Raw genomic sequence first — 111377 nt, 5'->3', positions numbered from 1 at the left:
AAGAATAAAACACTTTATGGAGCTAAAAGATAAAGCAGAATGTCATCTATGCATGTGAGGTACTGGTTGGTAGGCTGAAGAGGCAAGCTGGGCTCCACACAGTGTTTGGGAAAGAGTTCTCTTCAGAATGTCTATCCCAAAATACCACTTGGTTTGGGAAGGTAAGGGGTAACCAGCACCAGATTTTCAGGAAGGCTGCAGACAGGCTTTTCATCAGGGTGTCTAGCAACAGGACAAGGAGGAATGGTTTGAAGCTGAGGGAGAGCAGGGTTAGACTGGAGCTGAGAAAGAAGTCCTTCAGTAAGGGGATGTTGAGACTCTGGAATAGGCTGCCCAGAGAGGTTGTGGCTGCCTCCTCCCTGGGGGTGTTGAAGGCCAGGCTGGATGAGGCTTTGAGCAGAGGTGTCCCTGTCCATGGTGGGGAGGTTGGAGTAGATGATCTCCAAGGTCCCTTCCACCCGAAGCCCTTCTCTGGTTCTAGTGGGAGGCCAGATTGTCCATGGGCAGGCACTAGGAGCTGCTTGGAACGTGAACAAATGTAGAAGGTGCTAGAGACCAGCAGCTGACCACCAAGAAGAGGAGAGAGCTCTTTTCTCTTGTGATAGAGCAGCAGAGTGGTGAAACAACATGGGCAGTGGAAGAGCAAACTTAATCTGTGGATTCCACTCCAGCTTCCAAGTGGATGTTAACACAGACCATTAAGTGTACAATGATGAAACAAGTCCATGAAAAGGGTTTTGAATGGAACTGGATCTGTCTAAGGGAGTGATACATTCTGAACTGGGCTGATTGGAGAAACTCATCTGTGCTGCTTCATTGCCCAGGATGAAAAATTACCAAGTGCAACAGGGGAGGGAAAACTGCCCTCTGGGGGTGAGTTCTAGGCACCAGCTGTGGGGAGAAAGTTCTTCACAGAAAGAAGAATTGGCCAGTGGAATGTGCTGCCCAGGGAGGTGATGGAGTCACCATCCCTGGAGGTGTTCAAAAAAAGCTTGGATGTGGCACTTGGAGCCATGGTTTAGTTGTCAGGAGGGCTTAGGTAATAGGTTGGACTTGAGGATCTCTGAGGTCTTTTCCAACCTGGTTGATCCTGTCATGACTCTATTGCAGCCAGCAGAATGGTGTGGTGCTAGCTCAGCACCAAGCCTGCATTTCTAGCTGTAATGACGACTCCTGCATTCCTCTGTTCTTCTCAGGGTGGGCTGTGGAAAATTTTCCCAATGTGGTGGCAAACACTTGTTTTTTTTTTTCCCATGTTTGTAGCAGATCGTTTTCAAAGAGGTCTGACTGCAGGAATTCAAATGGTTTCAGGTAGCTATAGATGCTCTGTACCTCAAACATAGTTCTTGCTGTCCAGTTTCAAACAAAGTTTCAGCAGGTTGCCCAGGGAGGTAGAGGTGGAAGCCTCATCCCTGGAGGTTAAAGCCAGGCTGGATGTGGCTCTGAGCAACTTGCTCTAGTGTGAGGTATCCCTACCCATGGCAGGGGGGGTTGGAACTGAATAATCTTTGAGGTCCCTAACAATTCTGATTCATGCTTGTCAAAATCATTTGTGAACAGAATAACATCTCGAAACCCTTCCCCTTTGCAGTGACATAATCCCTCTCCATCCCAAAAAGAGACTTTGATAGCCCATTCCTTCTAGAAATCTCTGCTGTGTGATTATTTCATGAAACTATCCTCAGCTTTCCAAGAGTAACTTTTTTTTTTTTTCCCCTGTTCATTTCTCTCTTCCCCATGCATTTGTCACCTTCCCCAGGAGTTTCTCACCAGGAGACAGACTAATGGAGCAGACTAGGATTCCTGGTTCCTTCCTGCTTTAGAATAAGCTTTTCTCAGAAGCATGTCTTTAAATATAGGACACTTCATATTTTTAGCATGGTGCTGGGAAGTGATTGATGGCTGGGGGGGCAGAGCTTTGGCTGGGTTTTTGCATTCTTTGAAAGGACAAAAGAGACATAGTGGTTGTAAAAGCTGATGGCTTAAGAGGCCCAGAATTCATCATCCTTGGCTGCTGCTCTGGTCACAAACCAAGCTGAGCAGCCTGATTCTGGGCTGCAGAGCTCTCCTCTGAGGCACAAGGATCACAGAATCTCAGCAACACTCAGCTTGGAGAAGACTCTCAGGATCACCAAGTCCAACCCAGAACCCTACTCTACAAGGCTCAGCCTTCAACCAGAGCCCCAAGCACCACATCAAAACCTCCTTTAAACACACCCAGGCTTGGGGACTCAAGGAGCTGCATTTGGGTTGGTGTTTCCTCAAGCCAGCACCAAACCCATGCTATGAAGCCCCCTAGAGCCCCTCATATCAAGCATGGAACAATTACTCTGAGAGCTTTGGTTTCTTCCAGGTTGTCTTTGAGGAGATGCTGATACTTTATTAAAAAAAAAAAAAAGAGAGGAAAAAAAAATGCTTTTTCTGTTGTTCAGAAATCCAAGATGTTCACTAATACAGAAGTCTATAAATGGAAAATACTTTGCTCTGGGCCCTGAAGCTTATTTTAGCTAAGGAAATTTCAATTTTACTGCCTTTTAAACTCCTAATTGGCATTATTAAATCCCAACCTCAAATAAAATGCAATAATTTGCAGGGAGATTGCCTGAAAATTTGGCTTCTGAACACACACATACACACACACTGTTCCCTCCTCCCCCTCCCCCCACTTTAATTGCTGCATCTCTGTGTTGTGGTGTAGAAGAAATTCTGTTCTTCTTTAATTATTGCCTATGCTGTTCTTGGTCTGTAGTAACCCCACATGTGTGCACTCAGTTCTCTCCTTGTGGTTTTTATAATAGAGACAGGAAGCCTGAGGAGATAACAAGAAGCAGCTAGAAGGTGTTCTACCTTGCCTCATGCTGTTTGGTGGACAGAATTGGCACAGCAAGCCCACCTTGAACACTGGGTCCAGTTCTGGTGTCCCCAGCAGGAGAAGGACACAGAGCTGTTGGAGTGAGTCCAGAGGAGGCCACAAAGATGATCCAAGGGCTGGAACACCTCTGCTGTGAGGATAGGCTGAGGGAGCTGGGGGTGTTCAGCCTGGAGGAGAGAAGACTCCAGGGGGACCTTAGAGCTGCCTGCCAATAGCTGAAGGGATCCTGCAGGAAGGCTGCAGAGGGACTTCTCATCAGGGTGTCTAGAGACAGGACAAGGGGGAATGGTTTGAAGCTGAGGGAGAGTAGGTTCAGACTGGATCTTGGGAAGAAGTTCTTCAGTAGGAGGGTGGTGAGACTCTGGCACAGGCTGCCCAGGAAGGCTGTGGCTGCCTCCTCCCTGGGGGTGTTGAAGGCCAGGCTGGATGAGGCCTTGAGCAGCTGAGTCTGGTTGAGAGGTGTCCCTGGGCATGGTGGGGGGCTTAGAGGAGATGATCTCCGAGGACCCTACCACCCTGAGCCATCCCATGATTCTGATGCTAACTGCTCTTCCTCAGGCATGTGTCTGTGGAGATTCAATATTCCTTGGGAGGCTGGATGTTTTGGTAACATCCAAATGCCTTCCATGAATTTGGGTCTTATTAGTGATTATAATTCAATTAAGGAATGTATTCCCTTCTGGCTTCCTTAAGTAGGTGAGTTGAATATTTACTCAACTGTTAGCACTGTTCTCAGAGGAATTCCTGTCTTAATAAAAGACTGCTCTAAAGAAAGGAGGAGGCTCTAGGATAACATAACTGAACAGCAGCAGCCAAGGCAGCCTCTGCCTGTGCAAAAGCCTGAGCAGCTGCAGCTGCCACAGCCATCTCCTTTAGTCTGGTCTGCAGCCCAGGGGCTGGCTTGTGGTTGACACAGCCTTGTGCAAGGGATGTGCTCAGGACAGAGAGCAGAGCACACCCACATCAAGCACAGCAAATCATCTTCAGATGTTTATTTTCATGAAAGCAAACTAACTGCCTGAAGCTGGTCACTTAAGTGATTCATTTGCCTGCCCAGCAGGTATCTTGTTGCTAATCCTGCTGACTTGCTCAGTAGTTGAGGCAAAAGCTGCAGAGACTTGGACATCCTGAAAACTGTGATCTCAATTCAGGGAACTGCTTGAAGTAGCCCAGCACAGAGCCACAAAGATGCTGAAGGCAGTGGAACATCAGTACAGTACAGAGCTGGGGCTCTGTAGCTTGGAGCAGAGGAGCCTGAGGGGTGCCCTCATTGCTGTTGATAAAGATGTGCAGGGCAGTGTCAGGAGGATGGAGCCAGGCTGGGCTCAGGGATGTCCAATGACAGCACAAGGGGCAATGGGTGTGAGCTGGAGCAGAGGAGGTGCCATATGAACATAAGGAGAAACTCTTACTGTGAAGGTTACAGAGCCCTGGAGCAGGCTGCCCAGAGAGGTTGTGGAGTCTCCTTCTGTGGAGACTTTCAAACCCCACCTGGATGTGTTCCTGTGTGACCTGCTCTAGGTGATCTTGCTCTGGCAGGGGGGTTGGACTGGGTGAGCTTTTGAGGTCCCTTCCCACCCTAGGGGAAGGGTGATTGTGAATTGTGAATATTCTGTGATTCTGTGATAACTGAGCTTGGGCTGCTTTGACTGGGGTCTAGTCCTGTCATGCCAATGCTTCCTACATCCCAGGCTGTTTGTACCTGTAGCTAATGCCCTTTTAGGCTGCCTGATCCCTTCATCATCAGTAAAGATGTGAGCAGGGCAGAGCTGTCTCTGCTGATTGTATTTGCTGAGAGCCTTGATTCAGCTGGTGGAAAAACTACCAGCAGCTCACAAGCTGCAGGCTGTGTGTGGAGCAGAGCAGGTAAAAGCTGCCCAGTATCTGCAGCATTCCCTGGCTCATGCCTGTAAAGGATGCAGGGCTGGGTGCATTGTGTTAGTTAAGAAGCAAAGCTGCATGGAAGACTGAAAAGTCCTGCTCCAAACACCTGAAGGGTTGTCAAAGTTCCTGCCTTGTTCACAGGGGAGGGGAAGAGAGGCTGTGCTCAGCCAGCCTGCACTGATGCTGCCAGGCAAAGGCAGAACTGCAGCTCCTTGCTATTCCTGGCACAGCTTAATAAGCAAATAGCAGCTAAGTAATGTATTGACAGTCAGGGCAATTATGTACACACCATTTACAGCTACATAATGAGTCTGGGCTTCCCCCCTCCCTTCTGGGAGCAGATGAACTGTTGAAACCTTACAGATGGGAAGCCCAGGAATTATGTTCTGTAGAGAAGGGGGGGAAATAAATAAAGGAGGTAGGGCTTAGAGTTTGCTGTGTATGGAAAGAGCAGCTTTATGGATTTGCAATCCAGTACAATGCATGGTCTAGCTGGCAAGCATCTGCTGGGCCTTTATTTTTGCAGCTCCTCAGGAAAAGCAAAGCCTAATTGTGCAGGGGAGACAGACACTGAGGAGAATGCTGCTGGGTTATGTCCACTGCTGCTGGCTTTGGTGCCTGTCTCTTGTTCTGTGGGGTGCAGTGGGAAGCAGCACTGGGAAGCGCCTCAGAGACCCAGCATTTTGGAAGTCAGTGTCCACCTTGGTCTTTGAACAGAGCTTGGATCTGGTCATTGAATGGATTCTCCTTCCCAAGGACTTGAGGCCACTCCTGCAGCACCTTCTGCCAGGTGATGCTCGTTCCAAGGGCAGCAGCAACCTGCAAACAGCACAGATACTGTCACTTTTGTGTGCCTACAGAGTGGAGTTACTGCAGAGAAGGATTGGAGTTCACACTGGCACAGTGTATCAGAGGTTGGAAGGGACCTCCAGAGATCATCAGGTCCAACCCCCCTGCCAGAGCAGGATCACTTAGGGGAGTCTGCACAGGAATGCATCCAGGTGGGGTTGGAAAGGCTCCAGAGAAGGAGACTCCACAACCCCCCTGGGCAGCCTGCTCCAGGGCTCTGTCACCCTCACTGGAAAGAAGTTTCTCCTCATGGTGAGGTGAAACCTTCTGTGTTCAAGTTTGAACCTGTTGTTCCTTGGAAAGGACCTTACAGGAAGGACATGGACCTGATGGAGCAGCTCCAGGGGAGGGCCATGAAGATGGTCAGGGGGTTGGAGCACCTCTGCTACTAAGACAGGCTGAGGGAGCTGGGGGTGTTCTGCCTGGAGAAGAGTCCAGGGAGACCTAATTGCAGCCTTCCAGCACCTGAAGGGGGCTGCAAGAAGGCTGCAGAGGGACTGTTCCCAAAGGCCTGCAGGGACAGGATGAGGGGAAATGGTTTGAAATTAAAGGGCAGACTTAGATTGGATGTTAGGAACAAGTTTTTGACTATGAGGGTGGTGGAACTCTGGGATAGGTTGCTCAGGGAGGTAGCTGATGCTCCATGCTTGGAGATATTCAAGGTGAGGTTGGGTGAGGCCTTGATCAACCTGCTCTAGATGGGGATGTCCCTGCTCAATGCATTTGGGGGGGTCCCTTCCAACCCAGGCCCTTCTGTGTTCTTGTCCAAGTCCCCTGCAGTGAGCAGTGACATCCCCACAGATCAGGTTACTCAGAGCCCCACACATCCTCACCTGGAATGTTTCCAGGGATGAGGCTTCTACCACCTCTCTGGGCAACCTGGGCTGGTGTTAATGATGATCTCAAATCACTTCCTGATGCCTGGTCCAGAAATTTTTGTTCAAATGTCCTAAACTCTGGGTTGAATCTTCCCTCCCTCACCCCCCAACCATTTTGAAAGCATTTCCCAAGCACCACTTAAATACAGCACAGAAAACTTTTGTAAGTCCAAAGGAACTGCTGTTCCTAAATGCCTCTATTTATGAAACATTCTCTCTGCTACCCTGTGGTGTTGAGGAAAATGAGGCCAAATTAGATCTAGGTTCAAAACTAGGCAGCTGTGATGCTCTGTTTGGTCCTGCTGCTGGTTGTCCCCAGAGTGGGTTTTTTTTTTTTTTTTTTTTTTTGTTTTTTTTTTTGTTTGTTTCATGAGAGCTGCAGCAAGGGTAAGATGTCTTTTCTCCTCAGCACCAGAACCACTCCAGGCTTCAGAGAGGTCTTTGCCCCAGAGGTTATGCACCAAAGAGAAACTGCCTCTCCATATTGCCAGGGTGAGAATCATCAAGGGCAGCAGAAGGGGGAAGAGAGAAGAGCCTGCTCCTCCTTTTGCTGCTCCTTTTGCTCCTCTGACCAAGCTTTCCCACCCTGCTCATGCATTTAGGTTCTTGTTTTAACTTCTGCCCTTCCTGTGGTAACTTTACTTTCAATTCCAGAACTCCCTCTGGCATTGATTGTACCAATGAAGCTTACAGGAGCCCAACAAAACCTTTTCTGTCTTAAGGACCAAGATGTGTTTGTGGACCCAAAGTAGCTGAAGGCTGTTGTTTGGAAGTCTGACACCAGACTGAAGCCTTTGGGGAACTTTTATGGACTTCCTTTTAAATCCTTTTGAAAGCAGCTGTAAGGCTGAGCAACGAGCCAGAAACCTTCCGTTATGGATTTATAGCTTCATAGAAGGGGTTGGGTTGGAAGGGACCTTGAAGATCATCCAGGTCCAACCCCTGGATGGGCAGGGACACCTCCCACCAGCCCAGGTTACCCTCTTGAACACCTCCAGGAGGGGGCATCTTTATTCAGAGCTCAGGTACAGACAGACACATTCCTGGAGTGGAAGCTCTGGCTCTGGTTGCTCCAGGTCTCATTAAGCCAAAGGAGGAGCCGGGGCATGGGAGAGGGATAGAGGACAGCATGTAACAGGGAGGTTTCTCCTGGTCACAGCTTCTCATGGGACCAAATACAATTATTCTGGGACACTTTAGGGCTGCCAGAGAGCTGAGACCTGTCACTGTCAGAGTGGTTTCTCCTGGCATGGCAGTCTGCAACCTTCCTTCACAATTCCCTAAACTTTCTGTATGTTTTTTTGCTTTTTTTTTTTTTTTAAGCAGGGTTGGTTGGTTTCACAGAAATGTCTAAGATTGGAGAAGAGCTTTAAGATCATTGAAACTTTAAGATCATTGAAGCTTTAAGATTAAAAACCCCCCAAACCACAACCCTGCAGTCTTTGCATGGTGCACCCTTAGCAAAGGTATCACTGAAGATCACAGAATCACAGAAACATTCAGGTTGGAACAGACCCTCAGCATAGCCAAGTCCAACCCAGAACCCTACTCTACAAGGCTCACCCCTAAACCAGAGCCCCAAGCACCACATCCAAACCACCTTGAAACACATCCAGGCTTGGGGACTCCACCACCTCCCTGGGCAGCTCCTTCCAATGCCTGACCACTTACTGGGAGCAAATTTTTTTCCTCATGTCCAGTCTAAACCTGCCCAGTGGCAGCTTGAGGCCATTCCCTCTTGTTCTGTCACTAATTACCTGTGAGAAGAGACCAGCAGCAGCCTCTCTACAATCTCCTTTCAGAATCACAGAATCAATAAGGTTGGAAAGGACCTCAACGATCATCAAAGTCCAACCTGTCAGGTAGTTGTAGACAGCAATGAGGTCTCCCCTCAGCCTTCTCTTTTCCAAACTAACCATCCCCAGCTCCTTCAGTCACTCCTCATCAGATTTAGTCTTCAGACTACTGTTGGCTGCTCTAAATTCTGGAGGTGCAACACAGCCATTGCTTCCTGTGCTCCTGCTGAGCTTGATAACTTGACTCTGGCTGAGCAGCATGGCACAGACAAGGGTTCATGCTTCTAGAGAAATCACTTTGTGTATAGCTCTCTTTTGAACTCCTCAGCTCTTGTGTTTTGAGTTTGAGTGTTTGGGGGTTGGTGGTTTTGTTTGTGGTTTTTTGTTTGGTTTGTTTGTTTTTTGGTTTGGTGTTTTTTTTTGTTTGTTTGTTTTTTTTTTGTAATGATTTTGTTTTGGTGAAGATGAGACTCCCTCAGCAATTGTCTGCCAGGAAATGTTACCCCTTCCTCTTAGAGCTCTGGGGGGCTGTGATGTGGCTGTGTTGTTTCAGCAGCTCCTGCCTATCTGTTTCCTCCTTCTGCACTGGAATGCTGTGCTCCTCAGCCTAGTGTAAATACCCAGCTCATCTGATATGCATCACTTCAGCTTTTCCTCTGCTTTTTGGGGTTTTTTCCCTGGCTGGAATGTGCTTTGCTATGACTTAAGGGGAAAAAAAAAGAATACAAAGAGAGAGAGAAGCTAATCGTGCTCAAGCTGTGCTTTCCCGCCTGCACAGAATCATTAAGAACCTTCCAGGCATCTCAGGTTCAAGTTTGTGATGCTCAGGGCTTTCACATTCTCCCTGGTAACTTCACAAAGCAAGAAATGAAGCCACTTCTGCAGGATCCTGTGAAATGCATGACTCTGTCAGCCAGACAAAGCAATCAGCAGTTCTAGGGAGAAGGGATGTCCTTGAAACCATCTGGCAGGCACAAGGATTTGCAGTGAAATTCTGTGGTGAGGAAGAGATGATGAAAAAAAAATTAAAAAATCCCTGGGCTCCTTCTGGAATAGATGGGAAGAGAAAGTCAGATTCCTTCTAAGGACAACTGAGCCAGGCTTTGGGGAAGTGGTGTCTCAAAAGCAGCTCCAGAGGGACCTTAGGAGAGCTGAGTGATGCACTTTGCTCTTAGCTGTCAAGAGTGAATGCTGTGAATTTCCTCCATCTATGGCCTGAGCTTGGAGCTTTGGAAATCCACCTCATGAAGCCCAGCTGCAGCTTTGCAAGGTGAGAGCAATGTGGTTGTGTCACCCATGGGGGGGTGGTTTGCTTTGCTTTGTGTTTTGCACCTTGATAAGGTGCAGCAAGCATCTTCTCCCTGCCTCCTCCCCCACCCCCCACCCCCCCCTTCCTCCTCATGAAATTTCCAAGAGGGCAATATGGTTCTGGGTGTGGCTAAATAAATGGGCACTTGGTGTTCATCTCTTCTTCCAAGGGTGTTAAAATGCTACCTAAAGGATGTGGGATAGTTTTTCCTGCCTTTTTCCAGAGCATGAAAAATCAGAACAGCTGCAATGGGACAGAGACAATGTTGCCTTTTTACTCTGACTTTCTTTTTCTCCTTGTGATAAGTATGCAAGCCTTGGGGAGTTCAGTTCCCTCCTACATCCCTCCTTTTCATAGCTGGGCAGCTGGACTGTTGGCTCTCTATGCTGGAACCTGCTTCTGCCATGCTCATAGCAGCAGATGATAATATTTTATTTTATTTTTTATATTAAAGAGCAGATAAATGTCCTGCTCTGAGTTCCAACAGAACTAATGGTGTTCAGTGACTTCACTTTTCAGCTCATTCCCTTCTAAGTATTCCCCTCCTGGAGGGAAGAGTATTTTTTTCATGGTATCTGAGGGACTGAGATGCAGAGAGGCTCTTGCTTATACTTGCCCCTAAGGAGACCAAGGTCACTGCTAAACTTCGGGGGGTTGGAAAGTCAGAAGTGGCACCTGCAGGGAGGAGCAGGCAGGACAGGTGACCCCAAGCTAACCACTCCATGGATGTCATAGTCAGTACAAAGCTGAGGGATCACAAAGGCCAAGCTCTGTTTTTCCATGCCAGATGTCCAAGCAGGTTTCTGTCTGCTCTGCCTCCAGTCCTGCTCTGTGTGTTCCTGAACCCAGTTCCAGAATCCACCTCCTGAATCCTGATCCCATCTGCTGGGTTCTGTCTGCTCTGCCTTCAGCCCTGCTCTGTGTGTTCCAGAACCCAGTTCCACAATCCAGCTCCTGAATCTGGTTCCCATCTGCTGGATTCTGAGTCCAGCCTGGGCCTTTGCCAGTGCCTGCCCACAGCATCAGTGGTGGCATTGATGCAGCTGCCAGCAGGGAGCTTGGTTTGAAGCTGGGTTTGTACACATTTGTATGCATTTCATTTTACTGCTGTTATTGTCATTAAAGTTCTGCTAGTTTTCCAACCCAGCAGTCTTCCTCCCTTGTTCCATTTCTCTCCTGCTGGAAGGATAAGAGGTTAGTGGTGTCTGTCCCCCGTTTAGCAGCCAGCCCAGCCCTAAGTCTTGACAGAGGGCCACTGTGGCTCTTGTGTTCTAAACTCCAAAGGCAAGAGGTAAAACGTTTGTGCCTGCCTTGGAGTCAATATTTGTCAGGTGCTGAGACATTCAGAGAGAAAATTCAGTAGGAATGGCCAGGCTGGCTCTTCTCTGTTGCATTCATTTGTCAAGCTGTGCTTGAGGCTTGGGGGGTGGCTGCAAACACTGAATGAGGAGCCCCCACTGACTTGCTGAGCTGCACAACATCAGCCCTGGCTCAGTAAGCAGCTCTGTGTGGTAGGAAAGCTGTGCCTGGCCAGAGACATTGGTGCTGGTCCAAAGTAGAGCTTGAAATGAAACTGGGATGAGGAGGGAGTGAATTCTTTATCATCTCACTCAAGCATGCTCTGAAACATCACTCTCTGCTCACACTTCCTCTTATTGAGAGCCACTCCTTTGGAGCAGAGTGCTGTGTTTGAGTCCAAATAATGGTATGTTGATAACAGACTTCTAGCAGGAGAAGAAAAACTGATTTAAAGTGCTGGGTGTTTGGATAAGGCTAATTAAGAACTCCTAAAAGGACAAAAGCTCACTTGAAGGGAGGCATATCTACAGCTGGCACCTTGGCTGTACCCAGGGAAGCATTAATGCCATTCTAACAGCAGGAGAGGGAGAGCTTAACCACTGTAGGATGCTGGGGCCAGAGGGAGTGAAACATGGCTGGATCCTGCAGCTCAGCACTCCAGGGGCTCTGTGAAGGTTTGCAGCTGCCCTTCCATGCCTTTTTGGTTTCCCTTTTGGCTTAGGCAGGATCCTTTTACTTTAAATTCCTGCTGTCTGCCAGCCTGTGCTACCTTCCAGTTGCTGATGGAGTATGGGCTGTGGGAAAGAGCCTGGATGAAAAGCTGTGAGCTGCTGAACTTGGCTCCCACAGTGGCCTCTTGCTGGAGGTTATAGGAAGCCTGAGGGTAAGACACAAGAAATAAAGCAAAGAGCTTTTCTTCTGCACTCCAGACTCTTCCTGCTGCACAGCTTCCCCAGATGGCAGGGGAGGGGATGGGGTTCATTCCATCCCTGGTTTCACTCTCATTTCATTTGCCAACTTTTCTCTAATTGCTTCTTTGCAAAAGGACTTCAGCAAACCAAACCAAACCAAACAAAAACCCCCCAACAACCCCAGCCCCACTTTCCACACATCCCCAGGGTGCAAGCTTATGCTTTCATGCAGCTATCTTGTGGTAGCCAGGCAAGAATTTCTGCTAGGGAGGATTGAACAGGAGGCTCTTTTAGCTTGGCCATGCTGAGCAAGCTCCAGCTGACCAACATGAGTACAAAAGCAACTCAAATATGTATTTTTCCCTTGGCCATCCCTCTGCAGGTACAGGGGGAAGTCAACAGCTACAGAGCAGTCCCCAGGGAAGCTGCTGAAGTGCTGGAATCCATCAGTGCATGCAACCCACACCTGTTGAAGTGCTTCTCCATGAGCTGCTCTTTGCCAGCGTGCAGGACAGCACCACCTCAGGTCATTTGGTGATGGAGGGGTGGGAGTGGGGGTGAATACTTGCAGGGTGTCAGCTCACAGCTTGCAACCAGTCCATAAATTCACCCTGTGCTTTTGAGCAGGGGAAGCTGCCAAGTCAGTCAGATTCAAGGTGAGGTTGGATGTGGCTCGGAGCAATGATGCTTAAAGATTTCTTCCAAGCCAAACCATCCTATGAGTAAGAGCAGAGTGCAGCAGGCTGAACCTCCCCTGTCTGCCCTGAGCCTACAGCCATCACCTCTGTGAAAAGACAAAGCCCTCAGCCTTGCCAAGCAGCTTGCCAAGCCAGGTGCTTCAGGCACTCACAGGAGGTTAGGGGTTGGAAGGGACCTCTGGAGAGCTTCCAGTCCAACCTCACTGCCAGAGCAGCACCAGAGAATCCAGCACAGGGCACACAGGAACACATCCAGACAGGGCTGGAAAGGCTCCAGAGCAGGAGACTCCACAACCTCTCTGGGCAGCCTGTTCCAATTCTCTGTGAGCCTCACAGTCAAGAAGTTCCTCCTCATGTTGAGGTGGAACCTCCTGTGCTGCACTTTGTAACCATTGCCCTTTGTCCTATCCCAGGGCACAAGTGAGCAGAGCCTGTCCCTGTCCCTTCTTTCCTGACCCCCAGCCCTCAGCTGTTGACAGACATTGATCAGATCCCTCTCAGTCCTCTCCTCTCCAGACTGAACAGCCCCAGGGCTCTCAGCCTCTCCTCCCCAGACAGTGCTCCAGTCCCTTCACCATCCTTGCAGCCCTCCCTTGGACTCTCTCCAGCAGATCCCTGTCCCTCCTGCACTGGGGGGCCCAGAACTGGATGCAATATTCCAGGTGAGGTCTCAGCAGGGCAGAGCAGAGGGGGAGGAGAACCTCCCTGGCTCTGCTGGCCACACTCCTCTGAATGACCCTCAGGATCCCCTTGGCCTTCTTGGCCCCCAGGGCACATTGCTGTCCCATGCAGAACTTGTTGTCCCCCAGCACTCCCAGCTCCTTCTCCCTGGGGCTGCTCTCCAGCAGATCCCCTCCCAACCTGTCCTACTGCAGTTTATTCTTCCTTCCCAGCTGCAGGACTCTGCACTTCTCCTTGTTGACCCTCCTTAGGTTCCTCTCTGCCCAGCTCTCAGTCTGTCCAAGTCTCTGAGTGACCTCACAGCCTTCAGCTGTCTCAGCCAAGCCTCCCAGGTTGGTATCATGAGCAAACCTGCTCCTGCCTGTCTCCTGGGGGTTTTACCTGGCTGGGGTGGAAGCCATCCACTGGTTCAATCAGCTGCCAGGGCTGGCCTCCCATCTTGTGCCACTGTTCTGCAGCTGTGAAGAAGAGAAGCAGAAGGGTGAGCCCTGGTGAGCACTGAGCCATCTGCCCCAAGCTGTATTCCCCCTCTTCCTCAAAGCACTGCTGGGGTTTTATTTTCAAGCACAACTACATATATATGCTCAGAAACACAACTTTATATGAATGATCATAATCCTCATGCAGAGCTGAAGCTGAAGTTCTGCATGAGGATTATGATCATTCATATAAAGTTGTCAGAGGCAATATTGCGTCCAATCCCCTCCCCCTGGGGCAGCAATGAAGCCTTTATTATTATTTTTATGCAGAGAAGTGCTTTGCCCATCAGTGATTGTAAACCCCTCTTCCCCCTCCCTCCCTGGATGCTTGCAGCCAGGAGAGCTGTAAACTATTTAATGCTGATTGAATGCTTTTGCATTTCCCATTTGAGTTACATCTGGAGCAGTGCACACACACACACAGAAAACCAAGCAAACCAAACAAAGCACTAAAAGCAGCAATGGATTTTTGGAGAAGGAGCTGTGGGCTGAGGGCTGCAGGACCAGGCTGTCATTTGCAGTTACTTCTGAGCAGTCTTCTGCAGCTCTGACAAAATAACCTCTTGAATTCCATAAGGCTGGCATTCCATGCAAATGATGTTGTGCTGTAAGCCTCAGAGCCATCAGAGAAGGAGAAAAGCTTTCTCTCTTCAAGAGGGCTGAGGGGTGAGGAAGGAAGGGAGTGGTGGAGCTGGTGTTAAGCAGGCTGCAAATTCAATCCTCTCTTGCAGAAAGGCAGCTTGACAACTCTTGATAGCATTATGCAGCCATCCTGTCAGGGGAAGGTGTTCTCTGTCCCAGCACAAGAGCTCTGAACTCACTGCTGCTTGGTGCAGCCTGGCTATTGTGCCAGACAATGATGTCTGGGTCCCCATGTGAGCTTTGGATTCACAGGTGGGTGAGAGGCAAGGATCAGCTGGAGAGAGTCCAAGGGAGGCTGTGAGGATGGAGCCTGTGTCCAGTTCTGGAGTACTGCGTCCAGTTCTGGAGCCTCTGTTACAAGAAGGATCTGGAGGTGCTGGAAGGTGTCTAGAGAAGGGCCACAAGGATGAGCAGAGGGCTGGAGCTGCTCTCATATGAGGACAGACTGAGAGAGTTGGGGTTGTGCAGTCTGGACAAAAGAAGGCTCCCAGAAGACCTTCTTGTGGCCTTCCAGTGTCTGAAGGGGGCTCCAAGAAAGCTGGGGACGGACTTTTGAGGGTGTCAGGGAGTGATAGGACGGGAGGAAATGGAAAAAAAACTAGAAATGGATAGATTCAGTTTGGGTGCTAGGAAGAAATTCTTCCCCAGGAGGGTGGTGAGACACTGGCACAGGTAGCCCAGGGAGGTGGTGGAAGCCTCATCCCTGGAGGTTTTTGCAGCCAGGCTGGATGTGGCTGTGAGCAACCTGCTGTGGTGTGAGGTGTCCCTGGCCATGGCAGTGGGGTTGGAACTGGATGAGCCTTGAGGTCTCTTCCAACTCTAACAATTCTATGATTGTGTGACTGGAACATCTCTGACACAAAGAGACTGAGAGCCCTGGGGGTATTTAGTCTGGAGAAGAGAAGGCTGAGAGGGGATCTGATCAATGACTATAAATACATGAGGGGTGGGTGTCAGGATGAAGGTGCCAGGCTCTGTTTTTATAACAAGATAGATGAATCTGGACTGTTATATTTGACCTCCAAAAATCACAGAATAGCTCAGGTTGGAAGGGACCTCAGAGCTCACCTGCTCCAACCTCCCTACCTTGGCCAGGGACACTTCTCAACTAGATTCAGCTGCTCAAGGCCTCATCCAGCCTGGCCTTCAACACTCCTTGAACACCAGGGAGGCATCCGCAACCTCCCTGGGCAGCCTATTCCAGAGTCTCACCACCCTCATTCTGGTTGAGACAGTTATACCTGACCTCCAAAGATCCTAGAGCAGCTGAGCCATACCCACTGACTGAGCACGTCTGGAGTGTGGTTTAAAAGTGTCTGCTGCCTTGCCTAGAGCTGGCTTCCACCCACACCAACAGAAAGCCAAAACAAGCAACCCTTCTCCCCCTATTTATTGCCCTACTTCTTAAGGAACCACCAAGTTCTTCAGCTAAATGCAACACCCGAGCTTGAATGTCCATCTAAATCTCCAGTAACTGCTGGAGTGCTCACATTATACTCCCTGAAAGCTGAGAGCTGCTCTGTGTCTATATGCCCAGGCTGAAATCAATGTGCTCATCACAGTGTGCAACCACTGCTAAATATTTGATGGCTGGAGGCTGTAGAGGATTTACATTTGCTTCAGAAAGAGACCAGCAAAGTAGGTCAGCAGCCTGAGCTGGCTTTTGAGCTCTCCTCAACTGACAGCTTTCCTGAGGGCGAGCTCCCAGCCTTGGCTCCAGGGCTGCAGCAGGCTTTGCAAAGTGCCTTTCAGAGCTGCTGTTTGTATCTGCATGCCTGAGTCTACCTCATTTGTTTAATGCCATGCAATCAAGCACAGCAAATCATCTTCAGATGTTTCTTTTCATGAAAGCAAATACATTGCCTGAAGTTGGTCACTTAAGTGATTCATTTGCTTGCCCAGTAGGTAGCTTGTTCCAAATCCTGATGACTTGCTCAGTAGTTGAGGCAAAAGCTGCAGAGACTTGGACATCCTGAAACTGTGATCTCAACTCAGGGAACTGCTTGAAGTAGCTCAGCACAGAGCCACAAAGATGCTGAAGGCAGTGGAACATCAGTACAGTACAGAGCTGGGGCTCTGCAGCTTGGAGCAGAGGAGCCTGAGGGGTGCCCTCATTGCTGTTGATAAAGATGTGCAGGGCAGTGTCAGGAGGATGGAGCCAGGCTGGGCTCAGGGATGTCCAATGACAGCACAAGGGGCAATGGGTGTGAGCTGGAGCAGAGGAGGTGCCATATGAACATAAGGAGAAACTCTTACTGTGAAGGTTACAGAGCCCTGGAGCAGGCTGCCCAGAGAGGTTGTGGAGTCTCCTTCTGTGGAGATTTTCAAACCCCACCTGGATGTGTTCCTGTGTGACCTGCTCTAGGTGATCTTGCTCTGGCAGAGGGGTTGGACTGGGTGATCTTTGGAGGTCCCTTCCCACCCCTAACCTTCTGTGATTCTGTCATTCTGTGAACTTGACAGTGAAGGTTTAGGACAGACAGCTTCCCTCTCCCAGCCTCCCTTCTTTCCCTCCCTCCCCTGAATTGGGTCACGTAGGATAAAGTAAGTTTGTAAATTTTGGTCGGATTTGGCTTCAAAGTGAGATGTTTGCAATCATCTTAGGTGCCTTGGCAGCTTCATGCTTCCAAGGACAGGCAGGCACTGATGGGAAGAGTGTCAGAGCTGTTAGAAGTATTGCCAGGGTGCTTCTGTCCTTCCATGGCTCCAGTTTAGGCTGTCTGCACGCTGGGATGTAAAACACAGTCACCAGGCAAAACTTTTCAGGGAGTAACACAGAACTACCTCTGTGTGTGAACACAAAACCAAGGAAATGAAGATCAGGGAGGGGCTTCCAATTATTACAAACCCTTTTTGGAATGTCAACATTCATATTATCAGGGAGGGGGCCAGGGCTGGGGATGGTTAGCACTGGGGAAGAGCCTAGAGGGGGGTGGTGAGGATGGAGCCAGTCTCTTCACAGCAGGAGAGGGAAAGACAAGGGCCATAAGATGAAATAGGGGAGGTTCAGGCTGGAAAAAGCCCTCTTTTCCTACTTTCCCATCACTACCTAACTTCTTGAACACCCCAATCTCTTGCCCATACTGATCCTTTCATTAAAAAGAAAGAGCAGGTGTGCTTCTCCTTGCAATGGAGCTGGGCTGATGCTGGGTGATGCCTGGAGCTGGACCCACACACTTCTCACCAGGGAAGAAGAGCTGAAAGCTATCCAGTGAGTGGTGTCTGTCCCCAGCCCCAGGAGGACACTGCCCACTCATGCTTACAGTAATAAAGAGAAGTTTCTGCTTCTTTTCTTTTTTTCTTTTTTTTTTTTTCTTTCTTTCTCTTCCATTTGCAGAAGGAAACGAGTTAGGTAATGCTCTTATGTAATGCCACTTCAGGTCACAGAAGGACGAGCTTTGTAAGCTCTTCAAGGCAAAAGTTGCAGGAGCATGCAGGTGCTTAAGGAAGCATAGGAAAGAAGCCAGAGCCTCCCAGGAGAGGCTCTTCTGCTTGTGAAAACAGGGAGTGAGAGAGGGTGGCTGTGTCATTCAGGCAGGAAAACTGGCTGGGAAAAGTTCTCCTCCCTGAGGCACTGCTCATCCCACAGGAGCCTAATCATGACACACTACAGCTCATGCTCAGCTTCAGAGGTGCCTTCTCCAGTCTGGATGGAGAAAGCCATGATCAAAATTAATTAAAACCAAATTAAAAGCCATGAGCAAAATTAAACACCAAATTAAAAGCCAAAATTAAAACCAAGTTAAAAGCCAAAATTAAAACCAAATGAAAAGCCAAAATTAACACCAAATGAAAAGCCATGATCTTTGCAGGGTGAGATAGTTTTTATAGTTCTTTTTTCCCCTTTGTCTGCCTGATAAACTGCACTGGACAAGCAGGAGGCAATTTTGGCAGAGGCTGATCTGCTGTCCCTGTCCCCAACACCTCCTGCCACCCGTGTGTGCTGCACACTGGGATGATGAGTGCCAGGAGGAGCAACAGGAGGTTGTGATCCCCAGGCTGGTGGTGGGGTCTTGTCTCAACAGAGGTCTGTGATAGTTCTTAAACATTTCTGTCTATCCAATGGAAGTGGTTAGAACAATCATGATTTTGCTTTCTTACACCCAACAGTGACTTATTTACACTCTTTTGCTTTCTTTGCTTGAACTTTGCGAAGAAAAATTAAAGAGACAGTTTCAAACCATCACACATGATCACAGAGGATCACAGGATGTTAGGGGTAGGAAGGGTCCTCTTGAGATCTTCCAGTCCAACCCCCTGCAAGAGCAGGACCAGAGAATCCAGCACAGGGCACACAGGAACACATCCAGACAGGGCTGGAAAGTCTCCAGAGAAGGAGACTCCACAACCTCTCTGGGCAGCCTGTTCCAGTGCTCTGGGACCCTCACAGTGAAGAAGTTCCCAGTCAGGGAAGATGGGAGATGACATTAAGAGCTCCCCCCTTGGCCCAAGACCTGCCAGCAGAGTCACCAAGGCTGGCTGACTGTGCTGCCCTACTCCCATTCCCAAGCTAAGCCATGAGAAGAGTGTTAGCACTCAGCCAAATGCTCTGTGAGGAAGCCAGGAGGCAGCCAACTTACTCTGTTTCAGGGGGAAGTCCATGTAGAAAACATCAAAGTTGGTAAACTTCTCAGACCTTGCTATTTCCTCCAGGACACTGGAAAGTTGCAAGGCTCTCTGCAAAAATCAAGCAAAGTCATGATGGTTTGTTGCTGCTCATGCTGCCTTATGTGGAGTCAGCTTTTGTCCCTGGAGCACAGGGAAAGGAGGTGGAGTGGGGGTCTTGATCATATCATCAACCTGCAGGAGCACCACAAGCCTTTGGGCTTCCCAGCTCACCATGCACTGCAGGTTGCACTGAGGTATCAGCTTATCACAGCTTGTGTTTATTTTACTGGAGACCTCTTTTAGTAGAGACTCTCTGCCTGTATAAAGATTCTGAATTTCTTGGTTTCAGAGGGCTTTTGGTGGGTGGCAGCCCCATCATTTTTATTCCTTTGAAAGAAAAAACCTTTTTATAGAGGGAAAATGTTCTCCTTTCATAGAATCACAGAATTGTCAGGGTTAGAAGGGACCTCAAGGATCATCCAGTTCCAAAACCCCTGCCATGGGCAGGGACACCTCACACCACAGCAGGTTGCTCACAGCCACATCCAGCCTGGCTGCAAACACCTCCAGGGATGAGGCTTCCACCACCTCCCTGGGCAACCTGTGCCAGTGTCTCACCATCCTCATGGGGAAGAATTTCTTCCTAACATCCAATCTAAATCTCCCCACTTCTAGTTTTGTTCCATTCCTCCAGTCCTATCACTCCCTGACACCCTCAAAAGTCCCTCCCCAGCTTTCTTGCAGCCCCCTTCAGATACTGGAAGGCCACAATAGGTCTCCTGGGAGCCTTCTCCAGACTGCACAACCCCAACTCTTTCAGTCTGTCCTCATAGGAGAGGAGCTCCAGCCCCCTGCTCATCCTCTCATTATCCTCCCCACCGCTGTCTTGTGGGTGCTAACTTTTCTCTAGCCAGACCCATATTCTTCTCTTCCTTTCAGAAGAGTCAATCACCTCCATCGAGTATCTACCTAACTGATAGATCCAGTGTGATTCCTACAACCCTCACAGACACCAGGATCTCCTAAATATTTAAATTGTGCAGTTTGGATAATAACAGAGGCAATTAGCTTCAGACAGAGGCTCAGAAAGGAGATTAATTCATACTCTGCAGACATATGAATGGTTGGTGGACAGAAGTTCCTGTGCTGTGTGTTCCACTAAGCTGATTAGGGGATTGGAACATCTACCACTAGGAGAGGATGAGAGCTGGGGCTGTTTAGCTTGCAGAAGGGGAAACTGAAGAGGATTTCACTAATGCTTACCAATATCTAAAGAGTGAGTGTCAGGAGAATGGAGTCAGACTATTTGAGGGTGGTAGGACTCTGTAACTGGCTGCCAGGAAGGTTATGGATGTCCCCTCCTTGGAGGTGTTGGAAGAGGCTTTGAGCAATCAGTGTCCCTGCCCATGGTGGGGAGGTTGGAAGAGATGATCTCTAAGGTCCCTTCCAACCTGAGCCATTCTATGATTCTATGACTTTATGATTCTATTCTCAGTGCTGTCCAGTGACAGGACAAGGGGCAATGGACACAAACTAGAACTCAGAAAGTTCCACATAAACATTAGGGGAAAAATCCTTCCTTTTGTGTGTGTGTAAACACAGAAGCTGCAGTCCTGCTGAGGCTGAGGAATGTATTTAATTGCCTCCTCTGAAGTGCAGAGGGACAGGACATAAAACACATGTGCCAGGTTGGCTGAAATTAAGGCTGTATTTTTGGTTTAGTGAATGCAAACATGAATGCCACCAGACAAAGAGAGGACACCTGTGACAATATTTGGTCACTGGCTCTGGGAATGCTGCTGGGATTAAACCTCAGCTTGCACCATAAGGGGTAAGTGTCTGGTACTGTGTGACATTCAGCTCTGCTGGTGGGTTTTTAGGGTGAGCTTGAAAACATCTCTGTTCTGTCTGTTCCCATGCCTGCACTGAGCCTGGATGCTCCTTGGTCACACCATCTGGTGATTAAGTCCCCAGAAGTGTGTCTGAGCAAGATGAGCACAAATCCCAAATGAAGGCAGCATGAGGCTCTTGAGCCCTGCCAGCAAAATTGATGCAGTTGGCTTTCCATAACCACAGCAACTTCTTCTCCAGCCTTCCCTTTCTGATCAGGGACTTTGTCTCCTTAAAGAACATGAACCTGAACAGTTTTGACTCAGAGGTCATGTCCCTTGAGACACATAGAATCACAGAATGGTTTGGGTTGGAAGGGACCTTTAAAGCTCCTCTAGTCCACCCCCCCTGCAGTGAGCAGGGACATCTTCAGCTAAGAGCAGGTTGCTCAGAGCCCCATCCAGCCTGACCTGCAATGTTTCCAGGGATGGGGCTTGTATCACCTCTCTGGGCAACCTGGCCCAGTGTTTCACTATCCTCACTGTAAAAACTTTCTTCTTCACATCTATTCTAAATCTCTCCTCTTTTAAATTAAAGCCATCAGCCCTTCTCCTGTCATAACAAACCTTGATCACAAGACTATCTCTTATTATAGGCCCCCCCTTAAGACCACAATGAGGCGTCCCCAGTCTTCTCTTCTCCAGGCTGAACACCCCCAGCTCCCTCAGCCTGTCCTCACAGCAGAGCTGTTCCAGCCCTCTGATCAGTTTTGTGGCCCTAATGACCAGAATAAATTTAGGCAGCTGGGGAGAGACTACATTTACAAATCCCTTAACTTAATCCTGCTGCCTCCCAGAACCTGAGAGGCATTTGAAAGGATGGGTGTGGATGTTTCCACACTTCCCTCCACCTCTGGAAGAAAACATTGTGCTGACATCTTGCCTTTGAGGATTTTTAGGCTTATATCCTCAGACACAAGGGCAAACTGGAGGGGGGTGGTCCCATTAGAGCCCCATCAAAGACTTACCTCTGAGGTCAGATTCCTGAGGGTCTCATTGGGGGTCAGCCAACCACTGCAGGGGCTCACCTGGGCAGGCAGAGGGACAGGGGCTTTAGCAGGAGGCTGAGAGGAAAGGGGGACTCCCATACTACAGCCAGAGACCTTACCTGGAGGCAGTCAAGGAATGAATAGATTTGACTGTATGTAACATCCTTGTTCAGCTGGCCTGCAAAGCACAGAGAAGAAAGCTTCATGTGCCTGCTGGCCAGATGTGACTTCATTTTGCATGTGCCTGCTGGCCAGATGTGACTTCATTTTGCAGGTCTGTGCACTCCTCGGTGAGCAGATGTGCCCTGGAAGCCCCAGACCCCCTCCAATTTACCTGCCACCCTCAGAACTCGGGTGCAGCAGAGGTGACATCCTTCCTGCTAAGACCCCTCCACGTCCCCATAGCATGCAGAGCTGCTTTTGCTTCTCCTCCATCTCTCTCCAGCCTTTCATGGGCAATTCATCTCACAGGTGGTGTTAGCCATCACAGGCTGTGCCACAGGCTGGCTGATCATTCATCCCTCAAGGTGCCTCTCCCCCTCCCCACACAAAGCAGAGGCTGGAAAGCTGCAGGGCAGACTGAAGGTGCCTGTATGCACTCTGAGTTTGCCCTTTACTTGGGAGAGGTTAGTCTTACAAGTGAGGAGCAATTTTGCTGTCACAGAGAGGATTGGATATGCTTGTGTGTGTGTGAGCAAATTCCAGCAGCTGAGCCAGGCATCCAGCTGGCATTCCCTAAATTTCACTGCACTCTGCATTAGCCTGGCTTGCAGAGAGAAAATTGCCCACTTTTCTTGACCTTTTCTTGCTTCCTTGGTGGCTATAACCAAGATAGAAATCAAATGGTCACTGAGCTCACAGCACACTGATCCTCCATCAGGCTCTGCTATTTGCAGTGCTGCAACACACAATCTTTGCTGCTGCTCTGGGGACTGCAAAGGATGACCTCTGCCAGGTGAAGTGGGCTCCTCAGGTTGCTTTGCAGCAGCTCCCTGACACAGGTGTGATTCCTGCCCAGGTCACAGCTGCCCATTGCCCAGCAGCAGTACCAGCTGCCCCGGGAGCAAAAGGTGGAGAGTTTGGAGTTCTGGTGTCCCTCCCAGATATTTGGGATAGAAACACAGAATCATAGAATTGTTTTGGTTGGAAGAGACCTTTAAGATCATCAAGTCTACCCATTGACCCAACACTGCTAGATCACCACTAACCCATGCTCCTCAGCACCACATCTACTACTCAGCACCCTTCTACTCTGCCCTGCTGAGACCACACCTGCAATACTGTGTCCAGGTTTGGGCTCCCCACTTCAAGAAAGACAGAGACCTCCTGGAGAGAGTCCAACAGAGAGCCATGAGGATGCTCTCCTGTGAAGAGAGACTGAGAGCCCTGGGGCTGTTTAGTCTTAGAAGAGAAGGCTGAGAGGGGATCTGATCAATGACTATAAATACATGAGGGGTGGGGGTCAAGTGGAGGGGGCCAGGCTCTTTTGGGTGGTTCACAGTGATAGGACAAGGAAAAACAGGTTCAAACTTGAACATAGAAGATTTCAGCTCAACATGAGGAGAAACTTCTTTCCAGTGAGGGTGACAGAGCCCTGGAGCAGGCTGCCCAGGGGGGTTGTGGAGTCTCCTTCTCTGGAGACTTTCCAACCCCACCTGGATGCATTCCTGTGCAGACTCCCCTGGGTGATCCTGCTCTGGCAGGGGGGTTGGACCTGATGATCTCTGGAGGTCCCTTCCAACCTCTAATGTACTGTGAGACTGTGATCTACACATCTGTTAAACACTTCCAGGGATGGTGACTCCACCACTTCCCTTGGGCAGTAGGTACCACAGGAGGTGGAAGGCATCCACCAGTGGTGGAAGAATTATTGCTCTAATACCTACCCAGTCTTTCACAAACCCTTGACCTCATCCTTTGCCCCAGTCCACATCCAGTTTTACCAAGATGCCCACCAGCCAGTGGGTGGAGGTGTTCACCAACGCCCAGCTCCACCTGTAACCCCCAGGCCCAGGTGCAGGCATGTTGGCCATGACCTGTGGCCCAGGCTGAGGCAGGACAGCTTGCTGCCACACCCACAGCACTAGCTCAGCCTGCTTTGGAGCTGAGGGGGTCTGGCTGCTGCTGAAACCAGGCAGGGCAGGGCTCTACCCAGTACCTGCCCTGTCCTGCACTTGGGATCCTAAACTCTCTGCCCTGCTTCTTGTGTCAGGTTACAGCCAGCCCAGGAGGGGGTGGGCTGCAATGAACCTAGCCCCCAGGTGGACAAAGAAACCTGACCCAGGCGGGCAGAGCGAAACTTGGTCCCCAGGTCAAAGTCTATTCCACTCCCACTTTCCTGCCCACCAAGCGTGTTTAAGGGGAGACATTTCCTGTCTCCCCCCTCTTGCTCCTGATGCCTGCCCAAGATGCTGCTCCCTGCTGTTGGTGTACCCTTGTGGTGGGGCCTGCTCCATGCTGCATCCAAACCCCTAAGGACTGCATCCAGAGAATCCTTTGCCAGCTGTGCCTGGTTTTGTATATATTTGTATTTACTCTTTTTTCCTTACACCTTTGTAACCTTCCTTTTACTCAAACACCTTTTCTACTTTGTTAAGCTTACCTTTTTACTTCCCAATCCATTCCAGACTCTTCCTTTCCTGATCTTACCTCTCTTTCTCCTGCCTGATTTGCTTTCCACTACCAGAAAAAAAAAAAAGAAAAAAAAAAAAAAAAGGGAGAGGGGAGGCAAATCACAATCTGTTCCACTTGGGCTTTTGGACTCCAGGAGAAGCTTGAACCACACCATTTCCACTGCACAGCCAATACCTGTCTCATGTTTCTCAGGTCTCCTCCACTCTGCCAAGTGGGCTGGAGCTTCTCAATAGATTGATAAATCATGCACAGAGAGAGAGAAGGCAGCTCAAGGAGGCAGATCAGCAGGAGGAACAGGACCTCCCCATCTGGTATTTACCTAGAGGGTGGTATCTGTCATGCAGGTTGTCCCAGAGGAAGCGACCATCTACCAAGCCTGTCAGAAGGAGGTGGCTGCCAGTGGGGAGCCTGGAGTCCAAGTAGTGCAGGGCTTGCAGCACATTGGAGAGCATCTCCTTGGGGGTCGTCATGTGAGCCAGGGTGTCACGCTCCCTGCAGAGGAACCACAGCATCCATCTGCCTGGCACAGACCTCAGAGGTGTGTGGCCAGCAGGAGCAGGGAAGTCATTCTGCCCTCTACTCAGCACTGGTCAGGCCACACCTTGAGTCCTGTGTCCAGTTCTGGGCTCCTCAAGCCATGTTGAGCCACTGGAATATGTCCAGAGACGGCCACCAAAGCTGGGGAGGGGTCTGGAGCACAACTCTGTGAGGAGAGGCTGAGGGATCCGGGGGTGTTTAGCCTGGAGAAGAGGAGGCTCAGGGGAGACCTCATTGCTGTCTACAACTACCTGAAGGGAGGTTGTAGCCAGGTGGGGGTTGGTCTCTTCTCCCAGGCAACCAGCAGCAGAACAAGAGGACACAGTCTCAAGCTGTGCAGGGGGAAGTTTAGGCTTGAACTTAGAAAGAAGTTCTTCCCAGAAAGAGGAATTGGCCTTTGGAATGTGCTGCCCCGGGAGGTGGGGGAGTCACTGCCCCTGGAAGAGTTTAAAATAAGACTGGATGAAGAACTTTGTGCCATAGACTAGTTGATTAGATGGTGTAGGGTGCTAGGTTGGACTTGATGATCTCAAAGGTCTTTTCCAACCTGGTTGATTCTGTGATTCTGTGCGATCAGCCAGTCTGACCCTTGACCCAGCACTGCAGGGTCAACACTAAACCATGTCCCTAAGTGCCAGCTCCACAGGCTGCTTGAACACCTCCAGGGATGGGGACTCCAGCACTGCCCTGGGCAGAACATTCCAGGGTTTGTTTGAGAGCCTTTTCAGTGAAGCAATATTTCCTAACATCCAGCCTGTGCATCAAATATGTGGGGGGGCTGTGGGGGATGCTGAGTGCTGTGTGGGTGAACCTCATTCCCTAGCAAGGATTTAGGATTCTTCAGTGGGCTTCATTTTGCACACAGAATTCTAACCAGATGAGTCCCCTGGGCCTAGAAACTTCTCTTGATGCAGTATGTGCTGCTGAAATGTTTAAGGCTTTCCTGTTTAGGGAGAACTAGGAAAAAAAACAGCATTAAGATTCAGGCTTCTGCTTGTGGAAGCCACCCAGGCAAGGTACTTTGGAGACAAGCCTGTGCTTTTGCCCTTAAATTGTTTCATTTTGCATACAGTTATTGCAGCACTTGATTTCCAAACCCTGCTCTGGTGTAAGGCCTCTCCTGCAAGTGAACAGCTGAAATCACTGTGCCCTTTGGAACTCCACTTTGTTTTGTCATTCTCCCCTGAAGTCATGCAGGTATTTCAGTGCATTGCTTCATACTTCCTTTCTGTGCCAGGCCCTGAAATGAAAAACCCACCCAGAAGCAAGCTGTCTGGGGGTGCAATCATTCTGGGCTCTGTCACAAGGACTTCAAGGTGCCTGAGTGAGCACTAGGGCTGTTGTGGTGCCCTTGCACCACCCCCCCTGGCAGGCAGCAGCCAGTGGTGGTCTCTGTCCACCATGAAGGAGGTTTCCCTTCAGTGGTAGGTTTGGGGTTTGGTTCTGGTTTTGTCTTTTTGCCTTCATTAGTATTGTAGAAACAGTTGCTGTAAAACCACTCTGCAAGGGTTTGTTGGAGATGCTGTAAGTGGTGCTCCTCTCATGAGCTCATGAGGAACTGATTGTTGACTCTGGAGTGAAGGAAGCTGAGGGGAGATCTTCTCACTCTCTAGAACTACCTGAAAGGAGGTTGTGGTGAGGTGGGGGTTGGTCTCTTCTCCTAAGTAACAAGTGATAGGACAAGGGAATGGCCTCAGGGGAGGTTTAGGTTAGGTGCCAAGGAACATTAGGAAAAATTTCTGCTGACTGCAGAGGGGGTTGGACTAAATGACCTTTGGAGGTTGGAGAAATGGTTCCTTACCTGAAATGCAACTAAAATGTGCAATAATTGTACAGCATTTGAGACTGCTGGCTTTCATTATCTTCTTGTCTGATTTTTTTTTTAGGTCTGGGTCTGTGTGTCCCACATTTACACCTCAGTGGGCTGAGAGACACCATTGCCATCTGTCTTTATTTTTCTAACCCCCTTCTTTGGATACCACAGCGTGGAGACAACTGGGAATGTGTAACACAGGCTGCCAATTTCATTCTCCTGCTCTTCTCCAAACATCCACATTACTCACTGCCCTGCCTTTGCATGGCATGAAACACTGGCATTTCAACAAGGCTTTGGCTGAGAGCTGTCTCTCTGGTGTGCTCAGCACACTGCTCTCTTTCAAAGGTAAAACAGAGGATAAGGCCAGCAAGGCTCCACCACTGCACTTTGAAGCTGTCCTTGAAGAGGGTTTTGTTTGTCAAGCCCTGGGTTTGAAGTAAAGCCTGATGGATGCTCTGCATCCACCATGACCTCTGTGGGTACATCAGAGCCAGGGCAGCTGCACACAGTGACTGGACACTGGAAAGTTCTCTCTCTGCTCTCCATCCCACTCCATGGAAGCAGGGTGTTGCTACAGAAGCTGCAGCTTCTTCCCTTGCTGGAGTTAAAGGGATCAGTACAGCCTGAGAGCCTCTTCTGATGCTGCAAATATTTTGGCAGCAAACAAACAGCAGAGAGAATTTGAGCAGACCAAAGTGTCCCTGCCAGGTAATGGATGCTGAGATAAAAGGACAGCAGAGTTTCAAGTAATAAACACTGGGCTGGAACAGACAAATGGGCAAGGGCAATGCCAAACCTGTGTCAATTTGTGGAAAATTTCTTTTTACTTCAGGTAAGAGTGGAAAACAGTGTTAAGGACAGGGGAAGTGAAAAGACTAACCTGCAGAGTGAGGAATAAAACAAAAGAAAAAGGTTCTTTGAGCAAAGCCAGTGAAGCAGCAAAAATGTAACGTGTGCATAGCAGAGCCTGGCTGAGGACAGGTACAAGAATCTATGTACCAGGAGCAGACTGACGTGCTGGAGCATGGCCAAGGAAGGACAACAAGGCTGGTGGAGGGTCTAGAGAACAACTCATATGAGGAGCAGCTGAGGGAACTGATTGCTCACTCTGGAGTGAAGGAAGCTGAGGGGAGATCTTCTCACTCTCTAGAACTACCTGAAAGGAGGTTGTGGTGAGGTGGGGGTTGGTCTCCTCCTAAGTAACAAGTGATAGGACAAGGGAATGGCCTCAGGGGAGGTTTAGGTTAGGTGCCAAGGAACATTAGGAAAAATTTCTGCTGACTGCAGAGGGAGCTGGACTAAATGACCTTTGGAGGTCTCTTCCAACCCAGACCATTCTGTGATTCAATAAAAACAGACCTGGACAGGGGACTATGTTGTCATTCTTCAGGAAAGGTGAAGCAGTCATGCTCTCCCTCCTGGCAGGAGGTGACACACTGGCTGAGACAGATACACATCCTTTTAAACTCTCCCCCTCCATCCCCTCCTGTTGTTATACTCCATTTCATCTGCTAAATTAGGAGGATTCTACTTCAGACATGCCATTGGTCACTTCATCCCTGCCTTGTAAAAGAAAGACAAGCTCCAAACGAGGACAGCTGGTGCCTAGGACAAACACAGCTAAAGCAACAACCAGAGCTTCCAGCAGAAAGACAGGAATGAGACACAGACCCACAGCAAAGCCAAATGCCAGCATGGGGAAGCACCAAGCAATGAGACCCAAGTGTCCAAGCAGCCAGCAGGACTCCAAAGAGAGCAAAGACTCATAGACCAATGCTCCTTTGGGCTCCACCTTACCCATTGCAGACATCATTCCCAATGGTGGCGTAGATAACTATGGCTGGGTTGTCCAGCAGCTGGTTCCTGGCCAGGCTGAAATGGAAGTGCATGGCTACATCAATGGCAAAACCCTTCCTCGGTGTCTGGATCTCACACCGTGCTTGCAGGAGACCACAGCTGGAAGCAGCCTGCTTAGATTTGGACAAGGCTCAGATGCCTTTGCCTCCACATTTGGAAAAGGGCTTTGTGGGGGCTTTTTGGGGGAGTTGTTTGTTTCATGGTTTGAGGCTGGATGCCTTTAAGAAACCAGAGAGAAGGCTTCCAAGAGGCTAAATAAGGTCCCGGAGGTGGACCGGAAAGTGCAGGTTTTGTTATTTCATTCCCAGAATGCCTGCACCTACCCTTTACAGGGGGACAACACAGGCTGCCTCCTCCCCTTCCCCTCTCCCTGCTCCCTTATCTCCTGGTTGGTATGGGGGAGGGTTTTGGCCTTGAGCATCCTGCTAGCACCCCAGGCAAAGCTGAATTTCTAGCTGCATCCCTTTGGGCCTGGGGTGGGATGGTAGTAGGAGGGAGGAGGGGAGTGGGGGGGGACATTTGAGGCCTGGATTTTGGCTTGGTTTGGTGGAGGTTGGGGAAACTTTGGTCTAAGGAGGTTCTTGGATAACTATCTCTTTGTATTTGATAAGCTTTGCACTGCAGCCTGTGGTTTATGAATAGTACTTCCATTTAAACTTCCAATAATATTCTGTATTTCTATCCAACCCTGTGTGGAGTTCTCCTTTCACTACTTTGAGAAGAGTTAGGGAGCTCTGCCTCACTCCTAAACCCCAGACAGTTTGGTTGGGGGTTTTTTTGGTGTGTTTTTTGGGGAGCTGTAGCTTTATAGTTTAGTAAAGTTTCTTAAACATAATTTGTTGGGTTGTTGGTTTTTTTTGTTTTTTTTTACTTCTCCCTTTTGCCCCTCCTGGATTTGTCTTTTCACTGATTTTTCCACTGGCTTTCTATCTTTTTGGTGTTGTTCAGAAGCCACATCAAGTAGTTTCATTTTGAGGCAAAGACAGAAATCAAGATGGAAAGCTTCAAATGAGAGAAAGGAGAGGAAAACTATGTTTGGCTGACAACTAAGTTACGTGTGGGACTGGGCTCAAGATAAAATCAGGATGTGGTTTGAAGTTCAGGATGAGAGGGCAAGGATTCATTACTGCTTTTCTGGAGGACAGAACAATAAATCCCTCAGGATGTGAACTACATCAGCATCAAGCAAACTAAATCAAACCCAACTGTTCTACAGCCCACCCAAATTCATCTGAACGTGAGAGCTCCTGCCTCTCACTTCCCAGCAGCTACTCAATCATGTCCACATGCTATGGATATCATTCCAGAGGGGCTGGGCTACATCACTTGTAAAGGTCTCTTTCAACCCCAAACATGCTCTGATTCCATATGGAAACAATATCATGGACCTGCCTGTGTCTAGCTACATGGCTACAGATCAGGATTTGTGTAGTTAGGACAACACAAAGCACAGGTCTAGGGAAGGGCTTAGTCTGATACCACTGGAAATGCTGGTGGCTTAACTGGGTGAAGATGCAGGCCCTGGAGATGGTAGCACCCACACTTTAAAACAGCTTTTGTTCTGTCGATGATGCTGGTGTAGTTCACATCCTGAGGGATTTATTGTTCTGTCCTCCAGAAAAGCAGTAATGAATCCTTGCCCTCTCATCCTGAACTTCAAACCACATCCTGATTTTATCTTGAGCCCAGTCCCACACGTAACTTAGTTGTCAGCCAAACATAGTTTTCCTCTCCCATCTCTCATTTGAAGCTTCCCATCTTGATTTCTGTCTTTGCCTCAAAATGAAACTACTTGATGTGGCTTCTGAACAACACCAAGAAGATAGAAAGCCAGTGGAAAAATCAGCTACAGACTTGGGGATGTGTGCTTGGAAAGCTGCAACTCAGAGAGGGACCTGGGGGCTCTGGTTGGCAGTGGCTTGACTATGAGCCAGCAGTGTGCCCAGGTGGCCAAGAAAGCCAATGGCATCCTGGCTGGGATTAGGAACAGGGTGGCCAGCAGGGACAGGGAGGTGATCATGGCACTGCTGAGGCCACACCTTGAGTGTTGTGTTCAGCTCTGGGCCCCTCACTGCAGGAAGGACATTGAGGGGCTGGAGCCTGGCCAGAGAAGGGCAACGAGGTCTGGAGAAGGACCTGGGAGCACAGCTCCTGTGAGGAGTGTCTGATGGAGCTGGGGGTGTTCAGGCTGGAGAAGAGGAGGCTGAGGGAGACCTCATTGCTCTCTACAGCTCCCTGAAGGGAGGTTGGAGTAAGGAGGGGACAGCCTCTGCTCCTTGGTGGCAAGAGACAGGACCAGAGGAAATGGTTCCAAGCTGCACCAGGGGAGGTTCAGGATGGATGTTAGGAAATATTTCTGCACTGGAAGGGTTCTCAAAGATTGGAATGGTCTGCCCAGGGCAGTGCTGGGGTCCCCATCCCTGGGGGTGTTCAAGCAGCCTGTAGAGCTGGCACTTAGGGACATAGTTTAGTGGTGGATGGAAGGTTGGACTGGGTGATCTTTGAAGTCTTTTCCAATCAGATCCATTCTGTGATTTACACCAAAGTCACAGGCAGCACTCCAGAGCACAGAGGCCAAGGGAAGCTGTGATTTTTAGGATGCCCATGGGTAACACATCCCTTCCAGTCCTTTGTGTGTTTGGGATTTTTATTTAAAGAAGTAGGATTCCAGCAATGCTTCTCTACCCCCAGTCAGCATTTCAATCCCTTGAAAGACTCACCTTTTTATTAAAGAGAGGAGGTTTCCTGAAGAGCCACCTGAGCACAGGGAGAAGGAAGAAGAGAAAGAGGACAACATCAATGACCAACAGAACCAAGTGCAACACTTAGCTTCATTTCATGTTTCCAAGAATGAAAAGTATTTAAAATAAAAATGGAACTACAAGTTCTCTCTGTAACCTTTTTGGGTGCTGGCATCAGGAAGCAAAGCTAAGATCCAGGGACTGGTTACCTCTTACCTGAGTCCCACACTTCAGACTGTAGTAAATTAAAAGCTTTTAAGTGCTGAGCTGTTTGGATCTGGCTTTAAATCCAGATCTGGCAGCTTATCCTTGTCTGTTGAACATAGTAGTCTCTTGTAAGCCAGCCAGCCTGACTTGTCAACAGTTGAGCTACTTTTAACTTTCCCTATAAATTGCAAAGGGAACTGTTCTCACTGTTCTTTCTGAGACAGTGAGTGTCTCACAGCTATACCACACTAGGACTGATTCAGGTCCTAAACATAGGCACCAAGTGCCATTTTTGACATGGCAGAGCCCCTGCAGCAGGACTGGCAGATACAAACCAGGATGCCTGAGAGACTGTGCACTTCTGGAGAGGCAGCTGGAAGTGGAAAACATACTGCAAAGCATCTGAAATAACACCAGACACCAGTGCACCAAAGCTCTGCATTGCTTGCTCCAGACTCAGGAAAAACAGCCTTGGGCCTGCTGCACCCCACCTGAGAAACTGCATTTCAATGGCAACTCACCCAAATCATGGGCTCAGAGAATGCTTTGGGCTGGGAGGGACCTTTAGAGGTCATCTAGTCCAACACCCCTGCAGTAACCAGGGACATCTTCAACCTGATCAGGTTGCTCAGAGCCCCGCACAGCTTCATATGGAATGTTTCCAGGGATGGAGCTTCTACCACCTCTCTGGACAGCCTCTGCCAGGGATTCACCACCATCACTGTAAAAAAGTTTCTTCCTTACATCTAGTCTACATCTCCCCTCTTTTAGTTTTAATCCATCAAGCCTTGTCATGTTGCAACAGGCCCTGTGAAAAATATTTGTCCCCATCTTACTTAGAGATCCCCTTCAAGTACTGAAAGGCCATGGTCAGGTCTCCCTGGAGCCTTCTCTTCTCCAGGCTGGACAACCCCAATTCTCTCAGTCTTTCCTTACAGAAGAGATGTTCCAGCCCTCTGATCATTTTTGTGGCCTCCTCTGAACCCACTCCCACAGGTCCACGTCTTTCCTGTACTGAGTACTCCAGAGCTGGGCACAGCACTGCAGGTGGGTTCTCACCAGAGTAGAGCAGAGGGGCAGAATCACCTCTGCTTTTGATGCAGCCTAAGATATTGTTTGCTTTCTGGGATGTAAGCACACATTGCCAGCTCACATCCAGCTTTTCATCCACCAGTTTCCCCAAGTTCTTCTCTGCAGAGCTGCTCTCAGTCCTTTCGTCCCCCAGCCTGTATTGGTACTGAGGGTTCCTTGACCCAGGTGCAGAATCATAGAATCATAGAATCAGTCAGGGTTGGAAGGGACCAGAAGGATCATCCAGTTCCAACCCCCTGCCATGGGCAGGGACACCTCACACTAGATCAGGCTGGCCAGAGCCTTGCACTTGTCCCTTGTTGACCCTCCTGAGGTTCACACAGGCTGACTTCTCCAGATTGTCCAAGTCCCCCTGGATGCCATCCCATCCCTCAGGCATGTCAGCTGCACTACTCAGCTTGGAGTCATCTGCAAACTAGCTGAGGTTGCACTCTGTGCCAATTGCCTATGTCATTGATGAAGACATTAAACATTCTTACTCCCAGCATGGGCACCCAAGGGACACCACTTGTTACTGCTCTCCATCTGCACATTAAGCCCTTCACAAATTATGGGGATTACAAAGCAAAACCCCTCTGGATTCTACCATCCAGCCAATTCATTATCCACCAAACAGTTTACCCATCAAATGTAGAGAGAAAGTTTTTGTGGGGGACTGAGTCTCAGGCTTTGTGGAAGTCCAGACAGTCCAAATAGTTGGAAGCAAATATTTCCTCCTCCAGGAAAAGAGCTAGCTGCACCTAAACATCTGGCAGCATCTACAACCTTTCATTTATGTCTTGAATAAGAAAAGAATTCCCAATCTGGAAAGCTTTTAGGCCTGAAGCTTTCTAGCAGGTCTTTAGAGGCTGTGCATACACATCCTGACTGTCCAGAGCACACAAAGCAAACTCCACCACCTGCAGCACAAGAGCAACAGAAAACAAGGAGCCAAACAAGGCCTTTTTGCTTTGTTAAAGCTCAGACTAAGACTGTGATGGCAAAGAAACTCACCTCCCATCAAAGGGCAGAAACAGAACTTCAGAGAAGCAGGCCCCACGGCTTGTACTGCCTTTTATTTCTCAGCTTTTCAACTCTCTTCCTTCTTCTCGCTCTTTCTCCTCCTGTGTTACACTCTCTCTGCTTTTCCCTCAGCTCTTCCTTTGTCTCTCTCTTCTCTTTACTGCGTTGTGCCTCTAAAGCTTGCTTTGAGGAGCAAATCCTGCCCTCCCTGCAGCTCTTAGGGGGAAAACTTTTGGAGAGAACATCATTAAATCCCTGCTGGATTGGTACAGGGTAGAGATCTAAGAACTAAACCCCTAAGGTAGCAACAATACACTTTGCATTTTAATAGTGCTGTCTTTGTTGTTATCACTCACACTGTTGCCAGCTGCATATATCAAGGAATCCTTTATATTTTAAATAATCCAGTTCTTTCCCAGCTCAAAATGAATCTATCTGATTCTTCTCTCCTGAGGGTTGCTGTTTCATTCAAAATCAAAAAGCTTTTTTAAGCAGCATCAGAGTCCCACAGAAATCTGGCTCCGGAACATAACTAACTGCCAGCTGACTTTTGTTTTTTCCTGGTTAATGTCCCTTCTTCCAGTTAGAGTTCAACATCCTCCCCAGTTCAAGAGAGACAGAGAACTGCTGGAGAGAATCCGATGGAGAGCCAGGAGGATGCTTAGGGGACTTGAGCATCTCCCCTGTGAAGAGAGACTGAGAGCCCTGGGGCTGTTTAGTCTGGAGAAGAGAAGGCTGAGAGGGGATCTAAGCAATGTCTATCAATAGCTGAGGGGTGGGGGGCAAGATGAAGGTGCCAGGCTCTGGTGTTTCACACTAATAAGCCAAGGAACAATGGGTTCAAACTTGACCATAGAAGATTTCACCTCAACATGAGGAGAAACTTCTTGACAGTGAGGGTGACAGAGCCCTGGAGCAGGCTGCCCGGGGGGGTTGTGGAGTCTCCTTCTCTGGAGGGTTTCCAAACCCACCTGGATGCATTCCTGTGCCTGGGGAATCCTGCTCTGGCAGGGGGGTTGGACTGGATAATCTCTGGAGGTCCCTTCCAACCTCTAATGTTCTATGATTCTATGATTCCAAGCCTTAGGAGGAAGGTGTATGAGAGGCATTGCTGGTAGCATCAGTGGTGGCACCAAAAGGTAATTTTTTGAGGTGAAAATGCCCACCCGAGCTTGAAATGGATCCTTTCATCATGCTGTGAAACCTCTTCTGCCTGTCAGAGGTGGAGGGCTGGGGCACAGCCTCTCTCAGCTGAAATCTCCCAGGAAATCCCAAGCAGTTACCAAGTTCAGCACTAGGGACAGCAGAGCATCCCAGAAACCCAAATCATCTGCCCAAGCAGAGGAAATGTTGCCAAGCTTCTGCAGGCAGTTTTCCGAAGCAGGAAAACGAATTAAGCACAATAGAAACACAATGTGCTAATCACAGAACAATCAAGCACCTCTTTAAACTGCTGCTGGGGGGACATCACCTAATCCAGCACACCAAAACTCACCTAAGCCTTCATTTGGAAGAGAGATGACTGCCATCCTTTCCCTTTGACAAATGCAATCAAACTCTATCTTGACAAAACCATCAGGGCTCCATTTTTTGTCCCCACACGTTGGGATTTCCAGTCCTTGATAGGAACCTGCTTTTGAACACCTCTCCTTCAAACAGAGCTAGGATCAAGGAAATCCCAAGTTCTTTTACCACAACCACCTTTCATCTTAAACCATTCTTCCCACTCTGTGCTTTTTTCATCCCTCAACAAGATTCAGAACCGTAACTCCTTTTATTTCCTTTGCTTTGCCCAGTTGCCAAGGGGTCTTAACATCCCTTATCCCTTACCCATTGCCCTTATCTTCCCCAAAGTCCTTCTCCATATCTGTTCCCACAAAAGTCAGTCCTCCCTATGCTAAGGGGACCAAATTCACCTTCCTTGACCTACTGATAGGTCTAGGGGGAATTGAACAAACCTAGAAATGGGGAGATTCAGATTGGATGTTAGGAAGAAATTCTTCCCCATGAGGGTGGTGAGACACTGGCACAGGTTGCCCAGGGAGGTGGTGGAAGCCTCATCCCTGGAGGTTTTTGCAGCCAGGCTGGAAGTGGCTCTGAGCAACCTGCTGTAGTGTGAGGTGTCCCTGCCCATGGCAGGGGGTTGGAACAGGATGAGCCTTGAGGTCACTTCCAACCCTGACAATTCTATGATTCTATACTGGCCACTTGATGATCTTAGAGGTCTTTTCCAACCTAAATAATAATTCAATGATGAAACTCTCTTCTAAAACCACATTATGAGTCCTGCACCACTGACCTCCCCAGTCTGGCCAAAGGACTTCTCTTGGCTGGTCTCCAGCTCCAGGGGATGTCACCAGCCTGGCCTTAAAAACCTCCAGGGATGAGGCTTCCACCACCTCCCTGGGCAACCTGTGCCAGTGTCTCCCCATCTTCGTGGGGAAGAATTTCTTCCTAACGTCCAAGCTGAATTTCCCCATTTCTAGTTTTGTTTCATTCCCCCCAGTCCTATCACTCCCTGACACCCTCAAAAGTCCCTCCCCAGCTTTCTTGTAGCCCCCTTCAGGTACTGGAAGGCCACAAGAAGGTCTCTTGGGAGCCTTCTCCAGACTGAACAACCCCAGCTCTTAGTCTGTCCTCATAGCAGGGGAGCTCCAGCCCTCTGCTCATCCTTGTGGGCTTTCTCTGGACACCTTCCTCACCTCCAGATCTTTCCTGTAACAGGGCTCCAGAACTGGATGCAGTACTCCAGGTGTGGTCTCACCAGAGTGGATCAGTGCTGGCCACACTACTCTAGATGCAGCCCAGGAGAAGTGCTGTTCTCTACTTTCCCATCAGACACACCTGTAACCAGGGAGGGGTTCACAAATGCAGCACCGTGCATCAGCAAGGCAAGGTTCTAAAAGAAGCCAAGTGAAAACCTTACCATTCTGGGAGATGTTCTGCAAGTCTCTGTGGTTGCAGCGGTTTCTCCTGCGCAGACGGAGGTACAGAGAGTCTGTCCAGCCTCTGAAAGGAATGGAGAGCTAAATGAGCTCTGAACTGACAGGAGCCTGAGGAAAACACAGCTGGCGTTCAAAAGCAATCACACAATCATAGAATGGGCTGGGTTGGAAAAGACCCCCCCAAAGCTCATCCAGTCCATCCCCCTCTGCACTCAGCAGGGACATCCTCCACCAGATCAGGTTGCCCAGAGCCCTGTTGAGCCTCACCTTGAATATCTCCAGGGATGGGGCATCGAACACCTCCCTGGGCAACCTGTTCCACCACCCTCATGGTGCAGAACTTGTTCCTAACAACCAATTCAGATTTACTCTTCTCCAGTTTGAAGTCATTGCCTCTTGTCCTGTCACTGCAGAGCTTTGCAAAGAGTCTCTCTCCATGTTCTGTCTCCGAACAGCTCTGTGCCCCAGTCATGCATGTATTTCTATTTCACCTTCTCTCTCTTTTTTTATTGTAGTCAAAAATCAAATCAAAAATCAAAAATCTTTTCAATCTTGGCCACTCTAGCCTAAAATAGAAGCCAAGCTGTCCTCTCAGAAACTCTAAGCTGATGGAAAGTTTCTTTGAAATTGTTCCATCCAGGGTGCTTTTAGTCCTGGTCTTTCAGATGAGGTGTTTAAAAATCTTTGTGTTCCAAATCATTTATCAAAACAATCCTGCTGATTGCTCACTAATTGCCTTTTCAATTGGTCCTTAGGGAAGAGTAAATAAAAGAGAAGAAATATTGGCAGAGCATTTGTTTCCCAGCACCATGAATCTTGGACGGATTGATCTACAAACAGGTTATGCTTGATTGTGGTTGGTCCTCTCCTTCACTTTTTGCACTGCTGGGAAAAATGAAGATGCAAATGAAAAGGGTCAGAGCCTCAAGAGAAGCTGGGGAGAAGGCCATAGTCCCCCCCATCACTACATGACCACCAGTTCTATCAGGGCTACTGATTTTGTGCATGAATTTAGACACCAAAGGAATGAGATCATGCAGAGTGCTGTGGTATCTGCTGGAGCAAGATGATCCAAGGGCTGGAGCCCCTCTGCTATGAGCATAGGCTGAGGGAGCTGAGGGTGTTCAGCCTGGAGGAGAGAAGACTCCAGGGGGACCTCAGAGCTGCCTTCCAATAGCTGAAGGGATCCTACAGGAAGGCTGCAGAGGGACTTCTCATGAGGGTGTCTAGAGACAGGACAAGGGGGAATGGTTTGAAGCTGAGGCAGAGTAGGGTTAGACTGGAGCTTAGGAAGAAGTTCTTGAGTAGAAGGGTGGTAAGACTCTGGAATAGGCTGCCCAGCAAGGTCTCTTCCTTGGGGGTGTTGAAGGCCAGGCTGGATGAGGCCTTGAGCAGCTGAGTCTAGTTGAGAGGTGTCCCTGGGCATGGTGGGGACGTTGGAGTAGATGATCTCTGAGGACTCTTCCAGCCTAAGCCATTCTGTGATTATGATCTGAAATACCATGGCTTAAGAACAGCAAACATGGACAAATCCAGAGAAGCAGAAGACAATGCTAAGTTTGGAAACCAGCACTAAAAAGTAAATACCTACATGAAACACCTGATAACACCACCCAGCCAGCAGGCAATAGGCTGCAGAAGAAACCAGCTCTTTGGGTCTCCTCAGAGCAAGGGAGTGGTTACAGCTGTTGGCTAAGCTCCTCCAGCCAGCTGGGACCTCCCTGATCAGCGGGACTGCTGACAAATGATGGACAGCAGCTTGGTGCATTGAGGAGCTGTAATATTGCAAGAGATTCTTGGTAAGGGGGTTGAAGGTCCCTTGGAGGTCCCTTCCAACCCAAACCATGGCTTGATTTTTAAGGGTTGGTTTTGCTGCTGGCTCTTAAAGAGGAGGCTGCTTAGATCTTCTCTGTTGGCTTGTCAAGTAGTGTCCCACCTTAAAGCAAACACTCTGTGAATGGAGCTGAGGTTGGGAGCCTAAGTTTCACACAAGAGGAAAAAAGGAAGCCAAAAGTACAAGCCTATGGTGCAACAGATATTTTCCCCTGGAAAAAGAATATATGCTGCCACATTTTAATCCTTTGGTTGGTAGAGAGCCTCTTAAGGCTTGACTCCTGCTGGGTTTGGCATTTCACTGTCTTAATGACCTGTCTGAGACATACAATATACAAATTATCTGAAACTCAGACCAGGCACTGCTAATTATTGTACCCTTCAGTTCTGGCAGGAGTCAAGAGTCTCTTGATGCTGGCCAGAAAGATGATTAAAAAAAAATATTATTTTTTTAACTTTACAGTTAAAATGGCAGGCAATTCAAGGGTTTTTTTTTTGCTTTGTGTTTGGACTTGGGCTTTCATCCCCTCTTCATTTTCCATCTATCACTAAATCCTTCCCCCTGCACATGAGCCAAGGTAAGATAGCAAATTAGGTCACAGCTGCTGCCAAATGCTTCCTTTGCTGCTTCCTTCTATATGTGTAAAAAAAAAAAAAGGGGGGGGGGGGGGGGAGAAAAGGATTGCCCAAAAGAGGAAACATCATGAAATAACCCTGGGGTTACAATTTATTCCACTGTTTCAGCTGAAAAAAAAAAAAAAAAAAAAAAAAAGGAAACAGAAGGAAGAGGAAAAAAAATCTTAGAAAAGGGAAATGGTGATTTTTGTTTGTTTGACCAAGGCTCCTCTTTTCCCTGCCCCAGAATTTTGAGCCAAGTCTTTTTGTTTTATTTACTTACGTATTTATTCATTTTCAGGAGGGTTTTTTTGTTTGTTTTTCCCCTCCTCCTCTTAAATTCCAATCTGAGCAGCTTTAAAGCCTACCCTGACTTTCAGGAAGGCTGGGCAAGAGTATTGTGCATTGTTTATGTGGTTAAAAGACTTGGCAAATCCTTAGATCCAGGGGTGCTGGGGATTTTAGAAGGAGCAGAAGCAGAGCTTAGCAGCATTTTTTCCCTTCTCTTTCAACCTGCTTTTATTGTGGGGTGGGTTTTCTTTTTGTTTGCTTGCTTGCTTTTGGGGTTTTGCTGTTGTTGTTTTGGGGTTTTGGTTTGGTTTGTGTGGGTTTTTTGTTTTGTTTTGTCTGTGGGGTTTTGGGTTTGCTTTGGGGGTTTTTTTGTTAGTTTTGGTTTGTTTGTGTGTGGGGGTTTGTTTTTGGTTTTTTGGTTTGGTTTGTTTGGGGGTTTTTGTTTGGTTTTTTGTGTTTGGTTTTTGGTTCAGGGTTTTTTTTTGTTTTGTTTGTGTGTGGGTTTTTGTTTTGTTTTGAGGTTGTTTTGTTTTCTTTGTGTGGGGGGTTTTGGTTGTTGTTTTTTGCTTGTTTGTTTTGTTTGTGGGGTTTTATTTTGGTTTGTTTTGTGTTTGTTTTTTTTTTTTGGTTTGGTTTGTTTGTGTGTGTGTGTGTGGTTTTTTGTTTTGGTTTAGGATTTTTTTGTTTGGTTTGTGTGTGGGTTTTTGGTTTGGTTTGGGGTTTTTTGTTTGTTTTGGTTCATTTGTGTGTGGGGTTTTGTTTTGGGGTTTTTTTGTTGTTTTGTTTGTGTGTGGGTTTTTGGTTTGGTTTGGTTTGGGGGTTTTTTTTGGTTGTTTTGTTTGTGTGTGGGGTTTTGTTTTGTTCCTTGCTGTTGCTTTCAGGGACCTTGAGCCCTGCTATGACTTGGGAGCTCTGTCTGTTCTCTTACCCAATGGTGGAGTTCAGAAACCCAGTGAACTCTGAGAACTGGGGCCAGTCAAGCTCATCACTGAAAGCCATTGGGAGATTAGCAAAGGATTTCTGAAAGAGAAATGTTTCAGTCAATGTGGTTTCACCCTTACAGGCACAAAAATCCCTTTCAGCAAACTTTTTAGCTGGAGCTTTAGCCTGACAGTAGCAATCACAATTACAGCTGCAGCAGTAATTATTTATGCCTATACTTAGGAAGCTGACTCTTGTAAGATGGGAAAGAAAAGCAGAAGTGATATTTGAAGCTGACTCTTGTCAGATGGGTTTAGGAAGAGGCAGAAGAAAGAAAAGCAGCAGTGATGTCTTGTTGCAAACCCCTCGGTTTGGGATGCCCCTGGGGTCACAAATGGTTGCATGAATCCTGCTCCATGGTGGAGTTCCAGAAATGCAGAGAGTAGAGAATCTCAGAAGTCCTTTCTTACAGCACTGCAGAATCCCCAGCATCACAGAATGCCATTAACAGAGCCTCAGAATGTCCCTAAGAGAAGACCCAGAAGCAGCAGCAGTCCCTAGCAGAATCCCTAACCAAATCTCAGAGGCACAAGTCCCTAAGCCAATCTCTGCCTACCAGAATCTCCCTATTGCCTAAAGCAGCTGATTTTTAGATGCTTGCTTATCTTTCACATCTAGCCACTCAACCAATGGAATTCAGCCCCCCATACAAGCTGAAGATATTCCCCTATGAAAGGTGCTAAGAAATCACTCCCCATAAAGAGACCAACCCAGTGCCTGCGAAGGTCCAGCCTCTGCAGGATGTTTTCTTTTGGCATTCACATGGAAACAATTTGGCAGCTTGTGGTTGTTTGCAGAAAGAGCTGCTGCCACATGTCTGCATCACATCTCCTGGCACCCTCTCATTCTGAGAGAGACCAAAGCTCCCTCCGAAGCAGAGCACCTACTGCAAGTGCAGACCACCAAGGTGGTACCTGTCCACCCAAAGCTGGGGCTTCTCGGGCACAGGAAGAGATGGCAGAGAGATGTCCTCACTCTGCATGGCAGAGACACTGTGGGAAAGTCACTTGGAGCTCCTTTACCCTCTCTCCAGTAGGATGAACTGTAAGCATTCCACCCCTCAAAAATCTCTGCCTGATCCTCACTGCAGTTTCCAGGAACGGCACTGAATGGAACAAAACTGGAAATGGGAAGATTCAGATTGGATGTGAGGAAGAAGCTCTTCCCCATGAGGGTGGTGAGACACTGGCACAGGTTGCCCAGGGAGGTGGTGGAAGCCTCACCTCTGGAGGTTTTTGCAGCCAGGCTGGATGTGGCTGTGAGCAACCTGCTGTAGTGTGAGGTGTCCCTGCCCATGGCAGGGGGTTGGAATTGGATGATCCTTGAGGTCCCTTCCAACCCTGACAATTCTGTGATTCTATGAAAGGTCCCTGAGCATGGCAGGGACAGGGAGCAAAACACAGAGCCTGCCATAACCTTCCCACACAAATAGATGCAACCTTGACCCTCCTCTGCTTTTGCTGGTAGCAGTCCCTGCTGCTTTCTTTCAACCACTGCCTCGGCAAACTGCAGATGCATGCTGTGCTGCATTTCCAAAACAGAGTGCCCTGTTTCCACTTTGATTCCTCACCCTGTCAAAACTCAGCAAAGGTGAGAAAAATGGCCTCAGGATACTGCACCACCTCAGAAGGATGACAATAGGGAGCAAATTTTCACCTTCTCCTAGCCTGGGATATGCTCACAAAGACAACTGCATAAATCCAGGATGCTCACACTGAAAAACTGCTGATAAAAAAAAAAAAAAGAGGTAATAACCAAAAGAAGGTCAAAACATAAAATCTAATTTACAGGCTGCTTTAATCCCTGTAATTTATGAGCTTCATTTTCTTTTCAGAGAATTGCGGGGCTTTCTGAGAGCCTCACTGCTATCAACAGCGAGCAGGTGGCTAATTCTTGCTTCACAAGGGTCAGGGGTAACTGAGAAGCCACAGAGGAGCTCGGTCTTGCAGCCCCCACCACTCCCAGAAAATGATCCTTCAGGTGAATGGGAGCTGTGGGAGAGGAGAGGAGAGGGAGAGGGAGAGGGAGAGGGGATAGAGGGGGAGGGAGGGGGGGAGGGAGGGGGGAGGAAGAGGGGGAGGGGGAGGGAGAGGGGGAGGGGGAGGGGAAGGGGAGGGGGAGGGGGAGAGGGGAGAGGGGAGTTGTAGCAGGGAAGAAATCCTGAAGCCAAGCTCTAAGCAGCCTAATGCAGAGCAGATGCCAGTTTAAAGCATGTAATAGCATATTTGACCTACTTAGAGTAGATCTGCATTAGCTACTGAGGTGAAAATGGGTCTGGTTTAATTATCCTTCAGTTGGTTCTCTCTCCTATCTATCTCTCTATCTATCTATCTCTCTCTCTCTCTATCTATCTACCTATCTATCATCTATCTGTCTATCTATCTATCTATCTATCATCTATCTAACATCTATCTATCTATCATCTATCTATCTATCATCTATCTATCTATCATCTATCATCTATCTATCATCTATCATCTATCTATCATCTATCATCTATCTATCTATCATCTATCTATCTATCATCTATCTATCATCTATCTATCATCTATCTATCATCTATCTATCTATCATCAATCTATCTATCATCAATCTATCTATCATCAATCTATCTATCATCTATCTATCTATCATCTATCTATCATCTATCTATCTATCATCTATCTATCTATCATCTATCTATCTATCATCTATCTATCTATCATCTATCTATCTATCATCTATCTATCATCTATCTATCATCTATCTATCATCTATCTATCATCTATCTATCTATCATCTATCTATCATCTATCTATCATCTATCTATCTATCATCAATCTATCTATCATCAATCTATCTATCATCAATCTATCTATCATCTATCTATCATCTATCTATCATCTATCTATCATCTATCTATCTATCATCTATCTATCTATCATCAATCTATCTATCATCAATCTATCTATCATCTATCTATCTATCATCTGTCTATCATCTATCTGTCTATCATCTATCTGTCTATCTATCATCTATCTATCTATCATCTATCTATCTATCTATCTATCATCTATCATCTATCTATCATCTATCTATCATCTATCTGTCTATCATCTATCTATCTATCTGTCTATCATCTATCTATCATCTATCTATCTATCTATCTATCATCTATCTATCATCTATCTGTCTATCATCTATCTATCTATCTGTCTATCATCTATCTGTCTATCATCTATCTATCATCTGTCTATCATCTATCTATCTATCTATCATCTATCTATCTATCTATCTATCTATCTATCTATCATCTATCTATCTATCTATCTACCTATCTGTCTATCTTCATTGGACAAACTCCAGTACATTTTAACTCCTTGGGCCTGTGGCTTTGTAGTTTGGGTTTTGTTTTCTTTTGTGGCATGTTTGGTTTTGGGTGGTGGGTTTTTGTTGGGTTTTTTTTTTTTTTGGCTCCCTGCAAATTTGCTTTAAAGATGAATTAGGCAGAACCTGACTGAGTTGCAAATTTGATTAGGAAAGGAAACATCTGAGGCCAGAATTAGAGTCACATCTGAAGGCTGTATGGATATTTAGCACTGACAGTGTTCCAGCCGACCACTTCATGCCAGACTTTTGAAGATATTTCAGGATGCCAGAGTGAAGATGAGTAGTTGATGGCAAATTCAGGGGAATGCCTTGAACTCTACAGGGGTGTAGTTTGGAAAGCATGGGGCCCAACAGACTGCCCTTCACTTAGTCTCAGATGCAAATATGTCCAACTCTAGAGGTGGATTCTTGTTTAAACTTTGAGTTTAAAACTCCTCTGAGCACAGCTTGGTTTAAATACCATTCTCAAGACTATTCTGGCTGAGAAACTATGCTTCAGCCTACGTGCCAGATTTTAGCACAGAATGATAGGAAAGTTATTCCAGCCTAGCTTCAAATGCCATGATTTACCCTCAAATGCTCTAGATGGAGAAGAGAAGGCTTCAGGGAGACCTAATAACAACCTTCCAGTACCTGAAGGGGGCTTACAAGAAGGCTGCAGGGAGACTCTTTACAAAGGCCTGCAGAATAGAATGAAGGGCAATGGCTTCAAACTGGAGAAGAGGAGATTTAGATTGGATGCTAGGAACAAGTTCTGCACCATGAAGGTGGTGGAACACTGGAACAGGTGGCCCAGGGAGTTAGTTGATGCCCCATCCCTGGAGATAGTCAAGGTGAGGGCTCTGGGCAACCTGATCTAGTTGACGATGCCCCTGCTGACTGCAGAGTAGATGACTTTTGGGGGTCCCTTCCAACCCAGACCATTCTGGGACTCATTTCAAAGGAATGTCCTCACCTGCTAGATAGGTTCTACCCTGAAATGCATCTCCCTGAATCCTCCCACTTCCCTTGCACTGGACACACAAAGCCATGGCTGGTGCTAGATGCACACTCACCAAGCTGCACTGGACCATGTTAGCTTAAATGGAAGGTAGGTTCAGGGTTGTTGTGGCAGGAGACTTTCAAACTCAGGACACAAGAGAGCACTGGAAGCCTAAACCTTGTAGAAGCATTTAGAAATGGTGACTGCAGAATCCCTGAGAGCACAAACTGAAGGGGAACTGAATCTTTGGGTTTATACTGATTTTAATGACATTCAAATCTTCCTGACATAATTCAGTACCAGAGATGACTCCCTTATTCTAGGTCTGCAAGCAAGCAAGCTCTTGAGGCAAGCACAGCCTGTCTTCTTACAAGGCATGAATGGCATTTCCACTCTGTAAAGCTGCAAGGGCCAGAGGTTTGAAATTAGCAACATTATTACCTTATTTCCCCCCAAATGCAGCATCTTACTCATCAAAATAGGAGCTGGGAGAAGCTTGCCTGCAATCCTCTGGATTTAGAAGGTATCCAGATAATGTTTTTAACAGGATTGGCAGAGCTCAAACTCCTAGTTCCTTCCAGTACTTCAAAAAGAGAAGTCAGTGGGATAGGAGTTTGGGACATCCTGGACCCACATTTAGAGAAATGTTGAATGCTTTTAATAGTAAAAATCTAGTGTAAAGCAGTTACTTTAATGAAACCCTTCAGTCTGTGGGCAAAAAGCTATTCACTGGCTTACAGGTAGATGTGGGACCTATTCTTTTCTCCTTATTCAGCATGAAATAGAGATCCAAGAGCTTTAAAATGCCTCTTCCTAGAAAGGGGATGATTTCCAGAACATTTCTAAATACAGTGGTATTATCTCCAGATAAAACTGTCTCTAAAATGAGATAAAAAATAAGCTTCTACCCCAGAGATGGAACAGGAAAAAAAAAAAAAAAGCTGCATTTAAGTAGCTATTTGGAAGCCAATTGTAAGCAGATGGATAGAGCAACTGGAGCACAACATCCATTGCTAGACACACCAATGGTTTTGTCACCACTTTACTGCAAAAAGCCATTTACCACTCAAAAAAAACCTCCCCCAAACCCATCAATTTAAAAATCCAGTATTTCTTCTGCTTTGCTAAACCTCACCAGCTGCACATCTCCTCTGTTACACTTCAGTTTTAGTGTCTGAGTTTGCCAGACCTGCTTTTCAGCAAGAATTCCAGTATGAGGTGTCCCTGCCCATGGCAGGGGGGTTGGAACTGGCTGATCCTTGTGGTCCCTTCCAACCCTGACTGATTCTATGATTCTCAACCTTTCCTCCTCAGAGAGGTGTTCCAGCCCCCTCATCAGCCTCACAGCCCACTGCTGCACTCTCTCTAGTAGTTCCCTGTCTCTCTGGAACTGGGGAGCCCAGAACTGGCCACAGTACTCCAGATGTGGCCTCATCAGGGCAGAGTAGAGTGGAGGGAGAACCTCTCTCAGCCTACTAGTCCCCTGAGGACAACATTGGCCTTCTTGGCCACAAGGGCACATTGCTGGCTCTCTGTCAACCCTCCTCCTGCACTGCATCACACAGCAGCTTATTGCTTTGTGAGAGGCCAATGATAAGAGGGCAGTAAGGGCCTGATTAGATCTGGAAATGCAAAGTTCACTGTTTAACAGCTTTCTTTGAGCTGAGTGGCACAGGCACCTGAATTACAAAGCTGTTCAGCACAAACCCCATCTGGTCACCCCTGTGCTAATCATGCAATTAACCAAAGGACATCCTGAGCCTGCTTCAGGGAGGAAATCTCTCATCCTCATCCTCTCTCTTCCCTCACCCAGTGATAATGCTCCTTTGCATGGTAAGTCTGTGTGCAGCACAATCAGGGAGAGCAACCACTCTGCAGAGCCTCTTAACTGAATTCTCAGCATCTGTCCTGAAAAATTATTTCCCCATCTAATTAAGCTTTAAAACAGGAATTCAGAGCTGCTGCTGCTGCTGCAGCTGCTGCAGTGCTGATTAACAGAAGGGCTCAGAGCATCATGACCAAGTGGAAATATTGCTTTACACTTGCATGTGTAAACACTTGTCTGTGTGAACAGGTAGGAAGATAAATATAAACAAGAAATAGACAAAATAAATAATGCATATAAAATAGGTACTTTAAAAAAGATAGGGAAAACCCCACATTAAAAGCAATGAAATAAACCACTTAATAAATCTGAATGAAGAGTCACACAACTTTTTTTTCATTGTGCACATGCTAAAAACCCCTGACAGGGGGTGTTGAGGGGAAAGCCCTGTTTGGAATTCCATGTAGAGGGTTGAGATTCCATGGAAATGGAAATGAAAGCTTTGAACTGTGGCTTTAGCACTGACGGTGGGGGAAACCATTCCACAAACTATTTTTTTCCCTGTGTCTTACCCAAGCAATGTTGGCAGAATCAAAGCAGAGTGTCTTGAGTTGGACAGCATGGGGGAACAGCAGGTAGACCAAGCTGATGTCTTCTCCTCCCCTCTCAGAGCCCTAACTTCCAATTCTCACTGTGGTCCCAAATTGAGGACGTTTTCTGTGGCACAGACTCTCCCTGCTATTTCAGGTCACAAAACCATCCCTGGATGTGTCTAGAAACTCTCCTCAGGAGACCATGCACTAAGAAACAACCAAACAAAAGGTGGAAGCCAATTCATTTGTTAATTAGCCTTACAGATGAAGAGTATTTGCCAGTGGTATTTAATACTAAACACCAAGAGACAAGAGTGTTGCACCTTCACATCCCCAAAGGCAGCTGAATTTCTGCTGCTGACATTCTACACACAGAAAGCAAGAGAGAGGCCAAGAAAAAGAAGCACTGATAAAGTCTGAATGTTCTGGTTGGAGCCAGAGCAGAACCAACTCTGTTCAGTGACTCTACTTCAGCTCAGACTCTTCTGAGGGACAGCACTTCCTGAAGTGATAACTCCTCATGTTTGCAGTTGCTCCCAAGGGCTGGGATGCAGAAAGGCTCTTGGTCATGCTTGCTCCTACAGAGACAAGGCTCCTGCTGAACCTTGTGTGCCACGTTGCACACAAGCACAGGTTGCTGTACACCCATCAGGCACTAATGGGCTGCCACCAAAACTCTTTAATGGTCTGCACTCCAGCTCCTGGGCTTGAACCTTCTGCTTCTGCATGCCATTAGCAGCCCTTGATCCATCCAGCTAGTGGACCAGCAAGCTCCAAGCCACAGAACTGCTTTCTGAACCTTCATTACAGTGACAATTCAATACTGACGTAGTCTAAAGCTATTCTTGCCCCCATGGCTTTGCTACCAGCATTACCACCACAATCATCATCACCATCATTACCATCTTTGCTAGACAAGCTAATCTCAATTATCATTAGTGTTAATTAATTATGCTCCCCATCAGCTCTGCCATCAGTGTCATTCATCTAATGGGTGCTCGAAAACCTTTAACAAAGACAAACAACTGCTGAGCTGCAACATCTAAATCAGCTCAGCTCTGGGAGCAGAAGTGAGAAAGTGCACAAAACACACAGCACAACAGCTGCTGACACTTGGAAATAAGCATTGGTGTCAGGAAAATGTCCATAGCCTTCCTCCACAGAGGCCAGGGCAGGAGTAGCAGGTTGGCACCAGGCAAGGTGAAAGGAAGAGAAGGCTCCCAGGAGACCTTCTTGTGGCCTTCCAGTATCTAAAGAGGGTCTACAAGAAAGCTGGGGAGGGACATTTTAGGGTGTCAGGGAGTGATAGGACAGGGGGGAAGGCAGCAAAACTAGAAGTAGGCAGATTCAGATTGGATGTCAGGAAAAAGTTCTTCCCCATGAGGGTGGTGAGACACTGGCACAGGTTGCCCAGGGAGGTGGTGGAAGCCTCATCCCTGGAGGGTTTGAAGGCCAGGCTGGATTTGGCTGTGAGCAACCTGCTGTAGTGTGAGGTGTCCCTGCCCATGGCAGGGGGGTTGGAACTGGATGATCCTTGAGGTCCCTTCCAACCCTGAGAATTCTATAATCCTCCAGTTCTTTGACTCAGAGGTCCCCTGCAGGATCCCTCTCTCTAAATCTTAGAGACACGGATTTGATGTTGGTGGATAATGAACTGGTTGGATGGTCGCATCCAGAAGGTAGTGGTCCATGCTTTGATGTCCCTCAGGTGTCTGTACAGGGACCAATGGCACTGACTGCAGTCTCAGCAAATTTGCAAATGCAGTGCAGCTGAGGGATGGGATGGCATCCAGGGGGACTTGGACAAGCTGGAGAAGTCAGCCTGTGTGAACCTCAGGAGGGTCAACAAGGGACAAGTGCAAGGACCTGCACCTGGGCTGGGACAACCACCAGTATCAATAGAGGCTGAGGGATGAAGGGATTGAGAGCTGCTCTGCAGAGAAGAACTTGGATGTAGTGGTGGATGAAAAGCTGGATGTGAGCTGGCAATGTGTGCTCACCATCCAGAATGACAACTGTGTCCTGGGCAGCATCAAAAGCAGCCTGGCCAGCAGGCTGAGAGGTGATCCTGCCCCTCTGCTCTGCCCTGCTGAGACCCCACCTGCACTGCTGTGTCCAGCTCTGCAGTCCTCAGCACAGGAAGGACATGGACCTGTTGAGGCAGGTTCAGAGAAGGCCACAATGATCAAAGGGCTGGAAGACCTCTGCTGTGAGGAAGGGATGAATGAGTTGGGGTTGATCATCCTGGAGAAGAGAAGGCTCTGGGGAGACCTTACTGTGGCCTTTCAGTGGGGGGAGGGGTGTGTGTGTGTGTGTGTGTGTGTGTGTGTGTGTGTGTGTTAAGAGAGAAGGAACCAATCTTTTCAGCAGCACTTGTTGTAACAGGACAGTTTGTAATGGTTTTAAACTAAAAGCAGGGAGATTCAGATTAGATAGAAGGAAAAAAAAACTACAGTGAGGGTGGTGAAACACTGGGACAGGTAGCCCAGAGGGGTGATGGAAGCAAAGGACAGGAACATACCTGTTTATATGCTCCTCCCAGCTGCACTTTGCTGGAATGATCTTTTCTCCTCAGTTATTTCCTTTCACACCAGTGAACTGCAACAGCTGAGGCTCAGCATATTGCACAGCCAGGCACATTTGGTTGTTGGTTGAAAATGGGCAGTGCTGATATGCTGCCCAAAGGTAGCCATCAGTGTGGCAGTGATATTTTGTGGTCACTACTGAAACCCTTCCCTTTAGGACAAGTCCATCATATACCCTTGGATGACCCTCAACCACCTGCAGGTGTATCTGTTTAACAAGCCTCAGAGACAGTGCTTTGGAGTTACTAAACCTCTTCACATATGCCACAGATGAGGGACAATAATCCAGGACATCATTTCCAAGCCAGATGCCTGAATCAGAAGTTCCCAGCCTGCAGCACTTGCACAGCATGGAGCTGTAGGATCAGAGGATCGCAGGATGTTAGGGATTGGAAAGGACCTCCAAAGATCTTCCAGTCCAACCTCCCTGCCAGAGCAGGACCATAGAATCCAGCACAGGGCACACAGGAACACATCCAGACAGGGCTGGAAAGGCTCCAGAGCAGGAGACTCCACAACCTCTCTGGGCAGCCTGTTCCAGTGCTCTGTGAGCCTCACAGTGAAGAAGTTCCTCCTCATGTTGAGGTGGAACCTCCTGTGCTGGAGTTTTTATCCATTACCCCTTGTCCTATCCCAGGGTGCAACTGAGCAGAGCCTGTCCCTGTCCCCTCCCTCCTGACCCCCAGCCCTCAGCTATTGATAGACATTGATCAGATTCCCTCTCAGTCCTCTCCTCTCCAGACTGAACAGCCTCTAATGGCTCTCAGCCTCTCCTTCCCAGGCAGTGCTCCAGTCCCTTCAGCATCCTTGCAGCCCTCCCTTGGACTTTCTCCAGCAGATCCCTGTCCCTGTTGAACTGGGGAGCCCAGAACTGGATGCAATATTCCAGGTGAGGTCTCAGCAGGGCAGAGCAGAGCTGTACCAACAAGGCTGCTAAGGGTAGGAGTGATCCTGCAGACACTACTGGTCTCCTTGAGCTGCAGACACATGCCTGGAAAGCCAGATGTCCTGGTCTGTGTCCCTGGCACAGTGCTGGGCTGCCAAAGCCAACCTCTTCCCTGACTCAATTGCACAGATGCTGGAGGAGTGGCAGCAGCACAGGGCTGTGCCTTTTAACCTTCAGAAGAGCAGCTGTGGGAGGGGACTGACACATAGGAGACCTCCACCATAAATCCCAGGGTAAGAAGGCACTTTCTGCTCCTTTCCCTCTGCAACCTGCAGCACAAGGGGAGGAAGCAAAAGGCAGGCAGCAGCAGTGTGACTCCATGTGGTAGTTTTAGGCTGTGCCTTTAAAATTTTCACAGATCTTGAACAGAAAGTGGTAAAATGTAAATAAATTACTGTTGTGTGTAAAAAGGAAGTTACTGATAAGTTCTAAACAATCCATGGGAGAGATAACAAACATAAGCTAGTGATGAAAACTCTCTCTCTCTCTTTTTTGGCTTCCTCACTCTGGGAGACACTAACTTGCTTCTGCTTGCCCTTGGCTGCGTTCTTTGTTTTAGGTGAGTATCCTAACAGAAGAGGAGTTCTCTGCTCTTTTGTGGTAGTTTTAATGTTGGGGGGAGAATTTTTAACCCACCACATCTTTTCTCTTGTCCCTTTGTGTCCAGGGCAGTAAGGAGAGGGGGCAAGGAGTGGGAAGCTTATTAGCAGCTCCCCTGTTTTTTGGGGACAGGGAGTTCTTGTGCTGTTTATAACTTGTAAATACCTGTAATGTTGTAAATACTGTGTACTTGTACATAGAATCACAGAATATATCTGGTTGAAAGAGACCTTCAAGGTCATTCAGTCCAACCTTTGACCCAGCACTGAGGGGTCAACACCAAACCGTGTTCCTAAGCTGCTTAAACTCCTCCAGGGGTGGTGGCTCCACCACTGTCCTGGGCAGACCATTCCAATGTTTGAGAACCCTTTCAGAGAAGAAATATTTCCTAACACCCAACCTAAACCTCCTGTGGTGCAGCTTGTAACCATTTCTTCTAGTCCTGTCACTTCCCACCAAGAAGAGGCTGGCTTCTTGCTCACTCCAACCTCCCCTCTCCAGGTAGCTCAGCCTCCTCTTCTCCAGTCTGAACAACCCCAGCTCCCTCAGCTGCTCCTCACAGGATGTGTGCTCAAGACTTCATGAGCTTCATTGCCCTTCTCTGGACATGCTCCAACACCTCATTTTTTTTTTTTTTTCTTTAGTGAGGGGCCCAGAACTGAACACAGTACTCGAGACATGGCCTCATCAGTGCTGAGCACAGAATCACAGAAGCATCCAGGTTGGATGCTCCCTTGAGCTGCTGCTCACACTCTTCTTAACACACCCCAAGATCCCCCTGGCCTTCCTGGCTAGCAGGGCACATTGCTGGCTCATCTCAGGTCACAGAATCACAGAAATGTTCAGGTTGGAACAGACCCTCAGGATCACCAAGTCCAACCCAGAGCCCTGGCAACTCATTCCAGTCCCTAACCACTCTTGCTGGAAAAAATATTTCCTACTGTCCAGCCTAAACCTCCCCACTGGCATCTTGAGGCCATTCCCTCTTGTTCTGTCACTAATTACCTGTGAGAAGAGACCAGCAGCACCATCGCATTTCATTGCAGATCGTAGTTGTGCTCATTTGCTTCCAGCTGGCCTGGTCTAGGCAAATTAACGCTGGGGGCAATTTTCCACCCACCCCACTCCAGCAACCCCCAGCTCACCGCTGACATCTGCGTGACCGTCATCCACTCGGGCGGGATGTGGAAGTGAGCGCCGGCGGAGTCTCCCAGCAGCACCACCCCTCGGGAGCCTGCACCTGGTTAACACATTCGGTTAGCTGCGAGAGGGGCAGCGGCGCGCTGCGAGCGGCCGCGGAGAGCAGCGCTGAAAGAGCGGCGGCAGCCGACGGGATCACAGCCAGGTCACAGAGTCAGTGTCGGGAAGGGACCTCGGGAGATCACCCAGGCCAACCCCCCTGCCAGGGCAGGTCACACAGGAACACATCCAGGCGGGTTTGGAATAGCTCCAGGGAGGGAGAGTCCACAGCCCCCCTGGGCAGCCCGTTCCAGAGCTCTGTTACCCTCACAGGGAAAAAAATCCTTCCTCATGTTTCCATGGAACTTCCTATGCCTTCCTATGCCTCAGCTTCCACCACTGCCCCTTGTGCTGGCACTGGGCATCACCCAGCAGAGCCTGGCTCCAGCCTCTGGGCACTCACCCTGCACATCTTTATCAACAGCAATGAGGTCACCTCTCAGGCTCCTCCTCTCCAAGCTACAGAGCCCTCAGCTCCCTCCGGCTCTCTCATAAGGAAGATGTTCCACTCCCCTAATCATTTTCATGGCTCTGTGCTGGACACTTTCAGGCAGTTCCCTGAGGTCCTTCTGGACCGGAGGGGCCCAGAACTGAACACAATGCTCCAGATGTGGCCTCACCAGGCTACCCCACCCTTCACATAGGGAAATGTTCAGAGCCTGCAGTGGGGCTGGAGCTAGATGATCTTTAAGCTCCCTTCCAACCTAAACCATTCAGTGGTTTTTTTGCTCCATTTGCAGTAAAACTGCCCAACAGGGATGAGCCAACAGCCCTAGAGACACAACTGGGGGCTGGGTGTGGAAAGCAGGGAGAAGTCTTGCTGATCAGAAAAGCATCCTGATTGCGTTCAAGGCTGGCTGCATTGTTTACAATCATAGAATCATAGGCTGGAAGGGACCTCCAAAGGTCATCCAGTCTGATCTCCTCACAGTCAGCAGGGACATCCCCAACTAGATCAGGTTGCCCAGAGCCCTATCCAGCCTCACCTTGAATGTCTGCAGGGATGGGGCCTCAACCACCTCCCTGGGCAGCCTGTTCCAGTGTTCCACCACCCTCATAGTGAAGAACTTCTTCCTGATATCCAGTCTAAATCTGCCCTTCTCCAGACTGAAGCCCTTTCAGTCAAGGTTCTTCTAGGCAGCCAACATTTATTTTTACTGGCTACAGATTACATATAAAGAGCACTTAAACATGTAGGGAAATCTGGTTACTCAGGAAACTGCTCAAAGCTCCTCAGAAAAGAACTGGGTGGAGCCTATGCTACTCATAAGAGTATTTCTGCTGGAACAATCTGGCTGGCTTATAATTAATGTTAATTTAGCATGTGTAGATTGCCTTCCATCTAAAAATGCTGCAGAGTCTTGTCAGGCAATGGTTCATCCCCAGGATGCTGAGAGAATCACAGAATTGTCAGGGTTGGAAGGGACTTCAAGGATCATCCAGTTCCAACCCCCCTGCCATGGGCAAGGACACCTCACACCAGAGCAGGTTGCTCAGAGCCACATCCAGACTGGCTGCAAAAACCTCCAGGGATGAGGCTTCCACCACCTCCCTGGGCAACCTGTGCCAGTGTCTCACCACCCTCATGGGGAAGAATTTCATCCTAACATATAATCTAAATCTACCCATTTCTAGTTTTGCTCCATTCCCCCCAGTCCTATCACTACCTGACACCCTAAAAAGTCCCTCCACAGCTTTCTTGTAGGCCCCCTTCTAAGTGTGAGGCAAGGTGAGCAGCAGCTGTAGCCAGGATGATTTACTACCACAGTCTCACAGTATATCAGAGGACGGAAGGGACCTCAAGGGATGATCAGGTCCAACCCCCTGCCAGAGCAGGATCACTTAGGGTAGTCCTCACAGGAATGCATCCAGTTGGGTTTGGAAAGTCTCCAGAGAAGGAGACTCCACAGTACGGATGGTAATTGTGTCCCTGTGTGCACACAGCACCCACATCACTGTCAGGGGTTAGCAGGGGTGGTAATTGTGTCCCTGTGTGCACACACAGCACCCACATCACTGTCAGGGGTTAGCAGGGGTGGTAATTGTGTCCCTGTGTGCACACACAGCACCCACATCACTGTCAGGGGTTAGCAGGGGTGGTAATTGTGTCCTGTGTGCACACACAGCACCCACATCACTGTCAGGGGTTAGCAGGGGTGGTAATTGTGTCCTTGTGCACACACAGCACCCACATCACTGTCAGGGGTTAGCAGGGGTGGTAATTGTGTCCTTGTGTGCACACACAGCACCCACATCACTGTCAGGGGTTAGCAGGGGTGGTAATTGTGTCCCTGTGTGCACACACAGCACCCACATCACTGTCAGGGGTTAGCAGGGGTGGTAATTGTGTCCCTGTGTGCACACACAGCACCCACATCACTGTCAGGGGTTAGCAGGGGTGGTAATTGTGTCCTTGTGCACACACAGCACCCACATCACTGTCAGGGGTTAGCAGGGGTGGTAATTGTGTCCCTGTGTGCACACAGCACCCACATCACTGTCAGGGGTTAGCAGGGGTGGTAATTGTGTCCTTGTGCACACACAGCACCCACATCACTGTCAGGGGTTAGCAGGGGTGGTAATTGTGTCCTTGTGCACACACAGCACCCACATCACTGTCAGGGGTTAGCAGGGGTGGTAATTGTGTCCCTGTGTGCACACACAGCACCCACATCACTGTCAGGGGTTAGCAGGGGTGGTAATTGTGTCCCTGTGCACACACAGCACCCACATCACTGTCAGGGGTTAGCAGGGGTGGTAATTGTGTCCCTGTGTGCACACACAGCACCCACATCACTGTCAGGGGTTAGCAGGGGTGGTAATTGTGTCCTTGTGCACACACAGCACCCACATCACTGTCAGGGGTTAGCAGGGGTGGTAATTGTGTCCTGTGTGCACACACAGCACCCACATCACTGTCAGGGGTTAGCAGGGGTGGTAATTGTGTCCTTGTGCACACACAGCACCCACATCACTGTCAGGGGTTAGCAGGGGTGGTAATTGTGTCCTTGTGTGCACACACAGCACCCACATCACTGTCAGGGGTTAGCAGGGGTGGTAATTGTGTCCTTGTGTGCACACACAGCACCCACATCACTGTCAGGGGTTAGCAGGGGTGGTAATTGTGTCCCTGTGTGCACACACAGCACCCACATCACTGTCAGGGGTTAGCAGGGGTGGTAATTGTGTCCCTGTGTGCACACACAGCACCCACATCACTGTCAGGGGTTAGCAGGGGTGGTAATTGTGTCCTTGTGCACACACAGCACCCACATCACTGTCAGGGGTTAGCAGGGGTGGTAATTGTGTCCTTGTGTGCACACACAGCACCCACATCACTGTCAGGGGTTAGCAGGGGTGGTAATTGTGTCCTTGTGCACACACAGCACCCACATCACTGTCAGGGGTTAGCAGGGGTGGTAATTGTGTCCTTGTGCACACACAGCACCCACATCACTGTCAGGGGTTAGCAGGGGTGGTAATTGTGTCCTTGTGCACACACAGCACCCACATCACTGTCAGGGGTTAGCAGGGGTGGTAATTGTGTCCTGTGTGCACACACAGCACCCACATCACTGTCAGGGGTTAGCAGGGGTGGTAATTGTGTCCCTGTGCACACACAGCACCCACATCACTGTCAGGGGTTAGCAGGGGTGGTAATTGTGTCCCTGTGTGCACACACAGCACCCACATCACTGTCAGGGGTTAGCAGGGGTGGTAATTGTGTCCTTGTGTGCACACACAGCACCCACATCACTGTCAGGGGTTAGCAGGGGTGGTAATTGTGTCCTGTGTGCACACACAGCACCCACATCACTGTCAGGGGTTAGCAGGGGTGGTAATTGTGTCCTGTGTGCACACACAGCACCCACATCACTGTCAGGGGTTAGCAGGGGTGGTAATTGTGTCCCTGTGTGCACACACAGCACCCACATCACTGTCAGGGGTTAGCAGGGGTGGTAATTGTGTCCTTGTGCACACACAGCACCCACATCACTGTCAGGGGTTAGCAGGGGTGGTAATTGTGTCCTTGTGCACACACAGCACCCACATCACTGTCAGGGGTTAGCAGGGGTGGTAATTGTGTCCCTGTGCACACACAGCACCCACATCACTGTCAGGGGTTAGCAGGGGTGGTAATTGTGTCCTTGTGCACACACAGCACCCACATCACTGTCAGGGGTTAGCAGGGGTGGTAATTGTGTCCTTGTGCACACACAGCACCCACATCACTGTCAGGGGTTAGCAGGGGTGGTAATTGTGTCCTTGTGCACACACAGCACCCACATCACTGTCAGGGGTTAGCAGGGGTGGTAATTGTGTCCTTGTGCACACACAGCACCCACATCACTGTCAGGGGTTAGCAGGGGTGGTAATTGTGTCCTGTGTGCACACACAGCACCCACATCACTGTCAGGGGTTAGCAGGGGTGGTAATTGTGTCCCTTGTGCACACACAGCACCCACATCACTGTCAGGGGTTAGCAGGGGTGGTAATTGTGTCCCTGTGTGCACACACAGCACTCACATCACTGTCAGGGGTTAGCAGGGGTGGTAATTGTGTCCCTGTTCACACACAGCACCCACATCACTGTCAGGGGTTAGCAGGGGTAGTAATTGTGTCCTTGTGTGCATACAGGCACCCAGAGTGCTGTCAGGGAGAGCAGCTGATGCCATCAGGTGCTCTCTTTCATGCCTTCCCTGGCAAAGAACCAGCATGTGTGCTGGTATTTATTGCATTCGGCACTCACACAGAGATTCAACTGCTCTCCTAAATCCTTTGGGTTGGGCTTTATGTACCACAGCAGATGCAGAGGTGATGTCTCTTATTGCTGCTGTCCCTGCCCTGTATGTTTCAACTTGATAACTGACCTGGCTTTTAATAGGAAATTACCAGCAACCTGTCCTTTTCAGGTGTCATCTTTGCCCAGCCTCAAGAGAAGAAGAAAAAAAAAAAAAAAGATCCCGTTTTAATATCATTGTCAATGATGTGGATGAGGGGATTGAGGGCAACCTCAGTAAGTTGCAGATGGCACCAAGTTGGGAGGGAGTGTCAATCTGCTTGGAGGTGTGAATGCTCTGCAGAGGGACGTGGCCAGGCTGGATTGATGGGCTGAGGTGAGTGGAATATCTGCAATCCTGTGTCCAGTTTTGGGCTCCCCAGTTCAAGAGAGACAGAGACCTGCTGGAGAGAGTCCAAGGGAGAGCCAGGAGGATGCTTATTGGACTTGAGCATCTGCCCTGTGAAGAGAGACTGAGAGCCCTGGGGCTGTTTAGTCTGGAGAAGAGAAGGCTGAGAGGGGATCTGAGCAATGTCTATCAATAGCTGAGGGCTGGGGGGCAAGATGAAGGTGCCAGGCTCTGTTTGGTGTTTCACAGTAATAAGACAAGGAACAATAGGTTCAAACTTGAACACAGAAGGTTTCACCTCACCATGAGGAGAAACTTCTTTCCAATGAGGGTGACAGAGCCCTGGAGCAGGCTGCCCAGGGGGGTTGAGGAGTCTCCTTCTCTGGAGACTTTCCAAACCCACCTGGATGCATTCCTGTGCAGACTCCCCTGGGTGCTCCTGCTCTGGCAGGGGGGTTGGACCTGATGATCTCTGGAGGTCCCTTCCAACCTCTGATATACTGTGAGACTGTGATACTATATGAGATTCCAAAAGGGCAAGTGTCAGGTCCTGCACTTGGATCACATCAAGCCCATGCAACACTGCAGGCTTGGGGAAGAGTGGCTGGAATGGTCCCAGGGGTGCTGGCTGACAGCTGGCTGAACATGAGCCAGGTGTGGCCAAGAAGATCACTGTAACCCTGTCTCCTATCAGCCACAGTGTGGGCAGCAGGACCAGGGCAGTGATTGTCCCCCCTGTGCTTGGCCCCACCTCTAATACTGTGCTCAGTTTTGGACCCCAAGGATGCTGAGGTGTTGGAGTGGGTCCAGAGCAGAGCTACCAAGCTGGTGAAGGCCCAAGAGATCAAGTCTTATCAGGAGCAGCTGAGGGGATGGCTGTTGCTTGGCCTGGAGGAAAGGAGGCTCAGGGGAGACCTTTTCATTTTCTACAACTACCTGAAAGGGCACTGCAGGGACCTAGAGCTTGGTCTCTCTTCCCACGTAACAAGCAATAGGACCACAGGAATTGGCCTTGAGCTGCACCAGGAGAGGGTCAGATGGGACACTAGGGAAAATGTCTTCACTGCAAGGGTTGTCAAGCTCTGGAACAGGCTGTGGTGGAGTTGCCATGGCTGGGGGGATTTAAAAGCCAGGAGGATGCGGTGCTGAGGGACGTGGTTTGGTGGTGACCTGTCAGTGTTGGCTTAATGGCTGGACCTAATGATTTTAAAGATCAACCCAAATTATTCTGTCCCTGCCCATGGCAGGGGGGTTGGAACTGGATGATCCTTGTGGTCCCTTCCAACCCTGACTGATTCTATGATTCTATGATTTTGCCTGTGTTATGAAGTTGTAAAGCCCATTGTCTTTCCCCCACATTGTCAATGCTGGTGAGAACATCAGGTGACTTCTGCAATGAAGACAAAAGCAGCACTGCTTTGTGTCTTGCCTGTAAAGATTTACCTTTGCAGAATTTCTCCTCGTAGGGAATTCCATCCTTTGGATCCACACCCTGTTGAAGGAGAGAAGGGGCAGAGGATTATATCTACCTGGTGCCTGGAAACAAACCCCAACAGTGCAAAAGAGAGCTGGAGAACTTATTTCACAGAGGAAAAGACCTCAGAGATCATCAAGTCCAACCTATTACCTAATACCTAATCCCTCCTGACAAATAACCCATGGCTCCAAGTGCCACATCCAAGCTTTTGTGAACACCTCCAGGGATGGTGACCCCATCACCTCCCTGGGCAGCACATTCCAATGGCCAATTACTCTTTCTGTGAAGAACTTCCTCCTCAACTCCAGCCTAAACTTGGTAGTTCTACGAAGAGAGACTGAGAGCCCTGGGGCTGTTTAGTCTGGAGAAGAGAAGGCTGAGAGGGGATCTGATCAATGTCTATCAATAGCTGAGGGCTGGGGGGGCAAGTGGAGGGGGCCAGGCTCTTTTGGGTGGTTCCCAGTGATAAGCCAAGGAACAATGGCTTCAAGCTTGAACATAGAAGATTTCACCTCACCATGAGGAGAAACTTCTTGACAGTGAGGGTGACAGAGCCCTGGAGCAGGCTGCCCAGGGGGGTTGTGGAGTCTCCTTCTCTGGAGCCTTTCCAAACTCACCTGGATGCATTCCTGTGCAGACTACCCTGGGTGATCCTGCTCTGGCAGGGGGGTTGGACCTGATGATCTCTGGAGGTCCCTTCCAACCTCTGCTATACTCTGAGACTGTGATTCTGTAAACTTCCCCTGCTGCAGCTTGAGACTGCCCCTCTTGTTCTCGTGCTGGGTGCCTGGGAGAAGAGCCCAACCCCCACCTGGCTGCAACCTCCCTTCAGGTAGTTGTAGACAGCAATGAGGTCTCCCCTGAGCCTTCTCTTCTCCAGGCTAAACACCCCCAGCTCCCTCAGCCTCTCCTCACAGGGCTGTGCTCCAGACCTCTCACCATTTCTTCCTGAGTGTTTGCCTGCAGGAAGCACTGCATCATAATAAGGATGCTTACCATCACATTATTTTAATAAGCACATGTACATTTAAATTAATCATAATAGCTATAATTTAAATCATCACAAGCATCAACAAACAAACTTCACTCCTGACTGCCTTCCCCTTACGTTTCCTTAGCTTTCCATAAATGCAGGTTTATTACTAGGAATCTCAAAGGCAATAAATAAACAAGAGTAGTTCAAAATCAGCTATAAAGCAGAATAAATACAACAGAAACCTTTGCAGAATAATTCAAAAGGAAGGGGGGAAAAAAAAAGGCAGATGCAGCAATCAGGAAGGAAGTCTCTCAGATGTAACTTGGTTCCCTTACCCATATGCCGTTGCAGTTAGAGTCACTGGTCACATCCCAGTTCTCAGGGCTGAAACAGAGTTAGAAAACGATATGCAGTGTTACAGAAAATAAAGGGGAGGGAAAGGGTATTTGAGGAAATCACATATTTTGTGCTGTTTTTTTCACTAAGAATATAAAGGAACTAAACATTCCTCTCAGCACAGAAGAGTGAGGGCTTTCCCCACTGGAGCTTGGTTTCCCTACCCTTTTCAGCCTGTCTGACCAACCCTGGCTGCAGAGGCATCAGAGAAAGGAGAGAAACCTGTGCAGCACCTCTGCTAATGTGCCCCATCCCTGTTCTCCACCACCCCCTCTTGTCCCCAGCAGAGTGAAATCCAACCAGCAGCAGTGATGTGCTCTCCTAAGAGCAGGGGCAGCCTCAAACCTGGGTCTCACTGTTCCAGAAGCCACAGTGGTTAGAAGCCTTTGAAAGAGTTGAAAGCCTTACCGCCTGCCAGGGTACACGGTGGTGTTTCTGTCATTGCAGTCCCTGCCTCGCCAGTGGTAGCCCCTCAAAGTCTAGAAGGCAAGGAGAGGCACACAGAGGGGATGCTCATTGTCATCCTTCCACTTGGAATTTAAAATATCTAAGGTGAGAACCCAACTCAATGCGTAGCAATGAACCCCAGCAAGCAGGTTGTATTCCAGAAGCATTTTTGCTAAGCTTTAATAAATCACAGAATCACAGAAACATCCAGGTTGGAACAGACCCTCAGCATCACCAAGTCCAACCCAGAACCCTACTCTACAAGGCTCACCCCTAAACCAGAGCCCCAAGTACCACATCCAAACCACCTTTAAATACCTCCAGGCTTGGGGACTCAGCCACCTCCCTGGGTAGCTCATTCCAATCCCTGACCACTCTTGCTGGGAAAGAGTTTCCTACTGTCCAGCCTCAACCTACCCAGTGGCAGCTTGAGGCCATTCCCTCTTATTCTATCACCAATTACCTGGGAGAAGAGACCAGCAGCAGCCTCTCTACAATCTCCTTTCAGGTAGTTGTAGACAGCAATGAGGTCTCCTCTCAGCCTCCTCTTCTCCAAACTAACCATCCCCAGCTCCTTCAGTTGCTCTCCAGCAGATTTATTCTCCTGGCCCTTCCCAGCTTCCTTGCCCCCCTCTGCCCTGGCTCCAGCACCTCCACATCTCTCTTGGATTGAGATGCCCAAAACTGGACACAATACTCCAGGTGTGGCCTCCCCAGAGCTGAGTCCCAGGGGACAATCCCCTCCCTGCTCCTGCTGGACACAGCATCTCTAATCCCAGCCAGGATACCTTTGGCTTTCTTGCCCACCTGGGCACACTGCTGGCTCCTGTTCAGCTGCTTGTCCATCAGCACCCCCAGGTCCCTTTCCGCCAGCAGCTTTCCAACCACACTGCCCCAAGCCTGTAACATTGCTTGGGGTTGTTGTGCCCCAAGGTCAGGACCTGGCACTTGGCCTTGTTGAAGCTCTTCCTGGTAATGCTGGCCATGGATCCAATCTATCCAAGTCCCTCTGTAGAGCCTCCCTACCCTGGTGCAGGTCAACACGGCCTCCTAACTTGGTGTCATCTGCAAACTTCCTGCTGACACCCTCTGTGTCTTCATCAGGGTCATCAACAAAGATGTTAAACAGAAGTGGTCCCAACCCTGAGCCCTGAGGAACACCACTTGTGTCTGGCTGCCAGCTGAATTTATGCCACCTTGCACACTCTGGTGCAGAAATAAGACAAGCTGGTGATTTAACTTTTTTTATGTTTTTTTTTTTTTTGTTATGACTTTATTTCACCCCTTATTAATTTGGTAAACAGACAAACCAGCAGCAGAGTCATTTGCTTCTGCAGGGAGCACAGCTTTATGTGAGCATCTCCCCCCCAGGTGGCAGAAAGGAATGATAGTTTCTTCATCCAGAAAAAAATCCTACCGTTGATGAAAAACAACCCAAAAAACCCAACCATCCAGTCAGTTTACTCCTATTTTCACATGACTGAATAAGGCTTTGCAGACAGAGTGAGAGCAATCCCAAAGGCATTCTCATTCTCAAGGGGTTCCTGTACCAAAGGAAAGGTTTTGCTTACCGGGAAAGTACTAAATTTATCTCCATCAAAGTCTTCAAAAGGCAGTTTATTTCTTATAACACTGTAAAAAAAAAAAAAAAACACACAAAACAACAAATTCAGTGCTGATATATGGGAAGGAATCTGTTCAGAAGGAAAAAAACCCAACCAAACCACAGTAAAGTGCACAGAATAGATAACAGCATTGCCATTCGTGCAATGCCAGAGTCAGGGTTAGCTCCATGCTGGTACTTGAGCAAAGTGATTCTGTCTGAAGGAGCAAATTCTGATTTCTTTCAATATTTCAAGCTCTGGTGGTAAGGCTGATGGGCTTCTGTGTGGCTGTGATTTCAGACCTTCAGTTTCTAAACCAAACTAGGACATCAGATCTGTGGTAAAAATATTTTTTTTTAATAAAGCCTACAAATCTGCCAGATATCACAGAATTGTCAGGGTTGGAAGTGACCCCAGGGATCATCCAGTTCCAACCCCCTGCCATGGGCAGGGACACCTCACACTAGATCAGGTTGCCCAGAGCCATATACAGCCTGGTCTTAAAAACCTCCAGGGATGAGGCTTCCACCACCTCCCTGGGCAACCTGTGCCAGTGCCTCACCACCCTCATGGGGAAGAACTTCATCCTCATATCTAACCTAAATCTCCCCTCTTCTAGCTTGGATCCTTTCCTCCTAGTCCTGTCACTCCCTGACACCCTAAAAAGTCCCTCCCCAGCTTTCTTGTAGCCCCCTTCAGATGCTGGAAGGACACAAGAAGGTCTCCTCAGAAGCACTAATGAGTCCTTCTACCTGGAGAAGGGCTTCAGAGCGTGACTTCATGCTGATGGGGACTAACCTTCTGTTAAACACAATGGCAAATAAAAACAAACACAATGGCAAATAAAGCCAAAAACAATGGCAAATAAAACCGATGGCAAATAAAACCAAAAACAATGGCAAATAAAAACACTGGCAAATACCCTTTCTCATGTTTGTTCCTTCCAATCTTTGCACCACCTCTCCCCTGTTGTGTTCAGTTTAGAAGACCTGCAGTTTGCCCTCCAGGCTGCAGCTACCACACACACACTGCTTATTCACTAGGGTAAAAGTGGATTTAATGTGAAGGACCAGAATTCATAGGTGGCCTCTTTTTTTAACTGAGGGTCACAGCCTCACCTTGCAGTTTCTGTATCAAGTCCCACAAACTTCTGCTCATGCTCAAACATAGTTGAGAAAATTATTTTACCTTGATTTAAGCAAAGGAGACCCTCAGTTGTCCCTTACAGTACTTAATTTCATTAACCTTGACTTTTACATCTTCTTTTTCTATTGTGCCTTTTGTTTCCAGCAACCCTGTAAGTTTGAGAGTACCTGAAGCAGGTGTTAAAAAGATGGGGTCAGCTCTGAGCCCCTTCCTTTTTAGCTTGGGCATGTGCTAGCTTTTAAGATGGTGCTGCCCAAGTGTGGCAACTCTCTGGCTATGGGATACAGCTCAGTTCCCTTGCATTGAGCAGCACTCTGTGAGTGATACACAAATCAGCCTTCCCTTGGAAAACTTTCTTTCCAACTTTTTCCAGCCTCTTGAACTCATAAGACATCTTGACCCCGGCTCAGAGAGCAAATAGTGCCATGGGAGTGGATTCCTCAGACTGCATGAGCATCAGGATAAGGAAAAATACAGAAAGGGGAGGTGCCATGCATGGCTGGTAGGGCTTGCAGTCCCCATTCTCTCTGTAATCACTGACTTCCATGAGCTGCTTTGGAACACTACTTCTGCTCAGTAAGGTTCAGTTGAAGGCACTGGCACAGATCCAGACCAGCTGAAGAAGTTCAACTGCCAAATATGTGTTTTGTAAGTACAGAAGGAGGAAAGAAGACACCAAAGAGAGGGAGAGAGCGCATGAGAGAGATCACAGAAACATTCAGGTTGCAGAAGACCTTCAGGATCAGAAGAGTTGAATATGTTCCAGTGGATGAAAACAATTTGATTCCTGCTTCCACTGTCAGGGCTCAGACTCAGGTTGTTTGTCCTGACTCACATTACAAAAGGCACTTAGGAGATGTTTCCTGCTGATCAGTTTATTCCCTACCAACTCCTGATATTTGCAATGACAATTCAATGAGCAGAAGCAGCTGAGCAAGCCAGCCTTTGCAGTCAAATCCCTCAAAGTATGCTGCTGATCACACTTCTTTATTCTTAGATTTGCTCAACTCCTCCTCCTCCAACTCATTGGAGTACATTGACAAATAAGCTTTAGGAGTAATAGCTCACCTGAAGTCCTCAGCCTTTTGCAAAACTGGCTCGGTCAGACCTGCCATAAGCTATTTTTTTGCTGTCCACCAGCCACCATTTCTATCTTAAAGACCTTGAGATTCTCCTACTCCTTGCAGCTGCTTGGTGGTCTTCCTGTGCTGAGCCATGGGCATCACAACTGCATGACCAAATGAAATGGAGAAACCTCTTGGCCTCAAGAAACCTCAGGAGAAATTTGGCTTCCTCTTGGAGGTGTCAGACCTTTGAGTGTGTCATGGATTTGACCTCCAGGACCTGCTAAAACATTTTAAGTACTGAAAAAGCACAGGGACCCCTCTGAGGAATTTTGTTTACCTGAACTCTCTGCCACCTCCCCCAGTGCCACCTTGGCAGTGGGTTTGTGAAGGCAACCAAGAGGAGTAAGGAGAGGAAGCTTTGTTAATTGAAGATGATTCTGTTTCTGGTTAAAGGCTGGACAATGGATACCTACTATTTAATCTTCTCACACAGGTTAGCCAGAAGAGGAAAGGCACACACACTTGAGAACGCTGGGAAGCTTCTCTGCAGGGGAAGAAAATAAAGGAAGATGGATGCATGAGTTCAGAGCAGTGATGTAGCTTGGGATACTCAGTGTTAGTCATGCCCAGAGCTAAATCATGTATTTTCTGCCTAAAAACACAGAATCACAGAATGTGTATCTGGTTGGAAGAGATCACCCAGTCCAACCTTCGACCCAGCACTGCAGGGTCAACATCAAACCATGTCCCTAAGCCCCAGCTCCACACACTGCTTGAACACCCCCAGGCATGGTGACTCCAGCACTGCCCTGGGCAGACCATCTTTGAGAACCCTTCCAGTGAAGGAATATTTCCTAACATCCAGCCTGAACCTTCCCTGATGCAGCTTGGAACCATTTCCTCTGGTCCTGTCTCTTACCACCACGGAGAAGAGGCTGCCCCCTGCTTGCTCCAACCTCCCTTCAGGGAGCTGTAGATAGCAATGAGGTCTCCCTTCAGCTTCCTCTTCTCCAGCCTGAACACCCCCAGCTCCCTCAGACACTCCTCACAGGTCAGGCCCTTCATGAACCTTGTTGCCCAAGAGAACTGCATCTGAGAACTCCAGTGATGCCATTAAGGATGGTACATGCCTGAGGGCTCAGAGCTGACACAACTTAAGGATTTTGAACCAACTACTGCTGTTTGCAAAGAGCTGCAAAACAATTAGAAAGGAAGGAAGAAGCTGCTGTGAAACTGTCTGCTCTTGTGTCACTGTTTTGTTCTTTGTCATAGTCACTGTGCTCATGTTTGATGGATACAATGGTATCTGGGAGTGCAAAACTGATGAAAGTAACACACTGTGGGCTGTGAGTCTGCATTCTGCATCCTTGGGTAGGAGTGAAGAAGTCAAAGATCAGGAACCACCCCAAAGGGAGGAGAAATGGGAGGATTCAGCATGGGCATAGAATGCCCTTGATTTTTTAATGAGATTTTACTGACTTGAAAGAATCCATCTCAGAGGCACAAAGCTGCTGCAGGCAGTGGAACATCTCCCTGCTGAGGACAGGCTGAGGGAGCTGGGGCTCTGTAGCTTGGAGAAGAGCCTGAGGGGTGCCCTCATTGCTGTTGATAAAGATGTGCAGGGCAGTGCCAGGAGGATGGAGGCAGGCTCTGCTCAGGGAAGTCCAATGACAGCACAAGGGGCAATGGGTGTGAGCTGGAGCAGAGGAGGTGCCACAGGAACAGAAGGAGAAACTTTTTCACTGTGAGGGTGCCAGAGCCCTGGAGCAGGCTGCCCAGAGAGGATGTGGAGTCTCCTGCTCTAGTGACATTCCAAACCCACCTGGATGCATTCCTGTGTGACCTGCTCTAGGTGATCCTGCTCTGGCAAGGGGGGTGGACTGGATGATATTTGGAGCTCCTTTCCAACCCCTAGCATTCTGTGGTTCCAGCTATGTTCCAGCTTGTCTCCATTGTTCCTTGGCTTATCACTGTGAAGCCCCCAAAAGAGCCTGGCCCCCTCTACTTGACACCCACTCCTCAGCTATTGATAGACATTGCTCAGATCCCCTCTCAGCCTTCTCTTCTCCAGACTAAACAGCCCCAGGGCTCTCAGTCTCTCTTCATAGGGGAGATGCTCAAGTCCCCTCATCACTCCAGGCTCTGGCTAACAGAGAGGAACTCCTCAGAGCATCTCTCTGCAGGTATTAATGTGGAGACTTGTCCAGGGGATTAAAACTTCCATATAATAGGAGTGGAAATCTCAGGCCCTCAGCAGCACAGCACAGCACTGAACAGGAAGGAAAATGAATAAGGTCCTGCTGGTTGCTGTTCTGCAGGAGCCCAGATCCATCTCTCCAGCACATTGTTTATTTCCCTGGCTTGGTAATTTGGCAATTGCCCAAAGGCTAATTAGGCACCTCAGTTTTCACTTTGGTGAGTAGCAGCACAGTGAGGATTCAGGAAGAAGCAATATCAGTAATTTCTTCCCTAACAGCAGCAGCATTTGCTCTTCATTAAGTGCCTGAAGACAACTGAAAGCAAGCTATGTGGCTGAGCTGACTCACGTTGAGTGAACCCAGCAGAACCAAAGTTGCCCTTCCCTTCCCTGCTGCCCTTGGGAGCTCTTTTGTAAATCTGAGAACTGGTGGAGGTGGAAAGATCTCAAATCCCAGTTTTCAAAATTGGAGGCAAGAGCAGGCTCTCAAAAATAAAAGAAAGATGCAGAATTTGCCAGTCAGGCCATTGCTTGAGGCTCAGAAAGACCCAAAGTGCTGTCACTGTGCTCTCAGGCAGTGGCTGAGGTCAGGAGACTCCAGTTCTACAAGGGCAAGATAGGGATGACTAAAGAAGCATGGAACAAGGAGGAATAAAATAATCCCTTCAAGAAGTTGGAAGGAAGGTTCTGTGAATGGAAAAGCACAGGATGAGGCAGTGTAGGAAATTCCAGCCTAGAGAGGTTGTGGAATCTCCTTCCCTGGAGACTTTCAAAGCCAACCTGGCTGTGTTCCTGTGTGACCTACCCTGGGTGATCCTGCTCTGGCAGGAGGTTGGACCCCGTGATCTCTGGAGGTCCCTTCCAACCCCTAGTGTTCCCTGATTCTGTGAATCTCACCAAAATCTCCATCAGCCTGGTTTTGGTTTGAAGGCTGGCTGCCCCATCAAAGGTGAGTTGGGCTGGCCTCAGTGTGGAGCTGCACTGTAGAGCTCACAGATTGCAGCCTCAGCAGATGGGTGAATTCCAGACACAAATTTATGCCTTGGATGGATGCAGACACTTGACCTTACTCTACAAGCACTCTGCGTTGTTCATTGTTGTTTTTTTTTTACAGTTCTTCCCATAATTTTATACTTCCTCTCTATCAGCTCTCTCCTTCTTCCCAGTGTCAGCTGACTGAGCAGATCCTGCCCTGAGCTGGAGTGAGTCAGCATCCAGTGCAGTGATGACCAGTGAGTTAGCAATGAGGCAAAAAGAAACAAGGTCTTACTCCTGATAAAATGCAAGCACACTGTAAAGCATTATGATGCCACTGATTTCTTACCAGATTCTGGGACTTCTTCACAGCCCTTTTTGCTCTCCTTATTGCAGTAGTCAGCCCCCCCTAGGAGACAAGAACAACATGTAAGAAAACCCCAAGACCAGTATTCTGCTAAATTTTCCCCCCATTTCCTACCTTCTCTCTTTTAAATACATCAAGTGAGAGCACAGCTGTGATGTATGAGTCCACAGGCTCAACATTACTCATTCTTTATTGGACTAACAATCAATTTTCCAACCATTCCCTGTGACACTCCAGTTGCAAAAATTCCTTCCCCCCCTTTTTTTCTCTAGGGCATCATTTATTTCCTAAGGAGAAGTCCAAAATCAGTTGAAGAACTGAGATTCATATCCACAGAATCACAGAATCAGGTCCTGAGTTGCACTGGAGGGACTGGGTTAGATAGCCTTAAGATATATCTTGATAAAAGCCCTAAACCAACAAATCCATGGATGAACAATGTGGAAGATTTCATATCAAACATTAATGGCTTCCAAAAAGGTGGAAATGCTAGGAGTTCACAGAAACAACCAGGTTGGAAGAGACCTCCAAGATCATCAAGTCCAACTGATCACCCAACCCTAACTAGTCCACCAGACCATGGCACTAAGTGCCTCGTCCAGGCTCTTCTTAAACACCTCCAGGGATGCTGACCCCACCACCTCCCTGGGCAGCACATTCCAAAGGCCAGTCTCTCTTGCTGGGAAGAACTTCTTTCTATGCTCAAGCCTAAACTTCCCCCTGCACATCTTGAGACTGTGTCCTCTTGTTCTGCTGCTGGTTGCCTGGGAGAAGAGCCCAACCCCCACCTGGCTGCAACCTCCCTTCAGGTAGCTGTAGAGAGCAATGAGGTCTCCCCTGACCCTCCTCCTATCCTGACTGCCCTGCATGAGCTACAGAGGAGAGACTTCTCCAGGGAGTCCTGCTGAAGCACAACTCCTCCATCATATGACCAATTGCCCTCTTTCAGGAGGAACAACTGCTTTTTTTCTGGAGGCTCTGAGGATTGGTGGGGTAAAAAAAAAAAATATTAAAGGGGAATTAAAAATCAACTGCTTCTGAAAATGGAAAGAAAACAAAATCAAAGCTGGTGAATCATGAAGATGTTAGGACCTTGTTTCTGACCAAAATTGATGGCAAGGACAAACTGCTCTGCCTGACAAGGACCTGCTGTCAGTTCCTCCTACAGCCCAGCCTTAGCACTGATGTCTTAACACCAACCAGGTTTGAGGGCTCCAAGATGAAGTTCAGTATTTATACAAGCTGGCAACATATGCTTCCAGCCCAGCAGCCCAATGCTATGCTGGGCTGCATCAAAAGCAGCCTGGCCAGCAGGCTGAGAGAGGTGATTCTGCCCCTCTGCTCTGCTCTGGTGAGACCTCACCTGCCCTGCTGTGTCCAGCTCTGGAGTCCTCAGCAGAGGAAAGACATGGACCTGTTGGAATGGGTCCAGAGGAAGTCACAAGAATGATCAGAGGGCTGGGACACCTCTGTGTGAGGACAGGCTGAGAGAGTTGGGGGTGTTCAGCTTGAAGAAGAGAAGGCTCTGGGAAGAGCTTAATGCAGCCTTTGAGTACATAAAGGAAGAGATAAGAAGGATGGGGACAGCCTTTTTATCAGGGTCTGTCATGACAGGACAAGGGCTGATGGCTTTAAACTAAAACAGGGGAGATTTAGACTGGATAGCAGCAACACATTTACTCACAATGAAGATGGTGAAACCCTGGCCCAGGTTGCCCAGAGAGATGGTAGATTCCCCATCTCAGAAAACATTCCAGGTCAGCTTGAACAGGTCTCTGAGCATCCTGATCCAGCTGGGGATGTCTCTGCTCACTGCAGGGGGGTTGGACTGGGTGACCTTTCAAAGTTCCTTCACTCCAAAGGATGCTATGATTCTACATTCATCTGGCTAGAGCTAGAGAAGCTCAGCATGGGGAAAAGAAGTCTGCTCCTATGAGTGGCAGTCTGAAAGCATTTGGAAGAGCAGAAAACACTCCTTGAGTTAGGGCACCTTCCTGAGCAGTGGATGTGCCATCAGGGAATATCAGAGCAGCATACATTTGCATTTAAACAACCATTACCAACACTTCTTTTTGTCTTTTTTTTTTTTTTTTTTTTTTTTTTTACTGGGAATGAAAATTTAGCATGTCATTTTAACTGAGTTAGGGAAGTGATCAGAGCAGATGAATTATGACATTCAAGGGTGAAAAAACTTATAGCGGGGACACAGGAAAATAAGGAGAAGCAGCACAGAGCAGGGAGTTCAAGTTGCTGGGATTTAATATATGTGTGCCATTAAGAAATGTGCTTGATATATGTTTAATTCATTGTGTCTATAGCCTCATAAAAACCTGGGCATGTCACAAACAGATGAGATATGCTCTGAATGAGCCAAGATATTCTTTCCTAGTTTCTTCCCCTTGGGCAATTGCTGCTCCCCCAAATCAACCAGGCACCTTGCCCTTGCCTTTGTCCTGTTGTACCTTACCAGCTACTGTGAAGTATCTTAGGAGACAGATGAAGAAGGTGGATTAAGATTGAGTACGAGAGATGAAAATTTCCAAGAGAGGTAGGATTTATCAATCCCTTTCTGCTGGCTAGGGGAGGAGAGACCTTTTCTTGCTCCCAGAAGGAGAACATGAAAAATACACTCTGCAGACAGCTACAGCAACAGTGCAGAAAACAAAGGTCTGAATCTCTCCAGAAAAAGAGACTCCACAACCTCCCTGGGCAGCCTGCTCCAGTGCTCTGTCACCCTCAAAATTCATAAGTTTCTCCTTATGTTTGGGTGGAAATTCCTGGGCTGCAGTTTGTGCCTGTTGCCCTTTGTCCTGTCACTGGGCACCACTGAAAAGAGACTGGCCCCATCCTTGCCCTTTAGATATTTCTAAGCACTCATCCCTGGAAGTGTTTAAGGCCAGGCTGGATGAGGCTCTGGCCAGCCTGATGTAGTGTGAGGTGTCCCTGCCCACAGCAGGGGGGTTGGAACTGGCTGATCCTTGAGGTCCCCTCTGCCCCTGACAATTCTGTGATTCTCCAAGCCTGTAGCATTGTGTGGGGTTGTTGTGGCTCAAGGGTAGGATGTGGCACTTGGCCTTGTCAAACCTCATCCCCCTGAGCTCAGCCCACAGATCCAACCTGCTCAAATCAGCATGCAGCAGGACAGCCTATGCAGGCACATCTACCTGCTCTTCCAGCCCTGCCCCAGGCTCTGCTCCAAGTGCCACCAGTGCCTGCTAGGGGCTTGCAGGACCCCATTAGGAATGCCATCTACTCACACAGCCATGCTGGTGATTCAGAAGAGGTGAGTGCCCCTTCCATTCTTCCCCACCAGTGTCAGGAGTTTGCTGCTGAAAAGGGTCAGCACACACTGCCCAAGCACCCAGGAAGCTCCTTCAGCAGAGCTACCCTCACCCAGGGTAGATGCTGTCCTCCTCCAGCCCCAAGGTGAGAGCACTGCAATCCATGCCAACAGAACAATATTTTCTTAATCCATAATTAGAGCCTGATCTGCTAGAATAATTACAGAATGCTAATTGGAAAAAAAAAAAAAAGAAATTAGCTTGAGGTAATTTGTCAGAGCCCAGGGAAGTGTGTCATACAGCACACAATGCTCATTCAGTTTGCTGTGTCTCCATTCTGCAGATAGTTTGCAAGGCTCTTCCTTCCCTGAGGCACACAGAATCATGGAATTGTTATGGCTGGAAGGGACCTCAAGGATCATTCAGTTCCAACCCCCCTGCCATGGGCAGGGACACCTCACACCACAGCAGGTTGCTCACAGCCACATCCAGCCTGGCTGCAAAAACCTCCAGGGATGAGGCTTCCACCACCTCCCTGGGCAACCTGTGCCAGTGTCTCACCACCCTCCTGGGGAAGAATTTCTTCCTAACATCCAAGCTGAATCTCCCCATTTCTACTTTTGCTCCATCTCCCTCAGTCCTATCACTCCCTGACGCCCTCAAAAGTCCCTCCCCAGCTTTCTTGTAGCCCCTTTCAGATCCTGGAAGGCCACAAGAAGGTCTCCTGGGAGCCTTCTCTTCTCCAGACTGAACAACCCCAAGTCTCTCAGTCTGTCCTCACAGGAGAGGAGCTCCAGCCCTCTGCTCATCCTCATGGCCCTTCTCTGGACACCTTCCAGCACCTCCAGATCCTTCTTGTAATAGAGGCTCCAGAGCTGGATGCAGGAAGCAGCAAAAGAAGGCAAAATGGGTGTTAGGAAGTATTAGGAAGGGAGTATCTGGTGAAAAAGAGAACATCCTGTGTTGTAACTTCACATATCCATGGTCTGCTTGCAGCCAGTAGTGATCTATTTACATTCTTTCACTTTCTACTTGAACTCTGTGAGAAGAAAAATTAAAAAGACAGTCTTAAACCATCACATCCAGTGTCTCACCACCCTCATGGGGAAGAACTTCTTCCTGACATCCAATCTGAACTTACCCATTTCTAGTTTTGCTTCATTCCCCCCAGTCCTATCACCCCCTGACACCCAAAAGTCCCTCACCCTTCCCTTCCATGATCTCAGCAGAGCAACATCACAGGGACAGAACAAAACAACTGCCTGCAAAAGCAGCTACACATTGATATTTGCCACCTTAAAGGCAACTAGAACCTGAACATGATGCTGCCTTACAAGGGCAAGTTACCCTATATGCATTTTATTCCCTCCACCAGCACAAATATGATGCTAATTCTGGGGGAAATGGGCATCCAGGAGTCCAAAAGAATAAATGAAGTACCTGAAAATCAATAGAGTGGAACAAAACTGTCATTAGTATTAAAGTCTTGCTCAAACACTTGGCAGGGGCCTGAGCCAACATTTGCAGGCTCAGATAACTGAAGTGATCAATCAAATTACAAACCAAAGAAGCCAGTGTAAGGTAAACTGCATTTTATGGGTCTGTGTCTCTGGCTGTATATAATTTTTTCCATCCATAGTCCATCTATACTCAGTCTGACTTGTCACAGAGTTGCAGTGGGCAATTTATCAACCACTTGAGCATGAACTCTAAGCACTGCTCTTCTCCTCCCATTTTCTGCAGCCTCCTCATGCTGTCTCAGGACAGCAGGCAAGCTGAAAGCAGAGGGCAGAGTCAGGGCAGAGAAATGGTTTTGTTGGGAGGGTTCCCTTATCCCTGGTGACAAACAAATCTGCCTTGACAGAAAGGGATGCAACTTCCACTTGCAAGGGAGAAGTTTTGTTGAGTCACTCACAGAGGATTTCCGCAGGAACCCATCTGAAGTTTGGGCAAGATCCTGACTGAGGCAAGTTAGGGTGGGCTCTCTCTGCTGCCTGGCTGCACACTCATACATCTCTGTGTTGGCAGATCAAAGAGCAGAGCAGTCATGTGGGACACACTTCTGCTAGAAAAGGGATTCTTGGAAGGCAAGTAAGGGTTTCTCCAGGCCTTGGAGGACTACTGACAGAATGAAATCCATCAATGAGATGAGCCACAGCTCAGTGAAGCTCATAAAAAGGCCCTGATGGCTTTCAGTGACTGATGAGCCCCCATGTAAAGCATCTTAGGAAATCAAAGGTGTCTTTATCCATCCAGATGCAGGGAAAAAAGATTTCCAAAAACAGGTGCCTGAGTGAATCACTTGCTTCTTGAGACTGCCAAACACTCACTGGTCTTACTGTGATTTGGGCTGGATGATGACTGGAAAAAAAAAAATCAAGGAAAGAGAGTGGCACTGGTGAGGCTTCACCTCGAGCACTGTGTGCAGCTCTCTGCAAGAGAGATCCTGAGGTGCTGGAGCAGGTCCAGAGAGGAGCAACCAGACTGGGGAAGGGACTGGAGGGAAAGGCTGATGAGGAGAGGCTGAGGGAGCTGGGGGTGTTCAGCCTGGAGAAGAGGAGTCTCAGGGGGGACCTTATCACTCTCTACAACTACCTGAAGGGAAGTTGTAGTCAGGTGGGGGTCAGGCTCTGCTCCCAGGCACCTTGTGACAGGACAAGAGGGCATGGCCTGAAGCTGTGCCAGGGGAGGGTTAGGTTGGATGTTAGGAAGCACTTCCTGATGGAAAGGTGAATTAGAGACTGAAATAGACTGCCCAGGGAGGTGGTGGAGTCACCATCCCTGGAGGTGTTTAAGGCAAGATTGGATGTGGCACTTAGTGATTTGGTCTGGTCCCTGTGGTGGTGTTAGGTCACAGACTGGACTGGGTGATCTCTGAGGTCTATTCCAGTCTCAACAATTCTGTGATTCTGTGAAAAAACCCTCCCCAACCAAACATTTTAGACAGCTTTGCAGGTCTGTATGTGTTAGGTGTAGGTTTCCTGGAAGTGTCTCTACTCCAAACGTTTTTATGTCACAGGCAATGCACTGGGAGTCACTGCACTCTGCAGCTCCAGTTTAAAAGACCTTCCACAACCTTTAGCTTTGGGAAAAAAAAAAAAAAAAAAGAGAAAGTGGAAACACAACTCACCTTTGGAGGAGGGTAGAGATGACAAAGAGGTTGTCCTGGATCCTGTTTACACAGCTTCAAGGAGTGGCAGACCACGTCGGCATTCATTTCCCTGTCTATGCTGAAAGAAAACAAAGGTGCTTGGGTTTCTCTGAAAAGTAGAAATCTTTTTGATTGAAAGTAGAATCTGTTTCCTTGGGAAGCTTGCAGCCCAATCTCATCCTGGGCTGCATCAAAAGCAGTGCTGCCAGCAGATCCAGAGAGGTGATTCTGCCACTTTGCCCTGCTCTGCTGAGACCTCACCTGGAGTACTGTGGGCAGGTCTGGAGCCCTCAACACAGGAAGAACATGGACCTGATGGAGAGGGTCCAGAGGAGGGCCAGGAAAATGATAAGGGGGCTGGAGCAGCTCTGCTATGAGGACAGCATGAGGGAGATGGGGATGTTCAGCCTGGAGAAGAGAAGGCTCCAGGGAGACCTAATAGCAGCCTGCCAGGACCTGAAGGGGGCTACAAGAAGGATGGAGAGAGACTGTTTGCAAAGGCCTGCAGGGATAGGATGAGGGACAATGGCTTCAAACTAGAGAAGAGCAGATTTAGAATGGATGTTAGGAACAAGTTCTTTATTATAAGGGTGGTGGAACAACAGAACAGGTTGCCCAGGGAGGTGTTTGATGCCCCATCCCTGAGATACTCAAGGTGAGGCTGGACAGGGCTCTGGGCAACCTGATCTAGTGGAGGATGTCCCTGCTGACTGCAGGGGGGTTGGACTGAATGAGCTTGGGAGGTCCCTTCTGGCCCAGACCACTCTATGATTCTACATCTCCCCAACACCAAAGAATAACCTCAGCAAGACTTCCCTGTGGCCCATAAGCACTGCCCAGGACTCTGTTGGGTCATAAGGATTTCCTGCACAGCATCCTATTGAACATTTACAGCTGGACCTGGGGATGAGGAGAAAGCACTGTGCTTTATATGCAGTAGCTGAATCAAATGTATTATGACTTGTTCTGGGTTTTAATCAATCATAAGCCTGACAAAGACTTAAAGGTTAGAGTTAATGCAGATGCAATTTGGCACATGGGAAGGTTCAGTCATTAACTCAGGAAAACAACCAGAAATCCTTCAAAGATCCTTACCCTTTAATCACCAAGCACCAGTGCTAAGACTGTTTCATTCTTTTTGGGACACACCTCTGGGCTAATGAGGAATTAATTTAAAATGTTTGATTACAGCACTTTTTAGCCCTGCAAGCACTTTATAGTCCCTTGGCTAGTTTTAAAAGTGAAAACAAAAACCCTGGGGAGGAAGAAGGTCTAGCAAAAGCTCTGGTAATTAAACTGAGAACTTTCAAAGAGGAATAAAATGACCTACATTTCATTTTTGTAAATCACTGACATTACTTAGCAGGCTTCCCCAAGTGTGTGTCTCAGGGTCTGGGCTGAGGGTGACAAGGGGCTGACAATTAGAAAGGTTGATTAATGAGCAGGGGGCTGCAGCACCTCTCCTGTGCAGGCAGCCTGAGAGAGTTGGGGCTGTTCAGTCTGGAGAGGAGAAAGCTCCCAGGAGACCTTCTTGTGGACCCCCACAGTCTGAAGGGGGCTACAAGAAAGCTGGGGAGGGACTTTTTAGGGTGTCAGGGAGTGATAGGACTGGGGGGAATGGAGCAAAAGTAGAAATGGGTAGATTCAGCTTGAATGTTAGGAAGAAATTCTTCCCCATGAGGGTGGTGAGACACTGGCACAGGTTGCCCAGGGAGGTGGTGGAAGCCTCATCCCTGGAGGTTTTTGCAGCCAGGCTGGATGTGGCTGTGAGCAACCTGCTGTAGTGTGAGGTGTCCCTGCCCACGGCAGGGGGGTTGGAACTGGATGATCCTTGAGGTCCCTTCCAATCCTGACCACTCTATGATTGTAGGTAGCAGGGAAATCAGGAGCCAAGCCTGGCAGTAGTGTGACTGTGGAAGCTGCCTCACACACACACAGAGGTTATTCAGATTCCTCCCTCAGCCAAACCAGCTGAATTTCAAAAGGGTAATTCCATCAGGTGGGGCTGAGCTGAGATTGAAATGGAATATGGATATGGTTCCCAGTGGCAGCCTGTGTTTAGTCCCTCAGGAGCACCTGTGCCAAATACCAGCCTAGGATCAGGCTCAAGCATATCTCTTTTAATAATAATAATGATGATAATAATGATAATGATGATAATAATGATGATGATGATAGTAATAGTAATCATAATAATAGTAATAGTAATAATAATAATAATAATAATAATAATAATAATAATAATAATAATAATAATAATAATGTGATTTTAAGAATGAAAGCCCTGTGCTTCAATCCAAGGGCTCATCAAGAACAACCTGAGCAAAGACCTGAGGGGACACAAGCAGTACTTACAGTTCAGCTATGTGTGGTCCATACAGTTCAGCAAGTACATAGCAGAAGCCTTGCAGTTTTTCTAGAAGACAGAGATTGTTAGGAGTCATTAAGCATGATGGAACTGGCTTTGTAGCAGTCAAAATGCAGCAGGAGTTGGCTCATTAGGCTGAATGCTGATTTATCTTAGGGGAAGCCATGTGAATCTGTGACCTCAGGAGAGCAGCAGGGAAGAGGAAAACCTGAATTTCTAACCTTGCCTGAAGCCCTGCTCTGGCTTTAGGCAAGCCACATGATGAAGACTAAAGAGGAGAAGCAGCATTTGTGATGTTCTGGCATCCCAGAAAACTCCCAAGAAATCATACCTGCTGCAGCATTTCCTAAGCAGTTTAAACAAGCAACTCAGAGGGCTTGCAAGAGGGAAGAAAACAAATCAAGTGCAGGGAGTTGTGTGGGGCTTGCTGCTGCTGTGGGAGCTGCCTCAGAGGTGCTAGGGCTTTGGGAGCAAAGAGAAGATGTTTTGTGTGCTTCAGTCATCACACTCAAATGTTTGACACTGGAAATGTGGCTTCCTTGCAGAGCCTGCAGGCCTCTTTGGGCTGTTGGCTCAGGTGGCTTTCTCCAGTCTGGGTGAAACATGTCCTCCATCAGACAGAAGGAAGAATTCTTTTCTTTTTTTCTATTTTTTTTTTTTTTTTACATTGAGGGTGGTGAAACTCTGGCACAGGTTTGCCCAGAGAGGTGGTGGATGCTTCATCCTTGGAAATTCTGCAGGGCAGGCTGGACTGGGCTCTGAGCAGCCTGATCTAGTTGAAGATGTCCCTGCACACTGCAGGGGGCTTGGACTGGATGACATTTAAAAGTCCCTTCTAACCCCAAACATTCTATGATAAGACAACTTGGCAGAGACATCTTAAAGGCATCCTTGCAAACACAAGTGGTCCCTGCACCCAAGTAGATAGAGAGCTGTGGGAGAGACCAGGGGGCTGAATACAGGTAGAGGATGATGATGGTGATGATAGAACAGTTCTGAGAGTTCCCACGAAGGAAAATTGACTGTTTCTTGGCCTGAAGAGGTGAGAGCTGGTTAGCCATGCACACATCCTGCAAGGGAGGCACCAGCCCTTCTTTTGGCAGTGTTGGTGGTGTGAAAATTCCTGAAGGGGCAGGTTCCTACAAGTGGAGCTCGTGAAACCACTGAGAGATGTTATTTTCTCTTGCACCTCCATTACCCAGAGAGATAACTATCTGTAGCTAGAGAAGAAAGCAGAATATCCTCACCTTTTTCCAAAGCAAAGCCTCAGAGCCCCCCAAAGCAACCACCTCCCTCCTGCTTTGGCCTGGATGTTCAATTTGAAGCAGTGCCAGGCTGGATGTGCCCAGGCTGGGGGTCTGCTGCACACCAAGCAGGGAATTTTCCTCCAGGGAGGGTAAGAAACGTCACAGCACTCCGTGGGAGTGCTCTCACCCACTGCAGACACTCCAGCTGGCAACCTGTGGCCAAGAAAGGAGGACTGGGACCAGAAAGACATAGGAGGGACTGAAAGGATAGTTTCCCCACCACCGTCCTACTCATTTGGTGTTGCAGGCAGCCTCTGTAACTATGATAGGTGTTGTGTTTTTTCTTCTCTTATCCCATGCCAGGTGTTTTATCTCAGCCCAGTTACTGGCTTCCTTTCTTTGCCTCCTTTGCCATATAACTCCTCTCTCTTGGCTCCTTAGAAGCAATCTGCAAGTTAAAAATTGGTTTCCTGGCTAGAATGAGGTTTTACTCTCGTTCACCTAAAAGGAAAGGCATTGCAGGCATCAATAACCTTGTGTTTGGTATCATTGCTGATGGAAACATCCTCTGAGGAGGCTTGCCCACATGGCTCCCCATGGTACCCCACAGGAGAAGGTGGCTGGCTTCCCCAGCATCAGCCCAGTACATGGCAGGCCATGGTCTCCAGCTGAGCTTCCAGCTGAGGCTCTGGCCAGCCTCATCTAGTGTGAGGTGTCCCTGCTCATGGCACAGGGGTTGGAACTAGATGATCCTTGAGGTCCCTTCTGACTCTGACTGATTCTATGATGCTATGATTCCCAAAGCAGCTGCCTTCCATAACATTTCTGGCCATGTAGAAGCCAGTTGGCTGCTGTGACCCACAGTGGTGGCTGCAAGGAGAGGGGGGTTTGGATGGCTGTCACCTCTGGGGAGTCTGCTGGTCACAGACTGATTTCTAGGCACTGATTTCCTTATGTACAGAGGACATGCAATGCAATCACCCTAGACCATAAGCCATGATGAGTGGTAAAAGGAACAGCAATAACAAGAAATTATCACTGAGCACAGAGCCCTCTTGAAAGATGGAGATGCCACTCAGGTTTTGGGGTCCAGCAAAACAGACCCAAGGCATGGGCAGTGTTTGCCTGCCCTTTGAGGCAGCTTGCACTCAGCATGTTCACAAACCCTCAGCTCTGCTAACACATGAGGAGAGGATACTGCAGAGAGAAAGCTCAGTTAGAAAGAAGCTGCATCACTCAGAAAGGAGGGGGAGAGAGAGAGAAGAAATGCTGGATGATTTTTGAGTGCTCAGGGGCAAGAGAAGAGCTTAAACCAAACTAAATGCTGGAAAATTTAGGGAAAAAAATCAAGTATATTTGCTTTTGCTCTGCTTCAGGTAAAAGAGGTTCCCTAAACTGCCCTGTTCTTAGATGATAAAAATCCAGAAGGTTTTCCTCTATAGCCTCATAGTCCCAGAAACACAACTTCCATCTGAATCACAGAGGACAAATATTTGCAAGAAAGATAGTATTAATCATGTTGCCATTTCCACTTCAGCCCCAGGGTGTGTACACAGCAGTGGCTGACACAGAAGCAGAGCATGACTCCGAGGCAATGCCAGAGGCAGGCAGGCTCAAGGCACACTGCAGCTATCAGACACCTCTGCTTCAGCAGCCAGCACCCAGGTAAACACAGATTCTTGCCAAGGACATCTCTCACACTGGAAGCACTGCCCACTCTTCCAGACCTGGCCTTTCTGACTGCTCCAGAGCTTCCTTCACTCAGGGTGTTCTTATTTTTGTAGGTTTATTGCCCTGTCAGATCACAGCCATGGCAAATATTTCTATATCCATAAGGATGTGCTTGTGTTTTCTACACAGCCTGCAGGATTGATTTTAATCTCCCTTTTTAATCTGTTTGTTCTTCAGCATCGTATAACTTCACTGAAGGCTTTGATCCACCCCCAGCTTGAATGTAATTGAAATCATAGGATGCCTTTAAAAAAAAAAACCAAACACATGAATGCCTACTCCCTTATTTGCCGTAGGAAAAGCCCTATTGCCATTAATTTGTTGCTCTGCTCAGCTGTAGATGTGTTTAATGATGAAATTGCTCCTTCAGGTGCAATGGCAGTGCCTGCTTTAGTATGTTTCACAGAATCACAGAAACACTCAGGTTGGAACAGACCCTCAGCATCACCAAGTCCAATCCTACTCTACAAGGCTCACCCCTAAACCATATTCCAAAGCACCACATCCAAACCACCTTTGAACACATCCAGGCTTGGGGACTCAACCACCTCCCTGGGAAGCACATTCCAATCCCTGACCACTCTTGCTGGGAAAAAAGATTTCCTACTGTCCAGCCCCAACCTACCCAGTGGCAGCCTGAGGCCATTCCCTCTTGTTCTATCACCAATTACCTGGGAGAAGAGACCAGCAGCAGCCTCTCTACAATCTCCTTTCAGGTAGTTGTAGACAGCAATGAGGTCTCCTCTCAGCCTCCTCTTCTCCAAACTAACCATCCCCAGCTCCTTCAGTTGCTCTCCAGCAGATTTATTCTCCAGGCCCTTCCCAGCTCCCTTGCCCTCCTCTGCCCTGGCTCCAGCACCTCCACATCTCTCTTGGATTGAGGTGCCCAAAACTGGACACAATACTCCAGGTGTGGCCTCCCCAGAGCTGAGTCCCAGGGGACAATCCCCTCCCTGCTCCTGCTGGACACAGCATCTCTGATCCCAGCCAGGATGCCATTGGCTCCTTGTGAGCATCCAAAGCTTTTCTATTGTTTCAAGCAGCCAGCCTAAGCTGTTGGTTCCTGCTGGGTTGCAATGTTCACCTCCCAGGAGAGGATAAATCAGGTTATGGTGTAGCACGCACAAAATCCATAGGAGTTTTCACTCCATTCAAGATCAGGGTCATCTTTTCTTTTTTTTTTCTTTTCTTTTTTTCTTTTCTTTTCTTTTTTTTAGTTTCTTTTCCTGTTGGGTGTATCCCTGCACCTCCTAGAAGGTAACTGGATTACACAGATTTCACTAAAGGGATAATAGGATTTTGTGTGTGCAAAGAATGGCAGCTGGAAAGAAATATCTTGACATGTGAGTTGAACAAGGTCCACAGAGTGAATCATGGGGCCCAGAGCTGACATGTCATATTTTAAAGAAGAAAATTGTATTTTAATGGCAGAATCAGCATCTCTAATTGTAACTTCATGGTTATGTGCCTGTAATTTAAAATGCTGAGGATATCACTTACAGAATAGCAATCAGATAAGCATCAGTCCAGCAATGAATTCTTCCCAGCAATTACCTCCCTGCTCCATCCTGCATAGGGAAACCTTCTCTTGGAAAAGGAAGGGAATTAATATTCTGCACTCATCTTGTGTGAAACAAGGGTCTACAGAGCAAGGTGGTTTCTCAGAGGTGTAATTACTGAAGCCCTACATAAATGACTTTTTAAGTGAAGAATCCTAAGTCATCTTTGCACATTCATAATGTTAAAGAAGACATGGAAGTGAGAGCTGGTCACTTAAAGAGTTGGGGTATGGGGCACCAAGCTGTTCCGGCATTCAGACTGCTATCTCTTTTTAGGGATGCTTGTCTGGAGAGCTGAGCTCCTCTGGGCAGGTAAAGTGAGGGGCAGGAAGAGGGGAGCCTGCATATACTCCTGTGGAATAGCCATCACTTCTGCATCTGGTACCATCAGGTACATTTCCACAGCTTCTCTGTGCAGACCAAGTGCTCACACCTTACACCTGCCAACCCCAGCTCAACCCTGAGGTTTTACAAGAGCAGCTTCCCACACCTGCTGAAAACATTTTCATCTTCACCGTTGCTCTAAAGACCCACAGCAGCAAGAAAGAGGAGTGGTTAGGCAGAGTGCCTCTGCTCTTCAGCTGCTGACAGACAAAGTGGGGAAAAAGGGAAGGACAGGGTTTGCAGGTGTTGCTTCCCACACATGAGCTCCACTCTAATTTAGGGATAAAATCCCAGCTCCAAAGCCAAGTGAGCCATGCTGCTGCCTTCCCTGCAGATAGCACCTTGCTGTCTTTCACAGGATCACAGAATGCCAGGGGCTGGAAGGGACCTCAAAAGCTCATCCAGTCCAACCCCCCTGCCAGAGCAGAGTCACCTGGAGCAGGTCACACAGGAACACATCCAGGTGGGTTTGGAATATCTCCAGAGAGGGAGACTCCACAACCCCCCTGGGCAGCCTGTGCAAGGGCTCTGTCACCCTCACAGGGAAAAAATTTCTTCCTCCTGTTCCTCCGTGGAACTTCTTATGCCTCAGCTTCCACCATTCCCCTTGTGCTGGCACTGGGCATCACCCAGCAGAGCCTGGCTCCAGCCTCTGGGCACTCACCCTGCACATCTTTATCAACAGCAATGAGGTCACTTCTCAGGCTCCTCCTCTCCAAGCTACAGAGCCCTCAACTCCCTCAGGCTCTCCTCATAAGGAAGATGTTCCACTCCCCTAATCATTTCTGTGGCTCTGCACTGGACTCTTTCATGCAGTTCCCTGAGGTCCTTCTTAAACTGAGGGGCCCAGAACTACTTCAGCTGCATTCCTTTGAGCTGCATGCTGCACGAGAAGTGGATAAAGCTTCTTCACCCCCACATGTGGATTTTTCAGTAACAGAGGAACACAGCAGCACCAACATAAGGTGCACGGTTTGGCACTTACCAGGTATGTAGTTGCACAGCCTCTCCACAGCTGCCTTGACTGTACTGTTGTGCCACTGTGCAAGCTGTTCAATTACAGACACCACCAGCACACACCCTGCAAACAAACAAACAGAGAAACACAAAGAGTGAATTCAGTTATCTTATCACAGGCCCACAGGAGGTTAGGGGTTGGAAGGGAACCTCTGAAGATCTTCCAGTCCAACCCCCATGCCAGAGCAGGACCAGAGAATCCAGCACAGGGCACACAGGAACACATCCAGATGGGGCTGGGAAGTCTCCAGAGAAGGAGACTCCACAACCTCTCTGGGCAGCCTGTTCCAGTGCTCTGTGAGCCTCACAGTCAAGAAGTTCCTCCTCATGTTGAGGTGGAACCTCCTGTGCTGGAGTTTCTATCCATTACCCCTTGTCCTATCCCAGGGTGCAAGTGAGCAGAGCCTGTCCCTGTCCCCTCCCTCTTGACACTCAGCCCTCAGACATTTACAAAAATTTATTAAACCCCTCTCAGCCTTCTCTTCTCCAGACTGAACATCCCCAGTGCTCTCAGCCTCTCCTCACCAGGCAGTGCTCCAGTCCCTTCAGCATCCTTGTAGCCCTCCCTTGGACTCTCTCCAGCAGATCCCTATCCCTCCTGCATTGGGGAGCCCAGAACTGGATTCAATATTCCAGGTGAGGTCTCAGCAGGGCAGAGTAGAGGGGGAGGAGAACCTCCCTGGATCTGCTGGACACACTCCTCCTGCCTGGCCGCTTGCTCTCTCTCAAGATAGAAGGCACAGGTCTGGACTTGATAGGATTTCTACACATCCCCACTCAAGCCATGCAGAGAGTTATTGGAACTGGCAAACAGACTCTTGTAGCCCCCTTCAGATCCTGGAAGGCCACAAGAAGGTCACCTTGGAGCCTTCTCCTCTCCAGACTGAACAACCCCAACTCTCTCAGTCTGTCCTCATAGGAGAGCAGCTCCAGCCCTCTGCTCAACCTCATGGCCCTTCTCTGTACACCTTCCAGCAGCTCCGCATCCTTCCTGTAATAGAGGTTCCAGAACTGGATGCAGTACTCCAGATGGAGTCTCAGCAGAGCAGAGTAGAGTGGGAGAATCACCTCCCTCACCCTGCTGGCTCTGCTTCTCTTGATGCAGCCCAATCAAGGTGGGTATCTCAGGCAGACAGGAGACAAGGAGCCAGGACAGCACTTTCCAGCAGCCTGAATAAAGATTTCTCTTGGAAATCCCTTGTACCTGAATCCTGTTTCCTCCCCTCTGCAAGAAATCTCTGCTCTCAGGGTTTGCTCTGACATAATCTGGAACAGGAGGTGAGCTGCAGCATTTGGATGTGGCTGCAGATCCAAAGGTCAAGAGCATTAATGGTCAGGTTTCCAGGCTGCAGGGTTTTCAGACTCTTCAAAGAGTGTCCCTGCCTCTGTGCTCTTAAATCAAAGTGCTGTTTTTCCTCCATAAATAACTCTGATGCTCCTAAGGATCAAGCAGCAAGTCAAAGAGGAGGTAATCCAATTGGAACTTGCTGTAAGACCAATATCTTTGAGACTTCTATTACTTCTTCCACCCCAAATACAGCAATCCAGAGGAAATTACAGTGAACCTGCCATCTCTTTTTCAGGGATAAAAGCCCACTTCTCCATACTTATTAAATAAAATGCTCACTCAAAGCATTCTGCAGAATGATTTATAAAGCATGATAAAAGCCATTACCTCCAGTCAGCCTAAAAAGAATAGGAGAATAAATGGAGATAGATACAACCAAGGAAAAAACCCTTGAAACAAGACATTCCTTTTTCCCTCTCAACCCCAAAAATAGCTGTGGGTTAGCCCAAGGAACTAACAATTAATTAAAAGACAATAGCTCATAAAGAAAAAAAGAAAGAAAGAAAGAAGTAGAACAATAAAAACACACAATGAAACCAAAGCGCACATCCAAGTTGAAGGGCAAAGTGTGCTCAAGACTTGAGCTCAAAGAACAGTCCAGGGCCACCTGGTCTGTCCCTGGTTAACCACTAGCAAGTGCATTAGCACAGCCTGATCCTGTGTCATGCCCCAGGCAATTCCAGGGCTAATCCCAGGAGTACATTTGGATGAGGGCTCCCAGGTGAGGTGGGAGGCAGTTGAGGGGTGCAAGAGACTTCAGCTATTTGAGTGCAAACCATGCCCTGCACTGGCCCCACAGACAGGAGGTTGGCCTAGATGATCTTTGGAGGTCCTTTCCAACCCAAACCATTCTATGATTGTATGAAAACAGACCCTGGCTTAGTTGCAAGCTTGGCATGGGCATAGCCACATTGGACCAACTCCATCATTTAGAGCTCAGATGGCAGTGGACATCCTTGAGACAGCTGCAAACACATCTAACAGGCAGAACTAGGACCTTACAAGTTCCAGCTCCACAGAGAAGGACCTTGGAGTGCTGGTGGGCAGCAAGTTCTCCATGGAACAACAATGTGCTTTTGTGGCCAAGAGAGCCAATGGGATCCTGGGATGCATCAAGAAAGGTGTCCAGGAGGGCTAAGGAAGTTCTTCTACCTTTCTGCTCTGCCCTAGTGAGACCACACCTGCAATCCTGTGTCCAGTTTTGGGCTCCCCAGTTCAAGAGAGACAGAGACCTGCTGGAGAGAGTCCAAGGGAGAGCCATGAGGATGCTTAGGGGACTTGAGCGTCTCCCCTGTGAAGAGAGACTGAGAGCCCTGGGGCTGTTTAGTCTGGAGAAGAGAAGGCTGAGAGGGGATCTGATCAATGTCTATCAATAGCTGAGGGGTGGCTGTCAGGAGGAGGGGGCCAGGCTCTTTTGGGTGGTGCACAGTGATAAGCCAAGGAACAATGGCTTCAAACTTGAACATAGAAGATTTTAGCTCAACATGAGGAGAAACTTCTTTCCAGTGAGGGTGACAGAGCCCTGGAGCAGGCTGCCCAGGGGGGTTGTGGAGTCTCCTTCTCTGGAGACTTTCTAAACCCACCTGGATGCATTCCTGTGCAGACTCCCCTGGGTGCTCCTGCTCTGGCAGGGGGGTTGGACCTGATGATCTCTGGAGGTCCCTTCCAACCTCTGATATACTCTGAGACTGTGATACAAGGTCAAGTTCTTACAAGGGCATTTTATTAACACACATGAGCAACTTGCAGACCACCCAAACTACCCCTGCCCTGCCTTCTGTGTCTGGTTTAGTCACGATAAGCAAGAATACAGACTTGGTAATACTCTGGGCATCAGCAGAACTGCACTTCCAGGAGCTGCACAGTCATTAGCAACCACTGCTTGTTTTTAACTGAGTAGATGTTTAGATGCTGTTGATGTCTCATCATGAGCTGGGCACACACAAGGCAGCCTAGACAGGCTGCATCATCAAAGGTTTAAAAAAATTTTAAAATTAGTTTTTTTTAAAAAAAAGCTAAAAAAAAAAAAAGCTTAAAAAAAAACTTAAAAAAAAGCTTACAAAAAGCTTAAAAAAAAAGCTTAAAAAAAGCTTAAAAATTTTTAAAAAAAGCTTAAAAAAAAGCTTAAAAAAATTAAAAGGTTTAAAAATATCTTTTCTAGGCCCACAAGACTTTCTTTAGAAACAAATTGCAAGGCAAAGGCTCTGCTGTTGCACTTCAATAATACATTTCAGTGCCTTGACAAGCTGAAGGATGCTTCCTGTGGCAGAAATTCATTGCTATTATAATGCCTGGCAGCCAGTAGAAAGCAGGCTCTGGCATTAACAAAAGGCCTGTCTCTTTTAGTGATAGTTTGTCCCATCTGCTATTAATTTCTAAAGAGATAAGAGAAGGCCATAACCATTTTGCACAGCAGCAGTCATCTGAAAACTCACGTCAGGTAGCACTTCTCTCCATGTGTTTGAAAATGGAGTGTAATAATAAAGTGACATTCCCAACAAGTTTGGGAGGAGGAGGGGATGAGGGAAAAAAATCCTAACCCAATAATAAAATCAGTGCTAGAGAAATTAATTTCTTAGCTGTGAAGCCTCTGGCAGTTTGAGCAGACTATTTAGCTTAATCCACTTCTGCTGCATACTTTGAAAGGCTCTATAATTAGAATTATACCTAGGGATGTCAAGAAGTGTCTGCATAGCAAAAGCTGCCTCTCTCAGACTCAGATCTAAATACATTTGTCTGAGGAAAACTCTTTGATATGGGATTTCTGGCACCTGGCACATCCTCCTCTGCCATCCTTTGCTTACATTCCTGGGTGCTGCAGACCTGTCTCACCTCTCCAGCCACATCACTGTCTCCCAGACATAAATTAAATGTGCATCCTGGAGGGTAAGGAGGAAACAAGTCCCCAAAAAAGTGGCCTTGGACACAAAATAGCTCTCTGTAACCCTGCCAGCCAGATTGTGGTCACTCATGGTGGAACAGGAGCCAGAGCCTTGCCTGACCAAGCAGCAAACCTCTGCCTCAGATCTGTCTGTGGTGGCAAGCTGCAGTGTAAGTGAACTCATCTTTCATGTTCCTGGGCTTACATAGTATAGAAGATGAAGGTTTTCCCAAAACATAGTCTTGCTTCTTCCATTCATAGATCATAGATCATAGAATCATAGAATCAGTCAGGGTTGGAAGGGACCACAAGGATCATCCAGTTCCAACCCCCTGCCATGGGCAGGGACACCTCACACTAGATCAGCCTGGCCAGAGCCTCAGCCAGCCTGGCCTTAAACACCTCCAGGGATGGAACCTCAACCACCTCCCTGGACAACCCATTCCAGGCTCTCACCACTCTCATGGGGAAGAACTTCTTCCTCATGTCCAGTCTGAATCTCCCCACTTCCAGCTTTAGATGATTGAAGGCTGCATTTCCTAAAGCTTGCAGATGAGGAATCAGAGAATTTTAGAATCTTCTAGGTTGGAGGAGACCTTTAAGATGACCCTGTCCAAGAGTTAACCCAAGACTGCCAGGTCACCACTGAGCCATGTCTCAAAGCACCACAGCCACATGTCCCTCTTTGAAATCCCTCCCACCACTTCCCTGGGCAGCCTTGTTCCAGGGATTGGCAACCCTTTCAGGGAAGACATCTTTCCTAATATCCAATCTAAACTTCCCCTGGCACAACTTGAGGCCTTCTCCTCCTGTCCTGTTGCTTGCCATGAGTCCCCAGAGCCAAAGGATGGCAACTCCTGGTGCAGACACTGCTGATCTGATCTGGTGTAAGAACACCTCTGTCCAGATTCATCTAATCCAGTTCAACCTGGAGCAAGACAATCCTGTTTGAAATAAGATCATTCAAGCAATAAGCAATCAGGTTTTCTGCCCTGTGCTGGGGGCATGCATATGGACATTTTAGGTGTAAGCATACCATGGATATGTAAAGTTACAACACAGGATGTTCTCTTTTTCACCAGATACTCCCTTTCCAATATTTCCTAACACCCATTTTGCCTTCTTTTGCTGCTTCCTGCATCCAGCTCTGGAGCCCCTATTACAAGAAGGATCTGGAGGTGCTGGAAGGTGTCCAGAGAAGGGCCACAAGGATAAGCAGAGGGCTGGAGCTCCTCTCCTATGAGGACAGACTGAAAGAGTTGGGGTTGTTCAGTCTGGAGAAGAGAAGGTTCCCAGGAGACCTTCTTGTGGCCTTCCAGTGTCTGAAGGGGGCTACAGGAAAGCTGGGGAGGGACTTTTGAGGCAGTCAGGGAGTGATAGGACTGGGGGGATGGAACAAAACTAAAAATGGGGAAATTCAGATTGGGTGTTAGGAAGAAATTCTTCCCCATGAGGGTGGTGAGACACTGGCACAGGTTGCCCAGGGAGGTGGTGGAAGCCTCATCCCTGGAGGTTTTTGCAGCCAGGCTGGATGTGGCTGTGAGCAACCTGCTGTGGTGTGAGGTGTCCCTGCCCATGGCAGGGGGTTTGGAACTGGATGATCCTTGAGGTCCCTTCCAACCCTAACAATTCTGTGATTCCATGATTCTTAGCACTGAGATGACACTTCCAGAGATCAGCCCTTTGTACCTTCAAGGTTCCATTCTGGTGTGGAAGCATTCAGCTCAATAGGCAGAACATGCAATGTTAGGGCAGTTATTTTCCCATACACAGCCAGGGGATTTGTTGCTTGGAAAGGTAATCCAGAAAGGATTCTGAGTGGAAAAGTCTTTTTACCTCAGACTTTGCCTCCTATTCCATTTGCAGTGTTGATGTATTTCACAGAGGTGCTGAAGTGATGGAATATAATTGCAGGTATCTATACTCAGAGATGTTGGCAAATACAAGACCTTTCCCCCCCTAAATTTACTAAGCATCATCAGGTATCTTCACCATGCTGAATGATGCATTATCATCACAGCTGTCAGTGCACAGAAAATTGCTGGTTAAAGACATTTTGGAAGTATTAATACAGCACTTTTTTTTGGAGGGCCTTGGAGCTCTGTAACCAAACCAGCAAACCATGTAATGTCAAATCTCCTTTCTGTTACCCAGGCAATAGCAGGGAGCCACTTCAGACCCCTGACTTCAGACATCTATTCCTTTGTTATCACTGTATTTCTTCATTAACACTACATTCCTACATTAACGCTATATTCCTTAACACTGTATTCCTTCATCAACACTCTATTCCTTCATCGACACTCTATTCCTTCATCGACACTCTATTCCTTCATTAACACTCTATTCCTTCATTAACACTGTATACCTTCATTATCACTCTATTCCTTCATTATCACTCTATTCCTTCATTATCACACTATTCCTTCATTAACACTCTATTCCTTCATTAACACTCTATTCCTTCATTAACACTGTATACCTTCATTATCACTCTATTCCTTCATTATCACTCTATTCCTTCATTACCACTCTATTCCTTCATTAACACTCTATTCCTTCATTAACACTGTATTCCTTCATTATCACTCTATTCCTTCATTAACACTGTATTCCTTCATTATCACTCTATTCCTTCATTAACACTCTTCCTTCATTATCACTCTATTCCTTCATTATCACTCTATTCCTTCATTATCACTCTATTCCTTCATTAACACTCTTCCTTCATTATCACTCTATTCCTTCATTATCACTCTATTCCTTCATTAACACTCTTCCTTCATTATCACTCTATTCCTTCATTATCACTCTATTCCTTCATTAACACTCTATTCCTTCATTAACACTCTATTCCTTCATCAACACTCTATTCCTTCATTATCACTCTATTCCTTCATTAACACTGTATTCCTTCATTATCACTGTATTCCTTCATTATCACTCTATTCCTTCATTAACACTCTATTCCTTCATTAACACTCTTCCTTCATTATCACTCTATTCCTTCATTATCACTCTATTCCTTCATTAACACTGTATTCCTTTATTATCACTCTATTCCTTCATTATCACTCTATTCCTTCATTATCACTCTATTCCTTCATTAACACTCTTCCTTCATTAACACTCTTCCTTCATTATCACTCTATTCCTTCATTATCACTCTATTCCTTCATTAACACTGTATTCCTTCATTAACACTCTATTCCTTCATTAACACTCTATTCCTTCATTAACACTGTATTCCTTCATTATCACTCTATTCCTTCATTATCACTCTATTCCTTCATTAATACTGTATTCCTTCATTATCACTCTATTCCTTCATTATCACTCTATTCCTTCATTAACACTCTATTCCTTCATTAACACTCTTCCTTCATTATCACTCTATTCCTTCATTATCACTCTATTCCTTCATTATCACACTATTCCTTCATTATCACACTATTCCTTCATTAACACTGTATTCCTTCATTAACACTCTATTCCTTCATTAACACTCTTCCTTCATTAACACTCTATTCCTTCATTATCACTCTATTCCTTCATTATCACTCTATTCCTTCATTAACACTGTATTCCTTCATTATCACTCTATTCCTTCATTATCACTCCATTATCACTCTATTCCTTCATTATCACTCTATTCCTTCATTAACACTCTTCCTTCATTATCACTCTATTCCCTCATTATCACTCTATTCCTTCATTAACACTCTTCCTTCATTATCACTCTATTCTTTCATTATCACTCTATTCCTTTATTAACACTCTTCCTTCATTATCACTCTATTCCTTCATTAACACTCTTCCTTCATCAACACTGTATTCCTTCATTATCACTCTATTCCTTCATTATCACTCTATTCCTTCATTAACACTCTTCCTTCATCAACACTGTATTCCTTCATTATCACTCTATTCCTTCATTATCACTCTATTCCTTTATTATCACTCTATTCCTTCATTAACACTGTTCCTTCATTATCACTCTATTCCTTCATTATCACTCTATTCCTTCATTAACACTCTTCCTTCATTAACACTGTATTCCTTCATTATCACTCTATTCCTTCATTATCACTCTATTCCTTCATTAACACTGTATTCCTTCATTAACACTGTATTCCTTCATTAACACTGTATTCCTTCATTATCACTCTATTCCTTCATTATCACTCTATTCCTTCATTAACACTCTTCCTTCATTAACACTGTATTCCTTCATTATCACTCTATTCCTTCATTATCACTCTATTCCTTCATTATCACTCTATTCCGTCATTAACACTGTATTCCTTCATTATCACTCTATTCCTTCATTAACACTGTATTCCTTCATTATCACTCTATTCCTTCATTAACACTGTATTCCTTCATTAACACTCTATTCCTTCATTATCACTCTATTCCTTCATTAACACTGTATTCCTTCATTATCACTCTATTCCTTCATTATCACTCTATTCCTTCATTAACACTGTATTCCTTCATTATCACTCTATTCCTTCATTAACACTGTATTCCTTCATTAACACTCTATTCCTTCATTAACACTCTTCCTTCATTATCACTCTATTCCTTCATTATCACTCTATTCCTTCATTAACACTGTATTCCTTCATTAACACTCTATTCCTTCATTATCACTCTATTCCTTCATTAACACTATATTCCTTCATTACACTCTATTCCTTCATTAACACTCTTCCTTCATTGTCACTCTATTCCTTCATTATCACTCTATTCCTTCATTAACACTCTTCCTTCATTATCACTCTATTACTTCATTAATACTGTATTCCTTCATTATCACTCTATTCCTTCATTATCACTCTATTCCTTCATTAACACTCTTCCTTCATTATCACTCTATTCCTTCATTAACACTGTATTCCTTCATTATCACTCTATTCCTTCATTAACACTCTTCCTTCATTATCACTCTATTCCTTCATTAATACTGTATTCCTTCATTATCACTCTATTCCTTCATTAACACTCTTCCTTCATTATCACTCTATTCCTTCATTAATACTGTATTCCTTCATTATCACTCCATTCCTTCATTATCACTCTATTCCTTCATTAACACTCTTCCTTCATTATCACTCTATTCCTTCATTATCACTCCATTATCACTCTATTCCTTCATTATCACACTATTCCTTCATTAACACTCTATTCCTTCATTATCACTCTATTCCTTCATTATCACTGTATTCCTTCATTAACACTGTATTCCTTCATTATCACTCTATTCCTTCATTAACACTGTATTCCTTCATTATCACTCTATTCCTTCATTAACACTGTATTCCTTCATTAACACTGTATTCCTTCATTATCACTCTATTCCTTCATTAACACTGTATTCCTTCATTATCACTCTATTCCTTCATTAACACTCTTCCTTCATTATCACTCTATTCCTTCATTAACACTGTATTCCTTCATTAACACTCTATTCCTTCATTATCACTCTATTCCTTCATTAACACTATATTCCTTCATTAACGCTGTATTCCTTCATTAACATTCTTCCTTCATTATCACTGTATTCCTTCATTATCACTCTATTCCTTCATTAACACTATATTCCTTCATTAACGCTGTATTCCTTCATTAACATTCTTCCTTCATTATCACTGTATTCCTTCATTATCACTCTATTCCTTCATTAACTGTATTCCTTATCACTCTATTCCTTCATTAACACTGTATTCCTTCATTAACACTGTATTCCTTCATTAACACTCTTCCTTCATTATCACTCTATTCCTTCATTATCACTCTATTCCTTCATTATCACTCAATTCCTTCATTAACACTCTTCCTTCATTATCACTCTATTCCTTCATTAATACTGTATTCCTTCATTATCACTCTATTCCTTCATTATCACTCTATTCCTTCATTAACACTCTTCCTTCATTATCACTCTATTCCTTCATTATCACTCTATTCCTTCATTATCACTCTATTCCTTCATTAACACTCTTCCTTCATTATCACTCTATTCCTTCATTATCACTCTATTCCTTCATTATCACTCAATTCCTTCATTAACACTCTTCCTTCATTATCACTCTATTCCTTCATTAATACTGTATTCCTTCATTATCACTCTATTCCTTCATTATCACTGTATTCCTTCATTATCACTCTATTCCTTCATTAACACTGTATTCCTTCATTAACACTGTATTCCTTCATTATCACTCTATTCCTTCATTAACACTGTATTCCTTCATTATCACTCTATTCCTTCATTAACACTCTTCCTTCATTATCACTCTATTCCTTCATTATCACTCTATTCCTTCATTAACACTCTTCCTTCATTATCACTCTATTCCTTCATTAACACTGTATTCCTTCATTATCACTCTATTCCTTCATTAACACTCTTCCTTCATTATCACTCTATTCCTTCATTAATACTGTATTCCTTCATTATCACTCTATTCCTTCATTAACACTCTATTCCTTCATCGACACTGTATTCCTTTATCAACACTCTACTCCTTCATTAACACTCTTCCTTCATTATCACTCTATTCCTTCATTATCACTCTATTCCTTCATTAACACTCTTCCTTCATTATCACTCTATTCCTTCATTATCAGTCTGTTCCTTCATTAACACTCTTCCTTCATATTCACTCTATTCCTTCATTATCACTCTATTCCTTTATTATCACTCTATTCCTTCATTAACACTCTTCCTTCATCAACACTGTATTCCTTCATTATCACTCTATTCCTTCATTAACACTGTATTCCTTCATTAACACTGTATTCCTTCATTATCACTCTATTCCTTCATTAACACTGTATTCCTTCATTAACATTCTTCCTTCATTATCACTCTATTCCTTCATTATCACTCTATTCCTTCATTAACACTGTATTCCTTCATTATCACTCTATTCCTTCATTATCACTCTACTCCTTCATTAACACTCTTCCTTCATTATCACTCTATTCCTTCATTAACACTATCCTTCATTATCACTCTATTCCTTCATTACACTGTATTCCTTCATACACTTATTCCTTCATTACACTCTACTCCTTCATTAACACTCTTCCTTCATTATCACTCTATTCCTTCATTAACACTGTATTCCTTCATTATCACTCTATTCCTTCAATAACACTGTATTCCTTCATTATCACTCTATTCCTTCATTATCACTCTATTCCTTCATTAACACTCTTCCTTCATTATCACTCTATTCCTTCATTATCACTCTATTCCTTCATTAACACTCTATTCCTTCATTATCACTCTATTCCTTCATTATCACTCTATTCCTTCATTATCACTCTATTCCTTCATTAACACTCTTCCTTCATCAACACTGTATTCCTTCATTATCACTCTATTCCTTCATTATCACTCTATTCCTTCATTAACACTGTATTCCTTCATTATCACTCTATTCCTTCATTAACACTGTATTCCTTCATTAACACTGTATTCCTTCATTATCACTCTATTCCTTCATTAACACTCTTCCTTCATTTTCACTCTATTCCTTCATTAACACTCTATTCCTTCATTATCACTCTATTCCTTCATTATCACTCTATTCCTTTATTATCACTCTATTCCTTCATTAACACTCTTCCTTCATTAACACTCTTCCTTCATTATCACTCTATTCCTTCATTATCACTCTATTCCTTCATTATCACTCTATTCCTTCATTAACACTCTTCCTTCATTATCACTCTATTCCTTCATTATCACTCTATTCCTACATTAACACTGTATTCCTTCATTATCACTCTATTCCTTCATTATCACTCTATTCCTTCATTAACACTGTATTCCTTCATTATCACTCTATTCCTTCATTAACACTGTATTCCTTCATTAACATTCTTCCTTCATTATCACTGTATTCCTTCATTATCACTCTATTCCTTCATTAACACTATATTCCTTCATTAACACTGTATTCCTTCATTAACATTCTTCCTTCATTATCACTGTATTCCTTCATTATCACTCTATTCCTTCATTAACACTCTTCCTTATCACTCTATTCCTTCATTAACTGTATTCCTTATCACTCTATTCCTTCATTAACACTGTATTCCTTCATTAACACTCTATTCCTTCATTATCACTCTATTCCTTCATTAACACTGTATTCCTTCATTATCACTCCATTCCTTCATTATCACTCCATTCCTTCATTATCACTCTATTCCTTCATTAACACTCTTCCTTCATTATCACTCTATTCCTTCATTATCACTCTATTCCTTCATTAACACTCTATTCCTTCATTATCACTCTATTCCTTCATTAACACTGTATTCCTTCATTAACACTCTATTCCTTCATTATCACTCTATTCCTTCATTAACACTGTATTCCTTCATTATCACTCCATTCCTTCATTATCACTCCATTCCTTCATTATCACTCTATTCCTTCATTAACACTCTTCCTTCATCGACACTCTATTCCTTCATTATCACTCTATTCCTTCATTAACACTCTATTCCTTCATTATCACTCTATTCCTTCATTATCACTCTATTCCTTCATTATCACTCCATTCCTTCATTATCACTCTATTCCTTCATTAACACTCTTCCTTCATCGACACTCTATTCCTTCATTAACACTCTATTCCTTCATTAACACTCTATTCCTTCATTATCACTCTATTCCTTCATTAACACTGTATTCCTTCATTATCACTCCATTCCTTCATTATCACTCTATTCCTTCATTAACACTCTTCCTTCATCAACACTGTATTCCTTCATTATCACTCTATTCCTTCATTATCACTCTATTCCTTCATTAACACTGTATTCCTTCATTATCACTCCATTCCTTCATTATCACTCCATTCCTTCATTATCACTCTATTCCTTCATTAACACTCTTCCTTCATTATCACTCTATTCCTTCATTATCACTCTATTCCTTCATTATCACTCTATTCCTTCATTATCACTCTATTCCTTCATTAACACTGTATTCCTTCATTAACACTGTATTCCTTCATTATCACTCTATTCCTTCATTATCACTGTATTCCTTCATTATCACTCTATTCCTTCATTAACACTCTTCCTTCATTAACACTCTATTCCTTCATTATCACTCTATTCCTTCATTAACACTCTTCCTTCATTATCACTCTATTCCTTCATTATCACTCTATTCCTTCATTAACACTCTTCCTTCATTATCACTCTATTCCTTCATTGACACTCTATTCCTTCATCGACACTGTATTCCTTTATCAACACTCTACTCCTTCATTAACACTCTTCCTTCATTATCACTCTATTCCTTCATTAACACTGTATTCCTTCATTATCACTCTATTCCTTCATTATCACTCTATTCCTTCATTAACACTCTTCCTTCATTATCACTCTATTCCTTCATTATCAATCTATTCCTTCATTAACACTCTTCCTTCATTATCACTCTATTCCTTCATTATCACTCTATTCCTTCATCGACACTGTATTCCTTCATCAACACTCTATTCCTTCATTAACACTCTTCCTTCATTATCACTCTATTCCTTCATTAACACTGTATTCCTTCATTATCACTCTATTCCTTCATTATCACTCTATTCCTTCATTAACACTCTATTCCTTCATTAACACTCTTCCTTCATTATCACTCTATTCCTTCATTATCACTCTATTCCTTCATTAACACTCTTCCTTCATTATCACTCTATTCCTTCATTATCACTCTATTCCTTCATTATCACTCTATTCCTTCATTAACACTCTTCCTTCATCAACACTGTATTCCTTCATTATCACTCTATTCCTTCATTATCACTCTATTCCTTCATCAACACTGTATTCCTTCATTATCACTCTATTCCTTCATTATCACTCTATTCCTTCATTAACACTCTATTCCTTCATTAACATTCTTCCTTCATTATCACTCTATTCCTTCATTATCACTCTATTCCTTCATTAACACTCTTCCTTCATTATAACTCTATTCCTTCATTAACTGTATTCCTTCATTAACACTATATTCGTTCATTAACACTCTATTCCTTCATTAACACTCTATTTCTTCATTAACACTCTATTCCTTCATTATCACTCTATTCCTTCATTAACACTGTATTCCTTCATTATCACTCTATTCCTTCATTATCACTCCATTATCACTCTATTCCTTCATTATCACTCTATTCCTTTATTAACACTCTTCCTTCATTATCACTCTATTCCTTCATTATCACTCTATTCCTGCATTAACACTCTTCCTTCATTATCACTCTATTCCTTCATTATCACTCTATTCCTTCATTAACACTCTTCCTTCATTATCACTCTATTCCTTCATTAACACTCTATCCTTCATCAACACTGTATTCCTTCATTATCACTCTATTCCTTCATTATCACTCTATTCCTTCATTAACACTCTTCCTTCATCAACACTGTATTCCTTCATTATCATTCTATTCCTTCATTATCACTCTATTCCTTTATTATCACTCTATTCCTTCATTAACACTGTATTCCTTCATTATCACTCTATTCCTTCATTATCACTCTATTCCTTCATTAACACTCTTCCTTCATCAACACTGTATTCCTTCATTATCACTCTATTCCTTCATTATCACTCTATTCCTTCATTATCACTCTATTCCTTCATTAACACTGTATTCCTTCATTATCACTCTATTCCTTCATTATCACTCTATTCCTTCATCAACACTGTATTCCTTCATTATCACTCTATTCCTTCATTAACACTGTATTCCTTCATTATCACTCTATTCCTTCATTATCACTCTATTCCTTCATTAACACTCTTCCTTCATCAACACTGTATTCCTTCATTATCACTCTATTCCTTCATTATCACTCTATTACTTCATTATCACTCTATTCCTTCATCAACACTGTATTCCTTCATTATCACTCTATTCCTTCATTAACACTGTATTCCTTCATTATCACTCTATTCCTTCATTAACACTGTATTCCCCTTCATTCACACTCTATTCCTTCATTTTCACTCTATTCCTTCATTAACACTGTATTCCTTCATTATCACTCTATTCCTTCATTATCACTCTATTCCTTCATTAACACTGTATTCCTTCATTATCACTCTATTCCTTCATTAACACTGTATTCCTTCATTATCACTCTATTCCTTCATTAACACTCTTCCTTCATTATCACTCTATTCCTTCATTATCACTCTATTCCTTCATTAACACTGTATTCCTTCATTAACACTCTATTCCTTCATTATCACTCTATTCCTTCATTAACACTGTATTCCTTCATTAACACTGTATTCCTTCATTAACATTCTTCCTTCATTATCACTGTATTCCTTCATTATCACTCTATTCCTTCATTAACACTCTTCCTTCATTATCACTCTATTCCTTCATTAACTGTATTCCTTATCACTCTATTCCTTCATTAACACTGTATTCCTTCATTAACACTGTATTCCTTCATTAACACTGTATTCCTTCATTAACACTCTTCCTTCATTATTACTCTATTCCTTCATTATCACTCCATTAACACTGTATTCCTTCATTATCACTCTATTCCTTCATTAACACTGTATTCCTTCATTATCACTCTATTCCTTCATTAACACTGTATTCCTTCATTAACACTGCATTCCTTCATTATCACTCTATTCCTTCATTAACACTGTATTCCTTCATTATCACTGTATTCCTTCATTATCACTCTATTCCTTCATTAACACTGTATTCCTTCATTAACACTGTATTCCTTTATTATCACTCTGTTCCTTCATTATCACTGTATTCCTTCATTATCACTCTATTCCTTCATTATCACTCCATTAACACTGTATTCCTTCATTATCACTCTATTCCTTCATTAACACTGTATTCCTTCATTATCACTCTATTCCTTCATTAACACTCTTCCTTCATTATCACTCTATTCCTTCATTAACACTGTATTCCTTCATTATCACTCTATTCCTTCATTATCACTCTATTCCTTCATTAACACTGTATTCCTTCATTATCACTCTATTCCTTCATTAACACTGTATTCCTTCATTATCACTGTATTCCTTCATTATCACTCTATTCCTTCATTAACACTGTATTCCTTCATTAACACTGTATTCCTTCATTATCACTCTGTTCCTTCATTAACACTGTATTCCTTCATTATCACTGTATTCCTTCATTATCACTCTATTCCTTCATTATCACTCTATTCCTTCATTAACACTCTTCCTTCATTACACTCTATTCCTTCATTATCACTCTATTCCTTCATCAACACTGTATTCCTTCATTATCACTCTATTCCTTCATTATCACTCTATTCCTTCATTAACACTCTTCCTTCATTATCACTCTATTCCTTCATTAACACTCTTCCTTCATTATCACTCTATTCCTTCATTATCACTCTATTCCTTCATTAACACTCTATTCCTTCATTATCACTCTATTCCTTCATTATCACTCTATTCCTTCATTAACACTCTATTCCTTCATTAACACTGTATTCCTTCATTATCACTCTATTCCTTCATTATCACTCTATTACTTCATTATCACTCTATTCCTTCATTAACACTCTTCCTTCATTAACACTCTATTCCTTCATTATCACTCTATTCCTTCATTAACACTCTATTCCTTCATTATCACTCTATTCCTTCATTATCACTGTATTCCTTCATTATCACTCTATTCCTTCATTATCACTCTATTCCTTCATTAACACTGTATTCCTTCATGAACACTGTATTCCTTCATTATCACTCTATTCCTTCATTAACACTGTATTCCTTCATTATCACTCTATTCCTTCATTAACACTGTATTCCTTCATTATCACTCTATTCCTTCATTATCACTGTATTCCTTCATTATCACTCTATTCCTTCATTAACACTCTATTCCTTCATTAACACTCTATTCCTTCATTATCACTCTATTCCTTCATTATCACTCTATTCCTTCATTAACACTCTATTCCTTCATTATCACTCTATTCCTTCATTAACACTGTATTCCTTCATTAACACTCTATTCCTTCATTAACACTGTATTCCTTCATTATCACTCTATTCCTTCATTATCACTCTATTCCTTCATTAACACTGTATTCCTTCATTATCACTCTATTCCTTCATTATCACTCTATTCCTTCATTAACACTGTATTCCTTCATTATCACTCTATTCCTTCATTAACACTGTATTCCTTCATTATCACTCTATTCCTTCATTAACACTCTTCCTTCATTATCACTCTATTCCTTCATTATCACTCTATTCCTTCATTAACACTGTATTCCTTCATTATCACTCTATTCCTTCATTATCACTCTATTCCTTCATTATCACTCTATTCCTTCATTATCACTCCATTATCACACTATTCCTTCATTATCACTCTATTCCTTCATTATCACTCTATTCCTTCATTAACACTCTTCCTTCATTATCACTCTATTCCTTCATTAACTGTATTCCTTATCACTCTATTCCTTCATTAACACTGTATTCCTTCATTAACACTCTATTCCTTCATTATCACTCTATTCCTTCATTAACACTCTTCCTTCATTATCACTCTATTCCTTCATTATCACTCTATTCCTTCATTATCACTCTATTCCTTCATTAACACTGTATTCCTTCATTATCACTCTATTCCTTCATTATCACTCTATTCCTTCATTAACACTCTATTCCTTCATTATCACTCTATTCCTTCATTAACACTGTATTCCTTCATTATCACTCTATTCCTTCATTATCACTCTATTCCTTCATTAACACTGTATTCCTTCATTAACACTCTATCCTTCATTAACACTCTATTCCTTCATTATCACTCTATTCCTTCATTATCACTCTATTCCTTCATTATCACTCCATTATCACTCTATTCCTTCATTATCACTCTATTCCTTCATTAACACTGTATTCCTTCATTATCACTCTATTCCTTCATTATCACTCCATTATCACTCTATTCCTTCATTATCACTCTATTCCTTCATTATCACTCTATTCCTTCATTGACATTGTATTCCTTCATTAACACTATATTCCTTAGCACCACATTCCTTCATTATCACTGTATTCCTTCATCAACACTATATACCTTCCTTAACACTGTATTCCTCCCTTAACACTACTTTCCTTCATTACCACTACATTCCTTCATTTGAACTGTATCCTTTTACCCTGAAAGTTTGGACTAGATGATTCTTGAGGTCCCTTCCAAGTTGCTTGGGGTTCCATCCACCTGTTCTGTGACTTATTGTTTCCTTCACCCAGTGAGAACTCTGATACTGCTATGTTAGTATAGAAAATTCTCAGCTTGCATTTCTTGGGAGCCTCTGCTATCAATATCTGCCAGCCAAACATATCCCTAGAGTTTCCTCCACCAGACTTTAAAGAGTTTAACAAAAATCTATAGCTGCAGGCATCTCCAATGGAAATGCTTTCTGTATTAATTAATAGGGTAAGGAGAAAAAAAAAAAAGGTGGGTCTATGTGTGCCATTCATGTATTTTTCTTTTCCAAATCAAGAAAGGGTATTCAAATTTTACTGAAGCCTGAATGGTAGCAGGAGGGGTTAATGGAATGAGGATGAGGATAACCTCATTCCAGCCTCAAAAGTTTGATCATTTCTCCAGCTCCTGAGTGCACACAACTCATTCTATCCACATACACAGCTCCTCAGAGCACTGGCAGTGATTGCCTTCAGCACAAGCAGAAGCTCTGTGCAGGGCTAACAAGCACAAGAGTGGGAGGCACCATGCATTGTGCAATCAGCATCCACACAATCAGTCTTAAATGAATAAGGTGATAAAAGCCTCCCCATGCTAATGGCAAGCATCCCTTATGTAAGATGTAGAAGACTACCCATGCTGCATGTATTTACCTGCACACATATACAAGGATGTCTGCAGGCATGCTTATTGTCTTGTGATCAATAAGAGATACTTGCATTTTACACCCAGAAGCTCTCAGTGAGGCTTGAGCTGATGTTGAAAATAACTTTTTTTTGTTTGTTTTTACCACCAGCAGCTGAAGAATAGTAGCCCTGTAGGAAATATTCCTGTTTTAATAGTTGCTTCAGTATCTGTAACATACTTACTCACATGCCTGTGATTCTTCTACCCAAAGCATAAACTCAGAATCATAGAATCAGTCAGGGTTGGAAGGGACCACAAGGATCAGCCAGTTCCAACCCTCCTGCCATGGGCAGGGACACCTCACACTAGAGCAGGCTGGCCAGAGCCTGATAATTCCTAGCCTATAGATAATATACAGCCTATAATAATCATAAGGATTATGTCCAGTTCTGGGCTCCCCAGTGCAGGAGGGGCAGGGATCTGCTGGAGAGAGTCCAAGGGAGGGTTACAAGGATGTTGAAGGGACTGGAGCACTGCCTGGGGAGGAGAGGCTGAGAGCCCTGGGGCTGTTCAGTCTGGAGAGGAAAAGGCTGAGAGGGATCTGATCAATGTCTGTCAATAGCTGAGGGCTGGGGGTCAGGAGGAAAGGGACAGGGACAGGCTCTGCTCACTTGTGCCCTGGGATAGGACAAGGGACAATGGATGGAAACTCCAGCACAGGAGGTTCCACCTCAACATGAGGAGGAACTTCTTCACTGTGAGGCTCACAGAGCACTGGAACAGGCTGCCCAGAGAGGTTGTGGAGTCTCCTGCTCTGGAGCCTTTCCAGCCCTGTCTGGATGTGTTCCTGTGTGATCTGTGCTGGATTCTCTGGTTCTGCTCTGGCAGGGGGGTTGGACTGGATGATTTTCAGAGGTCCCTCACAACCCCTCACATGCTGTGATCCTGTGATATTATGGACAAATGTGGTATTTATTACTGATCAGGAGGTGAGATTTTGCCACTGAGTACGTGAGCAGTGTTGGTGAAGTGAGCACAGGGGTTCTGTGGCTTGGCAGTGGCTGTGCTGCAATCAAAGTCAATTCCCAGCCTCTCAGACTAAAGCACATTGTGGTGCTGCACTGATACTGGGCATGGCCTTTCAGCAGAGCTCACTGAGCTGTAAATTACCCATTCTGTCATGGTGCCTCCCCAGACAACATGTGCACAGCCACTGTGTCTGAGTGCCCTTACTAAAAGCCTCCACCTCCATTTGGCATCTTCCACTGTGGGAAGTTCCTGGGGACTCCGAGTGGCACCGGTCCTGCCGCCCCCCGCGGGGCATATTTCATCCCTGCACTCACGCACAGCTAGACAGAGGCAAACTGTTGAGGACATTGACTATCACACAAATCAACACAGGTACAGGGCAGCATTTCACCCTGCTGGGAAGCTTAGAAACATCCATCCTTGAACGTAACCAGAGCTGAAAATCCATCTCAAAGCTTCTTCATACAGCAGGAATTATGTGCTCATGGGTGAATGGACGAGGTGACCTGCAAAGGCTGCTGAGCAGGGCATCCTATCAAACACAAAGATGGGGAAATGTGCTTCCCTGGCTGCTGACCCACAGCATCTCTGCTCACTAGTGGGGAAGAAGGGAAGTGCTGCCATCCAGCTCTATTGAGCACTCCCTGACGAATCACCTCGTTCCCAAAGGGGAGCCAAAGTTAATCACCAACAGAGCAGGGCAGCTGCTGGGGAGCAAAGAAATAAACTCCACTATTTGCAAATGGCTCTTGCAGTCACAGCACAGAATCCCCAAACACAGCACTGGAAGAATCACAGAATGTTAGAGGTTGGAAGGGACCCCCAGAAATCATCAGGTCTAACCCCCGCTGCCAGAGCAGGAGCACCCAGGGGAGTCTGCACAGGAATGCATCCAGGTGGGTTTGGAAAGTCTCCAGAGAAGGAGACTCCACAACCCCCCTGGGCAGTTTGTTCCAGGGCTGTGTCACCCTCACTGTAAGGAACTTTCTCCTCATGCTGAGGTGAAACCTTCTATGTTCAAGTTTGCATCCATTGTTTCTTGTCTCATTACTGTGCACCACCCAAAAGAGCCTGGCCCTCTTCACTTGCCCCCCACCCCTCAGCTATTGATAGCCGTTGATCAGATCCCCTCTCAGCCTTCTCTTCTCCAGCCCCAGGGCTCTCAGTCTCTCTTCACAGGGGAGATGCCTGAGTTTGTACATGCTTCCTCTCAGAGAAGGAGCCACTCACAACTATTCTCCTGAACAAAGCCACCCACCAGTTTTGTCCTGCCTTGTGGAAGCTTAATCAATGTCACATCTCTCAGCCATTAGCTTAGTGCTGAAGTGGTGCCAAAAGCCTTACTCAAGCCCAGCTGTAACATCTACTACTCCTTCTGTGTCTACAGGTCTTTATCCCATCAGCAAAGAAACTGTTCCTCCTTCATATATCCAGTGAGGCTCTTACTCACATTTAGTTTTGAAAGCTGATTTTCTAAAGTTTTAACCATTGCAGAATTTTTCCAGGAACTGATGATTAACTGATCGATCTACCCCCCAAATTTCCTTTTCACCATGATGAAGAGAGAGGATTACAGCAGTTCTGTCCTGGCTTTCAGGGTCTCCTCCCCTTTCAGCTTCTTCTAAGGCAGCTTCTGCCTTCCCTGAGGTTGCTTCAGATACTCCTGGATGAGGTCAGCTTTGCTACAGAACAGCACAGCTTGCAAAGACCTTTCAAGTGCTGTGTTGCAATTCAGGTTGTGGGGAGGTGTGGAATAAAATCACAGAATCACAGAATTAACCAGGTTGGAAAAGACCTTTGAGATCATCCAGTCCAACCTATCATCTAACACCACCTCATCAACTAAACCACAGCACCAAGTGCCTCATCCAGTCTGATTTTAAACAATCCCAGGGATGGTGACTCCACCAGCTCTCTGGGCAGTTTCAGAATTAATCAGAAATAGGAGAAAAGTAAAGAATCTGATCTTTAGGCATGCTGAAACACTAACACCAGTGTCACTGTTACTGTACTGTCTTTGGGTACATCACCCTAAGTAAATCTTTGCTTGCCCTGTGAAATGGGCATCCAAGTCCTCATTTACCAGATGGGGAAAGTCAAAGACCAGAGTATCTGAAGGGCTCACTCATACTTCATGTCTGAGAGGAAAAAAACCAAACCCAGCACACAGCATCTTGTTCTTAGGATGCCCCACTGAAATTATCAGGCTGAACCTAGCAAAGGCCTTTGTCCTGCAGCGACACTGCCAGTCAGTAACAAAAGCAGGAATGAAATCCAGACCCACCATCCAGCTCCCAAATCAGTGCACAGAGCAGAAACTCACCAGCTTTACACCAGCAAAACCAGTTGTGTGGCTCAACTGGGAAACATATTCCAGCCCTTGTATGTAGCACAAGTTAAAAGCAGAAGGATAGATGACATGCAAAGCATGCAGGAGGTCCAGAGGAAAGGGCTGAGCTGATTTCACAGTATGCAAAAAGGGGAAGAATTTTTCCAGCCTGAAAGGCAGGAAACACAGACAGTGGAAAGAGACTGTCAGATGTCAGGAAAATTCTTCTGCTATCAGGGAAAAAAAAGACCATTAAGAGCAGGCTGGAGATGGCTGGGAGCTGCTTAGGTGTACTACATCTGATCTTGTGGTAGGGAAGATTCCCAGCAGGTCCTTTTCCCCTCACAGAAGCAACCAGGTTGGAAGAGACCTCCAAGACCATCAAGTCCAACTGATCCCCCAACCCTAACTGATCAACCAGACCATGGCACTAAGTGCCTCTTTTCATGAATTCTAAAAGGCAGTAGTATTAAATCCCAGATGCTTTCTTTTTACACCAAGGCAGTTATGAGAAGACTTTCTTTGAATGAAGCAGCCAAATCTTTCAAGAAAATGGAGCAGAAATGATGTGACTTTTTCTATACTTGCTGAGCCTGATTACAACTTCTGTCTAAACGTTCTCTAACACAATTAAGTTTGCTGTGAAGAAAAAAAAGTCACCTTTTCTAGACAAGTAATGATCTGAAAGCAGAAATGTTTTGGCCAGCTTCCTACTATCAGCTGTCTGAAATGTTCAGCCAGCTTGCAGCACCTCAATGGACTCATACTCCCCTCTCCTCCAGCCCTATTCCATATCAGCATATAGGTGCCTAGCCAAAAATACATTTCCCAGGATCTGCTAAGGGCAGGGGAGTCCTTTGAAGCATCCAGCCACTTTCCCAGTATGACCAGAATATACTGGGGCAGATAGATAGTGCTTACCTAGGGAGCACCACAAGTAACAACAGAAGAATCATAGAATGCTTTGGATTGGGGGAGAGCTTCAAAAATCATCTAGTCCAGTCTCCCTGCAGTGAGCAGGGACACCCCCAACTAGATCAGATTGCTCAGAGACCTCCTGGAATGTTTTCAGGGATGGGGAATCTATCACCTCTCTGGGCAACCTGGGCCAGTGTTTTACCACCCTCAGTGTGAAAAAAACCCAACAAACAATCTTTCTCATATCTAGTCTAAATCTTCTCTCTTTGAACTCAAAAACACCAACCCTTGTCCTGCCACAACAGGCCCTGCTCAAGAGACTGTCCCCAGCTTTCCTACAGGTCCCTTTTGAGTACTGAAGGGCTGCAACAAGGTCTCCCTGAAGCCTTCTCTTCTCCAGGCTGAACAGCCACAACTCTCCCAGCCTGTCCTCAACAGCAGAAGGGAAATCAATAAAGCTTTCAGGACTGCATTTTGTTCTCCTGTCATACCACTTCTACATAGTTCTTCAGGAAGTGTGATCCTTTCAGTGGAAAGTGCTTAATGGAAAAGATTTTCTTGGCTTTGATACTGAAAGAATGTCCTTTTTCTGACTTGAACTACCAGCACAGCAATCTCCATCAGGCAGGTGGAACACACAGAGGGGTGATCACCCATGACTATTCAATGTGCAGCCACCTCATTTCCCTCAGTAAAGAGAGGCAAATAACTTTGAAGAAGCAGACACCTGGCCCCACATTTCACTTGCATGAGAAAGTCCATTTCTTCAAGGAAAAAAAAATGTCCTCTGCATTTGGCAGTGGGAATGCAGAATTATAAAAGCTTTCAAGATCATTGTCTCCAACAGTTTAACCCAGTGCTGCCAAGCCCACATTAAAAATGCTGCCTCCCTCTACAAAGCCAAGAAGACACAGAGGAAGCTGTCATGTCTCTCTCCCTGTGCCTTCCCAGATGGCAAACTGAACCAGCAGGGTCTGGAGTAGAGCTGTTGAAAGGAAAATCACAATTTTCCTCCTAGAGCTGAAGCTGGCCTCAGCTTAATGTCTGCTCCCAAGGGGGCAGGTCACCAAATCAGTCACAGGGACAGATGTTAGCCCTGCTCCGCCCTATGGCAAGCATATCCATCAGCTCCTCCATGCTTTCCCCTCCCTACTTATGGAAGGGAAGAGGCACAGATGGCTCCTCTGGGTTTTCAAGAGTTACTCAAGAAAGCAGCTAATCAATGAAACCTCAGAGGTAGCCAACTGGGCTAGCAATCAAGCAGCCCTCCCTACCTGGCCAGGCCAGACCTGCACAGATTTAATGCTCTGCATGCTTCGCTTCTAGCTGGCAGTTGACAGAGGTGTGGACAGGCCTGAGTGGAGCTCACCTGCATGCTTTTAGCCAAAGGGACACCTCAGAGAGAGCAATTAGTGTGGGAGGCAGGATTTTCAGTGCTTCCCCACAACCTGGGGAGAAGCTCAGTGGTCCCAGCAATGGGGCTGGCACAGCTGTCCTCCCTTTGGAATGGGGCAAAAAAACAAAAAAGCACAATTAGACTTGTGCAAGGCAACTTCAAAGCGATGTGCAGTCACTTGAGGGATGTTGAGCCCTGCTGGGTCAATAGGATGGACAAGGCAAACCATGTTCACCTGACCTTTGAAAAAGCAGCAGTGTGACAACCCTAGCGGCAAGCAGGCTCACCGCCCTCCCGCTGCCAGCGGGGCCAGAGCTGCCTGCAGATCTCACCATGAACCCCCACCACTTCCTCTGCTCTGTGCCAGCTGCTCAGTCCCTGCCTCTCTGCCTGCTGCCCCAAACCAGGCCAGTCCCTGACAGCCATTTCTGCCCTTCACAGCTCGCTCTCATCTTCCATCCGCAGCGGAACCCTGGCAGGGGCTATGCCCTGACTTAGCTCCACTTTCGGTTCTATGTTTAGCCTCTAGCTGGAGTTACACTTAGCAGCTGTTCTATCCCTTGATGACCCCTCCCCAGAGGAGAAGGGGGATCAGGAAAAGGAGAGGAGACCCATGTGCTAAGATGAAAACAGATTTAATGAAGCAGCAAAACTAATACCAATGCCAGTGTAAAGCAGGCACAGTTGTACTGAGCCCAGTGAACGTGTGGCAGCCACAATAAAGGGGAAAGCAGTTCTTGGTAAGTGAGCCCCTCCAGGAATGGTCAGCCTTGAGAGGAGGAGAAGCAGGAGGAGAGGGAGAAGCAGGAGGAGAGGGAGAAGCAGGAGGAGAGGGAGAAGCAGGAGGAGAGGGAGTCCCATCCCTAGACTTCCTCCTTTATACTGAGTGCACCATGGATGGCACACAATACACACAGTATCCAGCTTGGCTCAGCTGCTCTGGCTTGCTCCCTGCCAGCTTAAGCTCCCAACTGACTGGAAACTGCTAATGGCCTGCACACCCTAGCTGGCCCAGGAATCTGTCCCAGTGAAACCAGGACATCTACTCTGTCTTGCTGTGCCAAAAGTTGCAGGGGCACTGTGGGCAGAGTCGAGGCAAAACCCTTTTTAAAATCAAGTTTAGGTTTATTATTTCTAATGCTGTTCCTTGGGCCACAGTGAAAATAATTTGGGGCTGAAAGGAAATGCTCCCTTCTGAAGGATGGGGACAGGGTTTATGTTCAGAACACAAAAGTGCCTTGGAAAGCTAAAAGAAGACAAAATGCAATGTTTGATCATAACACATAGCAATCACTTAACATTTGCTTACAGAAGAGCTAGAAGCTACCACATCTCTCTAGGTACACAAAGCCTCACATCAAGGGTGCAGATACCCACAGCTTGTGTTAGCTTTGGTGCTCTTGGTCTTGCTTTGGGGATCACACAGCCAGATGAGGCTGTAAGATACTTTCAGCTATGGCTGCTGTGGAGATCACCACAGCCACCAAAGTCACATGAGAAGGGAGGTGCCAGAACATGCTCACCCCAATTTAGTAGCAGTGTGAAAAAGAAAAGGAAAGGAAATGTGACAAACCAGCTGTTGTACCTTGGCTAGCTGGAGATTACCACCCAGACCACAAAGCTCTCTGGCCCATGGATGGACCAACTATTCTCCGGAAGAGTTTCCCAGGCAATGAAATCAGTGAGGAGACCTTGGACGAGCCTGAGGAGAAACTGTGCCCTCCTGCATTGTGAACCCTAGCAAATACCAGGACCCCACACCACCTTGTTTCCAGGTCCCAGACCTAGAGACACTAAAGCCAGCTCCTTCAGACACCATTCCTTGCAGAGCAACAATGTGAACTTTGGGAAGCAGCCACTCAAAAACAAAATCATAAACCAGCTCCGGACCCCACGCTGGCCTTGCAAAATCTTCAGTGATTATTTCAACAAAGGCTGTGAGCATTTTGCAGCAAAGCTGTTGAAATAGATAAAGGAAGGATTTATGAGGTGCATAGCAGTTCTCAGCTCACAAGTGGAGTAACAAATGAACTAGTCCAGCAGGCAAACAAAACTTGGATACCTACCCACACAGGTGTGCCCTTTGTACAGCGAAGGAGCTTCTGAGTCCTTTCCACAGGGAAGAGAGGAGGAAAAGGCAGCCTTCAGCAGGAGACAGAGGATGCAGAATAAATTAAAGAATGTCTGTCTAGACCTCCTCATCCTAAGGAAGGGGGGAAAAAAAAAGAAAGAAGAGATCAGGTGGGAAGGGCACCAGTAGACCTGGACTCTTTTAATGCTCAGGAAGCATCCTGCATCCTTGTCTCAGCAGCAGCTGGAGGCAGAAGGAAACCTTTGCTCCTTTGTAGCTCTGTGAAATGCAAGGACTGCTGTGATGGTCACAGCTCACACTGACACAACTGCTTCCCAGGCTGGAGCTCACACTTTGGAATTAACACAATTAACAGAATCAACCAGGTTGTAAGAGACCTCCAAGATCTGCCTTCTTGCAGGGCACACAGAGGATCCTCTGCTCACACACCACAGATGCTCTGCCTGCCCTTCACACCCCTCAGCCCCTCTCTGGCCATTCGAGGCTGCTGTGCAGCCACCCACCACAACCCAGTGGGTCCCACACACACAGGCACTCTGTGACTGAGCTGGGGGTATGTCCCTTTGGCCCCCAGCCACTCTCCACAGCCCCACACTTTCCCCCTGCCCCATTTGAGTCCCTTCCCAACCTGCTGGCCTGGGAGGACCAAGGTGGTAGCATGACCAGCTCTGGCTCAGCGTTCCTGTGTCTCCTGCAGCAGCAGCTGATGACTAACGACCTTAAACCACAGTAGCTGCCAGAGCCACTCAGCATTAATAACGTTAGCAAGACACTCCCCTGCACAACTAGCATTGCAAAAGGGAAAAAAAAACCAAACCAACTCCACAAACCCTTCCCCCCCCCCTCACTGTCACTCCTCTGCCCTGTTCTGCAGACGAGAAAAAAAATAAATAGAAGTATCCCTGGCTGCTTCTGCAAGATTTTTCAAGCAGGGTTTCTGTCGGGAGGACTGGCATGAAAAATATAAGAAAGAGGCTGCTCAGGCTGGAGTGAAGGGGGTGGGAGGGATGGATGGGGCTCTTACACTGGGATTTTACCAGGGCTTTAGTTCTGCCATGGGGATGAGAAGCAGGTGCTGGCTTAAGGGCAGCACTGGGAGCTGAACCCCTGCTCTCATCAGCCTCCAGCTGCCTGTGGGGCTTGAAAAACGCTGAGCTTTTCATGCTTTGGCAGGCAAGAGCTCAAGATTTTCCTGTCTCTTTGTCGTTTTTATTCCCCCAGATAAGGCAGAATTCAGTCATCCCCCCACCCTGAAGCAAAAGCAGAGAGTAAAATGCGCCCAAATGACATCATTTCAGAGGTGGAACAAGTCTGAACAGCTAAATCCCAAGCACTGTGGGTGCAAGGATGGCTATAAGGATACGATGTACAACTGAGGTATCGGGGGTCCAAAGCTGCACCCCACCTCTGCCTCTGCCCTTTCTGTACAACCCTGGGCAAGTCTCTTACCTCCCCAGC

At 46.6% G+C, this 111377-nt stretch overlaps 1 protein-coding gene across 1 annotated transcript; it reads right to left on the bottom strand.

Moving 5' to 3' along the window:
- Positions 1-5446: 5446 nt before the first annotated feature.
- Positions 5447-110672, bottom strand: AOAH (acyloxyacyl hydrolase). The gene is made up of 22 exons (XM_054384952.1): positions 110548-110672; positions 109894-110030; positions 82962-83057; positions 77043-77103; positions 74667-74766; positions 68238-68297; positions 65190-65260; positions 62471-62531; positions 60861-60931; positions 60392-60440; positions 59047-59095; positions 52381-52475; positions 40283-40374; positions 36597-36679; positions 31349-31385; positions 28569-28643; positions 24738-24910; positions 21904-21962; positions 21764-21823; positions 18879-18975; positions 13559-13635; positions 5447-5575 (listed from the first exon to the last, which is right to left on the bottom strand). Exons 1-22 carry the CDS (start codon positions 110670-110672, stop codon positions 5447-5449), a joined length of 1857 nt encoding a protein of 618 aa, XP_054240927.1.
- Positions 110673-111377: the final 705 nt, after the last annotated feature.

Source organism: Indicator indicator, chromosome 11 (assembly GCF_027791375.1).
Source record: "Indicator indicator isolate 239-I01 chromosome 11, UM_Iind_1.1, whole genome shotgun sequence".
In the NCBI taxonomy this organism is placed as follows: Eukaryota; Metazoa; Chordata; class Aves; order Piciformes; family Indicatoridae; genus Indicator; species Indicator indicator.
Note: the sequence above shows the minus strand (reverse complement) of the source record. Positions and strands in the feature narration are given on the sequence as shown.

Excerpts from the sequence above, each read along its gene's own strand:
- AOAH (XM_054384952.1), bottom strand. The coding sequence starts at position 110,672 with ATGCTGAGTGGCTCTGGCAGCTACTGTGGTTTAAGGTCGTTAGTCATC. Across the intron at positions 83,058-109,893 it reads CAAAGGGCACACCTGTGTGG|GGTGTGTGCTGGTGGTGTCT; the intron begins GTAGGTATCCAA and ends GTTTGTTTGCAG. Across the intron at positions 21,824-21,903 it reads CATTCCTTGACTGCCTCCAG|GTGAGCCCCTGCAGTGGTTG; the intron begins GTAAGGTCTCTG and ends CTGCCTGCCCAG.